General features: G+C 44.0%; 11 protein-coding genes across 29 annotated transcripts; 5 read left to right on the top strand and 6 right to left on the bottom strand.

Annotated features, from left to right (window-relative positions):
- Positions 1-3056: 3056 nt before the first annotated feature.
- LOC112569252 lies at positions 3057-6694 on the bottom strand. 4 transcript variants are annotated; one of them, XR_003100349.1, is made up of 4 exons: positions 6219-6694; positions 5052-5724; positions 4223-4692; positions 3057-3823 (listed from the first exon to the last, which is right to left on the bottom strand). XR_003100349.1 is itself a non-coding variant. In XM_025246989.1 (3 exons), the coding sequence occupies exons 1-3, from the start codon at positions 6298-6300 to the stop codon at positions 4431-4433; spliced, it is 1017 nt and encodes a 338-aa protein (XP_025102774.1). In that variant the 5' UTR covers positions 6301-6694; the 3' UTR covers positions 3057-4430. The 4 variants fall into 4 exon arrangements, 1 of the variants encoding a protein (XP_025102774.1); XR_003100350.1 differs by having other exon boundaries at positions 3057-3798; XR_003100351.1 differs by having other exon boundaries at positions 3057-3750.
- Positions 6695-7182: 488 nt separating this feature from the next.
- Positions 7183-26108, bottom strand: LOC112569458. Its single transcript, XM_025247247.1, has 6 exons — positions 25476-26108; positions 12376-12690; positions 11934-11984; positions 10600-10650; positions 9448-9537; positions 7183-8612 (listed from the first exon to the last, which is right to left on the bottom strand). The coding sequence occupies exons 1-5, from the start codon at positions 25579-25581 to the stop codon at positions 9449-9451; spliced, it is 612 nt and encodes a 203-aa protein (XP_025103032.1). The 5' UTR covers positions 25582-26108; the 3' UTR covers positions 7183-8612; position 9448.
- Positions 26109-40846: 14738 nt separating this feature from the next.
- On the bottom strand, positions 40847-54595 carry LOC112569087. Of its 5 annotated transcripts, XM_025246756.1 has the most exons (7): positions 54226-54595; positions 51205-51896; positions 48221-48319; positions 47476-47682; positions 45882-46351; positions 44358-44713; positions 40847-42714 (listed from the first exon to the last, which is right to left on the bottom strand). In XM_025246756.1, exons 5-7 carry the CDS (start codon positions 46250-46252, stop codon positions 42467-42469), a joined length of 975 nt encoding a protein of 324 aa, XP_025102541.1. In that variant the 5' UTR covers positions 46253-46351; positions 47476-47682; positions 48221-48319; positions 51205-51896; positions 54226-54595; the 3' UTR covers positions 40847-42466. The 5 variants fall into 5 exon arrangements, with proteins under 5 accessions (XP_025102541.1, XP_025102543.1, XP_025102539.1 ...); XM_025246758.1 differs by lacking the exon at positions 48221-48319 and having other exon boundaries at positions 44335-44713; XM_025246754.1 differs by lacking the exon at positions 48221-48319.
- Positions 54596-58513: 3918 nt separating this feature from the next.
- LOC112568179 lies at positions 58514-65328 on the top strand. 4 transcript variants are annotated; one of them, XM_025245337.1, is made up of 9 exons: positions 58518-59255; positions 60180-60286; positions 61776-62090; positions 62693-62731; positions 63595-63642; positions 63827-63922; positions 64169-64258; positions 64925-64939; positions 65203-65328. In XM_025245337.1, the coding sequence occupies exons 2-8, from the start codon at positions 60214-60216 to the stop codon at positions 64930-64932; spliced, it is 669 nt and encodes a 222-aa protein (XP_025101122.1). In that variant the 5' UTR covers positions 58518-59255; positions 60180-60213; the 3' UTR covers positions 64933-64939; positions 65203-65328. The 4 variants fall into 4 exon arrangements, with proteins under 4 accessions (XP_025101123.1, XP_025101121.1, XP_025101122.1 ...); XM_025245336.1 differs by lacking the exons at positions 64925-64939; positions 65203-65328 and having other exon boundaries at positions 58516-59255; positions 64169-64918; XM_025245338.1 differs by lacking the exons at positions 60180-60286; positions 65203-65328 and having other exon boundaries at positions 58514-59255; positions 64169-64934.
- Positions 65329-66103: 775 nt separating this feature from the next.
- On the top strand, positions 66104-77167 carry LOC112568180. 2 transcript variants are annotated; one of them, XM_025245341.1, is made up of 9 exons: positions 66104-66242; positions 68422-68579; positions 68995-69093; positions 70775-71070; positions 71889-71927; positions 74277-74309; positions 74593-74688; positions 74927-75174; positions 76066-77167. In XM_025245341.1, exons 3-8 carry the CDS (start codon positions 69014-69016, stop codon positions 74998-75000), a joined length of 618 nt encoding a protein of 205 aa, XP_025101126.1. In that variant the 5' UTR covers positions 66104-66242; positions 68422-68579; positions 68995-69013; the 3' UTR covers positions 75001-75174; positions 76066-77167. The 2 variants fall into 2 exon arrangements, 1 of the variants encoding a protein (XP_025101126.1); XR_003100020.1 differs by lacking the exons at positions 66104-66242; positions 68422-68579; positions 68995-69093 and adding an exon at positions 69113-69359 and having other exon boundaries at positions 71889-74309.
- Positions 77168-77942: 775 nt separating this feature from the next.
- Positions 77943-90592, top strand: LOC112567721. Of its 5 annotated transcripts, XM_025244503.1 has the most exons (9): positions 79390-79440; positions 79945-80056; positions 80500-80591; positions 82127-82450; positions 83441-83479; positions 84252-84293; positions 84848-84943; positions 85250-85489; positions 90356-90592. In XM_025244503.1, the coding sequence occupies exons 3-9, from the start codon at positions 80561-80563 to the stop codon at positions 90448-90450; spliced, it is 867 nt and encodes a 288-aa protein (XP_025100288.1). In that variant the 5' UTR covers positions 79390-79440; positions 79945-80056; positions 80500-80560; the 3' UTR covers positions 90451-90592. The 5 variants fall into 5 exon arrangements, with proteins under 5 accessions (XP_025100287.1, XP_025100286.1, XP_025100288.1 ...); XM_025244501.1 differs by lacking the exon at positions 80500-80591 and having other exon boundaries at positions 79384-79440; positions 79661-80056; XM_025244499.1 differs by lacking the exon at positions 80500-80591 and having other exon boundaries at positions 79391-79440.
- Positions 90593-94138: 3546 nt separating this feature from the next.
- Positions 94139-97420, bottom strand: LOC112567723 (PI-PLC X domain-containing protein 3-like). 2 transcript variants are annotated; one of them, XM_025244505.1, is made up of 2 exons: positions 96794-97420; positions 94139-95219 (listed from the first exon to the last, which is right to left on the bottom strand). In XM_025244505.1, the coding sequence occupies exon 2, from the start codon at positions 95200-95202 to the stop codon at positions 94384-94386; it is 819 nt and encodes a 272-aa protein (XP_025100290.1). In that variant the 5' UTR covers positions 95203-95219; positions 96794-97420; the 3' UTR covers positions 94139-94383. The 2 variants fall into 2 exon arrangements, with proteins under 2 accessions (XP_025100290.1, XP_025100289.1); XM_025244504.1 differs by having other exon boundaries at positions 96804-97413.
- Positions 97421-99570: 2150 nt separating this feature from the next.
- On the bottom strand, positions 99571-107075 carry LOC112567720 (mitochondrial import receptor subunit TOM40 homolog 1-like). Its single transcript, XM_025244498.1, has 7 exons — positions 106766-107075; positions 105071-105231; positions 104318-104419; positions 103954-104059; positions 103703-103834; positions 103201-103386; positions 99571-102061 (listed from the first exon to the last, which is right to left on the bottom strand). The coding sequence occupies exons 1-7, from the start codon at positions 106941-106943 to the stop codon at positions 101922-101924; spliced, it is 1005 nt and encodes a 334-aa protein (XP_025100283.1). The 5' UTR covers positions 106944-107075; the 3' UTR covers positions 99571-101921.
- Positions 107076-107078: 3 nt separating this feature from the next.
- Positions 107079-118406, top strand: LOC112567719 (zinc finger protein ZPR1-like). 3 transcript variants are annotated; one of them, XM_025244495.1, is made up of 14 exons: positions 107079-107150; positions 108337-108455; positions 108922-109083; positions 109657-109741; positions 110179-110249; positions 112021-112107; positions 112581-112621; positions 112971-113058; positions 113366-113498; positions 114263-114423; positions 114962-115072; positions 115418-115507; positions 116722-116790; positions 117978-118406. In XM_025244495.1, the coding sequence occupies exons 1-14, from the start codon at positions 107120-107122 to the stop codon at positions 118095-118097; spliced, it is 1368 nt and encodes a 455-aa protein (XP_025100280.1). In that variant the 5' UTR covers positions 107079-107119; the 3' UTR covers positions 118098-118406. The 3 variants fall into 3 exon arrangements, with proteins under 3 accessions (XP_025100280.1, XP_025100281.1, XP_025100282.1); XM_025244496.1 differs by lacking the exon at positions 107079-107150 and adding an exon at positions 107271-107412; XM_025244497.1 differs by lacking the exon at positions 107079-107150 and adding an exon at positions 107287-107424.
- Positions 118407-119097: 691 nt separating this feature from the next.
- Positions 119098-131156, top strand: LOC112567718. Its single transcript, XM_025244494.1, has 10 exons — positions 119098-119370; positions 121400-121485; positions 122859-122959; positions 123599-125203; positions 125901-126053; positions 126532-126675; positions 127838-127956; positions 129017-129113; positions 129211-129375; positions 129983-131156. The coding sequence occupies exons 1-10, from the start codon at positions 119368-119370 to the stop codon at positions 130216-130218; spliced, it is 2709 nt and encodes a 902-aa protein (XP_025100279.1). The 5' UTR covers positions 119098-119367; the 3' UTR covers positions 130219-131156.
- A 3380-nt stretch (positions 131157-134536) lies between these two features.
- LOC112567516 lies at positions 134537-135921 on the bottom strand. The gene is made up of 2 exons (XM_025244210.1): positions 135857-135921; positions 134537-135213 (listed from the first exon to the last, which is right to left on the bottom strand). The coding sequence occupies exons 1-2, from the start codon at positions 135919-135921 to the stop codon at positions 134610-134612; spliced, it is 669 nt and encodes a 222-aa protein (XP_025099995.1). The 3' UTR covers positions 134537-134609.
- Positions 135922-143079: the final 7158 nt, after the last annotated feature.

Below are 143079 nucleotides of genomic sequence, written 5' to 3'. Positions count from 1 at the left end.
AACAACACAACAACAGTTCCTAGTCACAACATTTCCTTCTTATCGACGGAAGTCTGGCAGACAAGAGGAGAGACGCAACCGTCTCCGGTGATGACGTCATCGCCACAACCCTTACTTCAACCGTTGAGACACGTGACTGGGAAAGAAATGAACACGTGGAGGGGCGTAGCGTATATTCCAGTGAACTACTTAGTCACTCCAATACAGGAGGGAATATTAAACATGTAACGCAACCTTCATCGGACTTTCCTTTGTTCGTCGGCGATGACGTAAGTGAAAGACACAAAACATGTAAACAACAACGACAGCACACAAAAGGCCAGTGTTATCATCTCTATCTCCTCAAACCTTTATTCATCGCTTGATGTAGATCAACCAAGTAAACTAAAGATGTCAGCAGTCTACCCGACTGTGCCTACTTACGTCACAATCACGTGTATATATATATATAGATACTTACGTCACAATCACGTATATATATAGGTACTTACGTCACAATCACGTGTATATATATAGATACTTACGTCACAATCACGTGTGTATATATATACACCTACTTACGTCACACACAGGAGCATGTGACAGTTCGCCTGTGGCATACAGTGGGACAGCTGACAACATGTTCACATGTCACACTCTAGACTCTTGACACTCATGAACGTCACAATGTCCTGTTCAGACGTAACTGTAGAGGTCAGGGTTCAAAAGGTATTGTGCATAACCTTATTGACAAATTACAATATTTTATTGTATTCTTACGTTGTAAAAGTCGCGCTACCTGCTTACGTTTACAGCCGAGCACTTGCCATGATGTTGTGCTCACAAAATGTCTGACAGTCGTTAGTTGGTGTTTGTATGTCAGGACTAGCCAGCTTCTGTGTTGTGCAACATTTCACAGACTTAATGTGGGGGCGTGTGTATGTGGAGCTGTGCTACCAGCGTTGTTCACGTTCACACAGACACTGTCCAGTCACCAACTACGCTGGGACGTACAGTCAGGCCCGTTCTTACCCCCCGCGGGGCCCGAGGCATAAGGTATGTGCGGGGCCCTTGACACCTCGATCGCCACGGTTGTTATTTAATGAAATGTGCGGGGCCCTAGGCAGATGCCTCGTCTGCCTGCCCCTAAGCACGGCCCTGCGTACAGTCCTACGTGACACCATTCCAATCGTGCTGTTGCTAACGGAGACGGAAACAAGATGAAAACTTTCTCTTAGCAAGGGACGCAACTCGCACGATTTCGTACACAGCGCAGTTGCCCCCCTTGTGAGGCTCTTGAAGCTCTACTCACTGTGGTGAGTAGCTGGAGCAGTCAGTATCTCCACAACAACAACCTTTACAGCAATGGCCGTCAGGGAGTAGACCGCCAAAGAAGTGACTGTTGAAGATGGAGGAATACATCGCCTGCTCCACGATGACCTGCTGACCTCGGCCCGGAGACCGCACCCTGACCGCCGACACCGATCTCAGGTTTCCATGACAACAGGTAGAGGTAGCAGGTAGCCTGCTTGTACACCGACTGCTCCCACTTTAGGGGTTAGTGATGATGGATGCCGATGAATGCCAGGTAGCTCGGATGACGGGGATGCAGAGCTGGGTGGGGACGGTGCCCGGGTGGTCAGCGCCACTGTCAGAATGCAGGCAGGGTAGGACCCTGTAAATAAACAACAACACAGCACAGGTAGCTAGCACTGTCATGTGCAGCCAGCCAGCCTGCCAGGCATGTGGTGTCGTCTACCCTAGGGTTCAGTGTGTCTGTACCCGTCTCCCTACCTACACACCCTTTCTACCCGGGTATTAGCCCTGAAGGCTGGTCACGTGACCTGCGGACAGCCGTGAAGTCCAGAGATGCTGATGGTTGCTGTCAGACTGACAAGTGGCACGAGCAGGTCAAGGTACCAGCAGCACAAACATGTCCCGCAGGTGGCAAGTGTGACAATACTGACCTCAGACCCAAACACACCCCGGGTGCTGGCATTGCCGCTAATTGTCTGTCGTGCGTCACGTGACTCCCTTGTCTGTTAAGTCACGTGATCTTAGCGGGGATGAGGCTCGAGCATTACCATTTATGTTACACAAAACACAACACGCTACACACTATATCGTCTCTTTAAATCGTTTTTATTTTCTCATCGCTTCCTCCATCTCTCTCTCATCATGTGTTGAGGGCGGGCACACACTGCTGCAGTTCGTCGTGTCGAGAGGTTAAAGTGCGTGCATCAGTTTGAAAACACTTATCCGCGGTTATCTAGGCGCGATGTAAGTGGCCACTTAGCACTGAGGTGTTAGATGATCTTCACTCTGCCCGACACTGTGCTTGCTCTTGTTATCTACATCATCTCACAGCCCCACAACGAGGCCGAGGTCACGCGGTGCTGTCCTCTCCTCGGGCGCGCGCGCGACTGATGACGTGTACAAAGAAAACAGGCGGAGAGGAGGATTATTGTTAGAGAAGCCGCACAGCACATGTTAGAGCAGACCTGGGCAAACGCCGGCCCGCGGGCCGCCTCCTGTCTCTGACCGGCCCGCCCGCTGGCCCGCCCGCCAGTATATATACTATATACTATACATACAGTATTGGGTAAAACTGAGTTAACTATATTAGTCCGGCCCTCTAGAACCATCACAGTTTCTCATGCGGCCCCTTGGGAAAATTAATTGCCCACCCCTGGGTTAGAGACTATTTGTTGTGGAACTTTATTAGTAATTTCATAAAAATCAGGCAATAATACACTGTGTGATGTAACACTGTGACTGTGAGACACTGTGTGATGTAACACTGTAACTTTGAGACACTGTGACTGTGAGATGGAATCACTGAGTTTCCATAGCAACTATGGGATGATGTGTACGCGCCCTCACACACCAAGCTCTGTGCTACTCACCTTCTCTACTTCCTGCTTCTCAGTGCAACAACTAATGAAAGACAAGCTGTCATAAAGGAAGATTATTATCGTTATCGTCGTCGCCATCGTCGTCGTTGTCTCTTCTTCGTACATTCAAATCAAATCAAATCAAATCAAATCAGACTTTATTGTCTGTCGAGCAGACCCAGGACAGAAATTTTTGTTTTGCTCACAAGGGTATGCATACACACACAGACATCTAACACACTATTTGCAATATTAGTTTATTTTAACAATTCATAGACAAATCATAACGTAATTGCGATGAACATATTTTCTCTCTCTCTCTTCATCACGAACTGCATCCCGAATATTCCTACACAATGGTGTTACAGTGTGTGTGTGTGTGTGTGTGTGTGTGTGTGTGTGCGCGTGTGTGTGTGTGTGTGTGTGTGTGTGTGTGTGTGTGTGTGCGCGCGTGCGTGTGTGTGCGTGCGTCTCTATGTGTGCGTGTGTGCGTATCTGTCTGTGTCCGTGCATATGTGTGCGCGCGTGAATGTTACTAAAGACTGTTCCTTGTACTTTTTTTCCTCTCTCTCTCTTCCTTTGTTCCTCCACCATCTGTTTATTCCTTTGTTTATTTTTCGTTGTCACTTAGGAGGCGATGCTCACTGGCACAAGTCAACATCACAGGAACACAAGATGAACATAAGACAGGTCTGCCACTGCTGAAACCTCCACATGGTAAGAGTAGGATGGTCAGGTGGGCTGTCTGTCTGTCTGTCTGTCTGTCTGTCTGTCTGTCTGTCTGTCTGTCTGTCTGTCTGTCTGTCTGTCTGTCTGTCTGTCTTCATCCTGCTAGCACACCTCCAGCACTGCAGTCACACCTGGACACACTGTCGGCCTGTGGACAGTTCATCTTGTGAGCAGCTCAGTCAGTGGAGAACAAGTTCTGGTGACAGGTGAGGACAGGTAGACTGGCAAGTGTCAGCCACGTGCACACAGACAGTGATACGTGCTCACTGATATGTAGTACTATGTACAGTAATAATAATCATAGTCATAATCATCATCATCATCATCATCATCATCTTCATCATAGTCATAATCATCATCTCTCAATGAGAAATCACTTTATGTACAGGACTAGCTGTAATATAAATAACACACAATATAAATGTCTTCTGAGATAAACAGTGTCTGATGTCAGCTAGTACTTATTGTGTTTACATGATTACTGCCTAGCTTTGTTCTTAGCTTACTGTTGACTTTCATGTAAACAGTCTTTACCCATCTGCTGTTTAATAATAATAATATGTTCATGATGTAATCCCCCTACTTGTGTTCACACAGAGTTCATGATGCAGTCCACCTACCTGTGTTCAGATAAAGCTCTAAGTGGACACAGAATCGACACTCCCACCCGACTCATCCGTGAAGTCAGCCACAGAGTTGTAGAGGTCGGTGTCGTGGATGCCGCTGCTGCTGTCGTCAGGGATGCTGGATCTGTTGGCGACTCAGCGCCCCTGTCCGCCCTCTGTGAGCCCGCGCTCAGTGTAGGGGTTGTGGGACTGAACACGATGGTCAGAGGTCAGGGGGCAAGAATTTCGGGATGCTCGGGGTGAGGTAGACCTCGCGTGGTCGCAGGGGACAGACGTCTGGGTGCCGCAGGTGGCGTTGGCGGGACGATATTGGGGGGACGGAAGGTGTTTGGCGGACATGGGGAGGAGAGAAGGCGCAAACAGCGGGGAGGTAACTGTTCCTGGTCACAGGCAGGCGGGAGTTATGCAGGGGCAGCGACTCGGGTATGAGGTACATCCGGGTCTCAGAGTTCCGCTTCTCTCGTCTGCAACAAGTAGCGTGTGAAAATGTCACACACACACACACACATTCAAATTTACACACGTACACACATTCTCACACACAAACACGTATACACACGCGCGCACACTCACGCATACACATACACGTAGACACACATTCACACACGCACACTCACACACACACACACAGATACAATGAGGTGAAGCCTCTCGCGCTGGCTGCTAAATCCACCAGAAGCCATGCAATGTTTTAGAGAGGTTTACATAGGTAGACACAGCTAACTGGCAGACGTGGACACACAGACACCCGGAAGACGAGGAACATACGGGTACAGGCAGCAGGTGAGGAAGGTAGGGAGGCTGAGAAGGGGAGATAACTTACTTCAGTTTAACAGCCAGCAGCGCAGCAAGGGCGACCAGCAGCACCAGCCCCGCACTCAGCGCACCCAGCATCCACACCGTCAGTGGTGACGTGTCAGGCGTGTCGTGTTGTCCTTGACTACCAGTAGCATCACCTGGTGTGTCACGTGTGTCAGGTGTGTCATGTTGTCCTTGACTACCAGTAGTATCACCTGGTGTGTCAGGTGTGTCAGGCGTGTCAGAGAATCTTTGATCAGCGCTGCTGGACCTGCCTGATGTGCCAGATGTATTTGTCTCATCAACAGGACCTGCAGTGACGGCGCTACCCGTGGTCAGAGTCTGGGTACCGGATGTCAGGGTGGTGTCAGGCCCAGTGGATGTTGCATCCTGTCGTGTGACTGTGACACTGCCCAAGTGTTTAGTCACGACACCCTGGCCTTGCAGAAGCACAGCCTGACATGTCAGGACTCGGGTACCTCGTGGGTGGGACTGGAGGTCAGTGATGACGGCCTTGACACTGACGTAGTCAGACGAAGGTGAACACCCGGAGAAAGAGAAGTTGCTGCCGCAGGCGTGTGAGTGTGTGTTGTACCAGACCGTGGTGCCAGTCGCTGTGTCTTGCAGCTTCAGAACAATCAGCGACTCATTGTGATAAGTGCAGGTGACTTGGTCAACCAGTCGTGTCTCCAGGTAACCTGCACACAGTGTCAGCACAACATGGCTTCCTGTCAGTGTAACACGTGTAACATGTCAGCGAGAGCCAGTGGTCAGTGCATGCTACACAATTAATGTAACAGTTGAGACACAGGAAACTGTTAGGTTCACATTATTACAGCGTGCACAGAGATGTGGAGAGTGCACTATTTTCTTTGGATATCACTGCGCGAGTGGGTGTTTGATCGTCTGCTACAAACTGCAAGTAACTGCGTCACTGCAAGTAACTACAAGTAACTGCAAGTCACTGCAAGTAACTACAAGTAACTACAAGTAACTACAAGTCACTGCAAGTAACTGCAAGTCAAAGTGAAATAAAAATAAATTGAAAAAAGCTAAACACTTACAACTTTATTTTTGGTTTTGATAAAAAAAATACCCAGTTAATGTCTGCTAAATCATTCAGCAACACTAGAAGACCAGCGTCTACAGTTCTCACTAGGAGTTCGATTCTGGGTGGGAAACAATTTCTCACCTGTCGTGACGTCACACTGAACGCAGAGCAGCCTGGCCAGCAGCCACAGGTAGGTCACGTGACGTAGCCTCTGTCTTGTCATCGTGAGTATGAGAGCGTGAGTGTGTGTGTGTCTGTGTGTGACACTCGGGTGACACTGTGGGTGGCTGCCACCAGAGGGCGCTCACTGCTCCACGACACCAAGATGGCGCTTGAATCTGATGAGATCGCGCTCAGTGGGTTGAGATCTTATCTCATCACGTGGCAAACAATTCACTTCCTTCTCTACAAAAACTATTTCAAAAAAACACATCTTAAGACTTACGGATTTCCTGCACGTCACTAAGGCTAGAGGGCGCCACAAGCAGCGGATGCGGCTCATCAGCAACGAATGGCGGGCGTCGTCTGTCGACGACAACACGATGCCAGACGGAAGGAGCGAACCTCCGTGCTTACAAGGGGGAAGCTGTACCACGTGACTTTTCGCGTTTACAGGGATAAACTGAGTAGCCGATGTGTGTTTTTACAGGGGAACGCAGTAATCTGTGTCAACAATCATTTTCTCTGTTTTGTACCCGACGACAGCGGAGCTGAAGCCGACATTTGACAACATCATGTGACTACAGACAACATGGAGTTCAGTCAGTTATATCCACGGACTCACGTAGCTGTCAAGTGCAGTACAATCAGTTATAGTCACGGACTCACGTAGCTGTCAAGTGCAGTTCAATCAGTTATAGTCACGGAGAGATAAACTCAAGTTGTTGTCAAGTGCAGCGACGGACCACTTCACGTAAACTCTCTCACCGACATTGCTCTCCGTACCTTCTTCCCCAGACAATCATCAGACAGTCTTGATCTATAGATAGATACGTATTTATATATACTACTTTATACTGTAGTATAACACAATGTTGTTTTCTACTGCGCGCTTCGTCCTCTACAATCAAAATCAAAATTTGTTTGTTTGTTTTTCTTTTTGTCTTAGTCCATCGACAGATGGTGCCGTGGCGTCATCAGCGACAGTCATTTCACAAACACAACATTAATTTGATTTCTTCACAGATTTTCTTTTTATAATGAACATGCGACACCAGTAGTGTTTGCTACTTTAAAATGATTTATTACACAAGGCTACACACCAGGAGTCAGTCACAGACAAGTGACGTGTGGTGAGTACGTCACCAGTAAGTCATCTCAGATGTATGTTCTCATTTCACAAGAGACAACAAACACCTTCCTGCACGATTCACAAATAACCTGCAACTAGGGTCTTGACAATAATGTAAAACCCTCCGCATCATCTGGCGGATTGATACAAACACGGGATAACATTCAGGTGAGTACAGACAATCATGTACACGGACATCAGCAAAGACACACGAGCCAACAGACAAGTACGCATACACATGTACAAACGGATAACTCTTCGTGACAACAGAGGGGCTTGCAGTCCGACATCAGGTGGGTGGCAGACTGTTCAGTCTACGGAGCTACATCATTAATGTCAACATAATTAGGGATGTAGTTCGCTGATGACTGCTGCCCACACAGTACCCAGGGTCACATGATGGATGTACCCCACACACATAGTACCCAGGTTCACATGTACCCAGGGTCACATGATGTCTGAGGGAGACTGAGTGTCGGCGCACTTGCTGACCATCAGTACCATGAAGACTCGTCATACTCTAGGTGACCGTGGGTACCCCGGAGCCTGACACCCTGCTCTAGGTGCCCTCACAAGCCGTCCAAGGAGCTGCTCACCTCAGTGAAGGGAGGCAACCTCAAGCCTTCCCCTCCCTGTGCAGAGGTCTCCACACGACAAACATCGAGGTAGAGATCAACAATGGAGTGGCTGAGGCTGTGGTTGACAGTGTCAGAGCGAGTGGTGCCAAGCTCACCAGCAGGCTGACAGTCTACCCGAGTAGCGACACCTGCCGACAGAGACGTCTTGCCACGTCCCACCATCCACATCCTCATATTGTAGGTGGACACGCCAGCCGCCATACCTCACCGTCGCCTGCTGCGGCAGCTGCTGTATGGACAGCTGTGTAGGAGTAGCGCACAGCTGGAGGGCAACAGGTCGTAGACACACAGCTTCAAGTCTTCAGACCTCGACAGCCACTGCCACTGGGGGGCTCTTCCCTCCACCATTCACCCTGGTGCAGCACCTCACCCACAAGGCAGCAAACCACAGCACGCGACGATAAATACTCTCTCTCTCTCTCCAACACACAAACACACACTCCAACACACACTCTCCAACACACACACACAATGTTTGTGACTGTAGCAACTATTCGCCTGCTTGTCCGTACAGACGACCTCCCAGAACTGTTCATCTACCCGGAGTGAGGCTTGAAACATAAACAGAGGAAATGGATGACTCCCTGTTGACTGTCGAATGAATTCCTGTTGACAGGATAATAAACAAGGTGACTGCACCAAACTACAGCAGTTCACACAGGTAAACAAGTAAACAAGGACGGTGTGATGCCAGAGACAAGTGTTTGTCACAACCACACAACTACACTACACAACTACACTACACAACTACACTACACAACTACACTACACAACTATTCTACACAACCACACAACTACACAACTACACTACACAACTACACAACTACTCTACAACCACTGCCACTACACAACTACACTACTACACTACACAACTACACAACCACACAACTACACAACTACTCGACACAACCACACAACCACACAACTACACAACTACACAACTACTCTACAACCACTGCCACTACACAACTACACTACTACACAACTACTCGACACAACCACACAACCACACAACTAAACAACTACACAACTACTCTACAACCACTGCCACTACACAACTACACTACTACACTACTACACTACTACACTACACAACTACACTACTACACAACTACACAACTACTCGACACAACCACACAACCACACAACTACACAACTACACAACTACTCTACACAACTACACAACTACACTACACAACTACACTAGACCACTACTCTACAACCACTGCCACTACACAACTACACTACACAACTACACTACACAACTACACAACTACTCTACAACCACTGCCACTACACAACTACACAGCTACACTACACAACTACACTACAACCACTGCCACTACACACCCCAGACCCTCGCTACTCAGTCAGGCTTCACATACAGACAGTAAGTATTGACCTTCACTATACAAGTGACTGTCATCTACATACTACTTACATCACTTGCATGGGAGGCGCTGATGTGATGTGAGGACTGCCAGCACCACCACCACAGCAACCAGCAGGATGCTCACCGACGATGTAGACGCTGAGGACAGATGTACAGCCGTTAAGGAAGGATATACTTCTGTAGCTATTCCCCTTTACATTCCCCCACACAGTGCTTGTAGACTACTATTTGTGGGGAGTGTTTTAGGCATGTCACCTTAGATCAGCGGCTCTCAACCTTTTACTTCTGACGCCCCCCTGACGAACAAAGGTACGTCCGCGCCCCCCCCCCTCTTAGCCAGCAATGTAAGATAATTTCACTAATACCGGTATAAGAAACTTTAAAAAATGACCACCTTTGTGCCCCCCTTGTAAAAAAATGACCACCTTTGTGCCCCCTTGTAAAAAATGACCACCTTTGTGCCCCCCTTGTAAAAAATGACCACCTTTGTGCCCCCCTTGTAAAAAATGACCACCTTTGTGCCCCCCTTGTAAAAAATGACCACCTTTGTGCCCCCCTTGTAAGGACGTCGCGCCTCACAGGTTGAGAACCGCTGCCTTAGATGTTCCGCCATCAATTATTTCTGCTGATAACCTGCAGGTGTGCTAGACAGCAAGGCAGCAGAGGATGTTTTAATACAAACCTTAGTATTGTAATTCCCCTGAGGTCACATGATTCCTTGTCCAGGTTACAGTCCAGTCACATTTGTACCTACATCATACATCACAGGTACACACAGTACAACTATACAGGACAGGAGGTGCCAACAGTCTGACTGGTTATACAGCAGACAAGACAGGTACAGACAGGTACACACAGGTACACACAGGTACACACAGGACATCTATACAGGTGCCAACAGTCTGGTTATACAGCAGAAAACATACGCACATGCAGGTACCCGTCATAAAGCAAACCTGACTTTTAAGATATACATAAATACACACACACAAAGAGCGAGAATTGTGTACAAGTGCACTCATACATACACAGTGAGATTTAAGGATGTGTACTACTAAGTATACAGAGTGACAATATGAACTGTGAACTCATATACGCACAGAGAACTAGTGAGAGGTGTGTCTACTCATATAAACAAAGACTGAGAATTAGATACAAGTATACTCATGTATCCACACAGAGTGAGAGAAGTGTACTCACCTTCATTTAGTGGACATGAGGAGGCCTGCAGGGTAGCTGCTGTAGCTTTCTCTGCATTAAACACACGCAGACACACACGCAGACACACACGCAGAACACACACACACACACAAACACACACACACACACACCACACACACACACACACACACACACACACACACACACACACACACACACACGCGCGCGCAGACACACACACACACACACACACGCAGACACACATGCAGACACACATGCAGACACACACACAGACACACATGCAGACACACACACAGACACACAATCCCATCATACACAAGTCCAGTACTGTATGTAGACTTACATTATCATCACACTTACTGTGCAGCCGAACATAATGTGTCGACTTATTATGTGGACTAACCTTAATTTATTATTCAAGTTATTGTGTGGACAAACATAATCCATCATCTTATCATGCAGACTAGGCTGATGTCCAGTTATTGTGTGGAGAGAAATATTCCATCATCTTAAAGGATTCTCCATTAGTTAGGCAATGACGACTGTTGGAAAAAACATTAACTAAACAATAAAAAGACAATAAATAGCGATCGCTGCAAACCTGGAAAAAGCAAAGGTCTGAAACGAGGACAGCGAAAAAAGATGATAGACAAGATGAACTGAGGGCAGCAAAGCACGATGGTAGACGAGGTGGTAGACAAGATGAAGTGAGGGCAGCAAAACAAGATGGTAGACGAGGTGGTAGACAAGATGAACTGAGGGCAGCAAAGCACGATGGCCAACCCTGCTTCTTTAAAAACGGACATTTTGTTTTTGTCAATAAAAGCTGACTAACCCCAAGCTGACCCCATCCTCCAGACGAGGCTGACCACAAGAGTGGCAGAGAAAGGCAGCTTTATCCACTGTCCTGCCAGGCAGGCACAGCTGTAAACACTCGCTGTTCTAGAACATTCTGCAGCTGGTGAGAGCTGCACGGCCAGAAGCTGCCCCTGGCCCCGCCACAGCCTCAGGTCTGTCCTGTCCTTCACTGCTGCTGTTCATCGTGTCCCTCATCGTGTCCCTCACCAGCCCAGGCTGTGGCTTGAGGCGAGAAATGTTTTTTCCCAACTTTTTACTACTTGATTCGATGGCTGGTCTGATCGACTCACCCACAGCGTCTACTTTCTGATCCTTGCCACCTCAGCGCAGTTTGTGTTGTCTTCAGGCTGTTGTCTTACTGTCTTGTTTGTTTACATCATGTTTGCTGCTAGACCATCAGTACACTTGGATGGAGGGCAAGGCACTTATTGGTAGGTCACATGACAGAGAGAGAGAAGTAGAGGACAAGGAAATGGTGAGAAAAATATTTTTACCTGTTGTGGCAACAGTAGTAGTCCCGATGTCTGGTGCTGGTGTGATATAATCTGAAAATGTACAGTGCTATTCATGACAAATGTCATCTGAGGTTTATTACTAAGTCACTGTTTAATTGTTGTTTGTTTACTTGTTTACTCACTAACTAAAAAGCCACCTCACTGTGTTACAAGTGTTAGTGACAAGCTACAGAGGTCCGAGACAACCTGACAATCGCTGATGATGATTACAACGGTCTGGTAACATCAACAACATTATCACTAATGAGCGATGACGGGTAGAATGAGTGTCATCACGGACTGGTCTACACCTCACTGATGACATGCGATGACCTGACTGACTATTACACAAGAAAATACTCTGTAACCATTGTCGTCCCGCCCATCCCACCTGCGGTAGAGAAGCAGACAGCAGTGGAGGGAGCAGGTGCGACAGTCGTACCTCCCAAAGTGATGTTGAAAGACTTGTCGACAGTCGTATCGTCTGCGATGGTCGTCTGGTTGCAGAAGACGGTGCGAGCAGCTGCCACTGTCACGTTTGTGAAGACTGCCCACAGGGTGACAGAATCCTCGGTGAACCGACAGTGTGAGAAGGTCAGTAACCTTTCACACCTCCTCTCCTTGACCCCAGCGAACACATTGTGGGGCTGTCCTCTCTCCGACATGTTGACAAGCACCAGGTTGGACACGTTGAACCGACACTCCACCATCACCGCGCCCTCCGGTATCTCCAGCTGCATCTGCCGCAGCGGGTGTTCTGCAACGTGCGTCAGGACATAGTACTGCAGCGCCACCTACCCAACAAGTTGCAGTCTTTGGGGTCACATTCACTGGTGTAAAAGTCTTTGGGATCACATTCACTGGTGTAACAGTCTTTGGGATCACATTCACTAGTGTAACAGTCTTTGGGGTCACATTCACTGGTGTAACAGTCTTTGGGGTCACATTCACTGGTGTAACAGTCTTTGGGGTCACATTCACTGGTGTAACAGTCTTTGGGGTCACATTCACTCGTGTAACAGTCTTTGGGGTCACATTCACTCGTGTAACAGTCTTTGGGGTCACATTCACTCGTGTAACAGTCTTTGGGGTCACATTCACTCGTGTAACAGTCTTTGGGGTCACATTCACTGGTGTAACAGTCTTTGGGGTCATATTCACTCGTGTAACAGTCTTTGGGGTCACATTCACTCGTGTAACAGTCTTTGGGGTCACATTCACTCGTGTAACAGTCTTTGGGGTCAAAACACAACATCATTGCGCTGCATTTCAAGTCAGTTTTTTTTTGGATTGACAGTCAAAGGGCGAATGTCCGTGTTGTTACAGCCGACTATTGATGTCTCTGGTGACACACGGACTTCAGTGTCCTCCACCCGTAAGAAGAACCACTAGCGGAGTCGGAGTAACTGTCCTAGACTGTCAGCACGACCTGCTGCTGCCAGAGAGCTTGACTGACAGTGGGCGTGGCCGGAAGCTTTCTAGTGTGAACTGTAGACATCCATGTTGATGGTGAGTGGTACAGCGTGGCCAGATGTTACAGAGCTTTTGTGCATTTGTTTTATTGTGACACGCACATGTTGATGTCTGTACATGTTGATTGGTGTACATGTTGATGTGTGTACATGTTGATGTGTGTACATGTTGGTGTGTGTACATGTTGATGTGTGTACATGTCGATGTGTGTACATGTTGGTTTGTGTACATGTTGATGTGTGTACATGGTGTGTGGACATGTTGATGTCTGTACGTGTTGGTGTGTGGACATGTTGATGTGTGGACATGTTGGTTTGTGGACATGTTGATGTGTGGACATGTTAGTTTGTGTACATGTTGATGTGTGTACATGTTGATGTGTGTACATGTTGATGTCTGCACATGTTGGTGTGTGTACATGTTGATGTGTGTACATGTTGGTGTGTGTACATGTTGGTGTGTGTACATGTTGATGTCTGCACATGTTGGTGTGTGTACATGTTGGTGTGTGTACATGTTGATGTCTGTACATGTTGGTGTGTGTACATGTTGATGTGTGTACATGTTGATGTGTGTACATGTTGATGTCTGCACATGTTGGTGTGTGTACATGTTGGTGTGTGTACATGTTGATGTCTGTACATGTTGGTGTGTGTACATGTTGATGTCTGCACATGTTGGTGTGTGTACATGTTGATGTGTGTACATGTTGGTGTGTGTACATGTTGGTGTGTGTACATGTTGATGTCTGCACATGTTGGTGTGTGTACATGTTGGTGTGTGTACATGTTGATGTCTGTACATGTTGGTGTGTGTACATGTTGATGTGTGTACATGTTGATGTGTGTACATGTTGATGTCTGCACATGTTGGTGTGTGTACATGTTGATGTCTGCACATGTTGATGTCTGTACATGTTGGTGTGTGTACATGTTGGTGTGTGTACATGTTGATGTCTGTACATGTTGGTGTGTGTACATGTTGATGTCTGCACATGTTGGTGTGTGTACATGTTGATGTGTGTACATGTTGATGTGTGTACATGTTGATGTCTGCACATGTTGGTGTGTGTACATGTTGATGTCTGCACATGTTGGTGTGTGTACATGTTGGTGTGTGTACATGTTGATGTCTGTACATGTTGGTGTGTGTACATGTTGATGTCTGCACATGTTGGTGTGTGTACATGTTGGTGTGTGTACATGTTGGTGTGTGTACATGTTGGTGTGTGTACATGTTGGTGTGTGTACATGTTGGTGTGTGTACATGTTGGTGTGTGCACATGTTGGTGTGTGTACATGTTGGTGTGTGTACATGTTGGTGTGTGTACATGTTGATGTCTGTACATGTTGGTGTGTGTACATGTTGATGTGTGTACATGTTGATGTCTGTACATGTCGATGTGTGTACATGTTGATGTCTGTACATGTTGGTGTGTGTACATGTTGGTTTGTGTACATGTTGGTGTGTGTACATGTTGATGTGTGTACATGGTGTGTGTACATGTTGATGTCTGTACATGTCGATGTGTGTACATGTTGGTGTGTGTACATGTCGATGTGTGTACATGTTGATGTGTGTACATGTTGATGTCTGTACATGTCGATGTGTGTACATGTTGATTTGCGCATTGAATGTCAGGATTTCTGTATTTTCGTCTATGACGTTACCTCCCCTGACCCTGGTCATGACGGTTATCGCCCTTAGGATGGCGTTTGGCTGTAGTCGGAGGAGAGTTTCGTGTGGTGTTGTCCCCTACAGTCCCGGCAGAGAGGAGAGAGGAGGATACATCAGGATGTAGACAGCCTCAGGCAAGCGTCGTCTTATTTGTTGAATGACCCCGTGACCCCCGGCGTGAATGTCTCAACTGTTTGTGCTGTTAATTCGTCAAAACAAAGTTGCTCCGGGTGTCCACAGAGGAGGCACGTGAGGGCGGCGCCTGTAGCAGTGAGGGTTGGCTGCCCTGGGTTCAGCTCTCGTCTAGGGCACGCTGTTCTTTCTCTGTATGTTGCATCTGTTCACAGGGCTGGCTGCCTTGCCGTGAGATTAGTCGCCATAGCTGCTGGCACGGCGTAAAACATGAACCCAACCTGCAAGTTATGGGACCCATCCGGGATGAGCTCTGGGTCCCTTGCGGGAAACCGAAGAGCGAGCCCGGCGGGATTTGAAAGCGGTATCGTCAAGGGGCTGAGGTGGGTACCCGCTTGAATCCCCCGTTTTCCCTCAAAGCCCCGTCTGCTGCCCGCATCCAAGCCTTTCAAAGCTCCACTGGCATCCCTCGCTAAATCTTACCTTGGTGCACGCTCTTACACTCCATCTTGGTAGATACGGGCAATGAATATGGCAGAGATGCGAGTAACAACATGACTTACAACGGAAAGTACACGGCTAAACAGTTGAAACTATGTACAGCACGTGTACAGCACGTGTACAGCACGTGCACAAGACAGCGCATGCTGCAAGCGGAAGTGCCAGTCCCATGTGCGAGGGCAAAGGTCAGCTGCACCGGCCGTTTACACGGAGTTAAATATTACACAGAAAGTACTACAGTAGCTACTTACGATCATAAATTATTTATCTGTGACTAACCACAGCTATAGCAGTTGCTTGAGGACATCTTACCCTCGTCTGTATTCAGACTCACTTCAGAGATCAGCGGCGCTTGTCTTAGAGATGGACTACAGTAGGAAACAATCCTCTAACTCTGTGCGACGGTCTGACCCTGTGAAGCAGTCACAAGTGGGGAAACAACGGGGGAAATATTTGCCAGTGGGGATGCGGGCTAGTGGAGTAAGAGTGCAACATACGGGTCACTGTCGCCGCACGGAGGTCATGGCCTGCCTCCTCCCGTTCTTTCATCGCTCAGTGCAGCCCGCGTGTTGGCCTCCCTTCCCTTGCGGGACCCGCGTTCTCGCCGCCTGTCTTGGCTGGGTATCCCCAACCCCAACAAAACCCACCCCCGCACCCCAGCCCCACCACCAGCAAAACCCCAACCCCACCACCACAAAACCCCAACCCCACCTCTCGCATACCAAGATATCCGCTTGCATCTCGAAAGAAACCTTTGCGCGTGCGTCTAGGCCCAGAAGAGTAGACCTTGACCTGTCAGAATGTAGTGCGGTCGTGGAGATTGGCGGAGGTACACGTGGCATGTACGCCTCCCTCCCTGGCGCGATTCACACAGTGACGTGCGTAGTAAGACCGGAAGCTGCAGTGCACACGAACTCCCCGTGTGGAGGTGTCCAGGCCTCCGGCAGGCGCGTGCCGACGAAACGTTTGGAGGCCTGGAGCCTGCTCCACCCCGGCTGTAACCCACCCACCACACCGTCTACCCAGTATATCCTCAGCAGACGTGGTCACGTGACGTATCAATGGACTTCAGACGAGAAAACAATAATTCCAACTGTTGGCCTCAGACACCGAGTCTACACTAACACATTTAGAAGCTACACAATCACCTAGTGGGCATCTACCAGGCCGGTGACAAGCATCGACAACAGCAATAATACAGTAGTACAAGTATCACACATCACACGTCACATGCCAACATCACATCACACATCACATACCACCATTATATCACACATCACACATCATCATCAGTTTCTAAGAAGGTCGTTGGTAGTTCAAGTGGAGGTAAAGCTGATGACGAGTGTCGACTACAGTTGACTGTGATGTAACGTGACCTGACTGTGACGGGACTGTGATGTAACGTGACCTGACTGTTGCCCAACCTTACTTCTCGCAGTACCTCCACCTCCACCTCCTGCCTTAGTCGGCTGAACTTTCGTCGCTGATGAGCTCGCCAGGTGACGTGCCCTACTTCCTGTGTGAAATAACATGTGTTTTGTAATAATTATTCCTTCTTCAGCTGCCAGTCTGCAGTTTGATTGTGGTGCATTGAGAGCATGCGGCTGCGCACCAAGGCACGTGCTGCTGTACATCATCCGTTGTCATCTTTATTAGTCGCACTTCACTGACCCTTCAGCGCCACCCACACTGCCGTCATTGTCACGTGACTCAACTGCGACGAGAAGCGACATTTACACCTCACGGATGTCCTTTTATTTCTAAGATTGAGATTTTGCTACACAACTCACAGCTTTCCTCAGCGTTTTAGTCTTTTTATCTACTTCCGTCAGCCAGTTTGAAAGTCACGTGGTCACCCTCTCGTTTCCGTTCCCACCTCCGCCACCCACCTTCTCGTCTGGAGGGAGGCAATGACACAGCAACAGCACCGCTCCCTCCCTACCATCACTTTAGCCAGGGAAAAATGGCCCACTGCCTTGTGGGCAACAAGTGGCCCGCTGCCTTGTGGGCAATAAACGGCCCGCTGCCTTGTGGGCAATCCTGGCAAAGATGGCGTCTGTAGAGGAGTGGCCCACACAGTCCTGATGCTGAGACATCAGCGAGCCAAGACTACACAATGGAAGCACCAGCCACGCCCCAGTGCCCACGTGTTTAGTATCAAGTCGGTCATTGGTTGTTTACAAATAAAAATGTGCGCCACTGTGTGTGTATGGAAATATATCTAAATATATATAAAAATATATTTATGGATATTCGATCCGAAACACGACAGTGGATATAAACACAGTTTATAAATAGAATGAGGATATGAAGATATATCTTCGCCTGCAGACAGGACTATATATATACTCGTGTGTATGTGCATATATATATACAGAGAGAGCTCTAGAGATTCGCTCCGATGTAGGGTCTTGGATGTATGTGTATATATGTTTATAAAAATACAATATATACATCTATTATATGAATATATATATATCAATACCCCTATATTCGCCACAAGACGGGATATTGTAAACATATATACATATTCCATAGATACATGACATATATATATATATCCGTATATTGTGTATCTGTGTATATACATAGATACACAATATAAGGATATCTATATATCTATGGATATTATCCCTGGTGGATATTATCCCGAGGTGGGAACATAGATTATATATATATAGTATATGGATATCTATTCGCCACATAATAGAGCCCTGTATATCTATTATATACATGTATATCTAGTATATGGATACATCGATATATCTATATATCTCGATATTCGCCACACAGCAGGACTGTGTATAGAGATATCGGCCCAGACAAGACCATGTATGTAAACACACTATATAGATATATCTAATGATACACTTATATGGATGTTCGCCCAAGACAGGATCATATATATATATAGTGTATGGTTTATATAGATACCCCGTGACAGGACCATGGATACATACACAGCATGTACATACTAATATAATATATGGCTATATATATAGTCGGTCCTAGTTACGTCGAGCTTCTCCATGGCGAGAGCCTCCCTGTGTCCAGTGACTCGTTAGTGCAATAAGACCAAAGTATTTACATCTCAACTCCACGACATGTTGGTTCCCAGCCTGCCTCAGTGGACTGTTGTAAGGCCTCTGGACGTTTATTCCGGACTACATTTCTGATCACGTGGTCCGGAAAACCAAGAGGAGGTCAATTTTTTATTTCAAGGGATTGTAAAGACCTAATAAAAGTGCTTAGAATCTGGTAAGGAGCAGGATCACTTTGAATCTCGTCTGTTGTCCTGTCTGTTGCTAATGACTGCTAATGAAGTGAGGAAAGAATCAGCTATTCTGTGCTGCTCTCGCGCGCTGCTATGGCAACTGAATATAATGCTCGAACGTTTTGCACCGTCGCCACAACCTTGTCACCGCCACCACAGCCTGTACTCTACATCTAATGTAGTCCACAACAGATCATCGACTCTCCATGGGCAGAAGTGCACAGAAATAAGAGTGGCTGGAAGAAGGGGAGCTAATCCGCGTACCCGCGGGCTGTGACTCTTGGCTGTGACTCAGGATGCATCTGGGAAAGACGATTTTAACCCATTTCCCTTCATCTTTGTCGCTTTCTTATTGTGAGAGCTTGAAGTGCAGGTGTCCGGGGTTTCCGTGCTCACCGACAGCACGCGCCGTCAGCATGGCGAGGGTCGGCGTCCCCTCAACACGATAAAGTCAGAAAGGGTCAGGAGAAGAAAGTACAAATTGCAAAAGTCTTTGGCATTCCACAATCAGACAAAAAACTTTCGAGTAAAAGTCATCAGGTGCAGTGACTGTCAGGGTCAGCCGGGAAGCGAGTCAGAAGTGTCCCTGAAAATGTCCAGCCTTCTGCTCGGGCGTGGGACTTCCTGGCAGACAGGATGACATCTTCATCCTGCAGACAGCTTGGTCCTCCCCAAGGTCTCAGTTACAACAATGTGGACTGAGCCACAACTAGTGCCGAGGGACTTGGCTATCTGCTGGACAGTAAGATGGCTGTCATCCAAGTCCAAACGGTGAATGGCATCAACTTGATCATCAGTGGTTGAGGTTTTGGCGACCTGACGGAGGGTCATCTTCTGTGCTGACCCTGCCTCGCTTGAATTCTTCAGCCCTCGTCTTCACAGCTGCGTGAGTAGAGGAGACCTGTGCAAGTGTCTCTACCATGTCCTCAAGGATTTGCTTGGGTGTCACACCTTTCCTTAGCAGATACTTCGTGACACATGGCCCCTGTTCTGTCCATGTTTAGATGTTGTGGCACTGCCTTCACTTTTGGTGTGTGTATGAAGCTGCACACAAAATTAAAACAGAAATCCTTTTTCTTTGGCTTTATTAGAGCAACATTGTTCAGCCAGGGCTCTCTTTTGGGTGAAAATTAAAACTTTTTGAACGACCCTCGTAGCTGAGAGGGCTCTCTCTCTATCTCTCTCTCTGTTTCTCCGTCTCTCTCTCCGGTCTGTATCCGTGAAAACAGGAGAAGCTGTTGTCAGTTATTAAGCTTGCTCACGTGCAACATGTTAGAACTCATTAGTGTTCTGTGGCGAGCGTGTGAATGATGGGGGTGGAGGATGCTGGGAAGGCTTCAAGGGCGACTTTTAACGGAAGTGTGTGAAAAAGTTTAGCACTCATGAAAAGGAAAGCTGAAAGACAGATGGAGACATGAGGAAAAATAGACTTTTCCAATGTCGGGGCAATCATGAGAGGGGAGGGCAAGGAATTTCCGGCTTTCACTTTCTTACTTTCTTTTTTTTCTTTTCTTTAATTATTTATTTAAAGTTTTCTGTTTGTTTTGTTCCGCGGTGAGAGCTAACTCTCTTGCGTTTGCATCCATTCACTTGTGTAGCAATGAATAAGTCTATAGATTGCTTGCTATCTTGCCTGCCACACAGCCAGCAATTGTCTCTGGGACTCCCACCTCTGACGCAACCCGTTACATCATTTCACGGGTCGACAGGCCTCCCCCTCACATCTCCACTTTGCTCGCATCTCAATCTCATCTCATCTCATCTCATCTCATCTCTCTCATTTCTCTCATTCGTCTTCATCTCATGCATCATTCTCTGTCTGCCTCCCATGCTCCCACTTGTCAACTCACCACTCCCTGACTGTCTTCCCTCCCTAACTTTATTGGCGATGAGAACATAAATGTTGGTGAGAATATTGTCTCTACAGTCCATGGTCCATGTTTGTGGATTGTTGACACCAAGTCTGTGGTGAAGATGAGTCCTTACTGTGTCTAGCTTGAGTTAATCAACGAACGTTTTGCAGATTATGAACAACGGAAAACTCTAGAGCAACGTGTTACACACAGTTCCCTAGAAATATTATTTGTTTTACTCGCACACGACTTTTGTATTGATGTCAGAAACTGTAGTAGGACTTGGGAATCAGCTCAGTACATCACACAAAGAATCAGTCTTCATTAAATAAGTGATATTGTTCGATTTTTGCAAACTAGGGATTGTTAGCGCGAGTGCATGGCTGTGTCGAGTGGTTCAGTTACAAGTACTCGAGCCTTTATTTCTCCGCCTACATCCTTTCTCTCGTGCAGTTGCGACCCACTGCTGAGACTAAGAGAAGCAGTTGTAATTAGTAAATTTTAGTACGATTAATGATCAGCAGTTGCTGTGGGTGTCTTACCAGCTTAGTTGATACACAAGGTCACACCATCACACCAGTCACGTGACAGCAGAAGTCGCGGCCTCAAGTGACAGTGTCTAGGGGAGATGGAGAAGTTGTGTCTACCTGTAAAAACACTGCTGTAGACAGTAAAGGCGAGGGCACTCACTAACATAACATGTGTGACAGAAAAAGTGGGTGTATGACACTTGCCACAGACTGCTTTTGGTCAAAGAATGTTTTGTTAATTATTAGTATCACAAGGTGTGAGAAATGACGGGTTGGCACAGAGGACATGATTAGTTATTATCTTATTAGTCTCTGGACTGTCATCTCTGCTTTGATCGTTAAACTGATCATGAGGTTGTCGGCCACGAGGAACTACTTATTTGATGCTTACCACTCCATCAGAAGTTGTAAATGAAATTTGTTTAAAAAATTAGGAGGAAGACCCTCTGCAGTTTGAAATAAATAATGATTATTTCTGTTTAGTTTGGTGAGTTTAATCCCGATACCTGAGAAAACTCTTTTAGTATGTCAATTTCTGTTTAATGATACTGAAGGTGAGTGCTTATTGAGGATTGCCAGCAGGCCTCAGCTAAAGCTCAGTTCATGTTAACTGTCACATTAGTTACAGGACAGTTATACTGTGTAATGTCTACTTATATCTGGTAAAACACAAGCGGTCAGGTTGGGTCTTTACTACACCATCTACAAAGCACCGAGACAGGCAATGACACACACTTCACACTGAGCCGTTTGCCCTTCACCAAAATCACATATCACTGTGCAAAGTGTGAATCTGGTGATTTGTGTGTTTGTTTCTTTGTCTGTTTGTTTCTAAGCCGGCTTCCAGCTTAAAGCTCGTGACGTTTTCTTGTCTGTGTATTATTTAAGAAAACTAGCAAAAAATCAATTCCTGAAGTGTTGATTGATAATGCTCAATTCAGTGGAAGACGGCCTCTTCCTTCCACAGAATGAGTGTGTACTGCAGACACCAACTGTGATGTTTTAATAACAAATGTCTGTGGTTGATGATCCAGCCTTTATGTTGTAAGTCACATCGTCGTTCATGTTTTGCTGTCATGTATACAATCATACATTTGCTGTTGCTTATTGGTACATGTATGGCAAACTTGTATGCATCCTCTACTTCTGTGTATAATGACCTTTGTCCATACTGCTCAAAGCTAGAAATCCTAAAATTCATGGTCACTGTCAGGGTAAAGTCAGTGTCAGTGTCGTGTCTAGTCAGTGGGAGTTACTCCACTCGTGTGCACCCAACACTCACGTCTTCGTCCAGAATGTCATGGCTAACTAAACCCTAAAATATTTGTGCAGACCCCGTGTAACTGCACCCTAAGATTTAAAGACGCCGCCCTGTAGTAGACACTTAGACACTGTAGCAGGTAGACACACCAGGTGTCGCCTGTAGGTGTGCAGGTAGACACACCAGGTGTCGCCAGTAGGTGTGCAGGTTGACACACAGCGATCGAGTGGATTGGTCACCCAAATGCCCCCTGGGGGCCATTGCCATCAAGCTGTCAGAACTCACTTGTGTGCACAAGCTCTTCATGATCGTCTCTAGGTGAACTCTGATACAACCAGCTGAGAAGTGGTCTAAATAAACAGTAACGACACATTTCCCAACGGCTTCCACTCATGTGGAATGTAAAAAGGAGTGGTGATTCCCCTTACTTTTCAAAACTTCTCCGCTTCCTCTCGCAGTCTTGGCCCCTGACCCCTGACCCCTCTCCGGTGCACGTGAGAGAGGTGGCCGGGTGCTGGGTGCTGAAGCCTCCCACTGTCCCCTCCATACAGTAGTTGTCCACTGTTTGTAAACATAAACCGTCATCCCTTGCGCTGGCTGTTACACGTCAGCACGTGCTAAAACTCCGCCTGTTTCCTCGGCCCTGCTGACGTCATTCCCAGCACCACGGCTCCACGTGCACGTCATGTCACTGGCACGTGACACTGTCGCTGTCATCGTTATGTCAATGTGTGTAGGCACTGTTGTGATGTGAAACACTAAGTGATGTAGAAGACGTTGTGATGTTTATGGTGGAGGTGATATTGTGTCATAACAAACATGTATATACTGTGGTGTGACACCCATGTCACATGTCATGGTGTAGTATCGCTGACTAAAACATTTTGTAGCTGTAGCTTATTTACTTTATTGTAGTTGGCTTTGAGATGTGACACAGTCTCCGTGTGTCATTTGATGGACAGAGATTAGTGATGTGACTAACATGAGTGTCACTATCTATTGTTATTTGTCGCTGGCACGTGACACAGTGTCCATGTGTCATTTAGTTGAAAGAGATTAGTGATATGACATAACAGTTAGTGTCCACTATCTATGTTATTTGTCGCTAGGACGTGACACAGTGTCCATGTGTCATTTAGTGACTGAGATTATTGATGTGACATAACATAGTGTCACTGTATATGTTATTTGTCGCTAGCACGTGACACAGTATCCATGTGTCATTTAGTGACTGAGATTAGTGATGTGACATAACACAGTGTCACTATCTATATGTTGTTTGTCGCTAGCACGTGACACAAAGTGTCATGTGACCTTTAGATGGCCCGTGATGCTGTTTCACTGTGTATTTATCATTTCACCTATGCTTTTGTCACGGTTCATTGTTTTCTCTCATAAGACACAATATCCTCGTCCTTGTCAACCCCCAACCCCAAAGCCACCCCCACTGCTTGTAGGCCTAGGAGGAGGAGGAGAAGGAGGAGGGAGCGAATTCAAGTGGAGGCAATCACGTGGTATGGCCGCCGTGAGACAAACAAACAACAGATGAGAGACAACAAACACAAGACACCAACACCAACTATCAGTCCTCAGAACAAGGTGTGGACTAACACCATCGCCATCATCAGTGCCAGACACTCACGTGCTTTAACGTGTCATTGCCATTAACTTCACAGAGGGCGCCACAGGACTGTTGTCTGTCTTGTGTTGTGTTTGTCATGCGCGGACAGCCTGGCTTTGGCTGGGACACGGCATTGTACAGTAGTATAGATATACAGTGAGTACAACAGTGGTGTACATAGTGATTTTGTACATAGCGATGTTTGTACAACAACGTGTAGCTGTACATAGCGATGAGTGGACAACAATGTGTAGCTGTACATAGTGATTTTGTACATAGCGATATATGTACAACAACGTGTAGCTGTACATAGCGATGAGTGGACAACAACATTGTAGTTGTACATATTGATGTCTGTACAACATTGTAGTTGTACATATTGATGTGTGTACAACATTGTAGCTGTACATAGCGATGAGTGGACAACAACATTGTAGTTGTACATATTGATGTCTGTACAACATTGTAGTTGTACATATTGATGTCTGTACAACATTGTAGCTGTACATAGCGATGAGTGGACAACAACGTGTAGCTGTACATAGCGGATGAGTGGACAACAACATTGTAGTTGTACATTATTGATGTCTGTACAACAGTGGTTGTAGTGTGTACATATTGATTGTCTGGTACAACATTGTAGCTGTACATAGGCGATGAGTGTGACAAACACGTGTAGCGGTGACATAGCGATGAGTGGACAACAACATTGTTTGTGTGTACATATTGATGTCTGTACAACATTGTAGTTGTACATATTGATGTGTGTACAACAACGTGTAGCTGTACATAGCGATGAGTGGACAACAATGTTGTTAGCTGTACATAGTGATTTTGTACATAGCGATGTGTGTACAACAACGTGTAGCTGTACATAGCGATGAGTGGACAACAACATTGTAGTTGTACATATTGATGTCTGTACAACATTGTAGTTGTACATATTGATGTCTGTACAACATTGTAGCTGTACATAGCGATGAGTGGACAACAACGTGTAGCTGTACATAGCGATGAGTGGACAACAACATTGTAGTTGTACATATTGATGTCTGTACAACATTGTAGTTGTACATAGTGATGTCTGACAACAATGTATAGCTGTATATATTGATGTATATATTGCTAGACAATGTAGCTGTACATATTGATGTCTGTACAACAAACCGCTATAGACACCACACAGTGTGTACATATCGATGAGAAATTAAAACACCTACCCTGTCCGGCCGCCGGGATGACGTTGCTGACGACAAGAGCGATGACTATCATCACGTCCACGACGACTGTGCTGTGGACAGAAGTCAGTGGCACGAGTGGCGCCATGTGCAGCAGGCAGGAGACTAGGAGCAGGCTGCACTCTCGCCGCCTCTTCTTACAATTTTCTGGTAATTTCTCAAAACTATTTCTGGCACGTGGTATCGCGTAACGCCCTGTGGCGGGACACACCTCCACCAGCCCCCCTTGTGTGTTTATGGCGAATGTTGAAGGTAGGTCTCCCTTTCTTACTGTCACATACACCTCCCCCCCTAGTGGTAGTCACTTCTCATTATCCTCCCTGTCAATGCTCCTCCCACGACAGGAGTTTAGTGAGAGAGTACGGCGAGTCAGTCTTTCTTGAGTTTGTGTCCGCCAGACGCTGGCTGTTGATGTTGTACTGATGTACTGCTGTACTGCTGTACTGATGTACTGTAGGACACCCACACCAGCTTGTGTACCCTGTAGGCTGTTGTTAAAGGGGTGTACGGGGGGTTAGGGAGGTGTGATGGTGCAGCTACAGGAATGCTTCTCACTTCTCTGTCGGTGATTTTCACTTGCTGCTCACGTCGCTCGATCCCCGACCACCACTAGGGTAGAGCAGCCATGTGTACAGCTGTGAGGACAGCCATACAGGACAGACACTAACAGACAATACAACACACTTGTATCACACATTTCCCGGCTTCACAGACACATGCTTAAATGCACAGACACGCACACCAACACACTGTAACATGGCAGCAGACAGACAGGCACATCAACACACACAGCGAGACACACAAACCGCACACAAAGCATGACTGACTTGTCAGTGGTGTGTCATGTGTGTACAACGAACTGCTGTAGACATCATACAGTGAGTACAACAATGTAGTTATATATATATAATGATGGCTGTACAACGAACTGATGTAGACATCATACAGTGAGTACAACAGTGTAGTTATATATATATAATGATGTCTGTACAACAAGCTGCTGTAGACATCAAACAGTGAGTACAACAGTGTAGTTATATATATATATTGATGGCTGTACAACAAACTGCTGTAGACATCATACAGTGAGTACAACAATGTAGTTATATATATATAATGATGGCTGTACAACAAGCTGATGTAGACATCATACAGTGAGTACAACAATGTAGTTATATATATATAATGATGGCTGTACAACAAACTGATGTAGACATCATACAGTGAGTACAACAATGTAGTTATATATATAATGATGGCTGTACAACGAACTGCTGTAGACATCATACAGTGAGTACAACAATGTAGTTATATATATAGATAGCTGTACAACAAACTGCTGTAGACATCATACAGTGAGTACAACAATGTAGTTATATATATATAATGATGGCTGTACAACGAACTGCTGTAGACATCTTACAGTGAGTACAACAATGTAGTTATATATATATATTGATGGCTGTACAACAAACTGCTGTAGACATCATACAGTGAGTACAACAATGTAGTTATATATATATAATGATGGCTGTACAACAAACTGCTGTAGACATCATACAGTGAGTACAACAATGTAGTTATATATATAGATAGCTGTACAACAAACTGCTGTAGACATCATACAGTGAGTACAACAATGTAGTTATATATATATAATGGCTGTACAACAAGCTGCTGTAGACATCATACAGTGAGTACAACATGTAGTTTATATATAATGATGGCTGTACAACGAACTGATGTAGACATCATACAGTGAGATACAACAATGTAGTTATATATAATATAATATGGCTGACAACAACTGCTGTAGTACAGTGAGTACAAACAATGTAGTTATATATATATAATGATGGCTGTACACAAACTGTGTAGACATCATACAGTGAGTACCAATGTATAGTTATATATAAATGATGGCTGTACAACAAACTGCTGTAGACATCATACAGTGAGTACAAACAATGTAGTTATATATAGATAGCTGTACAACAAACTGCTGTAGACATCATACAGTGAGTACAACAATGTAGTTATATATATAATGGCTGTACAACAACTGCTGTAGACATCATACAGTGAGTACAAACAATGTAGTTATTATATATAATGATGGTGTACAACGAACTGCTGTAGACATCATACAGTGAGTACAACAATGTAGTTATATATATTGATGGCTGTACAACGAACTGCTGTAGATCATACAGTGAGTACAACAATGTAGTTATATATATATAATGATGGCTGTACAACAAACTGCTGTAGACATCATACAGTGAGTACAACAATGTAGTTATATATATATAATGATGGCTGTACAACAAACTGCTGTAGACATCATACAGTGAGTACAACAATGTAGTTATTCATTAACTCAACATCCGGGTGAGTGGGGTGGGGGACTTCAGGCGGAGCCCTGTCGCTCGTGGCTGGGAGACCCGACATCAGCACTGTGTGAAATGGATCAACACACCGACATTATGTTGCTCACCATATTTCTCCATCCCTCTCTCCATCACCTAACCTCCGCGGTACTCTCTCTCTCTGTTGTCGGGTGGGGGTGGGGGGATTTCTCACTACTTTACACGTTACCACGAGGCCGGCGCCCTCCCCACCATGTCAACAACATCGGGCCTGACCTTCTCCTCCCTTTTATGGCGACACGTGCGCTCGTGTAAACACATGTTCATATAAAATCATATTTTCACACCAGCTTAAACCGACCACACACACATGTAGACACAACACACACACACAACACACACACACATGTAGACACAAACACACACTTAGACACACACACACAACCGTAGACACAACACACACACACACACACACACAAACACACACACACACATGTAGACACACACACACATGTAGACAAAACACACACAGACACAGACTGACAGACACACACCGCCTGGAGACAACAACAACAACACAACATCTACAGAATGAAAGGACTGATAGCTGTAGTATTGATAAGTAATAACACAATAATAATAGACAACAGGATTGACAGCTGTATAGATAAATAATAACACAATAATAATAGACAATAGGGTTATTATTAAGTTATAATACAATAATAGTAGACAACAGTATTGACAATTGTATTGACAAGTAATAACAGACAAAAGGTTTCGATGGTGGGTAGGTGGACAATAAGACAGATCACAGAGGTCCGTTGGTCTGCTGACAGTAACTAAAGCCTGGGACCACATGATGATGTTGTTGTTGTTGTGTTGTTGTTGTTGTTGTTGTTGTGATGTAGGGCTGGTGAGCATCCAGGCGGACAGCGGACTTGTGTAATATGTAGCAACCCTGTTCACACCAATACTCAGGCCACGTGGCTGCGAGGAAAGGTCACAAAGTACACACAGCTGCGATGTTCACACGGAAGGGAGGAGGAGGATAAAAAAGGAAGAGATAAGGAAGGAGAGGGGGACATGTCCTGGCTCTCAGCACCAGACGGGGGGAGGACCTCTGTACTTCCTGGTCTCGGGGGGAGGTGAGGAGGTAGACTGCCAGCAACTAGTGGCAGCAAACAACCACAGATACAAACAAACACACAAACAAGAGTGCTGGCAGCGCGTGTAGACACAGTGTAGACAGAGTGTAGACAGAGTGTGACGAGTAGCACTACACACTAAACACTTCACACTACACAATACACACTACACACCACACCCTACACACTTCACACTACACACTACACACTACACACCACACACGACACACTACACGCTGCACGCTACACACTTCACACTGTACAAAACACACCACACACTACACACTTCACACTACACACCACACACTTCACACTACACACCACACACTACACACTACACACTTCACACTTCACACTACACACCACACACTACACACTCACACACTACACACTTCACACTACACACGACAACACTACACGCTGCACGCTACACACTTCACACTGTACAAACACCCCACCACACTACACACACACACACTACACACACACACCACACACTTCACACTACACACCACACACCACACACTACACACATCACCACTACACACTCACCACCAACACACTACCACATTCACACTACACACACCCACACTACACACCACACACATACACACACACACACACACACTCACACTTTCACACTACACACACCACACACCACACACTACACACCACACACTCACACACACTTCACACTACACACTACACACACCACACACTACACACTACACACACCACACACTACACATACACCACACACTTCACACTACACACACACTACACACTACACACACACACTACACACACACACTACACTACACACCACACACCACTTAACACACACACACTACACACACCTACACACTACACACAACACACAACACAACACTACACAGCACACCACCACACACTACACACACTCACACCTCACACACACTAACTCAACTAACATACACAACTCACTCACACCACACACATTGAATTTACACACACTTTCACACACTACACACTACACACTACACACACACACTTACACACTTCACACTACACCACACACTTCACACACATCACATTCACACTACACACACACTCACACTACACAACACCTACGACACACTTCCACACTACACCACACACTACACACCACACACTTCACACTTACACTACTCACACACACACTTCCACTCACACTAACAACACACACACACCACACACTTCACACTCACACTACACACCACGACTACACACACTACAAGACCACACACTACTACACGACTCACACTACACACTACACACCACACAGTACACACCACCACTACACACACTACACACACACTCACAGACTGCACACCAATTGTTGTTCACACACTACACACCACACACTACACACAAACACCCACACTACACTACACACTACACACTACTACACACCACACACTAAAACACCATCACACACTAATACACACCACACACTACCACACTTACACTACACACGCACACACTGCACACTCACCACACACACTAGCCACACTACACACTTCACACTACACACCCACACCACACACTACACACCACACACTACACACCACACACACACACACACACACACTACTACCACAGCACACACACACCACTACTCTTACACACCACTTCACACTACTCACTTCACCTACCACACACTACACAACCTATACACCAGCACACTACACACACACACTTACACACCAAACACACTAGCCAACTCTGAGGGCCAAATATACACGCACACAGCACACACAACCACAACTACACACCACACACTACCACCAACACACAGGCACACACTGACACCACTACCACACACACTACACCACCACACACTAACACCACACACTTCACACTACACACCACACACACACACTACACACACACACATACCACACACACACACCACACTAAACACGACACACACCACACACACACTACACAACTTCACACTCACACTACACACCACACACTTCACACTACACACCACACACACACCACTACACACATCACACACTACACACCACACACTACACACTTCACACTACACACCACACACTTCACACTACACACTTCACACTACACACCCACACACTTCACACACACACACACCACACACTACACACACACTACACACCACACACGCACTACACACCACACTTACAACACACACACACACTACACACCACACACTACACACCAGGCCACACCACACTACACACCACACACCACACACTACACACCACACACTACACACACACTACACTACACACTACACACACACTCACACACACACACACTAACACACCACACACTACACACCACACACTTCACACCACCACACACCACACACTACACACTCACACACTACACACATCACACACACCATACACACACACACACTACACACTTCCACTACACCACACACACACACTTCACACTACACCACTACACACCACACACTCAACACACACCTACACACGACACACCACACACACACTACACACACATCACACTACACACCACACACTCACCACACACTTCACACTAACACATACACCACACACTACACACACACACCACACACTACACACACACACACACAACACACTCACACCACACACTACACACACACACACACACACACACTCACACACTACACACCCACACTACACACTTCACACTACACACACACACCACACACTACACACTTCACACTACACACCCACACACTTCACACTACACACCACCACGACTACACACTACACACTTCCACACTACACACCACACACCACACACTACACCACACACTTCACACACACACACACACACTTCACACTCACACCTACACACTACACACCACACACTACACACCACACACTACACACCACACACTTACACACACACACTTCACACTTACACACACTCACACACCAACACCACACACTACTACACCACACACTACACACACACCACACACTACATACACACACACACACTACACACCACACACCTCACACACCACCACACACTACACACCACCCCACACTACACACCACACACTTCACACTACACACCACACACTACTAACACCACACACTACACACCACAACACTACGCACTACACACCACCAGACTGCACACACACACTACACACCACACACTACACACCACACACACACCACACACTACACACCACACACTGCACACACACACCACACCACACACTACACACACACACTACACACCACACACTGCACACAACACAACTAACACACACACACATACACACCACACACTACAGCACTACACACCACACACTACACACAAGGTTCTGCTAACACCTAACAATAAAAAAACAAGCAAGCACACCCTCAACACTTGCAGCATGTAGGTCACAAACGTTCTTCCAACGCCACAACAAAAAGCAGAGAGTGACGGAGAGGAGTGTCTGTCCACTGTGAGATAAAAAGTAAAACACGTTGACAGTTACAAACAACGGGTAGCCACCATGAGAAGTAAACAAACGTTTAGCTGACGTGTCTCAGTCTCGCCGAGTGGTCGCACGGTTGAGACAAACAATTCTTGTCTCCATCTTGCTCCTCGTTATTTTCATCGGAAAGGACCCGATGCTCGTTATCTAAATAGTTCAATAGAAACTGTCAGCTTCACACTCACATTAAATGTTTCTTGACTACGGAGTGAAAACAAACAGCCGCGATGTCTCGTCCTTCTCTCCCTCTGGCTCTACGACTCTGACTACTGAAGTTGTCATCGTCATTGTCATTGCCATTGCCATTGTCATTGTCACTGTAGTTGTCATTGTCATTGTCCACTACTCTGACTGCTGTACTTCAATTGTCATTGTCATTGTCATTGTCATTGTCCACTACTCTGACTGCTGTTTGTACTTCAATTGTCATTGTCACTGTCATTCTCATTGTCAGTGTCATTTTCACTGTAGTTGTCATTGTCATTGTCCACTACTCTGACTGCTGTTTGTACTTCAATTGTCACTGTCACTGTAGTTGTCATTGTCATTGTCACTGTCATTGTCATTGTCCACTACTCTGACTGCTGTTTGTACTTACATACCAATTTCACATTATTTAAACGCTCTTAATGCAATAAACGAACTTTCAATCAACCGTGTAAAATAAACCGATGGTTGCTGTGTAGTGGGTGTGGCTGGACATTATATGTAGAGATGCAGGGAGCAGTGTAGAGGGAGTCAAGGCCGCCTACTCCACCTGATGCTAACACCATACCCACAGGCCCAATCCAAACACACGACGGCAGGCACGTGACAATCACTCACCACCTACAGCACGTGCAGCACGATGACGTCAGATAGGACAGAAATAAAGACCGTGAGCAAAGGAACACAACTCCCACTGTTAGACGAACCTGAAAGACCCGTATCCTCCTCTATTCAACATCCTCTTCTATTCAACATCCTGTTTGGCGGGCATCGTGACACCGGCATTTCGGGGAGTGCCCCCTCCTGCCTCCCCCATCGTCACCACGGACTGTCTGCCGAGACCAACGCCCTCTTGCCACGTTCTCAGCCGTTAGTCTCGGCGAGCCTAAACAATGAATGTGGCTCAACCGGAAGCTTTGCACACACCAGCCTCGTTTTAGTTGTTCACTGGAAACAGGGTCTGCACGCTGTCCAGTGATACAGGGTCGTGACGTGCATGTGACAGATGTGAGTGGTGACAACAAACAGCAATCTTGAGGCTTGAGTACAGTGATGACTGTCACAGTCAGCTGACCTCGCCAATCAAACCATCGTGTGATGTGAAACGATCAGACTGTGAGAGGGAAACACACACACAGACACACACTCACACAGAGTGGCAATACACTCCTTCAATATAAGGAAACATCAGAAAGCTCAAGTAACAGAGACTACGTCACACAGGTCACACAGGTCACATGGGTCACACAGGTCACACAGGTCACACATGCTCCTTGGTTTTGTCTGTGACTATATGCCTGTCAGTGTGTGATTGTGGCTGATGTCTGTGATTATATCTGCCAGTGCGACTGTGTGTCAGTGTGTGACTATGTCTGTGACTGTATCAGTGTGACTGTGAGTCTGTGTGACTGTGTGTCTGTGACTGTATCAGTGTGACTGTGAGTCTGTGTGACTGTTTGTCTGTGAGTGTGACTATGTCTGTACATCAGTGTGACTGTGAGTCTGTGCGACTGTGTGTCAGTGTGTGACTGTGTCTGTGACTGTATCAGTGTGACTTTGAGTCTGTGTGACTGTGTGTCTGTGAGTGTGTGAGTGTTCAAAAGCAAAATGTCGGCCACGGTTTGATAACGTATGTCAACAAACAACATTTCAACATTTCAACAAAGAAAACAACAGAAAGAAAGATCAGCCTGCTGGTCTGAGATGAATACAATATCAAGATGGAAGAACAAGAGCAGAGAAGCACACTTCCTTTGCTCTTTGTCTCAGTCGCTCCTGTCTCACACAAGGCGGTTACTTCATTGCATCCTTTCTATCTCTCCATCTTAATTGTTATTTTGGTTGATTGACCTTTGGCCTCAGGTCTGGCGATGCTGTCAAGCCTGTAATTTTCATTCCGGCATGTCTGGCATTCAACAGAGAGAGCTTTCAGTCGGCTGCTGGTGTAAATATCGTTTATTACGATAATATTTCATTTTATCTCTCTCTCTCTCTGCCTGCGTGAGGGGAGGCTGTCTGTGACAGTCTGTGGCACAATCATTGCCTTCACGCAGTCAGTGCCACTGTCAGTGCATGTCATCATCACAACATCATGTCTTGGCACTGAACAAATGAAGACCAGCTGAACACACTGCTTGTTGTTGCAGCTGCTGACAGGAGATTGTGGCCGTGGTTGTTGCTGGTGTGATGACAGTAATGATGACAGTAATAATGACAATAATGATAACAATAATGATGATAGTAATGATAACAGTAATGATGACAGTAATGATGACAGTAATGATGACAGTAATGATGATAATGATGACAATAATGATGACAATAATGATGACAGTAATGATGACAGTAATGATGACAGTAATGATGACAATAATGATGACAGTAATGAAGATCGCGTGTGACACGTGACACACACTGTGCTGACCAGCAACAATAAGGAAGGGACACAGACTGACTGACACTAACCCTGTGATACACAATGTCTTCACCAGGACATGACAGTGACAGTGACAGTGACAGCAAGACGAGTGCCAGCAGGACATGAAGCCATCAAGAGGCTGAGGACAACAACTGAGTTGTGTTCACGCACAGCGGTGGGGAGTCAGTGTGTGTATAAATAATGTGTGTAAACAAAATATGTTGTTGTTATTTTCACGCAAATGTGATTACAAACAACATCATCACTTGAGTCACTTGGCGATTACTTGCTGTATGCGGTAAGTACAACTCATAGAGGGCAGCAACATGGCTCATGGTTCACTAGGTGTTTACAGTACATCAACGTGGCTCATGGTTCACTAGGTGTTTACAGTACACTAGATGTTTACAGTATATCAACGTGGCTCATGGCTCACTAGGTGTTTACAGTATATCAAAGTGGCTCATGGCTCACTAGGTGTTTACAGTACATCAACGTGGCTCATGGTTCACTAGGTGTTTACAGTACATCAACGTGGCTCCTGGTTCACTAGGTGTTTACAGTTCACTAAATGTTTACAGTACATCAACGTGGCTCATGGTTCACTAGGTGTTTACAGTACACTAGATGTTTACAGTATATCAACGTGGCTCATGGTTCACTAGGTGTTTATAGCTCACTAGGTGTTTACAGTACATCAACATGTGAGTCTTGTGTGAGTCTGTCCAAGAATGTCGGACACTGTCTTCCAGTTCAACAATTAAGGAAAGATCACTCCCGTCACTCAAATACCATCCAATGGAATCCACTTATCCACAAACATACTCAGTGAGTGTGATGCTACTCTACTGCTCTGATACTACTCACTCATACTACTCACTGATACTACTCACTGCTACTACTCATTGGGCTGAACAGGTGGGCGAGGCGAGGGTGTTGCAGCCATGGCCTGTGCTGGTGGAATGTTTGTTTCCAGGAGTATGTAAGAGTCGTCACGTGGTCTCAACACTACTGGAGGCATAGGTGGCGCCGCTGGCTGATGCTATCGTAGACGCAACTCACAACATCTTCTCCACTTCTCAAAATGTTCTTCGCCCTCTTGATTATCATCGGCGCTCAGCCTCACCTCAAGTCGTGCGCGTGCGTTCCCGCCATTGCACTGACGTCATGCACACGCATTCCTTGCTATACAGTTACAACAGTTGGTAGTCGTAGTGCGTGAGGTAGTGTCACTGTAGTTTGCTCTAGTAGTAGAAGTAGTACACGGCGTCACTATAGTTTGCTTTAGTAGAGTAGCAGTAAGTAGTAGTCAGGTACAAGGTCTGTCACTACAGTTTGCTCTACTAGGTAGTAGAAGTACAGGAAGTAGTGTCACTACAGTTTGCTCTACTAGTAGTTTATACAGAGAAGTGTGTCACTACAGTTTGCTCTACTAGTAGTAGAAGTACAGGAAGTAGTGTCACTACAGTTTGCTCTACTAGTAGTTAAGTACAGGAAGTAGTGTCACTACAGTTTGCTCTAGGTAGTAGTAGAAGTACAGGAAGTGAGTGTCACTACAGTTTTGCTCTACTAGTAAGTAGAAGTACAGGAAGTAGTGTCACTACAGTTTGCTCTACTAGTAGTGAAGTACAGGAGTAGTGTCACTACAGTTGCTCTACCTAGTAGTAGAAGTACAGGAAGTAGTGGTCACTCACAGTTTGCTCTACTAGTAGTAGAAGTCACGAAGTAGTGTCACTACAGTTTGTCTACTGGTAGTAGAAGTACAGGAAGTAGTGTCACTACAGTTGCTCTACTAGTAGTAGAATGTACACGAAGTAGTGTGTCACTACAGTTTGCTCTACTACACAGTTGCTCTAGTAGTGAAGTACAGGAAGTAGTTGTCACTACAGTTTGCTCTACTAGTGTAGTGTAGAAGTACAGGAAGTAGTGTCACTACAGTTTGCTCTTACTTAGTAGTAGAAGTACAGGAAGAAGTGTCACTAGTAGTAGAAGTACAGTTTGCTCTTAGTAGGTAGAAGTACAGGAAGTAGTGTCACTACAGTTTGCTCTACTAGTAGTAGAAGTACAGGAAGTAGTGTCACTACAGTTTGCACTAGTAGTAGAAGTACAGGAAGTAGATGTCACTACAGTTTGCTCTGGTAGTAGAAGTTACAGGAAGTAGTGTCACTACAGTTTGCTCTACTGGTAGTAGAAGTTACAGAAGTAGTGTCACTACAGTTTGCCTCTTACTAGTAGTAGAAGTACAGGAAGTAGTGTCACTACAGTTTGCTTCTACTAGTAGTAGAAGTACAGGAAAGTAGTGTCACTACAGTTTGCTTCTTAGTAGTAGTACAGGAAGTAGTGTCACTACAGTTTGCTCTACTAGTAGTAGAAGTACAGGAAGTAGTGTCACTACAGTTTGCCCTACTAGTAGTAGAAGTACAGGAAGCAGTGTCACTACAGTTTGCTCTACTAGTAGTAGAAGTACAGGAAGTAGTGCCACTACAGTTTGCTCTACTAGTAGTAGAAGTACAGGAAGTAGTGTCACTACAGTTTGCTCTACTAGTAGTAGAAGTACAGGAAGTAGTGTCACTACAGTTTGCTCTACTAGTAGTAGAAGTACAGGAAGTAGTGTCACTACAGTTTGCTCTACTAGTAGTAGAAGTACACGAAGTAGTGTCACTACAGTTTGCTCTACTAGTAGTAGTACAGGAAGTAGTGTCACTACAGTTTGCTCTACTAGTAGTAGAAGTACAGGAAGTAGTGTCACTACAGTTTGCTCTACTAGTAGTAGAAGTACAGGAAGTAGTGTCACTACAGTTTGCTCTAGTAGTAGTAGAAGTACAGGAAGTAGTGTCACTACAGTTTGCTCTACTAGTAGTAGAAGTACAGGAAGTAGTGCCACTACAGTTTGCTCTACTAGTAGTAGAAGTACAGGAAGTAGTGTCACTACAGTTTGCTCTACTAGTAGTAGAAGTACAGGAAGTAGTGTCACTACAGTTTGCTCTACTGGTAGTAGAAGTACAGGAAGTAGTGCTCACGTACAGTTTGTCACCTACTAGTAGTAGAAGTACAGGAAGTAGTGTTACACTACAGTTTGTACTCTACTGGTAGTAGAGTACAGGAAGTAGTGTCACTACAGTTTGCTCTACTAGTAGTAGAAGTACAGGAAGTAGTGTCACTACAGTTTGCTCTACTAGTAGTAGAAGTACAGGAAGTAGTGCCACTACAGTTTGCTACTAGTAGTAGAAGTACAGGAAGTAGTGTCACTACAGTTTGCTCTACTAGTAGTAGAAGTACAGGAAGTAGTGTCACTACAGTTTGGCTCTACTAGTAGTACCAAGTACACCAAGCTGCGGGCTGTAAGGAAGTGAGCTGACCGTCACTCACCTCTGTATGTTAACAGCAGGACACCAAAGCTTTGCTACCAGCATCCAAAGTGCTGTCCCCTACCATTCAGCCATTCAGTTACCCACAAGCATGTCACGTGATCCTTCTGTCAGCATCACAACTTTCAGCTTCCAGTGGTTGAGTCGCTTTTGTAGAGATGATGATGGTGATGATGATGATAATGCTGATGATGATGCTGTTCATCCTCCCCATGATGACATGAGAGACATAAGGACACTTGTGTGGTCGGCAGGACAACAGAGGTGTTGTAGACGTCTGTAGAGGTGTTGTAGACACCTGTAGAGGTGTTGTAGTCGTCTGTAGAGGTGTTGTAGTCGTTTATAGAGGTGCAGTAGACAGTAGTAGAGGTACTGTAGACGTCTGTAGAAGTGCTGTAGACGTCTGTAGAGGTGCTGTAGACGTCTGTAGACTTGTGTAGAGGTGTTGTAGTCATCTATAGAGGTGCAGTAGACAGTAGTAGAGGTACTGTAGACGTCTGTAGAAGTGTTGTTTCCCTTGGTCTTAGTTACGTGCCCTTGTTTAGGCTATTTTTAGCTCGCTGTGTGTAGTGCCGTTGTATGTCAAACACATGCGTCGTCTCTATGCTCGTCAGATCGTCACTAATGTTCATGGGTGCAGTTCAGTGTCGGGTGGGTACCCGGCGTACCTTGATCTCTTCCTGCCTCCAGATGTCGCCCTCATCTCAAACTGCTTTAGTCCCCTCACCCCCTCAGCTGTAGCAGATTGTGTGACGTAACATAGTCTGTGGTGTGGCTAGAGAGCGCTGTGACACCCTGTAGACGTGTGACGTAACATAGTCTGTGGTGTGGTTAGAGTGACACTCTGTAGACGTGTGATATAACATAGTCTGCGGTGTGGCTAGAGTGACACTCTGTAGACGTGTGACTTAACATAGTCTGCGGTGTGGCTAGAGTGACACCCTGTAGACATGTGACGTAACATAGTCTGTGGTGTGGCTAGAGTGGCACCCTGACGTATGTGACACGTGTGAGTAACATAGTCTGCAGGTGTGGCTAGAGTGACACCCTGTAGACTTGTGACGTAACATAGTCTGGGTGTGGCTAGAGTGACACCTCTGTAGACGTGTGACGTAACATAGTCTGTGGTGTGGCTAGAAGTGACATCCTGTAGACGTTGTGACGTAACATAGTCTGTGGTGTGGCTAGAGTGACACCCTGTAGACGTGTGAGTAACATAGTCTGTGGTGTGGCTTAGAGTGACTGTAGACGTGTGACGTAACATAGTCTGTGGTGTGGCTAGAATGACACTCTGTAGACGTGTGACGTAACATAGTCTGTGGTGTGGCTAGAATGACACTCTGTAGACGTGTGACGTAACATAGTCTGTGGTGTGGCTAGAATGACACTCTGTAGACGTGTGACGTAACATAGTCTGTGGTGTGGCTAGAGTGACACTCTGTAGACTGGTGTAACGTGTGACGTAACATAGGTCTGTGGTGTGGCTAGAGTGACACTCTGTAGACGTGTGACGTAACATAGTCTGTGTGTGGCTAGAGTGACACCTGTAGACGTGTGACGTAACATAGTCTGTGGTGTGGCTAGAGTGGACACTCTGTAGACGTGTGACGTAACATAGTCTGTGGTGTGGCTAGAGTGACACTCTGTAGACGTGTGACGTAACATAGTCTGTGGTGTGGCTAGAGTGACACTCTGTAGACGTGTGACGTAACATAGTCTGTGGTGTGGCTAGAGTGACACCCTGTAGACGTGTGACGTAACATAGTCTGTGGTGTGGCTAGAGTGACACCCTGTAGACGTTGTGACGTAACATAGTCTGTGGTGTGGCTAGAGTGACACTCTGTAGACGTGTGACGTAACATAGTCTGTGGTGTGGCTAGAGTGACACTCTGTAGACGTGTGACGTAACATAGTCTGTGGTGTGGCTAGAGTGACACTCTGTAGACGTGTGACGTAACATAGTCTGTGGTGTGGCTAGAGTGACACTCTGTAGACGTGTGACGTAACATAGTCTGTGGTGTGGCTAGAGTGACACTCTGTAGACGTGTAGGTAAATGTTTAGTCATGAAAGCTCAAAGTCACAGACCTGTCTATGCCACTTTGTATCTGTGTGCTTTTATATCTATTTGTGTGTGTGTGTGTGTGTCAGTGTGTGTCAGTGTGTGTCAGTGTGTGTGTGTCAGTGTGTCAGTATGTGTCAGTGCGTGTGTCAGTGTGTGTCAGTGTGTGTGTGTCAGTGTGTTTTGTACCTATGTATGTGTGCGAGTATATGTGTGTACGTGTGTGTTTAAAAGAAAGAAAGAGAACTGCAAGCAGGTACAGGCAACAAATAATATTTCATTTACAATATTTTATAATAATTAGAGATTAATGTCAGACAGCATAATGTTTACATTAACTAACATTAACGTCTTTCAGTGTCAGGTAATCTCACATTATGTCACATAGCCATAATAATAATTGACACTAATGTGTCTTCACGTGCACCTTGATACCGAGTTGCCAGGTGTAAATAATGTTTTCTAGCAATGTAAGTAGCGTAGTTCTATCAGTGGATCTCAGCGTGTCTAGGTGTAAGATAAATATATATATATGATATATATACGATATACGATATACGATATGTATCGGTACATGTCCAGCACTGTGTCACACAGCGGTTCTCATGAAGGGTAGAAAACCTTTCTTTGCCCTCCTCACTACCCGACCTTCACACACAGCACGTGCTTTTGTTGAAAATAGCAGCGAGTGGTGTGAGCGGGTGGTGAGCGGGTGGTGTCGGTGGTGTGAGCGGGTGGTGTCAGCGGGTGGTGTGAGCATCAGTTGTGGGTGTGTTGTCCGTGCACTGGTCACAGATCACTGAGTTCTATGTCTGGACACTTTGACTAACTTCTGTACCGCTATAAACTTATATAGCTACAGACTAGTGTCACAGTAACGGCAGTTTATTGGACATTGGCTGCTTGTCATCACCATGGTGACATCTTTGTCACTACAGTGGATAGGTGCATGTCATCACTGTGGTGAGATCCCTGTCACTCCAGTCACATAATTATATGATATTATTGTTTTTTAACATGTTATTCTTGTACCAGATATTCAGTCGATATGACCTCACTATGAACAGAGTATTGTGAAGACAACTGTGACCTCACTGTGAAGATCGTATTGTGAAGACAACTGTGACCTCACTGTGAAGATCGTATTGTGAAGACAACTGTGACCTCACTGTGTAGATCGTATTGTGAAAACAATTGTGACCTCACTGTGTAGATTGTATTGTGAAAACAATTGTGACCTCACTGTGAAGATCGTATTGTGAAAACAACTGTGACCTCACTGTGTAGATCGTATTGTGAAAACAATTGTGACCTCAATGTGAAGATCGTATTGTGAAAACAATTGTGACCTCAATGTGAAGATCGTATTGTGAAAACAATTGTGACCTCAATGTGAAGATCGTATTGTGAAAATATTTAGTTGTTGTGATTGACTCCATTCACTCGCTTCAATTGTTTGTTTTCTACATTGTAAGCCTGTTGTGATGCTTTAGTGTCAGGTGGCACTAGTAGACGGTGTGTTGTGTGTCTCGGGAATCCACACAGGTGACGTGGTGCAGCGGTGTGAGAGTAATACATCGTGATATGACTAAAAATAATCACTCAGTACAAAACTTCATGTGAGACCTTTTGCTTTGTGTAGTCACTAAAAATAAAGTCTGCTCTTCCTTCTCCTTCATACTATCGTCTTGGTGACGCACAGTGACGTGCTGAGACTTCGTGATACCTTGTGATCACATGTCGTTAGGATTCAATGAAGTTTCTATAAAATAATTGTGTTCTCACACTGCCGACATGTCACTCACACGTCTGTCTTTGTCTTCAAGAGGAGAGAATCACCAGCTGTGACGTGCACCTGGACATCAGATGAAGACGGTCCTCATAGTCATCGTGTATGTTGACGAGACAGACGACGATTTTTCGTTCCAGGCCGTGGACGCGGCTTGCCGTGGGCCACCCATATGACGTCACTACGGCCCGTGGCCAAGTCGTCGGTGTCGCTGTCCGTGAAAACCTTGACGGGAACACGTGACTTGCGGAGCCCTGTCACCAGCCCCGACATGTTGTGGACGTTGTGTGTGCCCACCACCAGCACATCCCTGAACCTCAACGTCAGCGGCGCCGCCTCGCCTCCTGCAAACCACGTCAACCACAAACTGAGCTGCAGTCCTGGGTGGAAGTAAACCACGTGACACTCAACCCTACTGCAAACTGAAGTTGTGCTTATAACAACACGACAGACAGAACAACACGACAGAAAAGACAGAACCTCGCCGCCCCGTGAATCATATGTCCATCAAGAACCCATCAACTATCACAAGTCCAAAGCCGTGAAGTTGTAGGCGTTGCTATGGCAACAACTTGTCTCGGTGCCAACATACCCAGCCATAACCAGAACTATAGCAGCAAACCTCTCTTCACCAAAGAATGAAACATTTTGTAAATTGTCGGTCTGGGAAAGTGTTGTCCACAGCTGTGTTCAGTCGACCGTGACACTGCCACTGTGGGCGACTCCGCGAGTGGTGTGATGAGGCCTCGTGTCCGCGGCCAAAGGACATCAGTCTGTCACCAAACACACGCCAGTTCCTGTCTCTAGGGTCGCAACTCTACTTAGCAAACTAAATTCAACAAAAGTATTCTCCTCTTTAAAATACTAGCAGGCAAAATGCCTCTGAGACTTGCTGCCATCGTTTGTACCAACACAGTGAGAGTGTCAATGAGGGGGTAAGTACCCCTACCCACAGTTGACCTCTTCAAGACGAGACTTACACCTTCTGATAGTGATCGTTGGAACAACCCTCCCTCCGACCTCCAAACAAAGGACTCCAGTCTGTACAGGGTCATAGCACCTACAGCACCTACAGCATCTACACCATTTACAGCACCTACAACACCTACAATACCTACAGCATCTACAGCACCTCCAGCACCTCCAGCATCTACAGCACCTACAAACACCTACACCACCTACAGCACCTACACCACCTACAGCACCTACAACACCTACACCACCTACAGCACCTACACCACCTACAGCACCTACAACACCTACACCACCTACACCACATACACCACCTACAACACCTCCAGCACCTCCAGCACCTACAACACCTACACCACCTACAGCACCTACAACACCTACAGCACCTCCAGCACCTACTCCCAACCCTCTACCCACAGAGCTGGCTATCAGCCTCATCATCTACACTGACACGGACAAAAGCAAGATGCTGCACACGTTGCCAGTCCTGTGGCCAACACAATAACCGTCAATTCAGATAACAAACATCTTGAGCATCTTAATGTCTGTTGTTATTGCCTTGTTTTCAATTAATGTCATGTTTTTGTCTCTGCTACTTACTCCGAGGGCTAGATGTAAGTAAGCAAAATTTATTCCGTTACCCTCGTAAATAAAGATGTGTCACGTGACTGTCAGGAAACAAACACAGGGTTAGACTTGTGTACAGCACGGAGACACAAACTACAACACGAAGACTAGTGAGTACACACACATACACACACACTATACTTACTATACACACGCATACATACATACTACACTTACTCACAGTCATACTACACTACACACATCCTACATATACACTACACCTACACTCCAGACACACTACACAGAGACTACACGCACGCACACACACAGCCTGCCCTCGCTCGACGGACATTTGTGGTTTGATGATGTGACGTGAAGCTATGAGTGAGCGAGTGTACAAGTTGACAAACACGGAGAGAGCTGACTAGAGTAGGACATGTACCCTGACCTCCAACACCCAGGGTGCTTAGGAAATCAGCCAGGTCCTGTCCACATCGCTCACAGTTCGACGCAGGCTCGTGCATGCTGTGACCTTGACCTTTGTGGAGACGGACGGTGACCGGGGGGCCGTCAGTGACGTCAGGCACGCTCCGCCTGCTGTAGGTCCTCACGCGCCTGCTCACCTTCATGTCCGTGTCCTGCTCCACCTGCCTGGCCACGGCCGGCGGGAAGCGGAGAGGTCTGGTGAGGTATTCTACCGGCCAGTCGGCAGGTGCGTGTCCATGGTAACAGCTGGCCGCCCACAGATGGAGAGAAGGAACTCGTGTCAGCAGCTCCTTGCAGAACAACTGGAAGTGGTCGTACCTGTCACACACAGCAGTGTCTTACCGGCGTGAAGACCGGGGTCCTGCCGTCAACACTGAGCTGTGTGTGTGTGTCTGTCTGTGTGTCTGTGTGTGTGTCTGTGTGTGTCTGTGTGTGTGTGTGTGTCTGTGTGTCTGTGTGTGTCTGTGTGTGTGTCTGTCTGTCTGTGTGTCTGTGTGTGTGTCTGTATGTGTGTCTGTCTGTCTGTCTCTGTGTGTCTGTCTCTGTGTGTGTCTGTGTGTCTGTATGTGTGTGTCTGTCTGTGTGTCTGTCTGTCTCTGTGTATGTCTGTGTGTGTCTGTATGTGTGTGTCTGTCTGTGTGTGTCTGTCGTCTCTGTGTGTGTCTGTGTGTCTGTGTGTGTGTCTGTGGTGTGTGTGTCTGTGTGTGTGTCTGATGTGTGTGTCTGTATGTGTGTCTGTCTCTCTGTGTGTGTCTGTCTCTCTCTGTGTGTGTGTGTGTGTCTGTCTCTGTGTGTTCAGTGTGTGTGTCTGTCTGTCTCTGTGGTGTGTCTGTGTGTGTGCCTGTCTGTCTCTGTGTGTGTCTGTATGTGTGTCTGTCTCTCTGTGTGTGTCTGTGTGTGTGTGTGTCTGTCTCTCTGTGTGTGTCTGTCTCTGTGTGTGTCTGTCTCTGTGTGTCTGTCTCTGTGTGTGTCTGTGTGTGTGTGTCTGTCTCTGTGTGTGTCTTTGTGTGTGTTGTGTGTGGTCTGTCTCTCTGTGTGTCTTTCTGAGTGTGTTCTTGTGTGTCTGTCTCTGTGTGTGAATTCTGTGTCTGTCTGTCTGTATCTGTGGTCTGTCTGTCTCTGTATCTGTGTGTCTGTCTGTCTCTGTGTGTGTCTGTCTCTGTGTCTGTCTGTCTGTCTGTCTGTCTCTGTGTGTGTCTCTGTGTGTGTGTGTGTGCTCTAGCATCAAACACATCAGTAAAGTCGTTGACACCTGCTGACGTATTTGCAGGTCAAGGAATAGCAATCACAGCATGGCGACACGGTGACACGGTGACACGGCGACCATGTTCGTGTCCCGCCACGTACTGTGAGATCAGAGACAGAGACAACATGGCTGAGACTCAGCACGTGCAAAATGACACGAGCAAAGCAGGTTTAGTTTAGCAGTCAACCTGTACTCTCACCTGTCATCCGGGTTAGTTTACCAGTCAACGTATACTCTCACCTGTCATCAGGTCCCGCCTCATCAATGATGACGTGTAGCGGCCCTGCACCCGCCGCCTGCACCAACTCATCGACGGCTCTCTTGACGATGTCCTCCGTCTGAAAGTCGTACTGCAGCAGGTGCACCTGACCAGGTGGAAGAGGATCTGATGGCAGTGACGTCACTGTCTGCTGCAGCAGGTGACGCAGCATGCTGCAAGCTGCACGACTCTCTCTGCAGGTACTGACGATGCGGGTGTCGCTGCCCCGTCGTAGCCACTCCATCGCCATCAGCAGCAGCACCACGCTCTTGCCCGTGCCGGGTGGGCCGGCTAGGAAGACGGTAGGGGGCGCTGTGTTGAGCAGACCCACCTGCTCTGGGAAGAGCGCCATCTGTGCATAGCAGTGACCTGTGAACCCCACGGCCTGACCCAGCGTCTTGACACTCAGACACTGCAGGGCACAGTCACTGTTGTCGCCGGCCCACAGAATCTGATGCCAGACCAGTAACAAACGCTTCTTGAGTTTATCTGGCGGTCCTTAAGTACTTTTTACTTTCATTGTTTACCACAACAGTCGTGACTACCTGTGTTGTCTACCGTCTAGCGTACATGTTACAAACAACATTATTATTGTGACAAATACTCGTGATTGCAGTAAAGGAAGCCACTGGCATGGCGGCTGCAAACCTTTCCCTGCCAGTCTGTCTACAGCATCTTGTCTACAGCGGTCTACAGCAGTGACAACCGTCTACATCAGTCTGTCTACAGCATCTTGTCTACATCAGTCTGTCTACAGCATCTCTATAGCAGTCTGTCTACAGCATCTTGTATACATCAGTCTGTCTACAGCACTCTCTATATGAAATATAGTATCTCTATATGCCTGTCTACAGCATCTTGTCTTTATCAGTCTGTCTACAGCATCTTGTCTACACCGGTCTGTCTACAGTAGTCTCTCTATAGCAGTCTGTCTACAGCATCTTGTCTACACCAGTCTGTCTACAGCACTCTCTATATGAAATATAGTATCTCTATATGCCTGTCTACAGCATCTTGTCTACAGCGGTCTGTCTACAGCGGTCTACAGCAGTGACAACCGTCTACATCAGTCTGTCTACAGCATCTTGTCTTTATCAGTCTGTCTACAGCATCTTGTCTACATCAGTCTACATCACGTGGGTAGTCCGGTATCTCACATGGTGGATAGCGCCCCATATGTCTACAGGTGAGAGACACCTTTGACCTCTGCTTACGAAACTAAACTAACTACATAGAGTGGGTTCCGTAGTTGTCACAAAGGTGTTGACATTCTGACATTTGACATTCTGTCATTCTGTCATTCTGTCCGTGTGTGTCTCTAACTTCACTCTCTTCGTTCTGCGCTCTTCTCACACAGACACCTTCCTGGCTCCGAGCCTCTCGCACCTGCCGTATCGGTCACCTTTCTGTTGGGGTCCTACCTGTGCCTTTGGTTCTTCTGTGTGTGTGTGTAGAGTGTGTGTGTAGTGTGTGTAGTGCGTGTAGTGTGTGTAGTGCGTGTAGTGTGTGTGAAGTGTGTAGTGTGTAAGACACAAGACGGCCCATAAAATGTATTCACCGAATTATTTCACCTACCTTGCCACCAGCGTTTTGTACACCTCATCAGTCATGTGACTGTCATGGTCCAGCCCCAGCCACACTTCGCTTCCACCAGCTCCCGAGCTCCCTCAGCACGTCACTGCTGATGTCCCATGGGGTCATGGGGTCAGACAGTTGATCAGAGCACAGACACACACTACAAATGGCGGCGGGGTCTGACCTTCCCACACAGTAACTCAGCTTCTAGTAGCAACAAAACACAATTTTATAGACAACTTCTGAGCTCGCAAACAAACAGAACACCACAACAATCAGAAACATTTCTTATGAAGAAATGCTGCAGATCAGTAATGAACTAATTTACATTGTGTAGAGAGCCAGTGATGAACTAATTAACACTGTGTAGAGTAAGGGAGACTGAGGGCACTAAGTTTGCTCCTCTAGTGACATTGTGTGTCACGTGGTGCATACAGGGCCACCGAGAGCCAGCCCGGGCCCAGGACATGACACCTCTCCGGCCCCTACTTGTATCGTAAATTATTTTCCCAGTATATAATGTATGTTTACAATAATCGATCTCAATATCTACACTCAAACTCAACTCTGCATGTGTAATCTTGACGGGTGTTCTGTCCTTAGACCTTTCTTTAAAAGAAAAAGAAAAGAGAGAGAAGAAGAAGAAAAATTCCACTGACCAAGGCCGGGCCCCCTTGACAGCTTCTTTTTTTTAAAAGAAAAAGAAAAGGAGGAGGAGAAGAAGAAGAAGAAAAAATCCACTGACCAAGGCCGGGCCCCCTTGACAGCTGCGGGCCCGGGTACACTAGACCCCTGTCCCCCCCTCTCGTCAGGCCTGGGTGTATAAAGCCCTTGAGGTTACAGTCTGTGACATAGTGTGTAAATATTTGATGACTTCTCAAGAGTAAAGCTGTATGTGATGACCAATGTGTTAATGTGTTCACCAACTGTCATGAGATGACAGCCACACGTGCACAAAGGTTTGTCATGAATAATGTGTTATGAGACACCAAAAGCTACAGCCCACAGTTCCAATCCCTCAGTCCATTACTGTCCACACTGAAAGCTACAGACCACAGTTACACTCAACTGTCCACACTAAAAGTTACAGACCACAGTTACACTCAACTGTCCACACTAAAAGTTACAGACCACAGTTACACTACACATTACTGTCCACACTAAAAGTTACAGACCACAGTTACACTCAACTGTCCACACTAAAAGTTACAGACCACAGTTACACTACACATTACTGTCCACACTAAAAGTTACAGACCACAGTTACACTACACATTACTGTCCCCACTAAAAGCTACAGACCACAGTTACACTACACATCACTGTCCACACTAAAAGTTACAGACCACAGTTACACTACACATTACTGTCCCACTAAAAGCTACAGACCACAGTTACACTACACATCACTGTCCACAAGTCACTAAAAGTGACAGAAGCCCTAGATGTAGTACACTACATATTACTGTCCCCACTAAAAGCTACAGACCACATTACACTACACATCACTGTCACACTAAAAGTTACCTAGACCACAGTTACAGCTACACATTACTGTCCACACTGAAAGTTACAGACCACAGTTACACACACATCTACTGTCCACACTAAAAGTTTACATGAGCCACTGCTACACTACACATTACGTCCCCACTAAAAACTTACAGACCTATGACATTACCACACACATCACTGTCCACACTAAAGTACAGACCACAGTTACACTACATTTACTGTCCCCACTAAAAGCTACAGACACAGTTCACACTACAATCACTGTCCACACTAAGAAGTTACAGGACCACTATCAGTTACACTACATATTACTGCCCCACTAAAAGTAAAAGAACTACTATATCCACAGTTACAACTACACATTACTGTTTCCCACTAAAAGCTTACAGACCACAGCTTACACTACACATCACTGTCCACACTAAAAGTTACAACCACAGTACACTACCACATCCCACTGTCCACACTAAAATTACAGACCACAGTTACCACTACACCATCACTGTCCACACAAAAAGTACAGACCACAGCCAGCGCACACACTGTTACACTCATTGACGCGTCCACCCTTCCGACAGATACCTACTAGCACATTTCACGTCCCCACAAAATTCCCACTGCTAAAACTTATCAGACCACGTGTTACACTCAAGCAATTACTGTCCCACTAAAAGCTACAGAGCCACAGACACTACACATTACTGTCCCCACTAAAAGCTACAACCACAGTACACTACACATTACTGATCCCACTAAAAGCTACAGACCACGATATCACTACACATCACTGTCCACACTAAAAGTATCTACTAGACCACAGTTACACTAACACACATGTCCCCACTAAAAGCTACAGACCACAGTTACACTACACATTACTGTCCACACTAAAAGTTACAGACCACAGTTACACTACACATTTACTGTCCACACAAAATTACAAGGACTACACAGTTACACTACACATACTGTCCCACTAAAAGCTACAGACCCAAGTACGATACACATATACTGTCCCCACTAAAAGTTACAGACCACAGTTACACTCAACTGTCCACACTAAAAGCTACAGCCCACAGTTACACTACATATTACTGTCCACACTAAAAGCTACAGCCCACAGTTACACTACATATTACTGTCCACACTAAAAGTTACAGACCACAGTTACACTACACATTACTGTCCACACTAAAAGTTACAGACCACAGTTACACTACACTTTACTGTCCCCACTAAAAGCTACAGACCACAGTTACACTACATATTACTGTCCACACTAAAAGCTAGTGCACGTTTCTTTAATAAGCAAATAATGATTATTTCCCTCCCAGCCCACCCAGGGTGATTACTTGCTCTTGTTAGGGTGGGGCACAGCGTAGGCTTGAGATAACCTCCCGTAGACTCCTACAACATCGGGAAAGGTTTTAGACGATAATAGTATCTGACGATGTCCAATGTTTTGAATGGTTCACACACGAGTTATATCTCACTATAGTGATGTTTTGAACAGAATCTCTTGGCACTCACCACACTTGTCCACGGACAAGGTAATATGTCAGTGTTTTGCTGTCTGATCGTGAGAGTTGAACATAGTCTGCAATCACGTGGATGTGGTGCAAGAGGAGCAGCATGAGTGTAGGACGAGTCTCAAGCAAAAGACAAAGTGCAAGTCAGCCGTCAAGGTACACAACTCCTGCTGATGTCACACAGCGGGCAGATTCTCTCCCTTTACTCGCATCACGCTTTGTGAACGGTTGGTGTGTGGTAGAGGGCGGGGAACAAATAAAATAACTTCTCTGTCACCAAGGCTTCGTCGTCTGTGAGTGTTGCCTCACGTGTTTTCTCGTGAATGATTCCACTGAGAACTTTCCACAGGAAACACAGATACTACACCTGAGTTTAGTCAGAAATTTGATCAAAGCAGTTGTCAGGGAGTCAGGTGCTAGACACCATCACAGTGGCTAGAGTGTGGCTAGGGTATGGCTGGTGTATGTGGCTAGAGCATGGCTAGTGTATGTGGCTAGTGTGTAGCTAGTGAATGTGGCTAGGGTATGGCTAGTGTATGTGGCTAGTGTGTAGCTAGTGAATGTGGCTAGGGTATGGCTAGTGTATGTGGCTAGAGCACAGCTAATGTATGTGTATGTGGCATAGATGACACAGATGACATGTAGGAGTACTGTAGCGGCTGCTAGTCAGTACACCTCAGCTTACCTGAGTCAGGTCGGCGTCACCTGCGAGGGCCTGCTGTACCTGGCGGGCCGTCAGGTTAGGGAGCGCGATGATCTTCGGTGATGCGCAGACCGGGAGCGATGTCGGACACCAGGTGAGACAACATGGCCTCCGCCTTGTCCAGCTGTGACATGGCCTGCTGCACTTTCTTCCTTATGTTTGTCGCTTCATCTTGCGCTGACGTGCTGTCCCCGATGGCCTTGACCTCGCAGACGACGAAGCCGTAGTGTCGGTGGATGAGGAGGACATCAAAGTCGCCGCGCCTCCAGTTGCGAGGGAGAGCCGCGGGGAGGTTGGCCGGAAGGGGCAGGTGGCCGGCGGCGGCGGCGTAAGACGGTTCCCCCAGGTACTGACCGAACTGTAGCTGAGTCAACCCCACCGCCACCTCCCCCATGTCGCACAACAACCTCTGCACACACAGCAGCACGCGCTGCATGGCCGCGTCATCTCTGACGTCACTCTCCTGCACGGGCTTCGGCTGGTCAGCAGCTGACGTCATCGCCGGACTGGTCGCAGGATGAAGGACGAGAACCTCGTGACCCGCTGCTATTGCGGGTCAAGGGCACGCGTCTGATGAAGACGGGAGGGAGGAAATAGGCACGTGACATGAGCTAAGGGAAGGCGGTCTCAACCCACTGTAGCCACAGGGACTGGGCCTGAGCGAGGGCACCTCCCTGTGTAAGGTATAGCAGGGCTTCTGATTACGCAGAAAATTGCGTACAGTACGCATTAAAAGTTCCGGAGACCCCTTCAATTTTCATCAATGGGGTCCCACGGACCCTTCAAATTTGGCAGAAGAACAGATACAAAATTGGTAACGTGAGTGTCTGACATCGATAGGACTAACCTATGTTTGTCGTCTGCTGCAAGGCGAGAGTAACTTCCCTTGCACTGAGTTTGTTTCCCTTACCAAGAAGAGTTCCATTAAAGGCCGATATCTTCCCACCGGGGGTAGTGAGTGGTATCGTCCGTGCAAGGACGGTAGGAGTACACGAGGTGCGGACTGCCATCGGCCAGTCGTCTTCAATTACTACCCGGGACAAAAGCGGGGGACATCACAGCACTGCTCGACTAGCAGGCAATAAATCGTCTCCCTCATCCAGTACTTGCGTAGGTCTGAGCGTTTGATGTGACACGACTTCTGTCTGAACATACTTCTGGGTTAGGACTGACTGTATTCCACAAACAAACAAAACTAGAATTTATATAAGCGAAGAGAAGAGATGAAACAGCGCAAATGACACAAACATAAAACAACTGAATTGATCGCATAATGGTCGGTTTAGATAAGCGAAGAAAGACACACAGTGCGGCACTATGTTGCAGTCGCTGAATTGTTGGCCATTTGTAAAAGTCAAAGACTGGACTCAAACCGAGGTTACTTTAGGTCGGTCATGGGAGGAATGAACTGAAAATTAGATATTATTATCCCCTCTTATGAGTAAAAGAAGATGTAAGGAAAGACAGTATGATCAGGTAGAAGCCGTTTCGCCTCACTTTTTCTTAGACCCTACATCAAGTACTAGTCGGCTGAGAAAGGCGTTTTATTGCTAAATATAGTTTGCAAAACTGAAACTCGTTAATTTATTTGTACAGTTTCAAACACCTTCGACTCCCCCTTCAATCTATATTTTACGTAGCATTCAGAATCCACTGAATGTCACTGAGCTTGGCGCCACGTCTTGCCGAGGTTCGCTTTTCTACTTGCACCAGTTTTTTTTATCCCAACTTTATACTTTAGCAACGTGCCCACCTCTCGTTTGATGTTTCTTACAACTCTAGTTCTCAATAACTTATTAATTGCCAGGTTACGGTCGAGAACTTCCTTTTGAATGATGGCATTCTGAGCATTCATACTTTTCATACATCCTCTCCCAATCCACCACCAGGTTGCGCTTTTTAACTTATTTTTCAAAGATGTCGTTGACATCGTGGTAAATCATTGCCTTAGAAGACGGAAGAAAGTGAGCACCCGCAGTACAATGAGCATAAGCTCATCACAGATGCTTGCACAGACATCATGGCACAGAAATCTCGCCGTTTCTGACTAGGTCACTAGACATTACAGTCTTGTGTGCCTGAAAGGCAGTTGAACAAAGTATGTTGATTGTTGATTTTTTTCTACATGTAAAAGGACGCCCTTAGAGTTAGCCTGGACCCCTTAGAAATCTGAGGAAGGGGTCCCTGGGACCCCAAAGAATTTAGCCTTAGCAGAAGCCCTGGTTATAGATATTGTAATGACACCTATATACAATTATAATATTGTATGTATATAGATATGTAGCCACAAGGACTGGGCCTGAGCGAGGGCACCTCCCTGTGTAAGGTTATAGATATTGTAATGACACCTATATACAATTATAATATTGTATATAAATAGATATGATGGAAGGCTGTAACCACAAGGACTGGGCCTCAGCGAGGGCACCTCCCTGTGTAAGGTTATACATACTGTAACCTACATACAATATATATATACACCTACATACAATATATATATACACCCAATATATATATATACAGCTGCATACAATATATATATATAGATGGAAGGCTGTAACCACAAGGACTGGGCCTCAGCGAGGGCACCTCCCTGTGTAAAGTCATTGATGCCATTAAAACATTCCAACAAGAGGTGAAGTTTTTTCGTTTTTTTTTTTTTTTGTTTTTTTTTTTTTTTGTTCGCGCATTGTGTCAACACCTCTAACAACATGCGAGACTTCACAGCCAATCAGATGTAGTAGCTCTATGCTTCAAACTAACAATTTAAAGCTTTAGCACAACGACCCACACAACGAAACACACGCGCACGAGCGTTCACTCACACATCCCTCACACACATCCCTCACTCACACACAACCACACATCCCTCACTCACACACAACCACACATCCCTCACTCACACACACATCCCTCTCTCTCTCTCACACACACACATCCCTCTCTCTCACACACACACACGTATCCCACACACACACACACGTTTGTATCCACTGTACTCACTAGTCAGGCTGTCACACCCACCTGCTGTGAGTCAGGAGAGTGGTCAGCCATGACCAGCACACTGTCCTGAAGACGTTACGTGTCAGAGCAGGAATCAAGTCTCTGTCTCACACAGAGGAGAGGAAGAGAATGATAACGACGATGAAGCAGATGTTTGTCAATCAACACGGACAACCTGGATCACACCTCAGTGTTGTTGTCATACTGACTACACAGCACTAAATATCACAATCTCTCCATTTATCTTGACACCACCTGTCGCTTTGACTTGCAGGTCATCAGGTCATCAGGTCAAACCTGTTAACTCAGGAATGTCTTGTGTCCTTGTATTGCTAACGGCTCGAGTTGTCACAGTCCGGTGTTTGTTTGTTTGTTGACACTGTGGTGCTGTGGTGCGCAAAGTTCAGGTCGTGACTCCAGGTGGCGTGGGTCGCCGTGTACCGATCTACCCGACTGTGTTTTCCCGATTTTTACATGTGTCGGAGGAAGGCTACATGGTCTGAGCAAGGTTTAAATGGCAGAAAAAAAGTTCAACGAAAGGAGGAAACAATTCTTCTTGTGCTGCGAGGGACGTTAATTTCTTTTTATTATTATTATTTTTGCTGGCGGAGGTAACATAATAAGCAAAAGGTTCTTTACATCTAGCCCTGGGACTGAGTAGCAAAAGTAAAAGTTTACATTAATACAACACAAGGCATTAGGAGAGAGCAGGAGAGGAAGTACCACTGTTCCTGCATTAAACATACATAATGTATAGATATTAACAGTTTAAACTAAGTCGGCCTGGTGTGTCAAATACAAAATGTGAGCAAAAGTAGAGTGTGTTCAGTTTGACTCAATTTGTTGTTGATGTAGATTGTGGTTAAGGTGTCAAGATTTCACAATTCTTTATCGTGTCACCCTCTAGGGTATTTGAGATACTCAGTTTAATATATCCATAGGTGTCCACACACATTCCTATCTTTATAAATAGCATCTATTGTTCACACACACACTCACTGGTTGCTTAATTTATGAAAGCTGATAAAAAAAACCAACAGGAGTAAAAACAACATAAAGAAGAAGAAAAAAAGAGAAATAATTATTTCCATCATCCCCTCATTCTTTCCTTTGTCCAGTCTCCTCGTGCATACCTGCATATGTAGTCAAGTAAATTAAAGTACATGAACACATGTAAACAAAGGATAAACATGCTTTTGTTCTCTCTCTCTCTGTCCTTCATATACACTGTGTTTTGTACTGTTTGTTCACTCTCAAGGAGTGGTGTAGTAATGACTGGAGTTTATAAGGATTTGGGGCTTTATTCTAGTCCATTGGCAAGTAATGTTTACGCTGGTCATCCAATTGTTTACAGTTCTATAGCTAATGGAATTCATCCCCTACATCCTTAGTGTTACAAAGTCTACAACCATTCATTTCTAACCCTGTGTGTTTGCCTGTGTGTTCACTGGGCATTGGTTATTCAATGACCTCAATTGTACTAAAGGGAAATGATCATGGGGGAAGTGTTTGCAAGTAGGGTTCTAGTAAGGAAGTACTTTTAAAATTCTATAATTTAAATACATTTGTTTAAAGTCTAGTTCTGCCACACAGTCCTGGATATCCTGGTCCTGCAGGGACCTACTTTCTTTCTTGAACCAGTCACCTGACATGTTCATGCTTTTCTGGTTTCTCCACATTCCACAGACTAAGATCTTGTGTTGTCTGACAGTACTGATATTGCTAGACTGAAGGATGTTTGTTTCGTGTAAATGTAAGAGTATTATGTATACAATGCTTTAAAGTTTATTACTATTATTGACATTTATCGATTTCAACCAAAGCTGAGCATTCTACTTTTAATAAGAAGACTAACAGGAAGCGGCCACACTCTCCAAGCTCTACACGAGATGTCGTGGACTTTTGAGGATCATCTTGTAACATCTTAGATGTAGTTTAATACAAATATCACTGATTCCTGCTGCCGATATTTCACAACCGTAAATATTGAAAGGAGAAGTCTGTCAAACAAATGAAGTTGTACATCTCCTGGGAGTTGTGACTGTTTTACCTGTGTTTTAGTAGAGCAAACATGGCTCCTGAGGCTCTGTCATATAAATCTTTTTGTGCTTCAAGGAATTTGTTGTTATAATTTAGTTTCAGGCCAGAATAGTCTACTATTTCAAGCTTATCACCATTATATATAAGTATTTGTTTGTTTATTATTTTACCTCTAGAAAATAGAAATTTGTTAGTTTTGTCAGGGTTCATGGTCAGGTTCCACTGTCCCAGTATTTTTCATGCTGTCTAGACTCTAGAGCATTCTGTAGGTTTTCTGGTGTTGCAGAGAAAATGACAGGATCACTTGAATATAGTCATATAATTATTTAAGGAGCACATCAGGTTTATTTGATGACAGTTTGGCTAGTTCTGGAGACTACTTACAGAGATTCTAAGAGATGTGTTTTAAGGTCATTGAGATAAAGTGTGAACAGTAAAGGAGATAGGTTCTGCCTTTGCCTGACACTGTGAAAACTTTGATTGGTTTCCATTGATTTCAACACAGGATTTTGTCTTCTTGTCAATATCCTTGATCATATGAATGAGTCCCCCCCACCCCCTAACCCCATCATCTAATAATTTTTTCCACAGACAGGTTCTGTCTATTTTGTCGAAGGCTTTTTGATAATCTACAAATGTGCAGATCGACTTGATTCTTTCTACTTAGTAAGATTTCAAGAATACTTTGCGGGGTGAATAGGTGGTCAAGGGTGGATAGCTCCTGTCGAAAGCCTGCTTGTTTCTGCCCAGTGAGATCATTTTCTTCCAAACTGTGTTTTAAGCGTTCATTGAGGACACTTGTGAAAAGTTTACCAAAGCAGCTAAGAATTGTGATGTCACAGAAGTTATTTCAATAACTTTGTTTTCCTTTTGTCTTTAAAAACTGTTGTTATAATGCCTGTTGCCCACTCTGTGGGGTCGTGACCTGCTGCTAGCCTGTGAATAGAGTCAGTCTTTGGTTGTGAGAAGGAATAAAAGATACGCTGTCGGGGCGCCAGCTCCCTTTCGGGTTTGGCTGTCGTCCGTCATTAGTCCAGTCTCCTGGTGTGCTTCATTACCTCCGCCATCTGTGACGAGTTCTCTGGTTTTAGTTTCTGTAACATACTTTTTTTTACATGGTGGGGTTGTTAGCCCTACCACAACCTATTTTACCTCTAGGTGAGGTGTCCACCTTAGTCGCCTCTTACGACATGCCTGGCTGGATGGCAGGGACCCTATTCTTACAATGCTCGCTAGGCAAGTATATACCGGGGTCACACAGGGGGCACATCAGAGAGTTCAAACATTCAGCAGTGTGACGTCAGAGAGACAGTCTAAAGGTTAGACAGTTAAAGGACTGAAATAAACTTCATGACCTTCCCCATTTTTAACAGGAGTGGTCATCACATTAATTTCCTTATTCAATAGGAGTGGCTGTGCTATTTCCTTATTTACCAGGAGCGCCCCCTGTCACTGTCAAGCAGTGACGTATCGCAAGCCTTGTGCTCGCATGAGGACACTAATCGCTAAATATTCAACAAATATTCCTGTTGTCTGTCCCACCCCCCCTTGTACACATTTTCTTTCTTTCTTGTGAGGTTGTGTGATTTCTTTCCAGCTCCCTTCCTATGTGAGTGTGTGTGCGAACGCGTGTGTCTGTATTTATATTAGTGTATACATGTGACAGACAGCAAGAGAACACGAGAGAGAGAACGCACACATGCGTGTGTGTGTTTGTGTTCAACTAGTCAAACATATTTTCCATCATAAACAGAGGTTGTAAGTATATGGACAATCAATAGCAATAAAAATGCACAAAATATTCAAACAACATCGATATGTACACAGTGTCTATAGTCACAACATCTATATGTATGTACACAGTGTCTTTACTTACTCTAAAGATTCTCTAAAGTCGTTACCGTTACATCTACAGTCATCGCCCTTTGCTGCCGGAGGACAGTGAGTCCTCGCAATGTTCCTCCTGCGACATCTTTGTCACTGTTTTGTGCTAAGTTCAGAGCAGCAAGTTGGCTTTTTCCTGAGCTACTGCACTATATACATTCCTCACACTATTATTATTACTTATTCAATAACATCGACACATATACAACTTTGCAATTCCTTCATCATGCAATATTATACAATATTATACAATATTATAGCTGGCACAGGTCTCTAGCGCTTGTCCTCGCTAGTCAGTGATGTGACCGCCACCTGTGGTTGGGGGGATCACAAGGATAGACTAACAGCTGACAGGCCGCCATCTTGTCTACTGTGGGCGACAGTCAGCAGTCCTGTACACGACGACAGTCCAGTCTTTGACCTTTGACCTTCCTGTCAGTTCTTCCTCTCACCACTGATGTGTGGGTCACCCTCCAGTGAGTCTTGATGCAAAGTCTTCCACAGGGTGTCGTGACGGGTCACGTGGCCAAAGACCAGCTTACGTCACGACTGTTAAAAGCAGAAGTTCCTGGTGTCCTACGACAGTGGCCATCTTGTTTCCTACAAAAGGAACAGACTACAAAGATGTCTGCAACCCTGCAGCTCACTCTTAGCATCCTTAGCTGCAGCCAGTCTGTGTCATTGCTGTGCATCAGTTCCTGAGCATGTGTTGCATGTCTAGGGAAGATAACTCTACTTTCACTAAAGGGAGGTAAAAGCTCACCGACAGTAGAGGTCAAGTGATGGGGCTTCAACTTCCTGCAGGTGGCAGGACAGTGGACTGCGCTGACTGCTGACGGGTGGTTGTTGAGTTGTTGACACGCAGCGGCAACTGCTGCCTCTCGCCTGAGTGGACCTCTACACTCATCATCGCCACGTCAGGGTCGTCTTCAAGTCCCACAGGATGTGATGCACAGTGATGCAGGAGTTGTTTCTCTGTTCAATTACCGATTGTCGATCACAAATACTCAACGGCTGCCTTCAATAGTTCACTGGCACTGTTAACACTTTGACTGCTGGTGGTCCTCACTGGGACTGAGACGTTATTTCGCTGTGAGAGGGAAAGGGTTAGTGTTAGTTTCGCTGCCTTAGCTGTAAGCTTTTGCCTCTACAGTGACATAGCACCAGCCTCTACCTCTACAGTGACATAGCAACAGTATCTACCTCTACAGTGACATAGCACCAGCCTCTACCTCTACAGTGACATAGCACAGCCTCTACCTCTACAGTGACATAGCAACAGTATCTACCTCTACAGTGACATAGCAACAGCCTCTACCTCTACAGTGACATAGCAACAGTCTCTACCTCTACAGTGACATAGCTCCAGCCTCTACCTCTACAGTGACATAGCAACAGTCTCTACCTCTACAGTGACATAGCAACAGCCTCTACCTCTACAGTGACATAGCAACAGTCTCTACCTCTACAGTGACATAGCACCAGCCTCTACCTCTACAGTGACATAGCAACAGCCTCTACCTCTACAGTGACATAGCAACAGTCTCTACCTCTACAGTGACATAGCACCAGCCTCTACCTCTACAGTGACATAGCAACCTTTGTTTGTACAGTGACATAGCAGCAGCCTCTACTTCTACAGTGACATAACAACAGTCTCTACCTGTACAGTGACATAGCAGCAGCCTCTACTTCTACAGTGACATAACAACAGTCTCTACCTGTACAGTGACATAGCAGCAGCCTCTACTTCTACAGTGACATAGCAACAGTCTCTACCTCTACAGTGACATAACAACAGGCTTCAGATGCAGACAAGGAGAGAATATCATTCACTAACACGAACAGCTGACAATAAACAGAGAAATAACTTGTGAATAAGTGAGTGTGTTGATGGGAGATATCACCATGGAGACTAGTGCCCTGTGAGCAGTGAGTAGTGAGTTGTGAGTAGTGATGTAGATAGCTATGATCTATGTCCGTGTTTTTAATCAACAATTTAATGTCTGACTTGTTGTCTTCATCCTGAGTCACTCATTACTGACTGTCGCCTGTGACACCAAAATGGCGGGCCTGTGTCCACAGCTGTCCTGTGTGTTTGTCGTTGTCACCAGCCTCCAGCTCCTGCACGTGCAGGGTGAGACTTCACTTTGCTTTGTTGTCATCTTGGTTGCCAGGTGTCTGTCTCCTGGTGTCTGTCTCCTGGTGTCTGTCTCATGGTGTCTGTCTCCTGGTTACCTTGTGCTCGTCTGTGCGCTGACATCACATGTTGGACACAAACAGTAATAGCACGACTGCTTTGTACCCGTGTAACACATGTACATGAATATACACACACACATATCAACATGTACATGCGCACACACTCACACACACATACATCAACATACACACACTCACACACACGCACATGCAGAGCCAACCTCACAAACAACCTCACACATGCACGGCCGGCAACAGAGACACGCAGGACAGAGACATAAACATGCAGGCAAACACACACACACACCATAAACACACTAACACAGACAGGCACACACACGTACACAAACACACAGACATAGACTCAGCAAACCTGTCAGTGTGTGTCATGTGACTACAGATTGTCAGCCTGGTGATTGTTCCCAGTATCAGGCCAGTTCTTAGCCCCCGCGGGGCCCGAGGCAAAGGGCATGTGCGGGGCCCTCACGCCACGATCACACGGTTTTAGTTGGGATCTAAAGTCACATATCAATCAAAAGCGCGGGGCCCCTTGAAGCGCGGGGCCCTAGGCAGATGCCTCGTCCGCCTGCCCCTAAGCACGGCCCTGCCAGTATATGTATGTGACGATTGATGACAAGCAATCACTGGTACAGGAGACAGCAGTCAACGGTCTGACAATCAGTGCGTGTAGTGGATGCTACACGATGTTTACTATGTTACGTGCTTCACATGTGAACATGTGAATTAATGTCAGGTAGAGAGACAGTAGTCAGGCCATCACACAGCTGTGGGAAATGTGCTTTTGTTTAATAGTTGTACATGGTAGATGATTTATTTAAAGAAACTAGTTATGAGAGTGTAAACATTGCCTGTATTGTGGATTGTAAACATGTTTCATATAGTAGGTTATAAACATTGCCTGTATTGTAGAGTGAAAACATGTCCCATATAGTAGACTGTAAACATGTCTCATATAGTAGACTGTAAACATGTCCCATATAGTAGGTTGTAAACATGTCCCATATAGTAGACTGTAAACATGTCTCATATAGTAGACTGTAAACATGTCCCATATAGTAGGTTGTAAACATGTCCCATATAGTAGACTGTAAACATGTCTCATATAGTAGACTGTAAACATGTCCCATATAGTAGGCTGTAAACATGTCTCATACAGTAGACTGTAAACATGTCTCATACAGTAGACTGTAAACATGTCCCATATAGTAGGCTGTAAACATGTCTCATACAGTAGACTGTAAACATGTCTCATACAGTAGACTGTAAACATGTCTCATACAGTAGGCTGTAAACATGTCCCATATTGTAGATATTTATTTCTAGGAAGTGCGTGTGAATTCTCTAGCTGGCAGCACCTGGTAGACTTGATTTGTTTTAAACACGTGACCTGCGGTGTGTTGCAGGGTCGCTGACTGTAACAGGTGTGCACCACCCCGTCACACAGGTAGCATGCAGGTACCCACGCAAGGACTTGTTCATACTAACACTCAAGCAAACAGGAAACACCAGCTCTGTCAGAAGTGCAGACATCATGGACACCTGTAGCGGCGACATGATGTTCTCAGCCTGCACTTTTGATGACACCTGTGTCACGGTCAAAGCCCTCGTCGTGGGTCAAGGTTCTGAAGAATTTCGTGTGTTTGAGTGTAAAGCTACACTAAAGGTGAACTCTGAGTCAAGAGAGATACCTGTCGGTCAAATCAACATCACTGTTGGAGGTACGTGTTTATGTCTTCAGTTGTCACCATCCATTCATTGTTTACCAGCTGACCTACTTCTTCTAGTCCTCGGTCTGCTCCTCCTTCTCCTCTCGACCTGAGGTCACTGGTTTGTTGAGTTTGTTACGTAATATCCCACCCTCCTTCTTCCTCCATCTCTCTCTTCATCTTTTTCCAGGTTTAATTTCTTATTTTTTGACAACTATATCCTTGTGCATGTTGTTTGTATTATTTTCAGCTCCTCCACAATGTTGACTGCGTCCTTCTGAGTGAATTGAGGATTCTGTTTGTCATTCTGAGTGAACTGAGCATTCTGTCTGTCATTCTGAGTGAATTGAGCATTCTGTCTGTCATTCTGAGTGAATTGAGCATTCTGTTTGTCATTCTGAGTGAATTGAGCATTCTGTCTGTCATTCTGAGTGAGTTCCACTGCTACACCACATCCACCATTTCTACTGACAACGGTTGATGACGTGCACGGGAGTGGAGAACATTAATAAGGTCATCAGGTCAACAAGCTGATTGTTATCATTACTTTCAGACAAATAACAGACTTGATAAGTAGCCTGAGCCTCGTGGCCTTATGTCCTGTATTGTTTCAGGACTGACAGCCCCACCACACACCACAGCAAGTCTTGGTGGTACGCAGGCCTTCAACACGTGACAAACCTTCTTTATTTATTTTCTTACTTTTCTCCCTTTCTTTCTCCTGTATTCCAGGTCCCTGCATCTTCACTGTTCGTGTGTAAGCGTCTATTAGTATCATCTGTAGTTCAAAGGTCGTAGTCACCGCTCACAGAGAGACGTAGTGACTGCTCACAGAGAGACGTAGTGACTGCTCACAGACAGACGTAGTGACTGCTCACAGACAGACGTAGTGACTGCTCACAGACAAATGTAGTCACTGCTCAGACAGACGTAGTGACTGCTCACAGACAGACGTAGTCACTGCTCACAGATAGACGTAGTGAGTGCTCAGACAGACGTAGTCACTGCTCAGACAGACGTAGTCACTGCTCACTGTGAGACGTAGTCACTGCTCAGACAGACGTAGTCACTGCTCAGACAGACGTAGTGACTGCTCACAGACAGACGTAGTCACTGCTCACAGATAGACGTAGTGAGTGCTCAGACAGACGTAGTCACTGCTCAGACAGACGTAGTCACTGCTCACTGTGAGACGTAGTCACTGCTCAGACAGACGTAGTCACTGCTCAGACAGACGTAGTCACTGCTCAGACAGACGTAGTCACCGCTCACAGCCACATTTAGTCTCCCTTCTCAGTCAAACGTACTCTCGAGTCTCACAAACACGTAGTCACCTCTCACAGTGGTTTACGTCCTTCTAGTCACAACGCCTCTCCGATGTGACGTCACGATTTAAAATTGTCAAGTCCGACGACTCTAGTGTCAAGCATAAAGCATTGTGCGTGTGTGCTTGTGTGTGTGTGTGTGTGTGTGTGTGTGTGTGTGTGTGTGTGTGTTTACACCCGTGTTAATCTAGTGATGGAGGCCACTGGAGGTTTGAGACAGCCAGTGTTTACAGGAACATGTGAGTAAGGAAGTCTTTCTCTCTAACTTTTCTTTCTTTCTTTGTTGTCTGCATCATTCCCCGATTCCCGAAGAAGAGAAAGGAAGCGGAGCTTTATTCTGAGAAAGTTGTGTGAGAACGTGACGACGAGACTTGTAGTGTGAACGTTCACACCAACGACATCCACAGCTTCCTTACTGTTCAGGTGTCTCCCGTGATGCACAGCCAACAGTGATTATCGCTCTTGTCGTGCTGCTCGTTGTCGTCATTGTTATCAATGCTGTCCTCGTCGTCGTCATACGTGAGTTCTCAAACACATCCATGTACCCGGATACGCACACACACACACACACAGACATAAGCGTTATGCTCACAGACAGGTAAACACACACACACACAAACACAGTGCATGAGACGCTATGCATGCAGCCAGCGAACACACACACACACACAGCCAATGAATAAACACACACAGGTAGAGAAGAGAGAGGATACGAGGGTGAGAGTGAGACAGCGAGACAGACACAGTGAGAAAGATCTCTTTCAGTGAAGCTCCGTGGACTGGGGAGAAGTCACGTGACTGAGGGCACAACGTCACTGACCCCATGTGCGGCGGACCCCCCACCCACTGCTTCAGGTGAGATGAAAGGAGATAAGTTGACCGCCTGCATGTGTAACAGCTGTTGTTATGTAATGCTGAGTTGTTTGTTACTCCTGGCGTTACTAGGGGACTGTTGTCTTGTGACACTTAGTGCTGTAGTGTTACATGGATATAGTGATAGTGTTATAGTACTAGCGTTACAGTGCTAGAGTGTTACATGACTAGAGTGTTACAGAGCTAGAGTGTTACAAGGCTATAGTGCGAGTGTTACAGTGTAGCGTGTTATAGTGCTAGAGTGTTACAGGGCTATATTGTTACAGGACTAGAGTGTTACATGGATATAGTGCTCGTGTTACAGTGTAACGTGTTATAGTGCTAGAGTGTTACAGGACTAGAGTGTTACATGGATATAGTGCTAGTGTTACAGTGTAGCGTGTTACAGTGCTAGAGTGTTACAAGGCTATAGTGCGAGTGTTACAGTGTAGCGTGTTATAGTGCTAGAGTGTTACATGGCTATAGTGTTACAGGACTAGAGTGTTACATGGATATAGTGCTAGTGTTACAGTGTAGCGTGTTACAGTGTAGCGTGTTATAGTGCTAGTGTTACAGTTATAGTGCTAGCGTGTTATAGTGCTAGCGTGTTATAGTGCTAGCGTGTTACAGTGTTATACTGGTAAGTACTATAATGTCACCGTGCTATAGTGTTATAGTGCTATAGTGACTGCACGGAGGGTTAGTCGGAGTTACGGGCATGGCGATGACACGTCACATGACGGCGCGGAGGTTAGTCGGAGTTACGGGGTATGGCGATGACACGTCACGTGACGGCGCGGAGGGTTAGTCGGAGTTACGGGGTATGGCGATGACACGTCACATGACGGCGCGGAGGGTTAGTCGGAGTTACGGGGTATGGCGATGACACGTCACGTGACGGCGCGGAGGGTTAGTCGGAGTTACGGGGTATGACGATGACACGTCACGTGACGGCGCGGAGGGTTAGTCGGAGTTACGGGGTATGGCGATGACACGTCACGTGACGGCGCGGGGGTTTGTCGACTCGGGAAGGTGACCGGTGACTTTGCGCGAGAAAAGTGCAGACCTTACAGGCTTACACTGTGCCTGCTGTTGATACCAACATCCGGGCCTACGTCATGAGGTCAAAGATCACACCTGCCACGCCCCTCACGGTGAATGGAGGAGGAAACAACGTACTGACAGGAGCGTAGTCTGACAGTTGCTGGGGTGACACGTGATACAGTGTAAGTAGACGGCGGTGTGTTTGTCTACGTTACCACCAGGGTTAGCAGTGACACTGATGTGCAATGATTGTTGTAGATTATACTGATGGGTAGTGATTGTCTTCTGACACGTCACTCTCTCTCTCTCTCACTAATTCTCTCTCATGCACACACTATCTCAGTCACATTCTCTCTCACAAATTATTTCTCTCGCTGTGATATACACTATCTCAAGCGCACGCACACTCTCTCTCTCACACACACACTCTTTCTCACTATTCCTCTTCCTCACTCGCACACACTACGTCACAAACACACTCTCTCTCACACACAACGCACTCATGCCTTCATGTGACCACAGAAAAGGCATTAAAGAAGACAAGTGAACAAAATTTGTCTCCTTGCTCCCCCAGACTCCATTCATGTAAAGTTGCTGGATGAAAGTTCTCAACTTCGCTCTCTTGTCTGTGTGGTGTCACTCTTGTCTTAGCATGATGTCACTCTCTTGTCTATGTATGATGTCACTGTCTTGTCTGTGTGATGTCACTGTCTTGTCTCAGCATGATGTCAGCTTCCCGGACCTCAAACCTCAGGTACCCTGCACTTGTCTTTGTTGAAGTGACGCACCAGAGCACTAAGCTGTGTCACGTACACGTTTAGAAAACGACAGCAGACTTGTGACCCCACCATCCGGATGAACTTCAACTTCTAGTTCATCAGAAACTGCTGTGTCATCCACTTCCTTCACACCACTCTTCTCACGACACCATAGCGACACACGGGTATGTGTGGTCACACCCTAGATGTGTCACAGACAGTAGTGGTTGTCTGCAGTTTTGTCTTCGTTATCATCGGTGATTGTTCTCTCCACTGTTATCACATCATCGGTGATTGTTCTCTCCACTGTTGTCACGTCATCGGTGATTGTTCTCTCCACTGTTATCACATCATCGGTGATTGTTCTCTCCACTGTTGTCGCATCATCATCAGTGATTGTTCTCTCCATTGTTATCACATCATCGGTGATTGTTCTCTCCATTGTTATCACATCATCGGTGATTGTTCTCTCCACTGTTATCACATCATCGGTGATTGTTCTCTCCACTGTTATCACATCATCGGTGATTGTTCTCTCCACTGTTATCACATCATCATCAGTAATTGTTGTCTCAACTGTTATCACATCATCAGTAATTGGTGTCTCTCCTCTTGTCGCATCATCAGTGATTGGTGTCACCACTGTTATCACATCATCATCATCATCATCATCAGTGATTGTTGTCTCACAGACATACCAAGCAATAAACATCGCGCCAGAGGTAAACAAGTCAACACACAAACTCACAAACAACCTGACGATGTGTATGCAACCACAATCAACAGAAAGGTCAAGATACACTGATTGCTTGTGTGAGTGATTGTCTGTGCACGTGACCAGCTGCTGCATGAGGTCAGCCTCAGGCCGGACAAGACCTGTGACCCCTGTACTGTTGACCCCAGTGTATAGTGTGCTGTTGACCCCAGTGTACAGTGTACTGTTGACCTCAGTGTATAGTGTACTGTTGACCTCAGTGTACAGTGTACTGTTGACCTCAGTGTACAATGTACTGTTGACCTCAGTGTATAGTGTACTGTTGACCTCAGTGTACAGTGTACTGTTGACCCCAGTGTACAGTGTACTGTTGACATCAGTGTATAGTGTACTGTTGACCTCAGTGTATAGTGTACTGTTGACCTCAGTGTATAGTGTACTGTTGACCTCAGTGTACTGTTGACCTCAGTGTACAGTGTACTGTTGACCTCAGTGTACAGTGTACTGTTGACCTCAGTGTATAGTGTACTGTTGACCTCAGTGTACAGTGTACTGTTGACCCCAGTGTACAGTGTACTGTTGACATCAGTGTATAGTGTACTGTTGACCTCAGTGTATAGTGTACTGTTGAGCTCAGTGTACAGTGTACTGTTGACCTCAGTGTATAGTGTACTGTTGACCTCAGTGTACTGTTGACCTCAGTGTACAGTGTACTGTTGACCTCAGTGTACAGTGTACTGTTGACCTCAGTGTACAGTGTACTGTTGACCCCAGTGTACAGTGTACTGTTGACCCCAGTGTACAGTGTACTGTTGACCCCAGTGTACAGTGTACTGTTGACCTCAGTGTACAGTGTACTGTTGACCCCAGTCTACAGTGTACTGTTGACCTCAGTGTACAGTGTACTGTTGACCTCAGTGTACAGTGTACTGTTGACCTCCGTGTACAGTGTACTGTTGACCTCAGTGTACAGTGTACTGTTGACCCCAGTGTACAGTGTACTGTTGACCCCAGTGTACAGTGTATTGTTGACCCCAGTGTACAGTGTACTGTTGACCTCAGTGTACAGTGTACTGTTGACCCCAGTGTACAGTGTACTGTTGACCTCAGTGTACAGTGTACTGTTGACCCCAGTGTACAGTGTACTGTTGACCCCAGTGTACAGTGTACTGTTGACCCCAGTGTACAGTGGGGACAGTCTGGCCACAGCCGGTTATGTCAGGGCTCAACTTTCAACAGAAACAATTTACCACAAGGTCGTATTTTACAAACTAAAAAGATGTTTCTTAATGATGTTGTCATAGTAGTTGTAGTACATGTATTTTATTATTGTATCAGCAGTTAGAATAGGTTGGCACCAACACGGCCCTTCACATAAAACTATTCAGTTTTTAACACCAAGACATGAAGTCCATGTTGGGTGAAGCGCTCTAGAAATCCTGTGCAATGTGTCTGCATGTCTGTGTGTTAAAGTGTATGTGCAAGTGTGTGTGCAAGTGTGTGTGCAAGTGTGGAAGGATAATGCTCGGGAGTTCCAGATGGTGCGTTATTGTCTAGGGTTGCCTTACTCATAATCCAGTCTGTGACCATCAGGAAGATTGTTGGCGATAATATTCAACCTTGTCTTACGCTAGTCTTCACTACAAAAGTTTCAGTGAGTTTGCTGTTGTGGACAACTTGGCAGGACGAGTGTTCGTACAACCCCTGGATAGTGTTTAGGAGGTCAGGTGGAATGGCCCAGTGGATCACCAGCCTCCGATGACAGCCCTGTGAACTCCGTCAAACGTCTTCTCAAAGTCCACGAAAGGTATATACTGTAGACTGTAGAGGAGAAAGATGCTTGGTCGCCTATATTTATGTCAAGTGACCTGAGTGCGCCTGATGCTGGAGACAGGCGCTCTGTAACTGTGGTTAGCAAAACCAGAATGAGCTTACAAGCAAACCGTTAAATGCTTCAAGCGCGCGCACAAACACAAACGCGCGCGTACACACCCGTGCACGCAAACGCACACAAAAACATAAATACATATCGGCATGCAATCATGTAAAAAGACAATTATGCAAATAAAGAAACATTTATACATTCTTACAAAAACTAAAAACAAGCGCAAAAGCAGAAAGTGTGAGAGAGAAAGCAGAGACAGCTATCTAGCACAGTAAGGAGAGGGTGCAAGTATAAGTTTCCAAGAAAATATCGAGGATATAATGGATGTTTTGTCCAGACGACCAGAGACGCCCATCATGCTGATGGTGAGAACAAAAGAGTTTCAGTTTCACTCGAAGTATGACTTGGCTGCCTTCACTCAAACCTTGGCGCCCATGTAAGTGAGCAACTTGCAGCTTGATGTACATTGTTCTCACCCGACATGGACAGCCGCCTATACAGCAACACGTGCACTCATAGTATAGTTCAAGTCAAACTAAGTCATGAAAAACCCAGATAAACCCTCTTGACACAGGAAGTCCATGTCTGCATCTTCCTCTTCCTCTCCCTCACACAAAATGGCGGGCCTCTGTCCACATCGCACCACTCTCTTCTTCATTCTGTTTGTTGTTGTCACCAGCCTCCAGTACCTTCATGTGAGAGGTAAAACCTTTTTACTTTCTTCATGGCTATGTTCTCCCTGTTCTCGTCTTGGTAGAAACTAGTGTGGACAGTCTAGGTTACATTTGGCCTGAGTATTTTGTAGAGCAACATAGTTCTGTAGTCTTTTAGTGGCAGGACCCTAGAGAGGACAAGTCCTGAGGGTGAAGTGTGAGTAACACATTTGATAGCTCCTTCCTACACCTACAAAGTAGTGTCCCACAGGGCAAGCACATGTACTTGTTGAATCTTCCGTAGGAGACAGGCTAAACTTTGTGAACTTTTGATTATGGCTAGGATATGTTGTGACCAAGACCTACTGACCTATAGTCACACCTGTTGATAGAAGGTTTTGAACTCCTGCTATTGGTTGGGTACTTGGGTGGAGTTGGGGCAGTGGGGCTGTCAGGTTTTGTATCTTTTGCCTGCTTGTTAGAGGCATAACTGAGGGCTGAGTTCACTCCAGCACTCATCAGTACTGTTAGAATAATAATAAAAGAAAGTGGTGATGACTAACAAAAGACAAATGTAGAAGCAACTAGAGCACATCAACAGGGTGTGAGTCCTGTGACATGTGAATGAGAACAGACAAGACAAACATCTACACCAGTAGACCACCAGGCACTCTGAATATCAGCATCAATGGCATCGTACTCCAACAAAGGTCAGAGGTTATGTATCTGGACACCAGTTGTACACAGAATAGAGAGATACAACAACAAAGACCTGAATCCAACTAGCAGTCAACATGTGCGGCACCTAAAACATCAAAGAGGACAGCGCTTTGACCACGTGACCAGTGATGATGATGATGACTAGTCACCCAGCCAGCACTGATGAGAAGACGTTATGAGAGGACCTGGCAGCTGAGCAAGAGGATGATCCACGAGACCCAATGGACCCAGTGGATGAAGAAGGAAAATAAAAGCTACAGAAAAATGTGGCGTTCATCCCTGCTGGTGATGTGGGGCAGTGAGCACAACACGGACACTCCTCTCGTCTTGTGGTGTCCTCTGGTTGCTGGCTTTGCTTGGTAGTAGTTTACTGTCCAATAAACAAGGTTTGCGATGTTCATTGTTCATATGATTGTTTTCTGTCCACGAAGCAAGGTTATACTATGTTCACTGTTCATGTGATTGCTTAGTGTCCAATAACAGGGTTATATTATATTCACTGTTCATATGATTGTTTTCTGTCCAATAAACAAGGTTTGCTATGTTCACTGTTCATGTAACAACAGCGTGAAGCAGTTGAAGACTAAAGTTAAGACCTGTGACTGAAATGGTAGTGTAACATGTTCACATGACTGACAGCAGACATTTCCCGTGGAGCAGATTTTCCTGCAATGTGAATGTGAATGTGAAGTCTCCAGCTGGCAGACCTGTGACCTCAAACACGTGACCTGCGGTGTGTTGCAGGGTGCACCACCCCGTCACACAGGTAGCATGCAGGTACCCACGCAAGGACTTGTTCGTACTAACACTCAAGCAAACAGCAAACACCAGCTCTGTCAGAAGTGCAGACATCACGGACACCTGTAGCGGCGACATGATGTTCTCAGCCTGCACTTTTGATGACACCTGTGTCACGGTCAAAGCCCTCGTCGTGGGTCAAGGTTCTGAAGAATTTCGTGTGTTTGAGTGTAAAGCTACACTAAAGGTGAACTCTGAGTCAAGAGAGATACCTGTCGGTCAAATCAACATTACTGTTGGAGGTACGTGTTTATGTCTTCACCTAACCCTCTCCATCCATCCGTCTGCCTGCTCACCTTGTTCTTGTGTGATACTCTAGCCGCCCATGCTCTCTACTCCTCCGTCTGGTACAAAATCATTTAGAAGGACATTTGTCTCATTTGTGTAAGTAACATATTTACCAAATGCCTTCGTTTATGAAGACCCTGGCCTGTGAACTGCTGTCTGTCCCTCGCTTCTGTTGACAGAAGGTCTCTGTCCTGTCAAGAGTCAAGCACTGAACTCTCCTCTTTCTCTCGTATTTCATCTCCATGAAAATATGAAAGGCAGCTGCCAGTGTCTGTGTTCCCAGCAGTGTCACAACTGGTTTGTAGAATACAACTGTCGTCATTCTTTGCATGATATAACTGTCATCTGAGAATGATAAACTGTCATCAATCTGTGCATGATACAATTGTCAATCCCGATAAAGCTCTACTTTCTATTTTTTGCGTCTTTTTTCTTTATTTGTCAATTTATTACAACTTTTATTTACTTTTTTTCTTTTTTTATCAATATTGAGTACTATTGATACAGCAGATGGAACTTTTATACTGATGGCATGAACGTGAATCAATCAAACAGGTTTGTACAGCAAAGAGCTGATGAGTACAAACCTCGTTCATGTTTCAAAACTCTTGATGTCACAAAACTCCTTGATGTTACAAAACTCTTGATGTCACAAAACTTCTTGATGTGACAAAACTCCTTGATGTTACAAAACTCTTGATGTCACAAACTTCTCACTGATCAAACACAACAACAACTTCACTGTCAACTGTATGCTTGTCTGTTGTTTCAGGACCATCAACACCCACATACACCACCACAGGGACTGATGGTAAGCAGACACTGGACACGTGGTTTGGGGCAACTGGACCCCACTTAACCCTCTGACAGCCGTGGAATTGTTATAGTGTTAACAAACCAGACCTTCTAGCCATTCGTTTCAGGATGAAAACGCAGACAATGGAGAATGAAATGCCTTCTTCATTCAAACACCAAAATCAATGTCATTAACATGCACCACAAATTATAATTATAATGACCAAACATAGTAATGTTACAAAACGATACAAAGAGTTTGTATCACAAGATTTGGTCAGACTTTTCTTGCTAAATATGAAAAAAACTGAAAATATATTGTTTGGATGAGGCCTACATTCTGTTACTCTTACAAAAGTCAAGATTATTCAGGACGAAAAAAATCTGACGACTGTCGAAGTGACATCCAAGCTCTACATGAACTCCACATGAACTCCACATTAACATCACCACAACAACCACGAGTCTCTAACTTTCTCGTTACTCCATGTCGGGCTCAAGAAGCAACTCTGTCGCTGTCCTGGCAACGGAGTTGTATCCCGTGCAGCTGCTGAAGGCTGGGAAGGTGATGGAGCTGGTGTATTCTCCCCAGAATACATTCTTCTTTCACAGATTTTCCAAGTCCAACAAATTCCTCGCTCAGTTTCATCAGGAGGACTCGCCGCGTTGCCACCCGGGGTATAGAGAGGTCCAAACGATGTAGTCATTGAGGCAATGGTATCCTCCCTGTTGTAGACTACCGTCGGCCATCTTCTTGTCTGTCGTCTCGTGGTGTGGCAGTGAACCACTTGGTTCGTTGTGTGGATGTCACCTTTTGTCTTGTAGTCCAGCATCAACGGAGGCTTTTCTCTGCCGTGGTGTTGATAAGAATGGTGAGGGAAGCCTCTCAGCAGCAAGTTTGTCTCCCAGCCCAAAGCTAGTGAAGAACTTGTCCCTCGCTACATCCCTTCCACTGTTTTGTCACCAGAATCATGTCCAACACAACTCTTTCTCCCTGGTTGTGTTCTCTTGGTTGATGAGGTTGTCTTCCCCTAACCGGACAGTTCTAAACATCCAACGTGGTGGTGTCACAGCAGACCCACAGTTGTACCCCATGTTTCCCTGGCTTGCTGGCAATGTCTTGTGAGAAAGGACACCCGCTCCTAAAGACGACTGATTCTTCATCATCAGTCACATTTTCTGAGAGTTGGTAACATTCTTTTCTGCCCAAACATCAAATATTTCAGAGACTGGTGGGAGCTTTGCCTCGGGTCACCTTTGACATCGTTCATCAACTCCAAGCACTTCCCTCACCTGCACGAGTCTGGCTTTGAGCATCGCTTGTGGGAAAAATAGTTTTCTTGGCTTCTTGCTCCACAGCTGTTCTCTTGGCTCACCGATGAGTCCGGCACTAAAGTGTAAAAGTCAAGAAATTTGAAAATGTTGAGAAAACCAATTCGCGTTTTGTAAATTGTGAAACTTCGGTTGAAGTCGGTATGGACCCCAACGGCCGTTAAAGGGTTAATAAGTCTTTTTTCTTTCTCTATCTCTCTTTCGTTTCTCTCACTATTTCTTTTTTCTCAAACGTTGAACTGTGGGGAGACAACTGCTTACAGGACGGCGCCCACCCCCCGCTGCTACGTCTGTGAGTGGCTCACTGTTGACACACAACCTGCTGCAGGCCTGCTAGGCGGTGACGGCCAGAGTTAACACGGATGTTCTGGTTGGCAATCGTGTCGATGTTGAGATGTGACAAAGTTGCGGACGATAATCGAGAGAACAAAACTGACGAGAGAGACGAGGCCAGCGCGCACAATGGTGGACGGCCTCGTGCCGCTGACAGCAGGGTAAACAGTTTACACACAATGGTTGACTGGAGGTAAACAGTTTACACACAATGGTTTACTGGAGGTATACAGTTTACACACAATGGTGGACTACAGGTAAACAGTTTACACACAATGGTGGACTGGAGGTAAACAGTTTACACACAATGGTGGACTGGAGGTAAACAGTTTACACACAATGGTGGACTGGAGGTAAACAGTTTACTAACAATGGTGGACTGGAGGTAAACAGTTTACTAACAATGGTGGACTGGAGGTAAACAGTTTACACACAATGGTGGACTGGAGGTAAGCAGTTTACACACAATGGTGGACTGGAGGTAAACAGTTTACACACAATGGTTGACAGCAGGGTAAACAGTTTACTCACAACAATAAAGTTGTTTGACAACATTGTGATAAAGTACTCAGTAACTCGATAGTGATTATGAGTTTGTGAGCATTTGAATAATAGTGTGTGTGTGTGTGCGCTCGCGCGTGTGTGTGTGTTCGCGCATTCACGTGTGTGTGTGTTTCTCTCTGTCCACATGTTAATCTAGTGAACGAGTCAGCCAAAGACTTCACAGGAACATGTAAGTATCGGAATTAATGTTTTCTTTTCCGCCTTTTCTGTCTTTCCTTCCTTCTCTCTCCTCTCCTGTGTGGGAGTAGCGTTCACTGTAGCCGTGTGCTGTGCTGCTGTGTAATCAGCAGACAGAAGGAGGGAACACCTGTCTTGTCTCACCTTTGTCTTCATAACGAGAAGACTTGAATAAGACTTGCTTACCGATTGATTGTCTGCGTGCTGCGTGCTGCGTGCTGCGTGCAGTGTGAACGTTCACACCAACGACACCCAACGGTTACTTTATTGTGCAGGCGACTCCCGTGATGCCCCGCGAGCAGCGGTTATCGTTCTTGTCCTGCTGCTCATTGTCTTCATGGTCATCAGTGCTGTCCTCGTCATCAAAATACGTGAGTTGTCGCAATCAGTGTCCCCGGGTACACACCTCTACACACGTTAGGTTTCAAACAGACACACCGTCAGACGACATCCTACAGTTAGCAAAGCACACACACTGCACACACACACACACACAGCGCACACACACACACAGCGCGCGCAGGTACATACACATGCATACAGCGGATAAACTGAGAGACACACACAGGAGGAAGACTACAAATACTGAGGGACGAAGGCTGCTTGCAGACAGACGCACCAACACGCCCTGCCCATGTCACGTGACCAGGCTGTGTGCGGGTGGACTGCCAGTCAGCCTGTAGGACTCGAGAACGACTCCAACACCCAACACCTGGAGAATTCCACCCCCAGGTACCACAAGTACCGGGGACCGCCACCCGCCAGCCCAGCCCCCCGTGCACCCGGCAAAAGTCACGTGATGGACTACCAGGACCAACTGGACCTGTCGTCGGCTAACACCTCACAGACTCTAGCAGGTGAGTTGTCATCACACATCGGGAAAATGATTGATGTACAGTTAGTTGCTCTGTTAATGCAGTGTGTTAGATGTAATGTTTAGTTCGTTAATACTCACAATACAGGTAGTCCTCGGGTTACGAGGGTCTCGAGTTACGTTGTTTCGTGGTTACGACGCTCACTCCGACTTACGAGGTTTAGCGTCGTAAGTCGAACTGCACGTGCGCCTCATTCCACGTGCGGCGGAAGTCATAAGGCAATCTGAGAAGGGGAAACAGCAACAGAAATTGGCAGGTCATTAGGACTTAGTCGTTCGACTGTCGCTACGATTATCAAGGATAAAGATCGCATCCTTGAACACGTGACAGGATCTGCTCCTATGACAGCGACAGTGATAACAAAGCGTAGTGTACTGCACAATATCTTACTGTACTTATGTTTATTGATAATTATGTAGGCTACTGTGTTAGGATAGGTGTGTGGGTAGGCTAAGTGTTTGCAGTACTGTACTGTTATTATGGTACAGTACTGTATGAACGTATGACCCGACTTACGTCGAAATTCGGTTTACGACGCCTCGTAAGAACGGATCACCGTCGTAAGTCGAGGACTACCTGTACTCAATATTGTAATACGTGGTGCTCTAGAGCTATGACTAGTAGTCTTGTGTTCGTAGTCCTGTCGGCTTGTCTCTAGCGATGTCACGTGCTTGTAAATAATCTTAGTGTACTGGACATGTCTTAATGTACTCGGCAGATTGCTCACCACTTGTCAGTATTCAAGTGTCACACTGTGTGTCAGAGAAGACATATAAACACATGTCATATAAACACCAACATTGTTTGTCACTAACACCAGGGGTATGTCAGCTGTCTGCTGTCATATAAACACTTCACCATGTTTGTTTACAGGTACAACCGAGGAACTGTGCCAGTATCAGACACCCTGGGGTCAGGGTCAGAAGGTCTTTCCGCCCCAGTAAATACCAGCCAGTGACATGTCAGCCTCACCAGCCACCTGTCTCAGAAAGAGACACAAAAGAAACCCTGGAGACACACACTGGCATTTCAAACTCAACAGAAACCCTGTCTGCGCATGTGCATCTCATCTAAAGAAAAGGGAGGCGGTCCTCTTCTGTGTTTTGACATCATGTCCTTCAGAAGGGGGTTGAGTTGCTTCATGTCATCTCTTCCCACTTGAGAGGATGACTGTGACTCTAAGGTTGGATATTGTACATAATGTTTACACAAACCCTCCTTTAACACACCTGGGTAATGTGTCACCTAGTGTCACTAAGTTGTCACCTAGTGTCACTAGGTTCTGCCAGAAAGAGTTGTCCTCTCAGACACGTGGCTCACATGAAGACTATTTGAAGGCATGTATTAGGATGGTCGATCCATTCCCTTCACAAATCACGGGCTACCCCTAACCTCTCACACCACTCCTATAAGGGACTATCTTTACCTTAGTGATGTCCTCAAGTTTACAGCCACTCAGAGCTTACACCCTGCTGCGACTAACGAGGTCCATCTGATGATCTTAGGGAGCACTCACCTGGTCCTTATCAATTGCCAGTCAAGGAGCAAAGGATAAACAAACATTTTATAATGAAATGGATATTTTTAGTAACCGAAAGCTGCACACATTGTAGTGTACCAGAGCATGAGGACGATGACAGACGATGTCAACAACAACAGAAGACAAGTTGTGTGCCTGTGAGAAGAGGATACATCTAATGACAGGGAGCATCTCCTTTGCTTGAGATGGCGAACCCTGCCGACCCCTCCTTATCATCATCAGGCAGCTTAGTCTGCCAGCCTGAAAGAACGAAGGAAAAGAAAGAGCAAACCCCTTTCTTGGACTGTGTGGAGGATCTACTTTATCATGAGTGAATGAGTGTATGAGTGAATGAGTGAATTAGTGTGTGAGTGAGTGAGTGAGTGAGTGAGTGAGTGAGTGTGTGAGTGAGTGAGTGCATGAGTGAATGAGTGTGTGAGTGAGTGAGTGAATTAGTGTGTGAGTGAATTAGTGTGTGAGTGAGTGTATGAAGTGAGTGAGTGAGTGAGTGAGTGCATGAGTGTGTGAGTGAGTTAGTGTGTGAGTGAATGAGTGGATGAGTGAGTTAGTGTGTGAGTGCATGAGTGAGTGAGTGTATGAGTGAATATTGTTATTTGTGTAATGCTCATGTCTATACTTTATTTTTGTTTCTTTTTCTTGTCGCATTTGTTAACAGCCATTGATTGCAATTAAATGAAAGATAGAGGAATAAACTATTTATAGGCTTATGACTTTTGCTCTGTTAATCAAAGAAATGTAGTTTTATTTATTTTCTGTGTTTTATGAGTTTTCCAGGAAATGTGGGTTAGGGTTGGCACTGAATGTTGCATCATGTTAATATTTGTTGAAGTTGCAGTACAGTGCGATCAGAAGCAAACACTTGTAATGTTACCAGGACAGTTGATGTTGGAGCTGATTGCCATCCCAAGCGCCATGCGCCCTCATAAATATGATGAGTAGACAAATAAAAGTACTGTAAGCTTCAAATTAATTGTTGTTCACTAGTTGTGTGTGTATGTCAATAAATAATTGAATCGCACGTGCAGAACACAACTGACTTGGTGCGCACGCGACCTGAGAAAAGCAAGTTCTGACAACTTTGTCATTTAGTGAGTAACCAGCCAGCCAGCCAGCCAGCCAGCCAGCCAGCAGCCAGCCAGCCCGGGAATATGTATCCCCCATTATATTTATCCCTATTCTATTTTTATTTTTATATTCATCCCCCCCGTCACTAGAAACAGTTGGCGGCACCCAGCGTTGCTGAGGTAACTAGACTCACTCACAGCACACAAAATCCAGTTTCTCCTGTCAGGATGCTAGACATGAAAGAAACTAAATACAATGTACTCAGACCAAAATGTGAATAGATAACTGTGGACATCCTGGAGTACAGAGGCAGAGACTATCCAGGGATGACCAGCAGCATCCTTGTTGCTCAAGTCGATGTTTGGGGCGTTTGATGACAGGAGACATCGCCGGACATCCGTCTACACTTGTACTATGTAAACATTTTACATCCAGGATTTATGTTACACAGTATTTTAATGACACAAACAACACACACGTGCACAGATACAACACACAAGTACAGCCACAGGTATTCACACACACACATTGTCACACACACACACATTGTCACATTGTCATTGTCACACACACACATTTTCACACACACATTGTCACACACACATTGTCACACACACATATTGTCACACACACATATTGTCACACACACACATTTTCACACACACATTGTCACACACACATTGTCACACACACATTGTCACACACACATTGTCACACACACACACATTGTCACACACACATTGTCACACACACACATTGTCACACACACACATTGTCACACACATTGTCACATTGTCACACACACACACATTGTCACACACACACATTTCACACACACACATTGTCACCACATATTGTCACACACACATTGTCACACACACACATTGTCACACACACACATTGTCACACACACACATTGTCACACACACATTGTCACACACACACACATTGTCACACACACATTGTCACATTGTCACACACACATTGTCACATTGTCACACACACATTGTCACACACACATTGTCACACACATTTCACACACACATTGTCACATTGTCACACACACATTGTCACACACATATTGTCACACACACATTGTCACACACACATTGTCACATTGTCACACACACATTGTCACACACACATATTGTCACACACACATTGTCACACACACATTGTCACATTGTCACACACACATTGTCACAGACACACATTGTCACACACACATTTTCACACACACATTGTCACACACATTTTCACATACACACATATTGTCACACACACATATTGTCACACACACACATTGTCACACACACAGGTAGGCAGCACAGACATAGTCACAGTAAAGGTCAAAGATCACCTCAGGAGGTCAGACATTTTGTCAGAATCTCTCCACGTCCCTCAAACTACTCGATGTGCAGTTCAAGTCCTCAATCCTCCCACAGCGATTTGACTTGCAGGCCCCTAGGGTCGGCTTGTTTCAATGTCCTTATTTACTTGAAGAGGTCCTTGCTCAGGTCAAGTACCGCCTGTCACATGACCTTTGCTTGAGGTCTCACATTCAAGCCTGCAAACTCAATGGAAGAGAATTTGTCCTGAAGTCTGTTTCTTTGTGTTTGTGTGATTCGTCGCATATGTTGTGGGTTCGTGGTTTGTTGTTGTTTTGTGTTGGGTTTTGTTTCGTTACTAGTTAACGTTTGTTTCTTGACCTTTTCCTTTCATCTCATTCTGATGTTGAACCCTTACCTCGTGATCTCCTCCTTCTCTCTCTCTTCTTACTTTCCTTTTTTCTCTCTATTTCTGCATCCGTTTATCTGGCTGGTTGGCTGTGTTTCTGCAAAAGGAAATGTTAAAACACTCAAGGAACAAGCTTTGACAGTCAAGTGCCTTCCGGATCTTTGCAAACACTTGCAGTGTGATTCTCAGTCGACATCGTCTATCATCGCTTATCGACAGGTCACGGACTGCTTCTAGCTGTAGATGGTCTGATCAAATATTTAAACTGGAGAAAGCATAAAGATACCGATGCTGGAAAACATTGGCAAACAATTTATTTTACTAAACAAAAGGCATAGAGGCGCGTGTGAGCACGTGGTCCTGCTGGTCTGTCAAAAGCCGAGAGTGGAATAATTACAGTTTGTCTCCAGCATCATCAGCTCTGTGGTCATTGCAAGATGACAGGGTACCGTCCACATCACAGAGCTTTGTTGTCCAGTCTCTTTGCTGTTGTCATCTGTCTCACAGTCTGTTTGGGTGAAGGTAGGATGTCTTTGCTTGTAATCATTGTCGGTGATATCAGTGACATGTCTCTGCTGCAGTCAGTGTCTATGTGTGTGATGTCCTGGACATGGCCTCCCACCTTTCTCTGCAGGTCTGTGTGCTGCCCTTAGAACGGCGTAATTTTCCTGACACTGACAACAAACATTTTGTAAATAGTAAATAAAAATCCTAGAACCAAAAGAAAATGTTTAAAAAAGGTCAAGGTATTCAAAAAGCTCCAATCAAAGAATTAAAACAAAGCGCGCGAATGGTCACAAAATTTTATTCAGTTCTTAGTTATAATCTCTACCATCAGGTACATCAAGTAATTTCTTCGGTAATTTATTCTACCATATTATCTTTGGGTAATGACACAACATATCCAATAATTATCAAACATTATAGTTATAAACAAGGCCAACTTACAGATTTTCACTGGTTAGAAATATTCTCTTTCCACACTGTTTATCACACCTTGGTAAAGAAGAGAGAAATGAACGTCTGATGTGGCAATGTACATCTTGGATACATTTTGGTAAATTAAGTAGCAGTTATTTTACAGAGATTTAGTAGTAACCATTTTAGTGTTTGGTTGGTTTGTTCGTTTGTTTATTTGCTTGTTTGTTTGTTTTGCTTATAGAGAATTTGTAGTAGCAATTTGGACTGAGATGCGTGCTGTGCTATTGAAGTTTTTATTCTCAGAAGCACAGTCGAGCTTCTGTAAGTCGACCTTCCGTGTCGACATTGTCCCTGACTCCAATTTTAAACATCAGTTGGTTTTAAAGCAATGTAAATTCAACTTCCGTTGCTCGAAGGGGCCTGGCCAAGCACTCCCACACCTCCAATAAGTCGGTCAGCAAGTTGAAACATGGGAAAAGACGTCGACAGGTGTAAAATGGTGTAGTCCTCCCCATCCACCCTGCCCTCCCATGTCCTCCTCTCTGCCTAGAAACTGCAGGAGGCAAGAGCCATGATGAGCGAGGGTCGTGCGGTGATGGAGTCTCGCCAAGATGTCGCCATGAACACGTTTCTCTCACTGTCTGTCATCCACTCGTTGATTTCAAAAGAAACGAAGAGAATTGTCGTGCAGGAATAAAGTCCACAGTGAAAAATTTTTTTTCGACGAACTTCCTTAAGTGGAACCTTCCGTAACTCGATTTCTTTCATCGTCGCCTTAAGCGTCGACTTACAGAAGTTCGACTGCATTATGTTTTGCTTTTGTGTGAGAGAATATTTGCACAGAAAATGTGCTTCATTGGATACAGCACACCATCGTCTATGATGATGGGACTGGTGTGACTGTGTGACCTCCCATACAGCACACCATCGTCTATGATGATGTGACTGTGTGACTGTGTGACTGTGTGACTGTGTGACCTCCCATACAACACACCATCGTCTATGACACACACACACACCTACGTTTGTGAGACAAGGAATCTAGACTACATAAATATTTGTGTTTGTGTGTCTGTGAAAGAGTAAGAGTGACAGACTATAGGCAGACAGAAATGGAGAGAGAAGATAGCAGCGGCATATATGTATACAAAGATGTAATTATGTATATACAGATATAGATGTATACACAGCTGTGAATATATATATAGATTCATATGTAAAGCAGATATATACATAGATTATATATATACACACACAGAGAGAAGCAGAGTCACGCGTACATATTCTAAATTTCTCAGCATGAATATATATCTTCAATACACTGATAGTAACTGATAGTAACAACAAAAAATTCTAACCTGTTAACCTTTAACCCTCGGAAGTGTGTGAAGTCATGGCAACACACAAACAGCACGTCTCACTTGAGTGGTTCATTGTTTGTTAGTACTTGCGTATACAAAATGTGTGAACATCCTTTATTTAAGGTGAGTTTTCTCCAACCAAATCATCATCTCCTCGACTTATTTACTTCCTGGCTTCTCAAAATTACTTTATTTACCTGTTACCTGTTTGACACGAGTTGTCCCTCGGTGTGTATGTGGCAAACCTGTCAGGTGTTGATTGCTATGATGTCCGTCTTAGATATTTAGCTTCCCATTTAATTTCTTGCAGACACTTCGCTCCAGGTAAGACGTGTACCTGAAGCAGTCCAACATGTGGAGTGCAGCCACCCGCTAACTCCAGAGCTGCTGGTGCTCACCCTCAAGGAGACCGCGGGTGGCCTGCATGTGAGGACTGCCCGCAAGGACAACAACCAGTGTAGCGGAAACCTAACCTTCTCAGCATGCTTCACTGACCACACCACTGTCACCATCCGAGCCATCATCTTTGCTCAAGGATCTGGAGAGTTCCGTTCATTTGAATGTGAAGCCACCTTACTACTGGAGTCTGTGACTACAGTGAAGCATGTCGGTCAACTTGACATCAATGTGACAGGTGTGTACAATATCGCTTACTTCTTTAATCAGTCCATCTCATTGCATCCATCTACCCGTCAAGCCATTCATTGGTGTCCTTATCGCGTCCTGTGCAACATCATTTGATACTATAGATACTTAGAAACAATCAACATCATGGAGGGGATGGGCCGGTATATAGCGACAAATTGTATTGCTCAGTCTGTCGACTTCTGTATACCTCCCTTCTCTTGTCCTCTCTCCCTTCGCCACAGCAGTCAACACCACTGACTGCAAGTCTACAGAAGGACACCTCCTGGTGTTTCTCCTACATGTGTCATAGTGACACGTCTTTCTGTCTTGCCTCCTAGTGTTTCTCCTACATGTGTCATAGTGATATGTCTTTCTGTCTTGCCTCCTAGTGTTTCTCCTACATGTGTCATAGTGATATGTCTTTCTGTCTTGCCTCCTAGTGTTTCTCCTACATGTGTCATAGTGATATGTCTTTCTGTCTTGCCTCCTCGTGTTTCTCCTACATGTGTCATAGTGACACGTCTTTCTGTCTTGCCTCCTAGTGTTTCTCCTACATGTGTCATAGTGACACGTCTTTCTGTCTTGCCTCCTCGTGTTTCTCCTACATGTGTCATAGTGATATGTCTTTCTGTCTTGCCTCCTAGTGTTTCTCCTACATGTGTCATGTGACACGTCCTTCTGTCTTGCTGGGTGAGGCTGATGACGGTGAGGTGTTTGTACAAATGATTTAGCTGTAACAACAACAGCAGCAATAAGAATCATCATCATCATCATCATCATCATCATCATCATCATCATCATCATCATCATTTGATTTGTATAACGCTTTTCCCCACCGTTAATGGTTATGTGTTACTAACAGGAATCTGGTTTCAATGAAGCTTTGTGAACAAAGCATGATGGCCACTTTATTTTCTGACCACCACAGGGTAGGTGTCTGTAGACACTTATTAGTAACCTGCTTTGTTGTGAATCTGTTGTCACCAAACTGTTTCAGATGCTATGACTACAACAAACAATTCTGTGAGGCTTTATGGTAAGCAACCATTCAGTCTTAAAATCTTCTGCTACTACTTCTTCTTATTCTTTTAATGCTACTTCTTCTTGTACTACTTCTTATTTTGTAATGCTACTTCTTCTTCTACTACTTCTTTATCTACTGCTACTATGTAGATGTCCTTGTGTGGATCTCCACAACTACCGTGTCTTGTATGCACACTTCACTGACATGAGAATGTGTAACGACCATCTAGAGACCCATGTAGAGTCTGTGGCTCACACCCTCTGTGGCCAGTAAGGTGACACACCTGTGGCAGGACAGGTGAGCTGAACACATCAGTGTTTACAACAAAGCTCCTCCTAACCCTGTATTTGTGAGGGCCTTAGTCTTGTGGTGTGGTCACACTGTGGACACTAACTCTCCAGACATGTCTTAACAGACACACAGACAGCAATCACTGTGTCCTCACAGTCACAACATCTTACCACCAGCTTGTGACTTCCTGGTGATCACTCAAAGTTATTACTGTTGATCTCTACATCAGCTCTTCATATCATGTCGACATACGACGAGTGTGTGTGCTCACATGTCTTACATGTCACTAATATATCAAACTTTGAAATAGTGGGAAAAGAGGAAGTTGTTCACAATATTTGTTTTATTTCTTAATGTTTATGAGAGTTAAGGTACCTAATATATCTTAAGACCGTGTATGAATATGTGTATGTACCTTTATTTTTTATGTATTTTATCTCTTGTATGTATATTCGCTTGCGTGTGATGTGTTTATTGGTATGTGTTCATCTAGCCAATGCATCCGCTGATAGCACCAGGAAGACACTTGACACGTGTAAGTACTAAATAAGTATTTCAACTCTCTTTCTCAAACACACATATATATATATTAATGTGTTCCATTCAACACAGCGTCTACTTTGTGTTCATGTTCTTGTCTGCTTCATTATGATTAGAGCATCTTTTTGACAGATAAAAGTCTTTACATTGTGCAAGTGAAACCCAGTGTTGCTGGTTGTTTGTGCGGCAGTGAAGCTCCCCATGGCCTGAGTAAGGACTTTACTCAATTGGATTATTCATCTCTTGTCTTCCAGACATTTTGTTTTTGTGTCTTTGTGAAGCGTGGATGGTAGCCACGTGCCTCTTGGTCTGATCAAGACACATCAGTACTGTCTTCTGTGTAGTGAACACAGAACACCTCTGGCAAATCCTAGTTCTATTTCTACCCACGATCATTAAAATAGGACGCCTGCTAATGTCGCTCTCATATTAGTTACGCTTGTTACCATAAGTAAATAAACAAACATAACAGAAACCACAATGGAAACACTCCCTTGTCTGTGAAGGTGGGCTACATACCTCACTCACATGTCTGTCTGCTCTGTGAAGGTGTTGCCCCAGGTGCACAGCAGGCAGCCATCAACATTCTTATCGCTTTGACTGTCGTCTTCATTGGCATCACAGCTCTTCTCGCCATCATCTTATGTGAGTTTAAAGAGGTATAAACATCCGCATGCACACACACACGCATATACACAAAGAGAGACAAAGTACCATGATTGAAGGAAAGACTAACCGCAATACAAAGACATACAGATCATACTCATATAATCCTTCTGTCAGCATCCAAGCAGCGAGCTTGAACAATTCCCCATTATACATATACATATACATATACATATACAAGTAGAGGTATAAAAGCGTACATAATGCCTACACAAAAGTCCCACAGTAAAAGAAAGAAGCCGAAAGCAACAGAGGTGAAACATGATGGACAGACTTTTCTTGCAGACAAGAGAGACCACCTTCCATCGCTGAGTCACGTGATCGGCCTACCTGAGGGTGTGACTGCTGCTCGGCCTCATGAAAGGGAAGACAACTCAAACACACCAGAGAATACTAGCATCAGGCACCAGACCTCCCTGACCTCTCCACCTGCCACCCCAGCTCCCCGCGCACCTGGAACCGAGATGGATTACAAGGACAAAGTGGCTCTCACTGCAGGTGACCCCCTAAAGCCCCCGACGGCAGGTGAGACAAAAGAAAGAACAAAGAAATGCATTTCATTCTCTAGGTGAGATGTCAGTCAGTTCTGTTGTACTCGCTTCCCACAGCAGGTGAAAGAGCGGAGTAGTCAGACCACCGCATGCAGGGTGTCTTTGCAAGGGGAAATGGGCACCACCCTCACAACAAAGCTGTTCCTTAGATATGACCAAATCAGAGCAGTCAACGTTGGTTCACTGTGTTCTCGGGTAGAGCTCTCTCCCCTCGGGACCTATTGACTATCATCCTCACACTATTATTTAGTTAGCTAGTCAATCAGTGTGACAATATATCTGTCAGCTGTTGGTCGGCCATTTTGTTTGATAAAAGACTGGGTGTGTCCATGCATGACCGCAAACAGTTAAACACCTCTCTAAAGCACTACACTATAGGGGTGTGTGTTGCCAAGGTGGGTCGTGTGGCTGTATGTAAATGTTATCATCTGTCCATATCTAGATATCCGGGTGTCTCAGGCAGTATGTATACCGTTGGGTTACTCGAGTCATACATTGTCTTTTAGCCTGAAAGCCAGGGATGGGAAGTAGCTGTAGTCTAGCTAGTAGTCTAGCTACAGCTACTGTAGCCGGCTACAAATTTTTAAAAAGTAGTTTGTAGCCGTAGCTACATTTTAGAAAGTAGCCGTAGCTTGGCTACATGTTGGCTACTTTCACGACCACTCGTAGACAGCGTGTCAGCAAGACGACGACAGCCACTGCTGTCACTGCTCGGTGTTGTGACAGCCACACACCCACGCTTGAAAAAAACGAAGATGGACGTACCCATCAATCTCGAGCCTTACTTGAAATTCTTTACATTTTGTGAAGCAACAGAAAGGGGTATATATACTTTCAAATGCAAGAATGGGTGCGGCAGCACGAACAAGTACTCAATGAACAAGACGTCGGCGTTTAATTTAAGAACGCACTTGCAGGTAATTAAGTTCGTTGAAATTTTCATCGATCTTTGTTCTTCATGTTCTTGCTGACAGACAGCAACTTCGAGGCCAAAGTTCTGGTCAAGTTCAATTCCATGAAGGACTGAAAGCATGTAGATTTGTTTTAACAGTATTCACAAATTATCATCATCATCATCATTCCTTGTTACTCCTCAAGGAGCATAGGGCCGCAACAACACCTCGCCAGCGAACCCGGTTTTGGGCAGCCCCCCTCAGTTGGGCCCATGTGGTTCCGGCAGCCTTTGCCTCGCTCTCTATTGATCTTCTCCAAGTCTGTTTTGGCCTTCCAACTTTTCTCTTCCCCTGCGGGTTCCAGTCAAGTGCCTGCCTGGCAATGGTGTCAGCCGGTTTGCGCAGGGTGTGTCCTATCCAACCCCACTTGCGCTTTTTGATGTCTTGACTAGTGGCATTCTGGTTAGTTCTTTCCCACAGGCTGCTGTTTGAGATCCTCTCAGGCCATCTTATTCTCAAAATATGGCGAAGGCATCGGTTGGTGAAGGTCTGGAGCTTGTTGTTGATGGTGTTTGTCACTCTCCAAGTTTTCAGAGCCATACAGTAGGACTGCCTTCACATTGGTGTTAAATATGCGGGTCTTGTTGCGAAGGGATAATGCTCGGGAGTTCCAGATGGGGCGCAGACTGTTGAAAGCATGCCTGGCCTTGTTTATGCGGCTTCTGATGTCTTCGTCCGCTCCACCATCCTTGCTGACGATGCTCCCCAGATATGTGAAGCGGTCTGTTTCTAGGATGTTCTCGCCTTGAAGTTGAATTGGAAGTTCTTGCTTGTTGTTGAATTTCATCACTTCGGTCTTCTTTTTGTTGATCTTTAAGCCGGTCTTTTCTGCTTCCTCTGCTAGCTTGCTCAGTTTGGTTTGTGCATGCTGCTGCCGATGAGATAGGAGACTAATGTCATCTGCAAAGTCCAGGTCTTCTAGCTGTTTAGTGAAGGTCCACTGGATACCGGTGTTGTTGTCTTGGGTCGTCTTACGCATAACCCAGTCTATGACCATCAGGAAGATTGTCGGTGATAGTATGCAACCCTGTCTTACACCAGTCTTCATTACAAAAGGTTTAGTGAGTCTGCCATTATGGATAACTTGGCAGGATGAGTCTTCATACAATCCCTGGACGATGTTTATGAATTTAGGTGGAATACCATAGTGGTTCATCAGTCTCCAGATGACATCCCTGTCTACACTGTCGAAGGCCTTCTCAAAGTCCACAAAGGTTATATAAAGGGAGGATTGCCATTCGATGGACTGTTCTATGATGATACGAAGGGTTGCAATATGGTCAGTGCATGATTTGTCTTGGCGAAACCCTGCTTGTTCTGGTCTCATTCTCATGTCTAGTGCCTTCTTCAGTCTCTCTAGTATTATCCTTGTCAGGACTTTGCTGGGGATGGACAGCAGCATGATTCCCCGCCAGTTGTTGCACTGGGACAGGTCTCCTTTCTTTGGAAGTTTGACCAGGTGGCCTAATTTCCAGTCTGCTGGGATTAGCTCTTGTTCCCAGATCTTGTGTAGGAGGGGCTGTAAAATTGTTGCTGTTGTTTCTGGGTCTGCCTTTAATGCTTCTGGAGGTATGCCGTCCGGGCCTGCTGCTTTGCCATTTTTCATGCTTTTGATAGCTTTGGTGATTTCTGTCTTAGTGGGAGGGCTGGTGTTGACGTGAAGTTGTTCAGTTGCTGGTGGTATGACAGGTAAGGATGGTGGATGAGGTCTATTCAGCATCTCTTCGAAGTACTCCATCCAGCGGTCTCTTTGCTCTGCATCATTTGTTATGGTCTTGCCGTTTTGTCTTTCACTGGCTTGTTTGAGTTTACGCTCTTGCCTGACAGAGTTCGTGTTATTTCATATAACCTCTTCATGTTTCCCTGTGTGGCTGCTGTCTCTGCTTCCTCTGTTAGTTCATGGGTGAAGCGTCTCTTGTCTCCCTTGCCGACCTCTTCACTTGGCGATTGGCTTCCCAGTATTTCGTTCTGAGACCTTCTTTCTCTTGCTGGTCTTGACACTGGTTGAGCTTCTGTTTCAGTCCCTTTCTTGATTCAATCTTTGCCCAGGTCTCTTGGTTATCTATTCCTTATGTTTTCTTTCCCTCTTTCCTAGAAACATCTGTACAGGTTGACTTCCAAATTCTTTTGAGTGTTGTCCAGTGTTCTTCCACAGATTCTTCCGCAATCCTGAAAGGGCCTCGTACTTATTCTTAATTTCACAGTTATAAATTTCCCGTGTCTCCTTGTTCTTGAAGTACTGGGTATTGAACTTGTGATGTGGTCTGCCCGCTGTATCAATGAAGGACTTCAGCTTGATCTTGAAGACTGCTATTAGAAGCTGGTGGTCTGAAGCAGCATCTGCTCCTCTTCTCACTCTGACATCTTGGAGACTCCTTCTCCACCTTCGACCAACTGTTATATGGTCAATCTGGTTTTCCGTCTGGCCATCTGGGGAATTCCACGTTGTTTTGTGTATATTCTTGTGTGGGAATACAGTGCACCAATGACATGGTCGTTGAAAGCGCAGAAGTCTATGAAGAGCTCCCCGTTTTCATTGCAGGTGCCGACGCCATGTCTTCCCATGATGAGCTCTCTGTTGGTGTTGTCATCTCCCACTTTGGCATTTAGGTCTCCCATGATAATCTTCAGATCTTTCTTGGTGTGCGGTCAAGAAGAGACTGCAGGGAGTTATAGAATTCTTCTTTTTCCTCTTCGTCTGCAGCATTCGTTGGTGCATAGCACTGGATGATGGTAGTCTTCCTTCCTTTAGCATTGAATCTTGCAGACATGAGCCGTGATGAGACTGGCTCCCAGGCCCTCAGCGCCTTTGTTGCCTCTGTTGACATCAGCAGTGCTACTCCCTGGGAATGGTCGTGGTCCAGGTCTTTGTGGCCAGAGTAAATGATGGTTTCCCCTGATGTTAGTCTGGCCTGCCACTTCCATTCCATCTGGTTTCACATAACCCGAGGACCGTGATATTATATCTTCTCATTTCCCTCGCTACTTGAGCTGATTTTCCACTTTCGTAGAGGGTTCTGATATTCCAGGTCCCTATCCTGGTTTTTGCCTTGGTCGTCAGAAGATGAGTCGGCATGCTGGCTTCCCTAGGGCTTTCACCAGCCTGCGTCATGAGCTCTTCTGGAGAGGAATCTTCCTGACCAGGCCCCTGTTGCGATATTGTTGCAGTTTCTGTAACAGTTGATGTTTTACTTGGATGGGTTGTTAACCCATAGCAAAACCCCCAACCTGGAGGGCCAGGGTGCAACATTTTAGTCTGGCCTCTACCCTGACAGACCTGTTCGGCTTGGTTGGACCTGCCAGGAGCACAAGGCTCCCGCCGACATAGCTCTGTGGGTCGTCGAGGCACACAAGCCACCACACCACTACAAGGTAAGTTGCACCAGTTGGTGGTGGACAAATTATCAGCACTAAGTCAAAAGTTTGTTTTATACCTTTGCATTTTGTTGTTAATATGGAGTTTTTGGTGGTCTCAGATCAGAATAAAGGTCAATGTATATAAAAACCAGTTCTTGTGTTAGCAAGTAATATAGTGTTTTGTGTGTATGTTTGATGTTTGTGTATGTTGCTACAGCCAGCTGGCTACAGCTAACTTGTTATAACATCACGCTTTTAAAAGTAGCCAAAAGAAGCTGGCTACATTTTAAAAGTAGCCAAAAGAAGCTGACTACATTTTAAAAGTAGCCAAAAGAAGCTGACTACATTTTAAAAGTAGCCAAAAGAAGCTGACTACATTTTAAAACTAGCCAAAAGAAGCTGACTACATTTTAAAAGTAGCCAAAAGAAGCTGGCTACTTTTTGGAAAATTGTAGCTGTAGTGTAGCTTGCCCAATAGTGATGAAAGCACACCTGTTGTAAATAGATTCTCTCTTCATCTTTGTTTCCAGACACCACTGACACTTTGTGCCATTATCAGGTCCCATGGGCTCAAGTGGACAAGGACATGGAAGAGAAGCCAACCATTTGCTCTTTAGACGACTAACATGGTGGCTATAATGACAGAGAGCATTCCACAAACACAAAGTGTATGAGGGTCACATTTAAAATTCTTTAAAAACCTTGAATGCCTCGCTGCCGAGTAGTCATTGACTAGTTCAGAAAAATAAAGCCTCAGTTATCACTTACTACGATTCAGGATGAATGTGAGGTGCAAGTGTGAAAGTTATCTAATGACACGGTAACATTCTCTAGACGAAAGGGTTAACAATGTAAAGGCTAAATGCAAAAGTGAGTGAGAAGGTGAGAAACTGTGAGGAGGCGAGCAGTGTTCCAAAAGTCTGCCAAGAATTGTGTTCTTGTGAGTCTGTGGACGATTGTTGCAGATAGCAGATGTACTTAGTGGAGTCTGTCTCGCACTCAACACCTCCTGGGTGATGTCACTTGTTTTTAGTGAACTCATTTGCTAAGTTTAATGACATTTTATGACTGGAATACATTTCATCCTATCATGTCGTTTATTGAAATATTTAGCTTTGCCATGTATAGGGGTCCTTGGTGACCAGAACACATTTCATATTATGGTGTCGCCTCCTAAGTACCCTGGTGTCATGTTGTGCTGACGCCTGGTAGTGAAACTGTCTGGATGGTAGATGCACCCAGTTGTAAGCATATGTTGATAACATTTGTCCTATTTCAAAAGGAAAACTGCATTGTACTATATATGCTAGAATTATGGATGCTAATAGTGTTTATGGACATAAATGACACTAAAGTAAGAAGAAATTAAGGACAGCATGACCTTAAATTCATTTTAGCGAGTTAAAGGCACGTGCAGCGAGCATCACGTGCTACAGGTGTGCAGGTCGGGGGAGGTCAGGAGTGATAACAGCTTTTCCCTTCTGACGGCGTGACATCCACCCACCTTCTCTTCGCTGTCATTATTATTTACTGTTACCCAGCTGTTATTATCTACTCCCAGACCCAGTGTCTTGAGTGATTGCAACATCGTACTTTTGTCTTAGTCGCCACTTTCACGGCTAAGTCCTCGATGTCTGTTATTTTCGTGTTGTCCGTAGCTAAGGTATCTTCAGAAAGTTCTGTTGCTTAGTGACCTTGAATTTCTAAGGCAAGAGTTGAACCCTGCTGGCTTTGAACTGTAAATATGTCGACTATTGTAGCATAAGGTCCAGCAATAATACACCAATAACAGCCGTCAGATAATCGCCTGTATTTAGAATTCACCAGTCATAAGGCAATCATTTGTATTTATAATACACCAGTCTAGACAACCTCCAGGCAACTATTTGTTTTTTAATACACTATAGTCTTCAGCCATTTCTTACTATTTTTAAAAGAACAGTAACAATCGTTTTATTGGTTTGTAATTGAGTTACTGGTGTAGACACGTTCATTGTAAAGTATAAACCCAGGACTAACATGTATGTTACTGGTGTAGACACATGTTCTGTGTAAAGTATAAACCCAGGACTTACATGCATACTGAATGATCTAATGAGTTCTTGGTGTAAGCACATGTTATTCTGTGTGAAGCATAACCATGCACTACAAAGACTGATTTTTCATTAACAGCCCAAGCAAGAACATTTAGAAAATTAGCCAACCTCATTTTCATGATTAAAATGGACAAAGTCTTGCAGTTCTCTATCAGTGTCTGCTGTTAGATCAATGTCGTTTGCAAAGTGTAGGCTGCATATCGCCCTTGTGATGGTTGTGGAAGGTTCTGGCATTCGAGAAGGTGCCTCAAGAGGCTGCTCCCCATCTTGCACAGGGAACATCGCATCAATGATTGCACGGAGCAGGGTCTCCACACTCGCAGGACACCAGGAACCTCTATTGCCACAGTCAAGCGGCTATCAGTTGGTCTACTTTGGTCATGTGATCCGGCCTGACACCTTGTCCAAGACTAACCTGGAAAGTGTCTTGGAGGGTGGTCGATGCAGCCTACACGCAGAGATGGGCATAAAAAATGGTTTATAGCGTGAAGTGGACTGGTCATCTTTTGCACCACCGGCTCGCTCTGGCCCAAGACAAGGGAAAACAGCTGCCTTCATGCCCCCACCTCTCCACGACCGGTAGGAGTAGAGGGCTGAATGAATGAACAAGTCAAAATTATTCCCTAGGCTGTCTCCCCTCACAATCTGCCCTATCTCTTCTTCTTCCTCTCTGCTTTCTGTTGTATCATCTCCTTTATCATCTTCCGACTTCTTCATAAAAGAAGGACGTCCCATTACACATGCATAATTACGTGTATATAAGTATATAACCATGTCTTGATGACAGTGTGTATTGCCCCAGAGGGTGAACTCACAGTAAGTTCTGCAGAAGTTTATGTTGCATGGTGAGTATTGCGGTGAACAGTTTTAAGTACTCAGCAAAGTACTTCTCAAATTTTCTTTTGTAGCTGATCTTTTTTTTCTTTCTACACTGTCACAACACGTCCTTCTCTGCCTATATCATCTGTTTGTAGAGTAGGTATTCGTAATGTTAATACACTCATTATGTCTGAGCTGTGTAGGACTACACCCATCTCGACCTTTGTAGAGCTAGTGTTCATCATGTTGATACAGTCGTTTTGTCATAATATTGAAGCATCCATAGTGTTGTAATCTTAACACTATTGTTTGAGTTTCAGCTGTTTGCATCCTGATGCTAGCTTCCTTATTTCTCAAGAATGCGAGAAACAATGGAATGAAATCATGACTTAGTATGTGAATAACTGATACTATTGTCTACATTGTCAACACCTTGCTCGCTTTCTCACAATTATCTACTCAAGCTGATTGACTGATGAAGTTTCACAACTACACAAGCTGAAAGAGAAGCTTAACTAAAAGCAATAATCAGGTGGTTACTCATCAATGTCTGCAGGAAGGTTACTTATCAACATCTACAAGGTTAGCTTGACTAATGGGAGGTGGGGATGATAGAATGGAAGTGGTTGGGAGAAAGAAGAAAAGTACAGTTTTTACTCACAGCTCAGCTGGTACAGTTACCTCTTGCACATCTACATTATAAATAATGCAGTACTGTAGTGCAGCTCTGCTTAAGCATTATAAACCATAATACTTTTTCTTCAATCCGGACCAGAGTTTTCAGATTTGCTCCTTTTGTCATCAGCAAGATTCTTCATGCCATGTCACACCAGAATTTTTAAAGTTTTATTTTACCAAACATGTGGCACCACAATGTTTATCGCTATCCCTAGTCCACACCCTGGTCAACCATAGTGTGCTACTGAAATGGTCTGGCCAGCAACCAGTTTCCTCAAAGGATTTTCTTTGCAGCTTGCTCTCATTACAGCTTGTGTCATCTAATGCAGCATCTAATGTAGGGACTACAAATGTCACTTCTTTTCTTCCTTGGGGCACCTTTAAGTTCGAACAGCTCACACCCAGCTGGAATGAACCAAGATGTCAACTTGACTATATAATTTCAGTAGTGGGGTGAACGGTACCAACTTTGGCCTTTAAGTAGCAGTAACCTGCCTTTCTCACATAAAAAACTTGCATCTGATGGATGAGACACACAACAACAGCTACTTCTCTTTTCCTCTTTAAGGGCTCATTTAGGTTATGCCGTTCACTATCATGCATGCGTAAGCAGGTGTGTGACTGTGTGTGTGACATGCCTCAAGTCACTTTTAAATTGTATCAAAGTTGTAAAAATAAACAAAATCAAATCTAAATTTGGACATAAAAGTAATACAAATGTTCTTTGATTTTGAGAATTTGTTTATATTTTGTTTTTCCAAAAGAATTCAGACAAGCTTTCATCAACTGACAACAGTGCACACATTTGATACTGTGGTTCCTTCTTCAGATGGCTGATATATAAAACAAACAAGCTTTACAAAGTTATTGTCACTTTGTTCACTACACCCCCATTTCATCGTAACCAGTAGCAAGAATAAAAACAGCTTTTTACTTTGTAACGTATACTTCTCAAACTACTGACATCATACATTTAACTGGATTATGCTCTCTATAATATGATCCATTTCCACAAAGTCCACTGCATAGATGCAGCCAGTGTGACCCTTCATAGAACATGACTGGATCCAGGAGGAGATTCTTGGATTGATTTTGCAGGCACAAGCATGGAGTAAATCGTTGCCTATATTCTGCAGGATGAAGGGGGTGTTAGGTGTCAGAACTAACTGACACACATGGAACTTGCCTTCAGTATGTCTTTGCTTGGCAAACTTCTCCTGGAAAACAAGACAGTCATCAACATTTGTTGTACTGGCCCACGGGGAGGCAATGCTTGTTGCTGGCCACAAATCTCTGAACTCTTGTACTAGCTCATGCTGGTAGAAAACAATTGTCTGCTGCTGTTTCCCCCATAAGTTGACAAGAGTGGTCTGCTCTAGCAGGGACACAGGACAAAGGTTTGACTGTAGTTTTGAGATGATGAATGTAATCAACTGTAAATGGTGCTCAGTCTCCATATTGTAGAAGTGATTAAAATCTAGCAGAACCACTTCACGTGGATGGTTCTGTAGAAACACGCAAATATCCTCTATGCAGTCCCAAACCTTTGGTCCAAACAATGAATGAACAATGTAAAGGTCACCATCAGGGCCACCACATCCAACACGCAGGTCAAAATATCGCACACCAGCTTCCAGCTGTTGGGCAATAGACAAGTTCTGAGTCTTGCTCCATTTGCCGATGATTTCCATAGCCATTGGACCAAACAGTGGAAGGGATGTGAAACTCTTCAAGGCATCATCAGCATCTGGACTGAGGCCCAAGGATTTTTCAAGATGGTACATCCCAGCATTATGAGTACCTGTAGACAGCATGGCTTTCATAATATAATATTAATGATAATAATGGGTATTTGTAATGTGCAGGACCACGACCAAGATAGATTGCACTCACTGTGCAGACCAGTAGTGATAAATGAACAGATAGTGGACGACGAATACCTACACATGCAATTAATAATAATAATAAGCATTTCTACAGCACATTTCTCTGCCAGCAAGCTCAACGTGCAATGACTAACAACTGACTTAACAATGTCACACATGCATACACATATACAGCACACACAACAGGTACCTACACAAAACCAGACACACATGCACTTATGCATACGCTGTTTGTTGGTTGATTGGTGTTTTATGCCGTTGCCAGCAACTAGGGCTAAATCACGGCAATAAAAGTAATTTTAAATTTAAAGGTTCCGGAGTAAATCTTCTAAAGTCATGTATCTTTAAAAACAAACCAACATAGTAAGTGAACAAGGTGTAAAAGAAAAAAATGAAGTGTAAAAAGGGTGGTGAAGCCCAAAAAGGCCACCAACACACCAGAAATCAAGAGAGAACTATCAGAATGTAAAAACAAAACTTAAATTTGATGATAGAGTCCTATCCTTTTTAAAAAGGTAAAGACTGCTGCCAATGGGACAGACCTAAGTAAGACAAATAAAGAATTTTCTGCAAAAATGCATACGCTGCACACACACAATGTGCATCTACACAAAACTGGACATGCACTTACACAACAGGTAACTATGCTAAACCAGACACATGCACTCAAGAATGGAAGGTATGAAAAGAGAAGAGAAAGCCATTAGCTACTAAAAGTATTTATAGAGAAAGTAGGTCTTACGGCCAGACCTGAAAGGATCAAAAGTAATATGCAAAGTGATGGTGAAAAAGTATTTCATCACTGGGGCCTGAAGGAAAAGCTACTAAAAGTATGTGCTTTTATATTCTGTTGCTCAGTGTTTAAAGTAGAGATTCTAATCAGTTTGTTTTAATCTGGTCTTAATCTCACTATTAATCAATAAGTGCACCCTAGATAATCTGGATGGCCCTTTTCGCAATATACAAAAGGATAGTATCTGCACTAAAGTCACTCCAAATATCAATGATCCTACAGTTGCAAATGACCTTGAAAGCAACCTATTCCGGTTCTCAATTGGTAACTGCCACCTATTCTATTTCTCAAATATTAGTAAACAGTTTGGCTTGTTTTTTTTAAAATAAACATTTTTGGGTTGTGACTACGACAACTCAAGTTCATGAAAATTACATGTATCTCTATCTCATATCTAACTGAACGTTATAACTAAAATGTTAAAACCTGTTTTACAATCTTTAAAATATTTAAATAGCTCCTACTGTGAACACTGCAACTTTATCTAGAATCTGCAGGGAAGTTTTGGAATATTTACATTGATGAAATGAATGTATGAGTGTACGAACGACTCCTGCTTGACACCAGAACACTATTCTGCAAGTGGACGTAGAATAAAGTCTAATTTTTTACCATTTCTTGAGGTAATTTTATTTATTATCTTTTCAGTATTTTACAAATTAAATTAATCATGGCGAGATCATTTTTTTGTCCAACCTTTCCTTACCAGGTATGGCAAGGCAGCAGAGTGGCACCTGATGTAGCTGCGGCGCCAGATTAGTCATCCATGCTTGCATTGCTGCAGTCCCATCTTTCTGATGTACTGTTGCCATGGTATATGGTCAGCATTCACATGTTATCTCATACAGATGCAGACTAGACAGACACCACAGATAATAGCAGTGTGTGCTACGAGGGAGTTATATTACATAAGTGACATTGTATAAACCACAGACCGCATCCCTACTCCCATCATTCTCGCTCTGACAGACACAGGCTAGACAGACACCACAGATCATGGCAGTGTGTGCTACGAGGGAGTTATATTACATAAGTGACATTGTAAACCACAGACTACTCCCATCATTCTCGCTCTGCGCATGCGCCAACACAGCGTCTTCCATCCTGTTTCCGGCAGATGAAAGAAGTTTGTTGTTCTCGCTGTTTTCGGTACCGACGCACGGACTTCTATCATTTGTAAGTCTGTGCACAGATACATGACGAACTTGTATGAAGACGTCCGTGGACAGATCACACAAGTCTGTTCTTGTCGCTGTAGTTTTGTGATTCATCGACGAGATGTGAGCCCGGAGCCGCTCACTGCGATGTTGGGAAGCGCGTTTTAAATACACTACCGGGCACCCCTTGGTGTCCGTCTCGCGCGACCAAGTGATGGGGTGGAAGGGGATGCAGGGTGGAGTGAACAAGCAGTCAGCGTTACGCTGCTCTAAACAAGCTCTCGCTACAAAGTACTAAATGCAACAACCATGAAATAAGGATTCCATATTTACTATTCAAGCTCACTTCCAATATTAGTTTTACCCAATTTTTTGTATATCACAATGCATGAGGCAGAGTCTGCAAGTACATTTTTAAGGTCAGGTGTACATTACACTGGTAGCTTACCAACTGGATGTTTCAACTTGTAGCAGTTCCGAATGCAATAAAACAGATTCAAATTGAAAACATGATGAAGAAAGGGTATGGGAGTTACTTTTTAATGGGATTTAATCTGTACCATTAATGCTTGGAAATTTTGACTGCCTAGTGGAATTGTGAAATGAAATTATAGCTTTAAGAAAAATACCATGGAAACTTTAACAAATGATATAACATTTTACAACCGACAATCAACTAAAATGGATTCTTCATTGAATTTTTGCCAATGATCTTCACCAGCATATTTCTCATGTCTGCAAAAATGCTTACCTTGAACTTCATTGGATCAGTACCATTCGTCATTATCTCACAACTGATGCAACTAAAACTCAGTGCCCTAGTGCTTGAGGATGGACTATTGTAATTCTCTTTTAGTTGGAATTCCCAAGTATCTTCTTGACAGACTATCTAGATATGAAAATATATCACCTATTATACGCTGTCTTCATTGGCTGCCTGTCGTGGACCATAGAGCCTAGAAACTTTCTATTTTGACTTTGCTGTTTCTGGCACTGGTCTTCACCACCTCTCCGAACTCTTATCTATATGCCTGCAATACTTCGCTTATCTTCTGACACAAAGCACAAATATTGGAAGCTGGGATGCCCCCTCTGGTTCTCTTCTTCTTTCTCCACATCTTTTCTTCCTACCATCACATCTGTTTGTTTCTCCTTATGTACTGAATGTTTTAAAAATGAGAAAAGTCTTTGAATGATATGTCTGTGATAATGTCATGTACATGTCGCTCACTGAATTGAAACACATTTATAAAGTGGGATTAAAGCATAAAATTTCCTTTCAAAAAGAAAACACTAGAATCCCTAACTTAATACATGGAGAAATTAAAAATAGCACAAGAAAAAAATGATGAAATAGGACAACTGAGACCTTACTCAAAAGTGTGGCACTCACTGGAGTTGTCAGTGATCTCCACACACCTTCTAAGTGACCAGGTGTGCTCACACCACTCTGAATTCATTAGGTCTATTTAACACCATTGAGCACAACACAGATCTTCATGGATATCATGGTCAAGATACAGTCAACACCGCTGGGCACAATAAAGCAGAGATCTACATGAACAGCATACATCATGTCAGCTGCACTACAGTGATCCACATCATGATTGCAACAGAGACAGCACCACTCGCCAAGCTGGACTAGATTTGGCAAAGCATCAGCAGAACATTTATCAACATATATAGGCCTGACATGTCCCACATAGTCCCCAGCCTGCTGTACAGCTGTGCCATGTGGTTGTCTCCTCTACAGTTGTGACATGGTTGTCTTATCTGCTCTACAGCTATGCCATCTGCGATATGGTTATATTTAAGGTGTTTGAGAAAACTGCTCCAAATCTCCCACAAGACCACTGATTTTGAATGAAGCACAGTGAAATCCTCAAGGGATGCTAGAAAACCCTTCTCACATGATGAAACAGTTCAAGCTAGTCTGGCTCTGCCAGTCGCACTGCACAACACTAAAATCGTTCTTCAGGGCAGGGTTTATTATGGAAGTAGGTCACAGCCAAAGCAGAGAAAGAACTTTATGGCAACATGGAGTGGCTTGGTCATTTCATGCAGCTGTTAAAAATACAAACCCCAAATGGTGCACCTTGTCAGGTGCCCTCAACAATCAGCTAATAACATTCAATGGAGAGGGAGGGATCATTCCACTGTTTATTATGGCATTAACATGCTTATTTTTGTGATTTTATACATATTAACATCCCTTGACTAGTACATGATGAGGGGTTGTGCTGTTAAGTGTCAATCTTCTGTAGATACCCTGATCATGATCCCCATAGCATCAATTAAAAGAAAAAAAGACACATGAAAAGTATCCGCAGTTTAATGAAGCATTGCGATCACTGCTATTAATAAAATGTCAGTAAAATTACACTAACATTTTTTTTTGTTACCTCCCCTCTTCCCTGGCATGTTCATGGAAAGTGGCTTATTCAATCACACTTTATTCTGTCAAAAACATTTAGCTCAAGCATTCACTTTAAAACTGATCCAACAAATGATAGGCAATGAATAATTAGAAATAAACTGGTGAATGTTCAACCGCTGCAGTACTGTGCATGTTCACTACATGCCTCCACTTCCTTAGGTGGGATAACAGAAAGAAATACATCTAGTGATAAAATGTATAGAAGCTTAGGACAGCTCATCATCGCATGCTGGTTATTTCCTGTAAAATGGTAAACTCATGGTGTTTTTATTTCAGTACTACAACATAGGCCTGTGCTCATATTTCATTTCTTTTAACAACAGTAAGCCTTCTAGCATGTCTGATACATGAGAATTAACTGTATTAACCCTCTATGTCTACAAACACCAGTAAGATCTGGTTATTTCTATTGTTAGTAGTAGTAGCTGCTGACTATCCTAATGGGAACTATAGTAGGTGGGAAGGTTAGTCCTATATGTCTACATTGAAAGTGAAAATTCGTTATTTGTTAAATTCTAAAATAAGCTTATTTCTTCCAGCCAACAAAAGGGGACATCCATAAACAAGTGTCTTGTGCATACCGAATAGAATATGGCTCTTTAACAACTAAGAAACATGATAGGAAACTCAATGTATCCATTGGGAACATTTCTCCATAAAGAGCTTGCCCTCTGCATAAAGTGTTCACAGGTCACTGATTGTATGCCATGATCAACCAAACTCCACTCACATAGTATGTGCATATTCTTCAACATTCTCTCCAGCTCCTCATGGGTCAAACATTAGCATTATCGCAAGTGGACAATGACTTTAATATTAAATATACACCCTCTTGCCTACCACAACAGCTGAAATAAGAAACTTATCCATTTCGTATTCATGATGAGCCAAATGAAATTATGGTGTCCTGGGCTGTGATTGTATGCATTCTGTCTGCAAAAAATGACTTAAAACACCAAAAATTGAGACTTTAGTCAGGAAGTAAGGAAAATAGCCCAAAATGACTCGTCTGAATAATAAGTGCAATAGGTGACATACTCTCATAACTGTAATAATACATTCTCAGATACTCGGCAGCATTGTGCCAAAAATGAAGTTCCTACTTCAAAATGATCATGCCACCTGTTACATGCAAGTGGCTGAAAACCTAATAAATCTATTATGCAAATCTGCTACTCACATAATGACTGATGTCATTTTTGCAGCATAAATATCTCACTATGAAGTGATGAGAAGTCATTAATTAAACTCTACCTCTCATTCCCTGAAACTTTGCAGTATTTCCGACGTCCAGTTGTGTTTCTTATTCTAACAGCCACAATGCTATTCCTCCTACCCTTTACTCATTTTGGTTACTTGACGTGATAATGCAATCTGCCTAGATCTATTTATATCCATTTGTAACGTGCTTTAACATTTTGGGAAGAACGAGTCATTAAAAATTCAATAAAATTTGAAGAAAAAGCGTACGGTGTCTACTTCAATATATTTTTCAGGTCAAACAATAAATTTAGATGTTTGCTTTGCGTAATTCCTGTAGTTTTATTGGGGCAATGGAGTTTAACTTACAGAAAGTAAACAGCTTCATACACTTAGTTTCTAGCACAGGGCCTTTCCTTTAATACAGCATTACAGCTGATGACATAATCCAAGTTTCCTCTTCACTACTCGATGCCAAGGCAAGTAAAGCATATAAATCTATCACTACATTTAACATTTCCTCTGGATTGAATGATAGATGCTTATGAAGTAAAGTTTTAAAAATAAAAGAAACATTCATACACAAGCATACTTTTCTATAAAATCTACAACAATGTTATTGTGTCCAGAAGAATCTACAGAGAGCATTGTTGCAGCCACAATTGTGACGATCACTTGATGCACATAATGATTTTATGTTCAAAAAGAAAGGTGGATTGGGGAGACCAGAAATTAGCTAGGCTTGCATTTTGCATGGAAGCCAATTACAGATCTGTGAAACTGGCTGAAAGCAAAACCACCAGCAGCCTTTCACAGTTTTATTCCTCTTAACTTGTTCTTTTTAAATCTTTATACCACTCAGCTTTCTCCAGCCTACTTTAAAACAATATGAAGAGGAATATGCAATCAACACACTCAAAATAAACAGAATCTTTTATCACTTTTCTGCTCAAGTATAAAATTCTCTATCATACAGCCCTCTGCAAACATATTTGGACAAAAAAAAAAAATGCTAAAGTACATCGTTTCATCAACCAACTATTAAACCAACGCCAAAGCGATATTGTCCTTTCACATGATTGGCCCATCCACTGAGAGCAAAGGTGAAAGGGAATGGTTGCAATTTCTTTTCCATGACAGCACCAAGACACCAGTTTGTGTCAAACTGGGCTGCAACAAATGAGATGACAGTGCATGGTAATTTAATTACTCTCATAAACTACATTTTATGACCAATTTTTACATGCTGTAACAAAATCCTAATAGTAAAGTGCAGAACATAGCATTTCCCCTACACCGCCCCGTCACACTCCACAAGAACCTTCAAAGAAGACCAGGCATGGGAAAACAAAAGTCTAGTAATGTTACCTTAAGTAGGTACCAGCACATACACCTTCCCAATGATGGAAAGCGAACTAATGCACATGCATGACCTGAAACACTTGATGGTTGGGTCAGAATTTGTGCTCTCGCTCACATGTGTGATTCACTATTTGCATTAATAAATTTTGAAGACTGGTAAAAATTCCCATGTTTTTCAAAAATGTTTTTTAAGTTCTAGAGTAGTGATTCTCAAAGTATTTCGGACAGCAGACCACTGCTTCCTCTAACATCATATCAATGATTCACTTATTCCAAGCCTTCAACTTGAAAGCTGCATCATAGACATTTTATCTCATTTTCAGCATAACGAGAATATGTGCTTGAGCAAATGATTTGAATGTTTTAACTCTATGCAGCTCCGATTTAAAAATGTGAACAGTAAACACTTTAACACAGAGCTCGTAGAAAAATTAATGAACACAAAACATGATATTTTGAGTGACAAAGAAGCTAAGAATAGACGAAGGTGTCATGCTCCTTGAATCAAAAAAATCATCAAACAAGCAACAATGCCGTTTAAGCAGCAAAGTTTAAAGCTGAGGGAAAAAGTCGTGGTTTATAATCCAAAATTTACATTAGTTTTTCAGTCACTTAGGTAGAAAGTCAGTGTTGATAACTTCTCACAGTAAGCACTGTTTAGGACTTCTAATGTTTTAAGATGTATATAAGAGCTTTAACAATGGTTTAACTTTGATGCAAATCATCAATTTTGAATAACCAATAACCTACTAGACAAAGAGACGTGGCATTTTTTTTTTTTTTTTGTACTTTCATGTGAAACAGTTAAAAAGTTACTTTAAGAAACCTTATTTTGTGTGCCAGCACCTACTTTAGGGACAGTGGAGGTTGAAGTTAGGTTTCTTAAATTAACAAAAAGAGGAGCATAACCTTTTTTCCCAATGACCAAACAAAAAACTGTACCATACCTTTGAAAGTAGTATGGGCATTTGGAATTTCCACCTGGTAGCCGATAGTAGCTGTGCTTTCCTGCAGTCGCAAGCTGGTCTCTAGCTCTGCAGCCAAAGACAGCTGGTCACTGATCTTATGTGCATAGCAAGCATGCACACTCCCCGCCAGAGGACTTACATTGGCACTGAGCTGCCACTTATTCCCTGCAAACAGATGACAACAGCTTATCTCTTAACCTCACAAATTTTGCTATATTAACCACAGCACATTACAGATTCTGAAATTTAGACCAAAATACCTCATGTATTATTATGAAATTCAATACTTTCACAGCTTCAAGAATCAAGACATTATCCAGTGGTGTCGGTTATAATTTCAAGTGTCTGAAGCCACAATATCATAATGCTTGACCTACTATACCACCAACAGCCATTTCCTAACCTACATGCACAGTAATTGAATGCTTTCTGAATACCTTTGAAAACTATATTTGAAATCTTCCCAAAGAGAAAAACTCACCAGAGTACTTTCCAGCAAGAGAAAAGATAGATATTTCTCCCCCTGGGATCTGTTGTCCATATTGATATAGCACCTCTGCACCCAGTGCAAGCTTAGGTGTTACTTGTTGCAGATACTGTCCCACAAACAAGCCTGCATAACATCAAAGACATGGTGTAGGCACAATCACTCAAAAAAGTACGAATGTATATATGTGCGTGTGTGTGTGTGCGCGCACGCAAGAATGAACTAGCCATCTTCCAATAGCCTACCTGAGCCAGAAATTGGATCTACATTTCCAGCAGTGAGGGAAACTGTAAAATCAGAACCTTTGAAGTCTGTCGTACACTGTGAGGCCACACATTTGTTGTGCTGGATCTGTGTTATGACAAACAATATACTGGTGCTTGAATGACTAGACTATGTCATACTGTTACCTCATAATACATAATTTAGCCACTAAAATTCTCATCAAAAAATAAAAATAAACAATAACGTTTAAGGTAGACATTTAATTTAAAAGTAGATATTTCGATTGATTTTAGTAAATAGCAACTTTCCTTAGTCCACAAACACTATACCTCTAATGCTGTCAACAATAAACTTTCAATCCATCTACAATAACAGTACACTTACCTGTGCCACTAATTTTGTTCTTAAACTTTCTGAGAATGCATGGATGATGTTGGCATTTAAATTTCCACTTGGATCAATGTCTCCGATCAGAACAGGAAAGGCCTGGAAGAAACGAGTTGTAAAACATTCTTCATGAGATGCCCTTCTCAGTTTTTAAGTTATGTATCACAAACTTAGATGACTACACATTCACCTTTAACACATCATTGACTCACAGTATGCTGTTTAAATAATGCAGAATTTTTTTGTCATCTTGCTGATCATAGAATAAGCTATACTTCTCTTAAAGTGTGAGCCATAAGGAAAATAAGTAATCTTCCTTATTATCACCATTCAAAAATGCAACTTTTGTACTAGGAAAAAGTGAACACCTGAAAAAGTTTGACACTCAGGTGCAAATTGGGTGTGGATCACTTTGGTCATTTCAACATTCCAACAGATGCCAGTATGCAGTATATAGCCTAGGTTCAGTTAGTTAAATGTTATACAATAATTATATAAACAAGACTGTCTTTATTTTCATCAATAAACATCAGAAAGCAGTATCACAGCATTCCTGACCATGTCTATGATAAACTGCATGTATTGGTTGCAGCCTCTTTTATCAACAGTGCTATAGAGAGGACAAAGGAGAAAGAAAACTAAACTGAAGCCAATTTTTAAATCTTTAACTGCTAATTGCACTATACACATGATAATCTTTCACAATATACAAATGATGAAGGGCTTGTGATGCGTTTATAGAAAGTTTACCTCTTGTGGAGAAAACTGTTTTGTGCCAACATATGTACAACCAAATCTATATCCAGAAGGCTGAAATGTTGCCAATGAGACTGTGTGACTTATCTGGAAGTGGCTGCTCAGACCTTTGGAAACAATCAGCTTTCCTCCTTCAAACACCTGAGGGAAAATATCTGCAAACATGAAGTTTTAAAATATATTGAGAAATGATCTGACTCAAGTTTAAAAAGATGACATCAGCACTTAGGAAAATCAGGAATATATTTATTACTTTGGCAATGCCCGATTCCATAAGCCCTACCTTAAGGGAAGGGATGCAGGGACCATAATTTTAACAGTCATAGATCATTTTGCACTATAGCAAAAGTCAATTCGTCCCAGCTAGGTCTATTTAGTCCCAAGACCAAAAGACTGACCAATCACTGATGAAACAAGTACCTATTAACATCAAATATTACCAAAAGAGTGACGCGTTATTTGAACATCGTTTTATTGTGAACTTGTATTTTGACTTCATTTTTTAGTTTCTGGTACGTCTCAGAAACTACTTGGATAGTTATTTAACTGTCTCTGCCATGTTGCGAGCCCGCATTTGTGGTGGCGTGAAAGATTTTCACCCTTATGCAATTGGGCGGCGGGCTACCTTCTCCCCACCCCATACGACTGTCAAAACTACATTGACAGCCAACATCAAGTACATTTGTCACTTGATCCAGACCAGTCTTTAAAGCCAGGAACAGTTTACAAAAAATACAGCATGACTATAAAGAATGATAATAATGTAGATTTATATAGCACATTTGACTTTTTTTTCTTTTTTTTTTTTGAAGTAGGTTTCACAATTTACAAAAGTGGTATCGGTGCTCTACTGTAGTATGATGTGCTTTGAGCTAAATAAGTGCCCTATCAGCGAAGTCTCTGCATATTATAATAAGCCAAAAAAATTCAAAATATATGTTCACAATAAAGTGATGAAAAAACCTTTAATTTAAAAGATTGTTTAAAGAGAAAAATCAAGTTCATTTGCTATTATAAGATACATTCTCTGCATACATATTGGCAAGCGGCCACTCTTGTTTAGTAAAATGGTGGCTAAACATTATTCGCAAAGTTTTGTTAAAATGGGCAGCTGAGCTTGTGTATCTATCTATAGAACAGTGTATGGTTCTTTTAGTAACATTTTACATTAATAGCTATTTGTTTCATCGGTGATCAGTATGTTTTTTGGGCTTGGGAAGAATTTACTTTTGCTGTGGGGCAAAATGACGCCCCCATTTTAACTAATAGAAAAATATTCCTATCACCTAGTTCACTGACAGTACACAAGTCCAGATCCTACTCCTCTTTTCTTAATATGTTCAGTACTACTCTTTTTTTAGACTGCGATCATATTGGATATCTCTACTTTTATGTGATACCTCATTCCTATAATGCCTCATTACTGATGCCTCATTGCTGTGATAACTCTGTTGAAAGACCTTGGATGCTGCACATGCCACCCTACTGACGTATCTTTACTTATTGCAAAAACCAATCTTTATTCATTGCAAAAGCTAATCTTTACTCAGTGCAAATAACAAAGCGTACCTATTGTTTTCAGAAACCCTTGCAACAGTGTAATGCATGCATTACAACATTCGCAACTCTTAACTTGATAACAATGACATCCATGTCGATTTAAAGGCACACAAAAAATTTTAAAAAGACCTTTGCACTGTTTGTGGAGATCTTCGACTGTTCCTGGGTTACGTGAGGGTTCAATAGGTGCCAGAATCGGTGGCTCTGGACACTGTGTCGTTGGAGCCGGTGATAAAACTGAAGAGATTGGAGGAGCCGGCATTGCCGACGAAGGCGTTTGAGGAGAAGCTGCGTGAATATTGCCCATTCTATCCTGATGAGGTATAGTAAAGTTGCATTAAAGACCACTAAAACTTGACAAATACCAAAATGATGTGGTAACCTTCAAACAGGGGCCATGTGCTGGTTATGCGCAGGCGCATGCGTTATGCTGTTCGACTTTCCGGTGAGACAGGCTAAAGCAAGGCTGAAAGTGGAGCTGTAATGACAGAAAATTTATATAGCCATGTAAAATGTTCTTACAAAACTATTTTGCATTATTATTTTACATACTAAATATGTATGTTTTTAATCGTTAGCATAAACTATTTGAATCGCCTAGCATCATGGCTAGCAGAGCTTTTAATTTAAATGGTTCAGGATTGCAAAGCTTCCATTTCGAACTTCCGGCAAATCCTGAGTGACATGGGCAAGCCATGCACTGGCACGAAGAACACATTTTGAGATTTATCGAAAACTACTAGCCATTTAAAACCCTAACGAACAGTAACACTTGAGTAAGTTCAATGGTAGGAGCCTGGGAGTGATTCATTTGTTATATAATAACGTGTTTATTAAGAACAATGAATCATTGTAAATTTTTATCTTTATTCATGTTGTAGCAGACGAATGGTTGGTGTATATATTTTTTTAAAATTATCTTTCATGTATGTTTAACGGGTGCACACTGCGATCAAACGCCTGTAACTGATTTTCTTGCATCGATAACAATGTCTTTAAACTGAATGTTAGTCAATGCAGTAATACTGATTTATTCTGGGACGGGGGTCGTCGTTGCGACCACAGAATGACGTAAGTTGCTATAGTGACAAAAGTCAAATGTTTAAAAACTTTCAAATCTAAAGTCTCAAGAAATTCAGAATTACAGAGCACTATTAGTCGTAAATATATGAACTCCACCTTCTCATGATATGCACAACGTAATACACACTCTCTCGCTACCCCTCCCCATTCACGCAACCTGCACACAGTCGTAGCAATTTAGTAACTAGTCCAATCGACCCTTACTTCCACCAAAACACACTAGTGAGACTGCTACAGCACAACATTTCGGTAGTAGGGGAGGTTTTGACCTTGTTTTCATGTATGGACACTGTGAGAGAGTGAGTGCAGATAAAACCATTGATGATCAAGTAGGTACTAACCTCAAATTAAGAATATAACAGTTGCCTGAAGTTGAATGCAAATATAACTTAAATGCCTTTGAAACATTATAATGCAAATTCCATCAAAGTTCATTTATCTTTTTGGTCAAACAGTTGACAGCTATGATCAAATTAATTCTTGATTATAGTTGAACCAACTGGTGGACATGACCAATTGCTAGCAGGGACCGCATTGGCAAGTGTTGGTATTGACTAGATTTTGTACACAAAGATAAAGTTAATGATAATATTTAAATATTTTTCTTCATTGTTGAGACATGGCAAGTGATGGTGTAGAAGCAAGCAAAAAGCCACTTTTCCGTGACATAACGGCTGATGAAGATGAGCCTGAGATCACAGAGATTGAGAGCCTGTGTGTAAACTGCGAGGAGCAGGTACAGGGTTGATAATTTGTGTGGGGAGTGAAAGAGAGTGTTTGCTGGCATGCATGTGTGCACAGATTTGAATGTCCATGCCTGTGTGACTATGTGTATTTACAGTCACTGTCACAGTATCATGAAAATTTTATTGAGTGGCATTATGTTGTATGGTCCAAGTCTTGAAAATCTGGTTGCATAACAGCCAGTGCTGGAAGTAGCTGGTCATCAATATCTTGTTTTAAATGACGTAAGATAATTACTCCTAACTGTGTGTATTAAATGTCTGTGTGAGTATATATGCCTGCCCTTGTGAGCAAAAGAAAAATTTCTGTCTTAGGTATCCTCGACAGACAATAAAGTCTAATTTGATTTGATTTGATTTTATGTGGTGTTAATTAACTGATACGGTTTCCACTTTCAGAGGATAGTTATGGAGCAGTTTATTGGAGGACCAGTTGTTGGTATAACTTTTTTGTTCCAGGGCATGACTCGCCTCTTCCTGACTAAAATACCTTTTTTTCGTGAGGTTATTGTGTCATCCTTTACATGTGACCACTGTGGATTTCGTAATGCAGAACTGCAGTCTGGGGGTCGTATTCAAGATAAAGGTGTCCAATACTCAGCTATCATAAAAACTCCTCAGGTATGCATTAATCCTCTCCTTTGAAACTATGGCTCTTGTTCATTTCCCAAGGAATGTAGACCATCAAACGCTTTATCAGAAATATACCATATACAAGACAGATGTGGCTAAATTTAGTTGCCAAAAATAATGTTTGATAAGTTTTTGGGTGGGTACATAAAACTCAGCATTGCGCAAACAGCACAGTATTAGTGATCTCTTTCATTGACTGTTCTTTTGAAGTACATTTTAATGACACATTGTTGTTGTTATAATGTGTGCTGTTCTTGTACAGTGCTTTGACTCCATCTTGATGGTGGGGAAAGATGCTATAGAAATTATTAATATTAGATGGTATTATAAGATTTTTAAAGAATTTTGAAACACTAGTATTCTTGTAGATAGCACACCAAAAATTGCACTTGAGAAAATTTAAACATATCAGTGACAGTCACATGCGCATACATCAATAATGATACATAACAGAACAAATTTGATACTTGTTAGAGTTTTGTTTGAGTCTACAGGGGAAAAAAATAGTTTGTCTTTAAAATTTGTATAATATATACTAAAGAATGTATTATTTGTTTTCAGGATTTGAATCGTCAAGTCGTTCAGACAGAATTTGCAACAATCCGCATTCCATGTCTAGACTTTGAAGCTCCTTCAAAAAAGGGTTGTATGTAGTACTTTCTTTAGAAATTTATTAAATTTATTTTTCTTCACAAGGTTTAGGAGGGGGGGGGGGCATTGGTGTTTTACGCCGTGCCAGCAACTAAGGCTATATTACGGCAAGCAGCCAGCCCTGTAAACAGATGCCACATGCAGAGAAAGAACAGCGTGCCCGAGATGAGAAACGAACTCTGGGCAGCAAACCTTTACTGTATTGGTGACAGGCGCTAACCGTTGCGCCACTGGGCCACTCACAAGGTTTAGGAATTTGCTTTTATAAACAGAGGCTATAATGGGTGTGCACATGCTGGAAAATAATTGAGGTGTAGGTTTGCTTACAATTTATGCAACAGTTTCTTTTAGGCATTGTGAGCTTCATTTCTTTTGATGATGGTCTAGTTCTTGATCGGACGTAAACCTTAAAGAAAAGAACTTCTGTTGCAGCACTGACAACTGTAGAAGGTATCATTTCTAGAGCTGTTGAAGACCTGGAGCAGGGGCAGCAACTTCGTCAGGTACAAAATACTCTGAATATTTTGGTCCACTATAGATAACTTTTAGTACACGTTGAACTTTAAGAAACTGTTTTCAGCAAAGGTAATTTATTGTTAACAGTAGGAACTGGATTTTTTAAGGAAGTCTTTATTGTAACAAATTGTTGACCATATTTTTAACTCATTGAAGATGTCTCGGCTAGAGGGCAGTTTGACCCACTGGGACATATGATTTTTCCCTTTTCCAAAAAATTATTAAAAAATAACTAAATTGCCCCAGAGGGCAATTAGTAGCAGCTTACAGCACAACAACAATCAACCATACCATCACACATTCATACCTGCCAAAATAGACAGACCCACATACAGTCACAATTAAGATCCTCATACAGTCACAATACAGGAGCCAGCAAAGAAGTTAAAACACAGCGCAGACAGCTTGTACTGGATGCAAGAACGGATGGTTAGCCATTGCAGGAAATGAGGAGAGGTGTGACGTGGTTCCATTTCTTGCTCTAAGCACCAGACGTTCAGCAGAATTCTGTACTTTCTGGAGCTTATAAAGAACGTATGCAGGACAGCTGGCAAGCAAGGAGTTCAATAATCAAGCTGAGAAAGAACAAACACACAGACAAGAGTGTTGGTATTGCACACAGAGTGAATATCACAGATGGCGCTAATCTTACATAGCTCATAATAGGCAGACAGACATCTATAACTTGTCTATCATAAATTAGACTGACAGACAGCTGTAACTTGTCTATCATAAATTAGACTGACAGACAGCTGTAACTTGTCTATCATAATACACTGACAGCTGTAGCTTGTTAAGCAAGAGTCATGTCTGCAGTGACAATGAATCCCAGATTGCTGGCGGAGGACACGAACATGATGTTGGTTTTGCCCACCTTACTGTGATTTGGCGGACAAGTGAAGATGGATTTCTTCTTCTCGACAACAGCAGGGCTTTCGTTTTATCATCATTAAGGTTTTATCATCATTAAGTTTACGTTTGGTTGTTACCATCCAGTCCTTGACATTGTTGATAGTCTTCTATGGTGCTAGTAGCAGAGTGAGACTTAGCTGGTGGAATGGAGCAGTGTAGTTGCATGTCATCGGCAAATGCATGATGAGAAACCTTGTGAGACTGGATGCAAGATCAAAGTGGTTTCATATATAGAATGAACAGAACTGAGCCAAGTACTGAGCCTTGATTGACACACCACAGGAAAGTGGAGCAGGGCGAGATCTTTGACCAACAACAAACACAGTCTGCTCCTGTCTGTGAGATAGGAGTTGAACCCCACTAGTGCAGGTCCAGGAATCCCCTACAGGGTGTACAGTCTATGAAGGAGCAGAGAGTGGTCGATGATGTCAAACGCAGCAGACAGGTCCAGTAGAGTTAAGTCAGAAACATCACCACTGTCAAGGGCAGATAATATGCTGGTGGTCACTTTAGAGTAGTTTTGATACTATGATGTTGCGTCATTTGGTGCCCTTTTCCACAGTGAAGAAACTTGACCATTAAGGTATGAAAGAAGATTAGCAGGAGGATAGTAGCAAGAAGTATTGGTCAAACAATTTTCATAAAACTAAATGATCATGGCAAAAATTGCAGAGGTCTAGGCCTCCTTAAGCTGGTAAGGTGAAGGAACATCACTGTGAATTTCCAACCAGGATTTATGCATTGATCACTTATATAGAACAGAGATGGCCGATATCTGTGAAAGAGTATGTGAAGTACATGATTTTTGTTTATTTTCTTAACATGTGTTGTCCATCAATACCCTAGATTGAATCTCCTGAGATGGCCAGCAAGATTGCTGAATTCCTAATAAAGATGAGAGGCCTTCTGGCTCTTTCTGAACCGTTTGAACTGGTGAGTGCAGAGTGTTCAAGCAGTACCTTGGTCTAGGGTTAGTGTCAGTACCATAGTCTTGTCTGTGACAAAGGAATGGGGAAGTGAGTAGTGATGTTGAACAGTGTCAAGTGGCTTTGCAGGTTATGGCCACAGCTTGAAATCTTGTGTCTGTACTTAATAGTCCATGCAGTTTTCCGTAAATTGTGCCGAAGTTGTGAAATCTTTTATCATATGTTGGAAATCTTAAATCTTTATAAGGCTTAAAACGTATCTTTATTGTGGTCTTCTGTACGATTTTCTGTTTTTGGATTAGAAATTTGTAGCTGTGGGTGAATAAGTATCCAGGAGGTAAAGAGGATGTCAAGCTTGTATGTGTGTGTGAGGGGGAAAGGATGTGAATGATTGACTGTGATTGTAAAATTTTTTGACTCTTTGAATTGTGTGTGTTGAACTTATATGGTTATTGCCACATGTGGATGCTTGTGTTTCAGGTGATTGATGATCCATCAGGGAACAGCTTTTTGGAAAATCCATATCCTTTTATAAGATTAGTTCAATCCTTTCATAGGATTAGTGTAATAGTCCCATGTTATGCTCCATGCTTTCATAATATTTAATTGTTTCATGTTAAACCTACTTCTATAAAATATTGTAACAGAATCATGTCAAGCCTGCTTTTTATAATTCATGGTATTGAAGTAATTTGTATATTTTGTCGGTGAGTTTATTTTTAACTAATCTTGTTAAAGAATACAGTGTTACAGTGATGATTGAATTTTATGGTTGAGGATCTTCTACTGATTTCGTCATCCATTTTCACTTAGATTTATTATAGAATGTTAACTTGTCAGCACTTCAACTGTTCTCTTTAACTGTGGTACTCACGCACCCAAACGTGACCCAGACATGAAGATCACTCACTACACTAGGACACGACAGCAGGATGTTGACCTATGTATTGTCAGTGAGGTTAGTTGTGTCTTGCTATTGGTGACTTACTATTGTTACTGTTGCATGTTTTTAGCTTTTAATTCTCTCATCTCAGAACTCCCCTTTAAGTATACCAGTAATACCAGTATGTTCAGGTGCAAAACCATGGTTAAACATTTACATGTGTGTGTGAGAGAGGTTGTGGGGTTGGGAAAGAGAACAAACACATTCATGCATTTGCTAGTTCTTATTTAAGTTTACATATGCTCCCATTCCCATTAATTCACAAGCTGTGTCTGTTGTATAAAAAAAAAATGTTGAGAAAAAACAAGATTGTTTTTGTTAGGAGAGTGACATAAAGGAAGATGAGGTGATAGGTGTGAAGGATGGCGACTTCAACACTCAGAATGAAGTGCTGCACTTCAATGTCAACTGTCCCTCTTGCAATGCACCCTGTCCCACCAACATGAAACTTGTCAGTATCCTTTCTGTGCTTACTGCATCGTCATTATCAACATCAACATCATCATTACCATCATCACTGATGCTACCTATAGGGATTGCTACTCCTCTCTTGAAGTACTACTAGTCAGAGCCTTTTTATGTTACAGACTAGTTTATAATTATTGGCATAACCATTTTTGGAGGCATGACACTTAGGGGTCTTTTCATTCAATTTTTTTTATGCTGCAAATTATTTCAGTGGTCATGGAAATCTTCTCTTGCCAACAAAGTCGTTTTCCTGAGAGTTAATAGGAAAATAGATTTTTTTTAAAAATTCAGATTTAATCAATCTTTTTAATATGATGGATTCTTTTAATTTGTATTTCAAGTCTTTGTTCTTGGGAGAACAACTCTCTGACATAATGTTACAATGTACCAGTTGTCAAATTAAGAGACAAGGGAGTAAAATTTCTGTATTGTGGATTATTAAAGTTGTAAAATTTGTGTACCTGTATGTGAACTTGTGATACATCTTTGTGCACAACTGCATGAAGGATGGCACAGATTGTATTATTCAGTGATCAGAAAAACTACATCATCTTGTCAACAGCTTCAATGCCTGACATACACATCTGTGTTTGTGTTGCACATGATATGATCTCTTCTGATGACAGCTGGAATAAGCGTGAATGAATATAAGAGATGATATACCTTCGTGCCGATGTCATTGATATGCTAGCAGGTGTGGGTGGGAGAGGATTAGATTGAAGGAGATTTGACTTTCTTGACCTGCAACAAGATATTCCATACTTTAAAGAGGTTGTCATCATGGCAACTTGTTGTGATGCTTGTGGCCACCGTGACAACGAAGTCAAGAGTGGGGGTGGCATTGAACCTAAAGGTCGCCGCATAACTCTAGTGATAGAGAAAAGTGAAGACATGACTCGAGATGTGTTAAAGGTACAAATTAACTCTGTTGTCTTTTGGCTTTACCGTTAAGGAGCCAACTATTTGTGGGTACAGAGTGAAAACATGAACTGTGACTGCTTCCTTACTTCCACTCATCTTTAATCGATAACATCTTGTGTAATAGCCTATATTGCCTTCCATGCATGCATGTTTAATTAATAATAGTCTTCTGTAATATCCTATAGTTACTTCCATGAAATGTTCACTTTTTTACTTGTTTGTGTACTCTATTTTGTTGTTTAAGGAGAGGCTGAGAAGTTTGCAGCTTTAACAACTAGTATAAGTTCTCTTTGCAGCAGTTGACATGACCCTGACAATACAACAATGGCAACATAATAATATTAATAAGAAATCTGGCAGTAAAGCTGCATTTATAAATGTTGTACTCAGTGTTGTACTCCTTCAACAATTTAATAAACTGCTGCAATGATAATTTTCCGTTTGTTTTCTGAACTTGACATTGTCTTGAGAGTGAGATATTGAACTGCACATCATGAGATCATTTTCTTTACCTTGGCATTATCCTCAGAGTGAGACATGTGCCATCCAGATCCCAGAGCTGGACTTTGAGATGGACTTTGGGACATTGGGAGGCAAGTTCACCACAGTAGAAGGTCTCCTGCAAGACTTCAAAGCTCAGGTTTGTGCCTCACAAAGACTTTGAACCTCTAGTGACTGCATGATAACCCTAACCCGGACATAGATGTTTCTGTAAATGCCTTCTTTTATCTTGCGCAATTGTTTTTGCGCAGTAATCTTAAGTCCTTTTCACATGACTGCGAGAAACATTTGGAAATATTAGCTTGGTCATTAGGAAATGTTTGCCATAATTAGTTATCCTGTTGTGTTGTTTGACCTTGCTATAACAAGAAAAGTTCTGTTTGCATCTTCAGGTTTTTATTATCATAATCTGTTGACAGCTTCAGGTTTTAGTTATAGTAATCTGTTGGCAGCTTCAGGTTCTATTATCGTAATCTGTTGGCAGCTGGGTGGAGAAAACCCTTTTGTTGGTGGTGACAGTTCACAGTCCTCCACTGTTGAGAAACTACATCACTTCTGTGAACAGCTGGATCAGGTCAGTTGTGTGTCAGCTGTGTCTACGGTTTTGTGTGTGTCTGTGTGTGTGTGTGTGATGCCCTTTGAAACAAAATGACAGTAAACCACTTCTCCTCAATGGTAATAATATGTTGTATATAGTATTTTTCTGTTGAGACACTGCTTCATTCTCAGACAGAAATGGGTTTTTCTTGGATAAACAATAATTCAGAAAAATCAGACATGAAATATGGTGATGTGGTGGTCCAGGTACAGGTCATTCAATTAGAAGAATTAACAGGAGCAGACCCAGAAATGGGCTTTTACATACAGCTTATAGTTAGGCAAACTACATAAACATGTATCCACATGCTGAAGTGTTCTTAGAGTTCAGCAACTGCCACCCCTCTGCTGCCCGTGCGGTCATGAAGCCCCATGCACATCGCACACTGGTTTGGGGACTGGGTGGAGGTTTAAATTGCGGCCATAAACAGGATATGGTACATGGAAAGAAACAACATGCTTGTGGAGCAACATAATGCGACTACTTCAATGCACACACCTTTCCATATTTTTAAAAACTAAACTCAAAGTACATGGCCACTGACAGAAAGGGCACAGGAGACACATTCGTGCATGGCCACTTCCATCTGGCCTCTCTACTCTTACTAATCTATGCAACAAATGTTTGGGCTTTTTTGTTTTTTTCCTCGCTCATACATAGGTATCCATGTGTCATATCTAATAGTGTCTACTTTTTATTTAACAATAATGGCTGCTGACCTACGTATATCACATGACTAATATGTATAGAAGAAATGTAGGTTCTGAACTCGGTGGTCATGTTGGCTTAGGGCTATGGTAGAATTGGCTGTGGCCAAATGGACAGACCGGTGGATGAATCTACTCCAGGTCACGGGGCAAGTCGATTCATACATGGTCGAATTAGTAAGTGCATCTCGTCAGGTGGTTTCGCAACCAGTGCAGACTGGTTCCAGATACTGTCATGGCATCAGAGGGAATCAGAGTATAGTCAGCAACAGGAAATGGTTCAGTGAGATTAAACAGAATCAAGACAGATCTCTACGATCAAGAGTCACAAGATTTCATTTCAATTATTGTATAAGATTGTTAATAGATAAGTTAATAATTAATATTGTTAATGGATAAGAAAGACAGTTTTATGTTTTGCTGGAGAAAGAATTTGTTATAATGTCTAAATCTAATTTGTTCACCTTTTTTTTATTTGTGCAGATTATTAGTGGGAAATGGAAAGGAGTGCACTTTATTCTGGATGATCCAGCAGGAAATAGCTATGTACAGGTGAGCTATAAAATGCAACTATTATTACGCTAGAGCAAGTATAGCCAGATTTACAGTATGCCACATGCTAGCAACATACAGCTAAGTAGACATTAAGGGTTAGGGTTAGGACACCTTATTTTGACAAAGTCATCACCACCAGTGCAGCTTGATCAAGTGTATTGTAGCATAATGAATTGTGATAAGGCGTTCTCATGCTGCCATCAGGTTTCTGTGGCCAAATTGCATGAGTGAGAACTCGTATGTGATCAAGATATGTCTTTGTAAAGTTTGCTGATTACAGAAGACAGCTAAATCCCTCCCTCATTGCTCCCAGTGACTTGGAATCAATATGGGTGAATCGATGCAGTTCAGCTGTATTTATGAAAACATTTGTGCTTGTGGGTCAAGGCAGAGGTTGTGAAATCAGGGTGTGAAAAAAAAGTAGTGAAGAGGCTAGCTTTTTATGCTGTGCAGTACCGGTATAGAATATACATTTCTTATTGCTCAGTACAGATTTCTTTTTTTTTCGTCATCCTGGACTTGTTAGTAATGACAGTTTCCTTGTTGCGTATGACAGTATCAACACGGGATAGAAGAAACAAGAGCCTAGTCATGTGTGACCAACCATTGTTAATGTCTTGACAAATGACTATTTTCCCACCACTTACGTGATGTAACTGCTGTGACGTGAAAAGAATGAGTTCCTTGAAATCCCCATATTACTGTCCATATACATATATTACATATACAGTCTCACACACATGTACACCCATGAACTTTCACTCTCTCCTGCTGTCATTCTGCAAGCAGATTTGTGACAAAAGGATTGTTTCATATCATGTTAGGATGATCGATAGGGTAGCATGTCAGGATACGGCAGCATCATGACAGGATGATAGGGTAACTTATGGGATAGGATGATAGGGTAACATCGTGACAGGATAATAGGGTGACATATCATGATAGGATGACAGGGTAGTCAAAAGCTTTTGCTGTTGATGTCTCAGCCAGAAAGTCTGTGGCAGTCATAATGTAAACATTCCTAAAACTGTTCTTGGACACAACCCCACAGTTTCTTAACATTTTGTTTATTGTACTTACAAACCATTCGACCATCATACGAGAGTCAAACTGTTCACAGGTTGAATTCACCTGTATGGTGGCCATTGTGCTTGAGTCATGCAAAGTCTTATTTTTCTTTTCAGAGCTTTGCTGCACCAGATCTCGACCCTCAGTTGACAGTCGAAGACTATGAGCGCAGCTTCGAACAGAATGAATTTCTTGGTTTGAATGATATGAAGACAGAGAACTATGAGCAGAGCTGACCTTTCACTCATTGTGGCCTCAGATAACAAATGTACTACAGAATAATGACACAAATCCACACAACCTAGATGTGTGCCAACGGTGTTAGTGCCCAACTCACAGCAACAGCTCTATCTTGGTGTTTTCCTTGGTGCAGATTCTCAGACATGCACCAAGCTTAACAAAGTTCCCTTTCCAGTGATCTGTGTAAGGTACTACATGTGCTTACAATCCTACTTTAGAAATCATTATCTGGCTGTGTTTTGTACTGCAGAATCCAATGCCACTGTCATTTTGAGAGGAAAATAAAAGTTTTGTTTACTAACTAGTGTGTGAAGACTTATTTGATTATTGCAAGTGAAAGTGCAAGGGAAACACGAGAGGAAGGATGAAAGCCCGGTAGTGAAGTCAAAATATTTGCTTGTCGCCAGTGCAATGAGAGGCTCTGGGTTCAGATCTCGTCCCGGGACACTGTGTGTGTGGGGGGGGGAGGGACACCTGTTTGCAGGACTAGGCGGCAGGCGTTTTGTCTGATTACTCTGGTTCTCCTCTCTCTTTTCTCTGTACTGTGAAATCACCTCGAGGTGGAAGCACTTTTCTACTTGTTCAACCAACCAACAAGGTTATCTCTCCCTGATGTGGAACTGTGAAACAGCGGCTATTTCTCTCAGATGTGTCAGTCGTATTTTACACGTCCGTGGTCGAACTGAGTAACAACGGTTCTCGGGTGTGGAAAGGGATCTGAGAAACAATGGTTATTCCACTCTTTGTGTGGGGTTCAAAGTTTACCGTCAACAGATGTGTGGGACTGAAGAAGGCCATCTTTGATCCTGTGGAAGTTGGACATCTCCCTGACACTGCAATGAGTTCATAGATGCCCGACAGAGTGGAAGAATTCCTGGTTTCAATTTGTTTACTCAAACGCTGCAGACTTTAGCCGGAAACATTAATCCTGAGATCTTTCTCAGAAAACATCTGCAGCCGCCACGACATCGTCAGGCAGGCACTTGAGGCCTTCCGGTGACCTCAGCGAGTCCCTCTACCACCGAGCTGTGCAGGAACTGGCCTGGAGAGAAACACTGGCTGGCCTCCAGTTTGTTCACAGATCAGTGGAAGATAGTGACCTCAGCCAGGGTCAACAGCTTAAATAGCCTGTCAGGCTGGAATCCTGCTGAGAGGCGCCTCAGACTCCGCCATCTTCACTGCTGGCCGAGAAGGAAGCTGCGCTTGTTGAGCGACTTTTGTTCATCTCCACACAGCTGTCTTCCTTCACTCGCATCAGAATTAGTTATGGTGAGTATTTCTAGCATAATTATGTTTGATTTACGTAGTGCTGAATAATCAATTTTAATTTTTGTTTATTTTGCTTTATTTACATTTAGTCACGGCTCGGGGGGCGGGGGGTATCGACAATATTTTGTTTTCTGCTTTGCTAACGAGTCCCCCTACCCCCCTCTCTCTCTCCGTCTTTTGTTCACTGTGTGTTGGCGCAATGGCAAACGCTGTTCATTCAGACAGAAGCGGTTCAGATCTCACATCTACTACCTTTTAATCTCTAAAAGTAGAAGTGTTTGTCGTGTTTGGTGTGGGAAGCATTTGGAGCTGATTGAGCGGTGAGCACCGTGTGGGTGAGTGACTTGTTGTCTTGAGTGAGCAGATAACCGCCGTTCGTCCCACACCTGAACAAGTATTTCAATGCAGAGCGAGAAAGAGAGAGAGTGGTACACAGTGTTGGGGAGTTGAGTGAGTGTGAGCGCTGCTCACTTTGTGTAGTTGAGTGAGTGTGAGCGCTGCTCACTTTGCAGGGATGGATGGGTGAGAAGGTCTCACACTGAGTACCATCTTGAGAGACCACGTGACAAGCTCGCAGCTTGACTGTTGGTTGTCTGAACCTGGTGATCTGATAAGAGACACGTTTGAAGTGTGAGGCTCGAATGTTGTGACAGATTTGATGAAGATGTTTCAAGTGCCCAACATGAACGGAAAACAGGCCTGACATTTCACCAAAGGCGTCGACTTGAGATGCTGTGATATGGTCGCCACATGTAGTGTTTGTTATCTTCGTTGTAACACTCACTCCAAATAAAACAAGAAATGAAAGGGTAGTGTAGAAAAAGCGGATCTCATTAAAAAAAAATGTCGGAGAAAGGGTCAGTCTTTCAAATGTATTATCCGTACCTGTTTTTCCCAAAACCAACAGTAATGTAGGGAACCATCCTGGTGGGTCACCAGCCACCCCTTGTGGTGATAGGACAGTAGTACCGCGGTGCACGCGGGTCTGGATTGAAGTGGCAGGGTAGTCTCACATTGTCCTATAAGCATCCACGAGGGAAGCTGACGCACACAGCCACCCAATGTTCTGTTGAGATGTTGGTCATTGTATGTACTGATCTCTGTGTTCATCTCTTGTTTTCTATGAGAGTTAGGGTTAGAAAAGCATCTTCAGCACCAGCGGGACTTCTGTCACAACTTTATTGACTTTAAAAAAGACATTTGACAGAGTCTGGCACGAGGAGCTATGGCAGGTGATGCGAAAATTTAACATCGAAGAAGACCTCGTTCAAGTCGCCGAAGCGCTGTGCAATTCCTCGAGTACAGTTCTGCTGAACAACCAAATATAAGTTTACTGTAGAACCACAGCAGGCGTAAGTCACGGATGTTCCTATCGCCGGTGCTATTTAATATATTCTTGGAGAACATCATGCGCGAAACTGGCCATGACCATCATACTCCATCTCAACTGGTGGAAGAGCGATCTGCAACCTGCGCTTTGCAGACGACAGAGACCTGTTAGCAGGCAGTGACACAGACCTGCAAGACCTCACCCACAGACTGACAGACAGTTCACATGTACATGGAATGGAGACCAGCACTGAAAAAAGCAAAGTGATGGTCAATGGCAGTGACAAAGCACAGATCTCTGTGAACGGGGGACAGGCTCCAAGAGCTTCAAATTCTTGGGAGCCACCCTCTCCAAGGACGGCAGCTCCACGCGAGATATTCACATCAGGATGGCAACAACAACAGTGACAATGGCTAGACTGGATAGGATCTGGCATAGCCATCAGATAAGGGTTACTACACGTACAAGCTGTACAAAGCCTGGTAGTGTCCGTCTTACTGACTTACTAGACAGGTCGTCCTGTACAGGACTGCTGACTGTCGCCCACAGTAGACAAGATGGCGGCCTGTCAGCTGCCGCGTCTACACGTGATCCCCCCAACCACCGGTGGAGGTCAGACAGACTGATCTCTATGTTGACCACTTGTAGTGATCTCTTCATTGATTTCTGTGTTAGCCTCAGACGTTGTTATCGTTGCAGTCTTTGGTGAAGTACAGAAGGTTGCTGTTGGCGCTGCTTTTGGCAGCAGTAGCTGTTGTTGCTGTCCGAACACAGACCATGAGCAGGTATGTAACATCAGCAGCAATAAGACACAACTGTCATTATTACACACACAGGTTTTATACTGAAAGTTTTATTTATGTAGGTAGGTTGTATGTATAGATGGTTGTTTGAACATTTAGAGTAAACAACGACTACAGAATCTCACGTGCTATTTGAAAATGCTGGTTCTCTTTAAGACCATAATATGACACGAACACTGAAGGATGTTACAACATGAGCATTACAGTAATACAGCGCTCAAGCAACATGTTACAACACGTTTAACAACATCTGGATGTTGACTTCCCATCATGCCCCTGGTCAGTCGTCACGACCATGCGTAGGACACGTATCTGTTTGTTGCATGGCGACTGTACTTCAACCACACCCTAACCCTTCTCGAGGAAAACAATGAAGTCAGGGGAGACTATTTGAGGATAACCTTTGGAGTTCTAAGTGACTGCTTAATTCTGTGTTTGTCTTCTGTCTGGCTAGTTGTGAGCCGCCAGCTGGACGTTGACTCTGTGCCGTCTTGCTTGCTGTATGTCTTTTGTTGTTGTTGTTGTTGTTGTTGTTGTTGTTGTTGTTGTTGTTGTTGTTGTTGTTGTTAAACTATTTTAATCAGCTTTTTCCCTTTAGCACTTATTCACTTGATATCCGGTCAGTTTGAGCAACAGAAGAGCTCAGGGAGCACAATTGTTAGACGACGGGTATCGCGTGGCGCTGGTGACGTAGTGTGGATTGTGTGACGTATCAGCTTCTTGTCCGGCTGACACTCGCACAAACTCCTGAATGCAGGCCTGACAAGAGGGGGGGACAGGGGGGTCTGGTGTACCCGGGCCCGCGGCTGTCAAGGGGGCCCGGCCTTGGTCAGTGGATTTTTTTTTCTTCTTCTCCTTTTTTTTTCTTTTAAAGAAGGTCTAAGGACAGAACACCCAAGCATTACACATGCAGAAGTTGAGTTTGAGTGTAGATATTGAGATTTGAATTGTAAACATACATTATATACTGGGAAAATAATTTACGATTACAAGTACAAGGGGCCCGGAGAGGTCTGCCCCGGGGCCCGGGCTGGCTCTCGGCGGCCCTGCCTGAATGTCACACACGAGTTGTCTCTCGATGGTGGAGCTTTCTACTCTCTTACTTTCTCATCTTTGCTGCAGGCTCGCTGTTCGGCTTCTGATTCACATGTCCTCTCTACGTCCTTTTCTCTACATTTATCCGCCATTTCTGGTCTGCAGCCTAGTCATCTGCACTTCAGGACGTTTGTTGTATAAAATTTAACCATGTATTTCTTATGTAAATGTAGTTTATAATATTTAATACATAAATACAGTGACTAGTTCATCCAGTCATGCTTGTGATGTACATTTTCCCATGATGTGACTGATCACAGCTCATCTCAGTCTACTCAAGCCTGCCTCAACCCACGAAGCAGTTCGCCGACTACAGGACAACCTCGAAATAATGACACGTCCCAACCTGGGAGCACATCCGGTATGTCAGAGGTCACTTCATCTAGTGACCTTTTGCCACACTACTTGCATAATGTTCATCCGCACTGACAAACACGTCAAGCACACACGCCATTGAGGTAGTGGACCACCTAACGGTCATTGATTATGTTGTTGATCATAGAAACAGCGAGAAGTAAGTTGTGAAGAGAGAGAATAGAGAAACAAGCAGTTAGAGCGAGAAATCAGTAGTGAAGAGAAACAGACAGAAATAAGAAGTGTCAAGAGGAAGAAGCTGGGAACAGCTAGAAATAACTCGTGCACCATGAAAGAAAAAACCAGCAACTATAAACATGACAAGAACACAACACTTAGAAATAATTATAATAGTGTAGAGAGACAGAGCCAGCAGCATGCTACATTGACACACGTGTCGTGTAGAGAGACAGAGAGAGTATGGCGATAGCTAGACATGCCTAGCACACAGGCTGTTAGAAATTACTATACATGTAGTACTATAGCACGCAACAACTACACATACCCACAATCCACAGACCGCTAGAGGGCGCTATAAACAAACCGTTATACAGATATACCCTCTACACGGAGGGTGCTAGAATCAACTTGTGTAGCAACATCCGGGTCTTCCACGTTCCTGTAACACATGATTCTTCATTTCCAGAATGTCCAGGAATGGACGACACATTGTTTGGCTATGACAGCTTGAAGGGGAACCCCCTGGGGTCGGGCTTTGACCCCGGCTTCACCCTCCCCATATTCTCTGCCGACTGCAGCTCTTGTCACGTGCCGTCAGCCTGTCGCGTGCCACGGGGCGTGGTTGTGTCACCGGATGTGTCATGTGTCACGTCGTTCCAGTCAGAGGTGGTGGAGACGCCGTACCACCTGACCAAGCTGCTGACTCTCACGGCACGACTCACTGGCGGAGGCTGGGGTCCTCCCTTCTCGGCTAACGACGACTTCCGGCAACTGTCGGCAGACCTGGGTCACAACGTCTTGGTCGTGTCCACGGCGGCTTGTAGAACGCACCGTGCCAAACTGCAGTCTATGGGGTCACCGCCCTTTGACCCTCACTTCATCAAGTGGATCAGGAGGTTGAACGCCAGCAACAGCGACGACGTCTTCAACGACTTCCTCTCCACCTACGGCACTCACTTCGTGTCAGGGGTCACTTTTGGGGCTTCGACGTCGTTTGTGTACAAACTGGACGCCGCCTCCTACAAGCGGCTGATCCCAAGCGAAAGTGACCTAGCCACCGCGTGCAGCATCATGTCTTCTCTCAACACCGGCCACAAACCTCAGGGCGTCAAGTCAGATGAGTCTCCCTGCCGACACGCAGTCAGTGTACCTGTCATAAAGGGAGTTCCTTTAAGCGGAAGCAGAGAAAGCTGGCTGGCGGAGATTGGGAAGAATCCAGTGCCCTTGACCTATGACCTAACCTCTGTGGAGGCCCTCTTCTCAGACGTCTTCATGGGTCACGCGCAGACTCTGGGGGACGACGCTATTGATTACGTGAGACTGAGAGATGGCATCGCACGTGCTAAAGCCAGATACAGCAAGATTTTGATAGAGAGGAGGGTAGAGAGCAAGAGTGACTTCCCTTCGCCTGGACTGACCTTAAACCTTACCCAACTTTCCCCTTTGTCAAAGTCAAAGTTCAATGGTCCTGCTGCCACGTGCGCCGCCCAGTGCCACCTCGTGACCGGATGCGTGGCCGTCAGCACTTGCCAGTCGTGCACCGAGAGTGACGTCAATTATCTCGCCTGTTACATGTTCCACGCTGACGTGTCCACCACGGCTGTGCAGGACGACAACTGGCTGACGACGATCGTGACGAGCAAACTGCGAGCCCCGTTCATCGTCTTCAATACAATGTCTACCGACTCGTCGCTTTCTGCTATCCTTCGCTCCTCTGTTACCACCGCTCGGGCCTGCTACACCCTGTGCCTGGCCAACGACTTTTGTGCAGCCTTCACCTTTTCTCAGGGTGGCCCCTCAGGTGAGCGCTGCACCCTCCACTCAGACATGCTGCAGTCCCTGAAGAGATACCCGGGGACTAATATGCACATCCTGCCCTCCACAGCAAGAAGTCTCTTAAGAAAAGGCGCAAGGGAAGGATATCACCTGTCCTCCATGCCATCCGACTGGGCCATTTTGAGCTGTGACAGCAACGATGATTGTCAGGAGTTCAACACCGAGTGCTTTATGGGAAGGTGTGTCTGTAAGCCAGAGTTCTTCTTCTCACCTGCCGACCGCACCTGTCACAGTGGTGAGTACCCAGTTCTCTAAACATCAGATTGTCCTTGGGCACACGTAGAGGTTCCTGGTGTCCTGTGAGTTCTTTGTTAGTACCTGCTAAGAGGTTTATGTCGTCTGCTAAGTGTAGGTGGCAAATCGGCCCTCCACCGATGGAAATGGAAGTGTGATGGTGATGAAGGGTTCACGCATGATGTTCTTTGAACAACGCAGGTGATGTACGCCTACCTTAGTGTGAACGTGAACTCCTATTTGGTTATCAGCTCCTTGAACTAATAATCTTATTAGACTACTATATTGAGCTTATTATATTATTGAGATATTATGCCTATTATCTAATTATTGTTCTGTATTCTTCCATCTTGAATTTTCTCACCACATACCATAGCCTCTCGTGCCAGACTCTGGCGGATTCCTTTTAAAGTCTATGAAGTTGTAAGATGATTGGTCAGTGACATGGAGCAACACTAACAAGATTTTCAAAATGCGAATAACTTGTTATTCCTGTAACTGGTCGGTTCTTACAGTATTCTACCAGTTGTTGAAGTATCATTTTTTAGCCTACTTGCCATTATAACTTCTTCGTTAATCAGATGGAAACACAAGTTTGTTATTACATCTTGTCAGGTATTCCTCTAGAAACAAAACATTTCATTGTAGTGTTGTGCACACGAGGTCGACAAGTTTTATTATCATTGACGACTTTGCAGCTTGCAGCATGTCCGACCTTCTAGACACCTTCATGGAGTACCCGGACAGCGGCATCCAGGGACGAAACCTGACCTCAGCCAACGGAATTTCTCTGCAGGAGTGCGTTGACCTTTGCATCAAGACCAATGGCTGTCTTTCCTTTGATTTCAGAGGTTTGTTGGCAGTTATTGTCGTCATTGTCGTCAGTTATTGTCGTTATTGTCGGCAGTTATTGTCGTCATTGTCGGCAGTTATTGTCGTCATTGTCGGCAGTTATTGTCGTCATTGTCGGCAGTTATTGTCGTCATTGTCGGCAGTTATTGTCGTCATTGTCGGCAGTTATTGTCGGCAGTATGGTGCCGCCTTCACTCTCTCACTCTCTCTAGCCGTTTGAGACATCTTGAACTAATGCACGTGTCTTCATTGTTGTCTGTGCCTTCCTCTTTACTGACAGCGTGTTTGTCTAATGACTTCTGATTCTCGTTTATTAATGTTCATTATTATTTATCTCTGTACGAGAAGGTGGGATCCTGACAAAGATGTCATCCCTGCGTAAGTTACCTGGATTGTACCCCACGCATAAACACGCAATATATATATAGATATAGATAGAGAGAGAGACTACAAATCTCACATCTGATCGTTGACCAGACAAAGGAGGGCGCTGTCAGACACATGACGTCACTGCAGGTCAGGTGCCACAACTCTGGTATTCTCAGACCAGCAGGGGTTGGACTCACTACCACAGAGCGTGCCAGGAGTCTGTGATGCTCTACCCAGGACAAGCGATGTCGGGTAGGTGTCTGTGCGCATATCAAGTTGTAACCGATGGGCTGCTGCAGGTAGAGTCCAATGTACCCGTAAGACAAGATTGAAGATGTCGTGTCATGTCAGGTTGTACATCAGTGCTGACTCTCACAATGTCTCTGTTGGCAGAAAAGGCTTTATTAGCCCTGTTACTAAGCAGAATGCAAAATGACGAATGTTTGTAACTTTCAGTAACCTAAACACCGCTTCCGCGGAACATATTTATGCCATGGAGGTTAGACTCCTACCTTCACCCCGACCACCACATTGCGGTCAAGACATGGGTGTACTACCTGTACTTCCTGTGACATTTCCCACATAAATGAGCACAAGGCTCCTTTTTATTGGCAGACGAAAGTGAAAACGATTTCTAGAAAAAAATGATTTGATGTAGCCCTGATATCACCCTGATGTCAGTGAAGCTAGTCTTCACGCTCACCCGACATGCACGGAAGTTCTGTTAAAGAGAATTGGTAAAGTTGGGTTCTGCCAGTGTCTTCCGCCCTCCCCCCAACTCGCGAAGCTCCCCCCATCCTTTGTACAATCTACATCTCGACAAGCTGGTAAACATTAGGAAGGGGAAAGCAAAATGCCGAGGGGGTTAAGAAAAATGGAATAGGGGTAGATGGAAATAAGTAGCAGGAAGAAAGGCTAACCAAGACGCCAGACAAGGGCTGATCTTGTAGTAACAAACATTAATTGTTTACTAAATTAAAAACTGTCTCCTCCATTACTGGAGCAGAAGTTATCTTGATTATTACACGACAAGTGTAGATGACAAAACTTCGCTGTTTAAAGATGGCGAAAGTTCATAAGTTGATAAGACGACAAATATTGCTCGATGGGTAGCTAATTAGCAGTTATAAAGTAATGATTGTCTTCATTGCAGCTGAAGTAGTGAAATGCTAAGGACCGTTGGTTGCAGACTGATTTATGTTTGTACAAACTTATTTCTTTTACAAACCGATTTACAAGCTGATGTATCCGTTACCAACTGACGTGTAACGTATTTATTAGTTTCTATTACAAGGCTGCTTTATGAGTTACAAGCTGATGTCTGTTACAAACAGGTTTGTAAGTGATAGCGGATGTGTGGGGCGTGTTTTCAGTAATCATCATACCGTTTCACAGTTTGCTATTTTATTCCCAGATTCCTGCCTTGATATCCAGAAGGGCGGCTCTACTTCCGGACACTATTCTATTTTCACGAGTAGCGGCAGCACGTTAGACGTCTGGTGTGACATGGACTCTGGTGGAGGCGGTTGGCTGGTACCCGAGTCTCTCTCTCTCTCTGTGGATTTGTCTGCCTATCTGTATTCTTTACAAAAAAGTTTGGGAAGGACTTTCACAAATCGACTTACTAATAAGTTATTACTGATCTAAGGGTCCTCTAAAAAATATCATTTCATAAATGAAATCCAGAAACCAGGAAAACGAGGCAAGACCTTAAATCTGTTGTTATCTGTCAAAAAACATTTACTGCAACGACAGAGGAACTGACGGTTATTCGGTCATCGGAGCTAAACTTATGATATACGAATAGCTTATAGTGCATATACTCCTGTTTGAAATGGAGCCACAAACTATCTCTGACCTCCTGATAGTAAAAAACCCACTTCATTCTTCCTCCTAATAGTAAAATGGGTCTTGTTATTTATAGATAGTCTTGTTATTTGTAGATAGGTCTTGTTATTTACAGATAGTCTTGTTATTTATAGATGAGTCTTGTTATTTATAGATGAGTCTTGTTATTTATAGATGAGTCTTGTTATTTATAGATGAGTCTTGTTATTTGTAGATAGGTCTTGTTATTTACAGATGGTCTTATTTATAGATGGCCCCTTGGATGCTGGATTAGGTAAACAAAGTAAAGAGAATCCCTCTAACCTTTAGATGGATAGTGTTTGAGGTGTCTTACGATGTTCTCGCGTTTTCATGTTAAAGTACGAAACATTGCCCCCTCCCCTCGGTAACTGGGCACATGGGTGACAGTTATGACGTACTCTTACCTCCCAATGACGTAACTCACACAGCACCCACGTTAATATAAACCTGTAGAGAAACGTTATGACGTAACTCACACAGCACCCACGTGAATATAAACCTGTAGAGAAACGTTATGACGTAACTCACACAGCACCCACGTTAATATAAACCTGTAGAGAAACGTTATGACGTAACTCACACAACACCCACGTTCACATAATCCTGCAGGAGACGGTTATGGGTGTAGAAGGTTGCTCACACTAACGTCACAGCTGTTTTGTCTCAAAGTACAGGTCAAAGCTGTTTGCAACATTTGACTTTTGACCTTCTACCTCACGGACAGGTGTTCCAGAGACGTCGTGACGGCTCAGTGAACTTCTACAGGGACTGGAGGGAATATGAAAGCGGCTTTGGTGACGTCACTGGGGAGTTCTGGTTGGGTACGTTATCCACCTCGCTACTTCTCTATCTCTGTCTCTCTCTTTCTCGGTGTGTGTGTGTGGCGCGCGTGATGTCTTACTTGAGGTGTGGTATCAGGTCTGTCCAGGGTTCACCAGCTGACCGCATCCAGGCCTCGCCGTTTGCGTGTGGACCTCGGCGATGTGAACGGACATCGTCACTACGCTGAGTACTCGTCATTCAGGGTGGACGGTCCTGAGACAAACTACACACTGACCGTGTCCGGCTACTCGGGTAACGCGGGTACGTGAGTTCATCTGAATCTCAATTTCCATGCGCATGTACCTAACAGCAGAAATAAATTTGACACAACGAGCAAACAAACAATGACCTATGTGACCTTTTTTTTTTCTTCTGCCTGAAGCAGAAAGTTAGGTAATATCTAAGTGCCCACATCCTCTCCATTGCATAAGAACTTCAGATTGTGTTTGAAATTATCTCACTTGGAGAAGAAGGTATAAGTTTGTGTACACACTGAGTGCACCACCTCACAAAGACGAGAAAGCCCTCGTATAAACAGCAGCTACAGCATCCGACAGCATCTGACAGCAGCTACAGACACCAAGTGCTGGTAACGGCCTGTCTTCTCAGATGAAATGCTTGAGTTAATGTTCTTATATTTTCTTCCTTTTTTTTTAATCTTATTATGGTTTTGATTAGGCTTTGTTTATTTTTATTTTTTGAGAGAAGGGAAGGAATCGAGATGCCAGGAAATGCAATCAGGTCCAAAGCCCTGTTTGCGTCTGAGTTTGAACTATTTAACTACAGCATCAGGTCGCAAAGCTGATGTTTTACTTACAGGAGACAACATTTTAATGATTGATTCCACATGGTGCGTGTTTGTGTGCAGGCGACAGCTTGTCTGTTTATAACAACACGAGCTTCTCAACCTCTGACCGGAGGAATGACAAGTCTATACACACCTGTAGTTATGATGGTGCCTGGTGGTCCAGCGGGTGTCTCCTCACCAACCTCAACGGCCGCTACCAGTCCGATGGAGGCGCGAGTCGTGACGGCATCAACTGGCGCAGCGTCCATGGCAACAACAGCAACAGCTTCACCTTCGTCGAAATGAAACTCCAATAGCTTCACCTGCTTGTCGCCCTCAACTCCCAGCAGTTTACTCACAACCAGTAGACAACAAACAGGATCGGAGTCGCGTGCATCGCTGGTCTTGTGCAGTTTTCCTGTCAGTTTTCCTGTCAGGGTTAGAGCTACGGTCAGGGTCAGAGCTACGGTAGTAGTCAGGGTTAGAGCTACGGCAGTGGTCAGGGTTAGAGCTACGGTAGTAGTCAGGGTTAGAGCTACGGTAGTAGTCAGGGTTAGAGCTACGGCAGTAGTCAGGGTTAGAGCTACGGTAGTAGTCAGGGTCAGAGCTACGGCAGTAGTCAGGGTTAGAGCTACGGTAGTAGTCAGGGTCAGAGCTACGGCAGTAGTCAGGGTCAGAGCTACGGCAGTAGTCAGGGTTAGAGCTACGGCAGTAGTCAGGATCAGAGCTACGGCTGCCGGTAGCTAGTCTTGTCTCACGTGCCAAGGACTGCGCGATTCTAAGCTTGTGAAGCTTGCAGTGGTCAAGATAAATGTCTACTGCGAATGAAACAAACTTCGGGATGTTTCATTATTAGTTGTATGCACAGATAGATGTTGGACAAGTTTTGATTTCACAATATTTAAGATAACTACTGCGTTCTCATATTTTACAAGTTTGATCGAGTGAATCATTAGTTATTAATAAACTAATTAAGTTTAGTAATTATGGTTAAATCATTGTAATCTTTAGTAGGTAACAATTGATGAACGAACTTTCTGTAAATGAAAATATGTATGGCTGTTTTCTGTTCATGCTTCATGTGATGATTTTTGTCCTCTTATGTGCAGAGTACCAAAGTACATGAAACGGTGTTAAAATTGTCATTTTAATATATTCCCTTCTTATGAATATGAAAGTTTATTTGTTTTGTCAACTCTGATGAATTCCTTTCACTGCCCATAGACATTTACAAAAATAAAAATCTTGAAATTTACATGTAATGTAATCATTCGGATTTTTTGGAGGAGACTGTGATGAAAGACTTGTTAGTCGAGAGGAGTCTCACAGTTTATTGTATTTTGTAATGTAATAAATAAAATCTTTAGTCCGTTCTTTACTTCTCTGCAAGTAATTTTCTGACGAACTTGCTTCCCCTGGACATTTTTAAACAAAGATGGGAAAACACCTGAAGACAAACTGACATTTACAATGTTTGTGATGGAAGGAAGTAAAATATCTAAAATATCTAAGCCCTCAAGAAGAAGACTTGTGGGTATTGGGTCTCACTGGCAAGGCTTTCAGAATAATCGCCTTTATATCGGCATCAGAGACTGGTCGAAATTTGGTCCGTGAGCAGGTGTTACAGGTGTGACCTCCATAAATGTACACAGTACACTACACTGCAAGATCACTTTATTTTTTTCCGAATAACATTTATTTTATATGTTCTTGAGTTGTCAAAGCTAAAAAAAGTTGTCAAAGCTAAAAATACCGACAATACAAAGGTACCTTTATTTTCAGTGACAGATCAACAGCAACAGACCTACATACAACTCTTAATTACAATTACAACTCTCACAAACCAAGAATACTCAAGTCATGTGTGTGTATGTTGTATAAACCATGACAAACTCCGTGCTGCGGGGTGGAGCACGTGGATGGACGCGGCGGCTGACAAGGACCGCGACTCACACCTGTGTCAGGTCCCACCCGACAACATGGCAACCTCACAATAATACAACGGGTCTCTCACGATGTGTGTATACAGCCTATTCATATACCATAATAAAATTGTAACCGAGTGGTAAGGGGGGTTGTATGGTGACAACAACAGTTCACACTCGAACCAAAAAGCCAGGAACAGTCAGCAGGTGTGCGACCCTTTATTCTCGTACAATGGTCACGGCTGCGTCGCTCGCCCGAGGCGCTAGAGGTCGGAGGTGTCTCTTCTTTGTCGTGTAGCTGTCCGCGCTGTCTCCGCCGACTCTGATCTGATCTCTTCGTCTCAGCTCTGCCCTTATATACCTCTGGGGAGGGGTAAACTTTCGCGATGCTCTGATACGGTCGGAACCATACGCCGTTTTACCCTAGCCAATCACCGCTATTTGGCATCTCCCATAGCCAATCACCGCTATTTGCCATCTCTCACCATGCCCTAGCACAGGGGTGTCAAACTCAATTGACCAGCGGGCCAAATCTCACATCACACACAAGGTGGCGGGCCGAAGGTTATTATTTAAGTCCGATAACTTTTTATTGAACACCAAAAATGAACTTTCTGTTATTAATTTTGTGTAAACAAAATCATACAAACCAAGGCTTAGCAGTTTTTCTTTTTAATTTATTTTGTCAGAAGTGGACGTTTCACATCTTTTCTTGACAACAAGTTTATGTTTGGAGTAAGTTTCTGTGTTGTGGCGATTCTCAGGATGCTTCAAGTGTACATCAGTAAGACGACTCCTGTGTGATGTTTTGTTGATCTTCATCACAGAGAAAAGTTGCTCACACAGATATCTGCTGCCAAACATGCTCAAGATTCGAGCCGCATGTAGACGAAGCTGGGGCATCGTTTGTGGGAAGGAATGAGTGAACTGTGCAGGCCCCACAGAGTTGTACTTTGCCTTCAGTCACTCATTACACTTTCTTTAGCTTCTGTTCTGCATTCAGGCTTTTCAACTTGTCCTGATGTTTAGTCTCGTAGTGCCGTCTAAGATTGTATTCTGTGGTCACAGCTATTGTATCTCCACTAAGTAGACACTGGTTTACCGCTGATATTAGTAAACATGTATTCAGCCTCCCATTGGCTTTGAAAGACTCGGTTTTCAAAATCAACTTTTCTCTTGGCCATTTTAACGGCTAGCTTTAATTTGAAATTTGATTGGTATTGAAATTACAAAAATCCTTTCACTACACAGTGTAATGTTCTCGATCTTTATGAAGTAAATTAACATTAAGTAAAAGTCTTTAGAAAAGTCACAACACGTGCTTAGCTCTGATCATCTGCCTTTGTTCCCCGACAGATGGCGCACCAATACCCAAGATAGAGTTCGCACACTACACACAGCTTTCAATTTATTCTAATAAACAATCGAGTGCTCTGCTCTGCTCAGTACTATTTGCTATGACGTGTGATGTTATTACATCAGTATATGTATGTAAAAGAAGATATAATTAGGCAAAAATAACACAACTCATCAATACACAAGCAGCAATTATTTCTACACCGTGGCTTGCTATTTATACTCGGATACTAATCTCTTTGGCGACAGTCATTCCCTCTTGACGACGCAGGAACTGGACAGTCGGTATTCCACAGTTGGCACTTAACACCCACAGTCCACGTGTATAATTCAGTTCACACTTATCATGCACAGTTCCCACATATAATTCCAGATGGTAGATATATATATAAGTCCTTGGAGAAGCTATACTCCCACCAACTTGATCTCCACAAGTTTGCTTCTCACAAAAGTCAGAAAGTGATGAGTTTCTACTAGTCTGAGGATGAGCTGCCTCAGCATACACGTGGGTTGACCCTAGTCACCCTTTGATCTCGGACCGATTCAGGGAAGTTAACAGGTACTAAAAATCTTCGACCCACGGCCTGTGTTCAGGCCAGGGTGTCGCGTGTCAAAGGTCAGATTTATGGGCCCCGCCTTCACCATCCCTTCAGGTCATCAACAGGAGAGGTGGTAACTTGACCAGTGCACTGTTGGTGGTGTGTACAAACTTCACTGAACTCATCCCATCTCTTGCTGTCCTCGACGGGAACTTTTCTGTTGTTTGCCTTCTACTTGTCGCCGGGCCATTAACAAAGATTTACTAAAATTCATTAGCGGGCCAGGGAAAATTTCCTGGCGGGCCGGATCTGGCCCGCGGGCCGGGTGTTTGACACCCCTGCCCTAGCAGATCCCGCCAAAACTAACAACAACACTGGACTACCGGCCCACTACATCCCCGCCGACTCTTTCTCCAACAGCGTCCTCGCTCTTGAGCTTTAGCTAGCAAGACTAGGGCTGATATACAAGCTCACCTAATTATGCTGGCCTCAAATATGCTGGGGGCTTCAAATATTTAAAACTCTAAAGAAGATCTGTTGCTGCCGCAAGCAACGCCTAGTCATATCAGCCGCTGGTATTATTTACCTAGTGGAGTAAAGATTTGCCTTGTAAACAAAATATCTGTACTACGCCTAACAGCTGAATCTGACCGACTGATTATTCTTTTCCCAAAATAACTGCTGCATGGGCACGAGGTGTATATAAGGGCAGGCATTCCGTCGATCTGTCTCGTGTGTCATAACATTTTCGTAGACGCAGCCGTGGCAAAATGAAAACAAATTGAACAAAATAGCAAAACAACATAATCAATGCTTACATCACATCTACCTGATATCTACAGTGTCAGTGAATAGTGTCACACACACCAGTTTTCTACGCATCTGAGTTTATGCCTGTCTCACAGCAAGCCGCTGCAATTTGCTGTGCTCTGCCGGCACTGTCACTTCTGGCATCACAGTTACTGTCATATCGGGCACCACAGGCACCGTCATATCTGGCATCACACACACTTTCATTTCTGGAACCACAGGCACTGTCATTTCTGGAACCACAGGCACTGTCACTTCGGGAACCACAGGTACTGTCACTTCGGGAACCACAGCTACTGTCACTTCTGGTTGGCTCTGCCGTCGTTGTGGTTGCCGCTGTTGCAGTTGCACCACAGGCTTGTTTTGAAACTTTTCCTTTGACATCGGCCGGCGATCACTGCCTCGGCATTTCACTCCTCCGATACCACAGACGAACGTGGCTTCAACACCCTTGTATGACAGTCTGGGTTCAAATTCCACCAATTCACCTTTGCCTAGGCTGCGGAAGCCTGCCTTGTGAATAACTGAATGGTGGACAAAGACGTCTTGACCGCCATTATCAGGTGTGATGAACCCCCATCCTCTTGCCACGTTGAACCACCTGCAGAAACCTCGCCTTCTGCCCCCTCCCCATCGGCTGTCATGGTGGAGGTGCTGGTCGCTGGCCGCCCCGTTGTCTTGTCTGCTTGTCGTCGCAAATATTTATGTTTGTGATGACGATCAGCCTCGGAGGAGAAATCACTTTGCTGTGTCGTGTGAAGTCGGAAGGCCGCCTCCATCTCCAGCTGTCTGACTCGTGCAGTCAGACGATGTATCTCATCCTCCCTGTCATTCGCACATCTCCTCTGTCTCTACACGTCGGGCCGTCTTAAGGAGAATCGGCAAGAAGAGACCCATGGTCGGCCAGCTGTCTGGATGTTTCACGTCGGACCTGGCTGTTTTTTAAGTCCTTTCACAAAGCGTGTCGCCAGGTGCGTACTGGATATGGCGTCGTTCAGCAGGCGATTTTTGCTTTCGCCTGTAAATTTCGCAGTGTCGCCAGCATATTCGATGACCAACTCTCACTCTGCTGTCGGCGGTTTATAAAAAACTGGCGATAATGTCTATAACATCTCTCGCTCCGCCGTATGCCTCTCTCAACACACATCCAAAATCTTTTCCGGCGTGTTTATATGTCATGAGGGAACATCAGCACTCGCCGTCTAGCAGGTCCCTCCAGTGCGTTCAGAATATAAACACACGCGGCACTCTCAGGCATCGGGCTTAGGGCAAGAGCTATCTCGACCTCTCTTTCAAACTCGTCGACACTTTAAAGTCCGGCAAACTTCTGAAGACGGAATGGATGACACGTTCGTACAGCCTCTGCTGTACTGTCGCCCTCTGCAGCCATTGTGTACACCTGCTGACTCTGATCCTGCTCGCAGCGCCAAAGATGTAACCGAGTGGTAAGGTGGGGTTGTATGGTGACAACAACAGTTCACACTCGAACCAAAAAGCCAGGAACAGTCAGCAGGTGTGCTACCCTTTATTCTCGTACAATGGTCACGGCTGCGTCACTCGCCCGAGGCGCTAGAGGTCGGAGGTGTCTCTTCTTCGTCGTGTAGCTGTGTGCGCTGTCTCCGCCGACTCTGATCTGATTTCGTCTCAGCTCTGCCCTTATATACCTCTGGGGAGGGGTAAACTTTCGCGATGCTCTGATACGGTCGGAACCATACGCCGTTTTACCCTAGCCAATCACCGCTATTTGGCATCTCCCATAGCCAATCACCGCTATTTGCCATCTCTCACCATGCCCTAGCAGATCCCGCCAAAACTAACAACAACACTGGACTACCGGCCCACTACAAAATCATAGTGTTCATATTTGTGATGCTCAGGCCACTGATGATTACTTCCCCTCCGGAAATGACCGTGACTGTGAGTGTAACGTTTTGTGTCGAGTGTGTTATGAATGAATGCGAGCGTGTATAAACATGTGCATGTAAAAACTCGCTCGCGGCACTTCTTCCTTTTTCAGACAAAAAGGTCCGGCCAACAGTTAACACATTTAATGTTTAACAAGGCAGCCAGCCCTGTAAACAAATGCCAGGTGCAGAGAAAGAACAGCGTGCCCGAGATGAGAAATGAACTCAGGGCAGCCAAGCTTCACCGCATTGGTGACAGGCGCTAACCGTTGCTAACCGGACCGCCCTCACAGAGAATGGGAACAGTTTTACATACTTGTACTTAGAAGCTACTCTTTCAAAGAAGGCAACTCCACGGCGGATATTCGCTTCAAGATCGCCACAGCTACAATAACAATAGCTAGGATGGACAGTCTGGAGCACAGTCTGCTACCACGTACGTACAAAGTGTACAAAGTGTACAAGTCCCTCCTTGTTCCAATCCTGCTTCTCGAGTGCAAGTTCTGCACTAATTGCCAACGCGGAGAGGATAGTCCAGACAATTCGAGAACGTGTCTGAGGAGGCTGTTCTGGATCTCGCACAGGGAACAAAAGACCGAAAACATTGCAATAGTCGCCACGTTGGCAGGACAGCAGGACACCAGAGACCCTTCCCCCTATCGGCAACAGTCCAGCGGCTAAGCTTGAACGGTTAGGCCACGTGACCCCCAATGATACTGTCTATTGTCCTTCAAGATACCTTGAACGTAGGCAGACGTCTCGTGCAGGACCTGGGCTCCGGTGCATAGGCGGTCTTAACTCGAGTTAAGACCGCAGTTAAGCCAAGCACGCTGTCTTAACCTAAGACGCCTGCTAAGCGCGGTGCATGGGCGGTCTCAACTCGCTAAGCAAGCGGTCTTAGTCTTAAAATTTAAGACTGGTCCCCCCCAGGCTTAACTCCTTGCTTAACCGCGACACGCTGCTTACGCATGACCGCACGGCGGCTTTCGTAGTAACAGAGGCGCTTGATCGTGTTGTTTACTGAGTTGCCCTGCGTATACTATTGACAGATACAGATTTTTCACTACTTAGGGATCCATCAAATCCATTTGAAATGTATGACGTCGATTTGTTTCATCGTTTTTGATTCCGTCGAGCGAACATAACAGTGGAAAGTGATTTCGACCATCATTTTCAACGAAAAGACTCTATTCCGCCTTTGCTGCAGGTAAGACCATAGTCACCACCACTATATAAATATATAATTAATAAGTGTAACTGACAGCATTACGTTAAAAATAGTTAATAATGTTAGAATGACTTCAAAATATAATCACATAACAAAACAATGGCGTATAACTTAAAACGGTGTTGACGACAGTGGGTGATGTTTGTTGTTATTATTGCTGCTTCTCAGGTAAACATGAGACCACAAAACCAATACATTTTTGGAAAGGATATAAACTTGAACTTTGCAATAAAAGTAATGAAAATTTTCCTACTTTCACTCTGGTGACAGCAATAATCAAGAAAAATTCACAGTTTGCTATACTTGGCTCATATGAGCAGAGGCCACAATTCTGGCCATCCACTGTGCTCCCAAGTATTGTTTTAGAGTATTATTAACATTAACATTATTAAAAAAATGATGTCATTGTATTTAAGTAACAACACAGAATAAAGTAGCAGAGCACCAGAATCTCCGATATAGTTTGATTTAATACATGTTTATCAATTTGAACAGGCAGTTCCTTGCAGTATGTCTCAAGTTGTAAGCATGTGGCTCAAGAGGTAAATAATCATAATAGGTAATGTTCAGATCGTCCTTTTTAACTAAAAATGGACCAGTTTCTGTTGAGATGTGAGTACTAACACAAAACTATATAAATCATTGAGATCTAATAATGTTCCTATGTCTTTTGCAGGTGATGGTGGCATCTACAGGCACCTTTTATGCAAACAAGGCATAATGCAAGTTGTAGTGGCTGACACTTTTGGCATTACAGAATGGGATGAATATGGGAGACAGTGGCTACCCGCTGACTGATTGGCTTAGTTATCCCCCTTTTTTTAAATGCAAGACACTAGAGCCAAGGAAAAGTTCACTGTGCCCACAGCTCAAACAAGTGACACCTGAGAAATTGAGAGAACCAATGATGTTCTCAAAAATTGGTTCCATTTTCTTCAGGAACAACTACGATAAATACTGTCTATTTGCTTTGTCAGGTTTAAATGCACAAGTTTAGCTTGTGGGCTGGTTAGTATGTGTCTTTACTCCATGTTATAATATATTGCACCCTTTTGTTTGCATCATGGTTAGAAATACATAAACTCTCCCCTTTAATATCCAATGCTCCAGAATATATTGTGTGAACAGATACATCCCTGCAAAGCAGCAAAAATCATCAGGTGTTCCCATAGTGCTGTCATATTTCTAACTGAATGGTCACCAACATTATTATTCAATTTGACTTTGGCTGAATAGGCATCCGCCTCAACCAGTTGGTCAACACTTGAGCAGCCGGCATTACAATTCATTTTTCCATCTGTTTTTCCATGTAGTATTTGTTACCTCAGCCTCGCACCAGATTTATTTTGATTTCCATCAATTGCGATTCTTTTTTTAACATGATCAAGTTACTGTCCAGGAGATACAAAGTTTTTCTTTCTTTAATCTTTGTTTTCTTCAGATGACTCAGTTGACAGATGGAATACTGGCTGCTTGGTACATCACCTTGGTGTGTTTTAGTATCTGACAGTCAAAAAGATTTTTTTCAGAAATGTGCAACTGTCTATGCATAAGCCACTTTGACAGCTTTGAATATTGCTCTCTCTGGCTCTCAGTGATGTTGATGCTGCATGAAAGAAATATTTTTTAGAAATTGATTCATGACAATTTGACAAGGAGCACTGAGTACTTACCATTGCATTAGCCATTAGGTATGTAAAGGTATTGCTTTTTGAATTACTCTTTCTGTGTAAGGTTTCTATATAAATAGATATTATCTTGCTTGTTATTCTTTTGCTGATGCAACTAACTATAAAAAAAGCATGTAATGGGATATTTACTACATGCTGCTGGTGGGATTGTGAAGCGACATGTTTTCTCTTTAGAGTTAAGTATTAGCACTTTTCACTGGACCCAAAGGTATAGCTATTTCAGAACTTTATAACATGCCAGCTGGTAAAGAAATGTAGACATGCACATCCATTGTCACTCAGAAGCTGATCAAGTTCTACTGGATCGAACTTGTTAGACACTGGTACGAACATTATAGACTGTAGTTAAAACTGCGTTAAATGTCCAAATTACTGTGGATGTACAAGACAAACCTGCTGTGTACACCTCCAAAATTATGTCATAGTCTGTGTTTGCACTTGAATTAAATAATTTTATAATTTTAAGCCAGCTTGAAGAAGTAAGAACAAAAAACATTGGCGCTTTTCCTTAATATTTATGTTTTGTTCAAACTTACCATCAGGAATATCTGTGTGAGATATAAAGCTACATTTTTAAAATTTCCCATTTGAAAATATAGTCTGAATATGTTCAAATTCCTTCTTGCTGTTATGCAAAAAATAATACATCTGCATATACTTCAACAAAGCATTTCCATTATTGAATTAGAAGACTGAACTGGGGTGTTCTACATAAGTACACATATTGCACCCTACATATGTCAATATTATTTTAATTACTCTCCCCTATCATAAAAGACTTCTTGAGGAACCAGTAAATGATTCACCACCTCACAAAAACTAAATGAGAAATGTACCTAGTCATATTTAAATAAATGTGAATTTCGGATGGAAATATTCTCTTTTCTAAACTCGGCTGTTGTGTGCTGACTATAGGCTTTCGATGCATTTGCATTCTCTCGGGTATCTAGAGCTTTTCTGCGGATTGACACAGACGTGAAAAAAAATAAGTCTACACAGGTAAACAAAATGACTAACCTTCAATGTTTAGCCGGCCATCAGTTGTCTGGCAATCATCTAAAATATTTATCACTTTCTCCGTTATCACGGGTGTTTCTGTGGATTGCCCCGCCCGCCCGTTGGTGGATGTTTTTTGACGACTGCGAGATGAAAAATGTGGAAGATTTTAAATTGTCTTCATTTCTTTCTTATTTCATCTTTTCTTTTTCTGGTAAGCCTCTTCTTCTCCTAGTAACCTCCTCGATTAAGACTAATAGTTCGCTGTCGCACATCTCTCCTTCGTTTCAGCCATGGTTGCAGACGAATTTCGCGGCTCGGCACCATCGCTGTTTGTAGCCAGTTTTCAGTGGTAAAGATCTCACGGTTGCAAGCCCCCCTCCCGGACGAATTTATTTATATCTCTGACCTCGACCGCCGGGCTGACCTGACCCACTCTCAGCTAAGCAAGGCGCTGAGACGCTCATGCAACAGGATTGAGACCGCGAACTTAGCCAAGACGAAAAGCGAGTTAAGCAAGGCATCTTAAGACGAAAAGTTAAGACCGCCTATGCACCGGAGCCCTGATCATCATCGCTCACAAGAGACCTGAAGGTGGACCTGACTACCTGTCGCCCCCCCCCTCTCTCTCTCTTCCCACGACCAGTACCGGCGCAGAGCCAGTACCCGACTGACTGACTGACTGACAGCAATAATGATACATGGCTTTGCCAGAACTTGGTGCTAATGGTGCACTGCCTGAAGTCTGACAGTAAATATTCCAGTGGTGTCTTTGTATCACTGCAGGACTTTTGTAGCAGCATTGTATTCCAAGTATAAGTTTTTCACGTGACCAGACCAACCTCAGTGGTTTCCGTTTTATGCAGATATCAGTAGATGTGGGCGATATAAACCTGACCTGTTGATCGCAGGTGCAAATCGTAGCGGATAATTCATTCACGGATGGGTTTTGGAGGCTGAAATTTAGAGGTTAGATTTACATCCCCTGTCTCTACTGATACCTGAAAAAAATGCAAACCGTTCAGGTTGGTCTTTAAACTTGCTCTATCATGTGACCCTGACCTGTCACCTTGGGTCGGAGGCAGTTTTGAGGTGAAGGCCGAGGCTGTAGGTACTGCCTAGATAGCACCAAAACATTTTACAACAGTTTTAAAAATGTTTCCATTTACTGCAACGCCAGAGGAACTGACAGCTATCTGGGTGCGTCATACCTCGTGTCAGCGGAGGTTACGGGGCTGAAAGGGAAGGGGGGAGATGACGGGTGGGTTGGTACCCATGGCCTGACCTCACAGGCTCAAACTTGCTCCCGATAGCAGCAAGGTGAGACAGTTGTCACACCTTTGTCACGTGATGAAGTGGCGTCACACCGTGCTGAAAACGTGTATAACGATGTGAGTTGTTGCATTTAGGGGCGCAAAACCAAACCACCATCGCTGTATTTCTGCTTACAAAATAAAGTTTAACTACCGCGTGAGCTGTTTGTTCTAGCGACAAGTAGTGCCGCTGTCCGGCCACGACACGCTACGGACAATCAAATGAAATCATGCGACAAACTGCCATGACATGTCACATGGGAAATATGTTTACTTGGTGCTGATGTTTAATGTGTCTTCATGAGGTGGTTCGCTCACCTTTGATGTGCGTGGCAAAGAAAACAGTGATGAGGACGCCAAAGATGACGAGAAAAACGAGAAGGGCAATGAGCACAGGTGACCATGCACGTGCCTGAACAGACAAATCCCGTTTAGTATCTCCTCCCGTTGGTGGCATCTTCATGTCTTAGTACGTCTGTCTAGTCACCAGCGACGTCTGTACCCTTAATTACAATCAACGCTGACTTAGTATGTCTGTACCGTTAATTAGTATTTAATTAGTATCAACAGGGTTGTCCATGGGACATATTTTTCTATCCCGTCCCATCCCGTCCCATGGCAATTTATGCCTGTCCCATCCCGTCCCATCCCACGGGATGTTTCCCATGGGATTCCCATGGTATTAACAATCCTATGGACAACACTGAAACCACTTTCGGCTTTTGTTCTATAATTCTGCTACTTCACATACAATAGATGATTCAGAGGAAAGATTTAAATCCTTGATGAATGAAATAACAGTAAATTTATTTTGCAATATCAAGTATCGACTACCATGGGAAATACAAATGTGTGCTGTCCCATCCAATCCCATCCCATGGGACGTTTCCCATGGGATTCCCATTCCTATGGACAACACTGAGTATCAACCCTAACTCCGTATTCTGTACCCTTAAGTAGTATCGACAGACTCTCTACGTCTGTACCCTGATATAGTATCGACATTCTCTACGTCTGTACCCTTAATTAGCATCGACCCCGACTCTGCGTCTGTAGCCTTAATTAGTATAAACACTGACTCAGTAGTCTGTACCCTTAATTAATATCTACCCTTAATCTGTACGTCTTTGCCTTTATATACTCTAAATACTCCTTATGTAGTATCGACACTAAGTACGTCTGTACCCTTAATTGATTAATATCTACCCTTACTCTGTGCGTCTGTACCCTTATATACTCTACGTCTGTACCCTTATGTAGTATCGACACGTAGTGCGTCTGTACCCTTATATACTCTACGTCTGTACCCTTATATATATATAGAATCGACACTAAGTACGTCTGTACCCTTATATACTCTACGTCTGTACCCTTATGTAGTATCGACACGTAGTGTGTCTGTACCCTTAATTAGAC

This window comes from Pomacea canaliculata, linkage group LG7 (genome assembly GCF_003073045.1).
Source record: "Pomacea canaliculata isolate SZHN2017 linkage group LG7, ASM307304v1, whole genome shotgun sequence".
Taxonomy (NCBI): Eukaryota; Metazoa; Mollusca; class Gastropoda; order Architaenioglossa; family Ampullariidae; genus Pomacea; species Pomacea canaliculata.
The sequence above is the reverse complement of the archived record's forward strand: the minus strand, read 5'-3'. Positions and strand labels throughout refer to the sequence as shown.

Bases quoted from the DNA above. Each gene is read 5' to 3' on its own strand.
- LOC112569458 (XM_025247247.1), bottom strand. From the start codon at position 25,581: ATGGCGCCACTCGTGCCACTGACTTCTGTCCACAGCACAGTCGTCGTG. The intron at 11,985-12,375 runs GTACGACTGTCG...GTACATTTTCAG, and splicing joins TTTCAACATCACTTTGGGAG to ATTATATCACACCAGCACCA. The intron at 9,538-10,599 runs GTGAGTACACTT...ATCTGTCCTCAG, and splicing joins CTCATGTCCACTAAATGAAG to CGTCTACATCGTCGGTGAGC.
- LOC112567723 (XM_025244504.1), bottom strand. From the start codon at position 96,909: ATGGCAACAGTACATCAGAAAGATGGGACTGCAGCAATGCAAGCATGG. The intron at 95,220-96,803 runs GTAAGGAAAGGT...TGCTGTCTACAG, and splicing joins CTGCTGCCTTGCCATACCTG to GTACTCATAATGCTGGGATG.
- LOC112568180 (XM_025245341.1), top strand. From the start codon at position 69,014: ATGCTGATGGTGAGAACAAAAGAGTTTCAGTTTCACTCGAAGTATGAC. The intron at 69,094-70,774 runs GTAAGTGAGCAA...GGTGTGTTGCAG, and splicing joins ACTCAAACCTTGGCGCCCAT to GGTGCACCACCCCGTCACAC. The intron at 71,928-74,276 runs GTAAGCAGACAC...ATGTTAATCTAG, and splicing joins CACCACCACAGGGACTGATG to TGAACGAGTCAGCCAAAGAC.
- LOC112567720 (XM_025244498.1), bottom strand. From the start codon at position 106,943: ATGGGCAATATTCACGCAGCTTCTCCTCAAACGCCTTCGTCGGCAATG. The intron at 105,232-106,765 runs GTCTTTTTAAAA...TCATGTTTGCAG, and splicing joins TCTCCACAAACAGTGCAAAG to ATATTTTCCCTCAGGTGTTT. The intron at 103,387-103,702 runs GTGAGTTTTTCT...ATCTGTTTGCAG, and splicing joins TCTTGCTGGAAAGTACTCTG to GGAATAAGTGGCAGCTCAGT.
- LOC112567516 (XM_025244210.1), bottom strand. From the start codon at position 135,921: ATGGCTGCAGAGGGCGACAGTACAGCAGAGGCTGTACGAACGTGTCAT. The intron at 135,214-135,856 runs GTTTGCCGGACT...GACGACAAGCAG, and splicing joins CATCCATTCCGTCTTCAGAA to ACAAGACAACGGGGCGGCCA.
- LOC112569087 (XM_025246756.1), bottom strand. From the start codon at position 46,252: ATGGCGCTCTTCCCAGAGCAGGTGGGTCTGCTCAACACAGCGCCCCCT. The intron at 44,714-45,881 runs GTGAGAGTATAC...TGTGTGTGACAG, and splicing joins GAGGCGGGACCTGATGACAG to GTACGACCACTTCCAGTTGT. The intron at 42,715-44,357 runs GTCAGGGTACAT...CGTGGTTTGCAG, and splicing joins AAGCACCCTGGGTGTTGGAG to GAGGCGAGGCGGCGCCGCTG.
- LOC112568179 (XM_025245336.1), top strand. From the start codon at position 60,214: ATGGCGGGCCTGTGTCCACAGCTGTCCTGTGTGTTTGTCGTTGTCACC. The intron at 63,643-63,826 runs GTGAGTAAGGAA...CTTACTGTTCAG, and splicing joins GCCAGTGTTTACAGGAACAT to GTGTCTCCCGTGATGCACAG. The intron at 63,923-64,168 runs GTGAGTTCTCAA...GATCTCTTTCAG, and splicing joins TGTCCTCGTCGTCGTCATAC to TGAAGCTCCGTGGACTGGGG.
- LOC112567721 (XM_025244499.1), top strand. The intron at 83,480-84,251 runs GTAAGCAACCAT...GTGTTCATCTAG, and splicing joins CAATTCTGTGAGGCTTTATG to CCAATGCATCCGCTGATAGC. The intron at 84,294-84,847 runs GTAAGTACTAAA...TGCTCTGTGAAG, and splicing joins CAGGAAGACACTTGACACGT to GTGTTGCCCCAGGTGCACAG.
- LOC112569252 (XM_025246989.1), bottom strand. From the start codon at position 6,300: ATGACAAGACAGAGGCTACGTCACGTGACCTACCTGTGGCTGCTGGCC. The intron at 5,725-6,218 runs GTGAGAAATTGT...CACTGTGTGCAG, and splicing joins TCAGTGTGACGTCACGACAG to GTTACCTGGAGACACGACTG. The intron at 4,693-5,051 runs GTAAGTTATCTC...TACTTGTTGCAG, and splicing joins CTGCTGGCTGTTAAACTGAA to ACGAGAGAAGCGGAACTCTG.
- LOC112567718 (XM_025244494.1), top strand. The intron at 126,676-127,837 runs GTAGGTGTCTGT...TTTTATTCCCAG, and splicing joins CCCAGGACAAGCGATGTCGG to ATTCCTGCCTTGATATCCAG. The intron at 129,114-129,210 runs GTACGTTATCCA...GTGTGGTATCAG, and splicing joins CACTGGGGAGTTCTGGTTGG to GTCTGTCCAGGGTTCACCAG.
- LOC112567719 (XM_025244495.1), top strand. From the start codon at position 107,120: ATGACAGAAAATTTATATAGCCATGTAAAAT. The intron at 114,424-114,961 runs GTACAAATTAAC...CATTATCCTCAG, and splicing joins TGACTCGAGATGTGTTAAAG to AGTGAGACATGTGCCATCCA. The intron at 116,791-117,977 runs GTGAGCTATAAA...TTTTCTTTTCAG, and splicing joins CAGGAAATAGCTATGTACAG to AGCTTTGCTGCACCAGATCT.